Source organism: Leptidea sinapis, chromosome Z, assembly GCF_905404315.1.
Source record: "Leptidea sinapis chromosome Z, ilLepSina1.1, whole genome shotgun sequence".
Taxonomy (NCBI): Eukaryota; Metazoa; Arthropoda; class Insecta; order Lepidoptera; family Pieridae; genus Leptidea; species Leptidea sinapis.
The window spans coordinates 10,388,863-10,505,440 of NC_066312.1; the positions used below are offsets into that span (position 1 = coordinate 10,388,863).

The 116,578-nt window shown below is 34.8% G+C and overlaps 4 protein-coding genes and 1 pseudogene across 6 annotated transcripts; 3 read left to right on the plus strand and 2 right to left on the minus strand.

Annotated features, from left to right (window-relative positions):
- Window positions 1-3,684: 3,684 nt before the first annotated feature.
- LOC126979100 (uncharacterized) lies at window positions 3,685-9,662 on the minus strand. The gene is made up of 4 exons (XM_050828315.1): window positions 9,522-9,662; window positions 9,292-9,356; window positions 6,475-6,780; window positions 3,685-3,865 (listed from the first exon to the last, which is right to left on the minus strand). Exons 1-3 carry the CDS (start codon window positions 9,537-9,539, stop codon window positions 6,504-6,506), a joined length of 360 nt encoding a protein of 119 aa, XP_050684272.1. The 5' UTR covers window positions 9,540-9,662; the 3' UTR covers window positions 3,685-3,865; window positions 6,475-6,503.
- Window positions 9,663-45,335: 35,673 nt separating this feature from the next.
- Window positions 45,336-49,220, plus strand: LOC126979094 (uncharacterized). The gene is made up of 2 exons (XM_050828307.1): window positions 45,336-45,625; window positions 46,237-49,220. The coding sequence occupies exons 1-2, from the start codon at window positions 45,493-45,495 to the stop codon at window positions 46,641-46,643; spliced, it is 540 nt and encodes a 179-aa protein (XP_050684264.1). The 5' UTR covers window positions 45,336-45,492; the 3' UTR covers window positions 46,644-49,220.
- Window positions 49,221-50,291: 1,071 nt separating this feature from the next.
- On the minus strand, window positions 50,292-58,195 carry LOC126979074 (gamma-soluble NSF attachment protein). Its single transcript, XM_050828265.1, has 7 exons — window positions 57,995-58,195; window positions 57,455-57,522; window positions 57,228-57,382; window positions 56,904-57,059; window positions 55,943-56,161; window positions 54,010-54,249; window positions 50,292-52,724 (listed from the first exon to the last, which is right to left on the minus strand). Exons 1-7 carry the CDS (start codon window positions 58,042-58,044, stop codon window positions 52,629-52,631), a joined length of 984 nt encoding a protein of 327 aa, XP_050684222.1. The 5' UTR covers window positions 58,045-58,195; the 3' UTR covers window positions 50,292-52,628.
- Window positions 58,196-59,583: 1,388 nt separating this feature from the next.
- On the plus strand, window positions 59,584-61,149 carry LOC126978920 (uncharacterized; annotated as a pseudogene).
- Window positions 61,150-88,332: 27,183 nt separating this feature from the next.
- LOC126979086 (zinc finger protein 554-like) lies at window positions 88,333-110,176 on the plus strand. Of its 3 annotated transcripts, none has more exons than XM_050828292.1 (2): window positions 88,333-88,478; window positions 107,883-110,176. In XM_050828292.1, exons 1-2 carry the CDS (start codon window positions 88,424-88,426, stop codon window positions 108,536-108,538), a joined length of 711 nt encoding a protein of 236 aa, XP_050684249.1. In that variant the 5' UTR covers window positions 88,333-88,423; the 3' UTR covers window positions 108,539-110,176. The 3 variants fall into 3 exon arrangements, with proteins under 3 accessions (XP_050684249.1, XP_050684250.1, XP_050684251.1); XM_050828293.1 differs by lacking the exon at window positions 88,333-88,478 and adding an exon at window positions 98,862-99,261; XM_050828294.1 differs by lacking the exon at window positions 88,333-88,478 and adding an exon at window positions 98,862-99,093.
- The last annotated feature ends 6,402 nt before the right edge of the window (window positions 110,177-116,578 follow it).

Below are 116,578 nucleotides of genomic sequence, written 5' to 3' on the forward strand. Positions count from 1 at the left end.
AAGCTAAAATAATATTTTGTGTGACCAAAAGTGCTATTGCATTACTCGAGAATTTTCATCTGTCTTTGTATTGTAATTATTTAAATATTTACACACCTTTTACCTATATTTAATACGATATACAAACTTAAGCATATAAACATCCATATTCATTTTATAAATAACTAACTGACCCAGCAAACGTTGTATTGCCATATAAAGAAATAAATAAAAAAATCCATTGCCATCTCGCAACCCTATTGCGGATCGTGGATGTAACAGAATAATATAAAAATTGCGATAGAAAAATAGGTAGACGGGTGAAAATTTGAATATGTATGTTTTTTTTAAAGTTGTATCATAAAAAAATAAAAATGAATAATTTATCTAAAAATTAAAAAAAAAACATTTCGGGGTGGACTACCCTTAACATTTAGGGGGATGAAAAATATGTCCGATTCTCAGACCTACCCATTTCGGAGGAGTAACGCGACACGAGAATTTTATATATTAGATGTACCTACCGGGATTCGAAACCGGGATCTCTAGTTGAGTAGAAAGGATCACTAACTGGGTATACAAGTAAAAAAAAATTAACAATATATTTTACAATACTATGATTACATAAAATTAAAAGTAAAAAATACTTATAATATTTGTATCCCACTAGGCTCTAACTAACAACCGTTCATTTTAAATAGCTTTCAAACATTTCGATGTCAGTATTTAACAATAGCTTTGATGCAAAGAAAAACATTGAAGTTTGAATATTTAGTTAACTCGGAGTTATTATTCAAATTATTTATAGAACGCGCGAGCAAACCTAAAAAATACAATATATTATTTAAATCAACGCCATACTAAGACTTCCGCCACTGTTACGCATTGGAACAGTGACGCAACTATGGAATAAGTAGTTCATTACGTATAATCTATGCGTATAAGATATTAAGTCTGAATTGCTTGCATTGATTCCTCAATTTTAAGCTCAGATTAAAGATTTTAACATAGGTTAATTAATATATTATTAATAGTCTGTCACATATATATTATGTTATGAATACAGATATTTAAAATGAGCAACTCGAATGATAGTCTTCTTTGAGCTTCGCCTACGTATTGTATTAGAGATAATTAGATTTATTTTAACTAAATAAGTTTTTGTGCATTGCTTAGTTTCCTTTCAACTATACATTTAGTTATTTAATTATACTTTTTTATTTATTAGTGTTGTAATACTTCATTGTATAAAGAAAAGTATCGCTTGTCATTATTTTCGATTTATAGATAAATTGCATTTAGGACAATGTGGCACCGTACGAAATTCAATAAATTGAAGTTCTTTTTGAGAACGTGAATAACACACATCGATACCAACAAAATAAATACAGCTCTATAGGGAGTTACTTACCTGGTGTCTGTTTGGTTACGCAACCCATTTGGTAGCGCAACCAGCTCAGACGCGTCATGACTCTGGTGTCTGTATGGTGTCTATATGGTATCTATATGGTGTCTATATGGTATCTATATGGTATCTATATGGTATCTATATGGTATCTATATGGTGTCTATTTTGGTAGCTTACGGACACCACGTTGGCGCGACTGACAGCTGGTATCGTGGTGTCTCGGTGAAATATAGAGATAAGAGACTGTTTGTAATGGGAAAATAACAGCTGTTTATTATTATCATATGTGAATTTTATTTTGTCTATTTAAAACCACCAGTAGACTAAATTTTGTCTGTTTATCTGAATCTCCATTGCAGCTGGACTTATCCAATCTATTATTATTTTTGGGTCAGCTTAGACCAATCAAACATGGTAGTAAGTAATCATACCTTGGCACTCTAGTTACACCAGAATTCTAGTGTTTCGCTGTAGAATGGAAGCATTTATAATTTTATTTACTATTATTTTTTATGAAAATACGGGACGGGAAGAGCAGAACGTTCAGCTGATGGCAATTGATACGCCCTGTCCATTACAACGCCATCCAGCATTCACTGAATGCTGTTGTTGAATTTTCGACCTAAATTTTACTTAAGACTTAATGACTTACCCCCTTATTCATAAAAGTCTGCTAACTTAAGGCATTGCTAATTCTCACTCTGTCTTCTTCTATTGATCTAAGTCAGAATGAGAAAACACACTCCTTAGCGGCTGTTTAAAGTTAGTGGACCATTATGAATAAGGGGGTACATCTGAGATTTATAGAACGTACTTAGACTTTACTTACGTAAAACTTAGCAGAGTGTAAGCTTAGCATAATCTTTGATTTTGTTTTTATAGTCATTTGACAGCTGAAATTATAATGAGCTTAAGGTAAGCATGACAGCTTAATGTCATTTTAATGGCGTTTTAAATCAAAACAGAGTCGAGATCACTCCTCTAACTGCCAAAGCCTGTATTGACATACTTGGCGTCGATATATCGAGCGACGTTCAGTTCCGTGGTCACTTGGAAGAGAAGGTCAAACTGGCCTCTAAAAAGCTAAGTGTACTCAGTAAGGCGAGATAGTACTTCTCTATAAGCCACCGCCTGCAACTATATAAGGCGCAAATTCGGCCTCAGAAACTGTTCTCACCTCTGGACGGGTGCTCTCCAGTACCAGCTTCTTCAATTTGACCGCATACAACGAAGAGCGGCTCCAATCATCGACGATCAAGTCATCTCCGATCGACTTGATTCTTTGGCGTTGCATTGAGATGTGGATTCTCTCTGCATGTTCTACCGCATTTATCACGGGGAGTGCTCAGAGGGGCTGTTCGGGTTGATTCCAGCAGCCAAATTCCACCACCCGACATTACGTGCAAAGTACCACCCGCATCACGTTGACGTGTTGCATTCCACAACCGTTTTGGAGGAAATTTCTGGCCTCACACACCCACTTTGTGGAATCAAATACCGGCTGCGGTTTTCCCGAACCGACAAGACTTAGGGACCTTCAAGAGAAGAGCATACTCCCCTTAAAGGCCGGCAACGCATCTCTTGACACCTGATGTTGCGGATTCCATGGATGGTTGCCTCACCTCTCCCCAACCCGTGAAAGAAAAAAAAAAAAGTCTAAGTCGTTGTATATATCTCAACTGACTTTACTGATACTAATTTCTAAAACGGAGCTGAGTATAAACTTATTATTGATTTTTGACGGCTGAAGTTATACTGAGGTTAAGCTAAGACAGCTCAATGCAAAAGTCAAGTTCGCATTTTGTCACACTCAGTTAAGCTTTACGTATGTAAAGTCTAAGCAAAGTCTAAGTACGGTCTATCTCAGCTGTAGAGTGTTAGAAAGAGCGTTCATTTACATTTATATGCACTTTGCGGAGTAATATTGGTTTGTGGGCCTGTAAGGCAGTGGGAGGCCCCTTTGCACAGGATAGGGCTAGATAATGAGTACCACAACGCGCCTATTTCTGCCGTGGAACCGTAATGTGTAAACATTACTGTGTTTCGGTCTGAAGGGCGCCGTAGCTAGTGAAATTGCTGAGCAAATGAGACTTAACATTTTATGTCTCAAGTTGACGAGCGCAATAATTGTAGTGCCGCTCAGAATTTTTGGGTTTTTCAAGAATCCTGAGGGGCACTGCATTGTAATGGGCAGGGCGTATCAATTACCATCAGCTGAACGTCCAGCTGGTCTCGTCCCTTATTATCATAAAAAAAAATTGTTTATTGACATGGAAAGAGAATAAAAAAAATGCACATACAAAAACACGACAGTATATTTTCTTTGGCTACTATATACAATAAGGTACGCTTTGTGGTAACGTGAGATTGAAATCCTTGAAATCTTCCAACTGATCATTCGTAGACATGCTTAGATGTATAATTGAGAGAGAGGATTTTATTTACATAACAAAGAGTTAACTAACTAAGTAGATATACCTGGAATAAAAAGAAAATAGTTATTAAGTGTTCACACATCATTATTAAAACTACATAATATAAGGTTATTCATGTGCTATTTTCCATAACGTCTGCCGTTACTAATAACTTATTGATCTTTGAAGCTTTTTATGTACTGTGTTGACTGTGCAATGATGAAATAGTATTTTAGTTTTATTAATATATTATTGAAAATAAGTCTTAAAAATAAATTGAATTTTAAATATAATGAAATTTCAAATTTCAACACTAAAAGTTCTGTTTACACCTCTATCGGCAGTCTCTACAATTCCCAATTTTTTTTTATTTATAGACTTACAAATAAATATATATGTGCGTATTATTAAATTTACATTGCGTCATAAACGGAAAATGCTTATAACAGGAATAATATGGCCACTCTAGGTTCTAATGGAATTAGAAGCCATCTCGAATTAGAATGAAATACGAGACTATTCAATACAAGCTAACTAAGCATTTATCCTCAGATAACCCAGATTGTAATTGGAATATATTATGTAACTCGAAGATAGTCATAACTTCGTTGTTCGACATATCTCCGAGAATTATTATTGAAAATATTTAGTCTATATATTATTATCTATTTTACCATGTAACCTGTATAGCCGAGTGGTTAGCGATCCTACCTACTAAGCTAGAGGTCCCGGGTTCGAATCCCGGTAGGTGCAAGCATTTATATGATGAATATAGATGTTTGTTTCCGAGTCATGGATCTTTAAATGTATTTATGTATGTTTATATGAATATATGTATATTTAAGTAAGTATATTGTATTAAATATATCATTGGCTTGTAACCCATAACACAGGCTTAACTTGGGGCAAGATAATTTGTGTAAAAAGTGTGTCAATATTTTTACTATGTATTTTAAAAGGAGAATCATCGAACTTATGTTTTGTATTCGATTTTAATTTTATGGTCTAAAATAATAATAATAATATTGACACACTTTAACACATTATCTTGGCCTAAACTAGGCATAGCCTTATACTATGGGTACAGCACAACGATATATTAAATACAATATACTTACTAGAATATACATAAGTACATATATATTAAATTAAACATCCGTGACTCGGAAACAAGCATTCTTATTCAGCATATAAATGATTGCACCTACCGGGATTCGAACCCGGGACCTCTAGCTTAGTAGTTAGGGTCTCTAACCATTCGGCTATATGTTCGTCTATAAATGATGACACTCCTACATTCTGTGCTAAATTATTTCGAATGTCAACAAATTTGAAGCCAACCCATAGTCCATCGTTCAAAAGGCAAGAAATGTGGTTGCTACCCTCCGATCACCGTAATGTACGTCATTTACCGGCACTGAGTAAAATAAAAGTTGGATTCACGTAATATTTATGTATAGTAACTTGTATATTTCACAAATTCTGTGTTGCAATTCTTTAATAATGATTCTATGTGATGGAGTAACGTGTTCATCCTAGTATGAACCAGATCTAGGTCTGGTTACCCATGCGTACGTAATAGATATGTTACTCAACGTTACATATTTTTGTGTTTTTATAACGGATAGAGAAACATTTTCAATCATTTGAAATATAAGTCAATTTATAAATTTTATGCGCTGTCTAAATTTCAATAATCTATATTAAATATTAAATATTTCTAGTATAAAACCCAAAGTTTTATACTAGAAATATTTGTATACATTATCTTATACTTTTATATAATTATGTTATACTATTTTTATTTTATTTTTTATTTTTCCTTCGAGATCGAATCAGAATTGAGAAGATCCGTATGAAAATCAAAGTCACCGACATAGCTCAGTTGGTTGCTAAACTGAACTGAGCAGCTCAAAACATAAATCGACGAACAGCTGTCCGCTGTGGCAGAAAAGTCCTTGAATGGCAACTTAGTACATACTTAGTCATACGTCCTGGAAGATGTAGTGATGGTAGGCCCCCTACACGATGGACCGATGATCTGGGCAGGACCGATATGGATGAGAAGAATGTATATAACATAATATCGCTGAAAAACGTCGGATGAGGGTAGCGCGGGACCGATCGTCGTGGAAATCTTTAATGTAGGCCTTTGTTTAAAGAGCACGGCGCGTGTGGATAGCCGTGTCGTTTTTAAAGTGTCGCACTCTATTAGAAAGAACTAGTGACGGAAATATAACATTACTAAATATATATTACGTAAAAACCGTCAAACAAATTGTCATACTTACTACATGTTTAGTTCGTATCAAACTTCATAATTAAGTTATAGAGATGCAAGCAGAACAACTTATCGTTTAACTCTTAGATTATGTATACATCTAGATTAAGTATAGATAGACTGTAACAACTGTACAAACATCGAAAAAAATAATAGAAGTTAACCTCTATTTTGAGCAATTCAAAACAAACACACAGTGACATACAAATCGGTAGTGTTAGACGTAGCTTGTCACGCACACTACAGTTAAAAAACTTGACTGTTTTCATCGGTTGTTGCAAGAAGCTCCATTTATCTAGAAGTATAAATTATCTATGGCTTAACTAATCGAATCTCACTTCGGAGATTCGTATTTAGCTCTTATTTAGTCTATAGCAGCAGTTAATACAAACCTTAAACTAATTATAACGAATAGCGCTTATCAGTTCCAGCCATGTGACAACGATTCGCTCTCCCATCCATGGTGTGAATGCTCTTCCTCATGATGCACGGGCACAAACACTTGCTTCTCAACCTCCACGTGTTTGATAATAGGCACGGGCACGTGTTGGACTACCGGTACGGGCACGTGTTTGTAGATAGGCACCTCTTTGTATACAGGGACCTCCTTCACAATGTGCACCGGTACCGGAACCTTTGACACGTGGTGATGATGGATCGTATGGACCTTGTAGGGCACGTGGATTGTTACGTGTTTGCTGAAACAAAAACATTCTTAGGTCCCTAAAAATTGTACACATATTTCTTATTCAGGAATTTAGCTTTCCTTTTCATAATATGAGGTCGTTATGATATTACTACTATGTAGTTGTACGTTAGTGGCGCTAAGGCTAATGCTCCTCGTGCAACTTTATTTTGGTTTTAAAGTGAAACTTTTATTAAATCGTATCAAACTTTTTCGTATGTGTGTTACATATCACACTCAGTTAAGGCATAAAAAGGCATTTATTTTCTCAAAATAAATTCCTTTAGAATTATTTCTTCATTATTTTTGATGTCATTTCTACTATACTAGATACTACTACCGCTTCGTAAACAAATGGCGCTCTGAGAGAGAAGAAGCGGCGCAAGAAACTCTCCCAGCATTCTTTTTTTGCGCTCTTTTTAATGAAAATATACAATATTGTACTTTCATTGCTATTGCTATAAAATAATCATAATCTAGTCCCAGGCTGTCCGATCACGTAGATATTCAGCAATAGGATTTACGACACTAATATCAATATGGAAGCAAACGACGGAACCAGCTGACAATATCAGATTACTGTTGATCCTGATAGCTTTGTTCCCTGAACCACTCTGTTCCCGTTGCCCTGTGATTTGAAAAAATGTCTCCGGTAGTTAATTACGCCGGCTCTACACGCTGTTGCACCACAAAACAAATGCACTGCTCTATAGAATAAAACATTTCCGCGTAACAAAGTGAAATAGGATTAACAACATAAATACCAGCTAATTGATATTCTCAAGACTTGTATGACCACGTTAATGCCATACATTATTCACGTCTACTATGTGTTAAAAGTTTCAATTAAACTTAGTATACTCTTGCTTATATAACAGCTGTGAATGCTTTGTTTTAACGTGAGCCTGGACCGGTTTATGTATTTAGTTTAATATTGTAATCGAAAGTGGTCCACGGCCCCAAATATTATATCATTAAGAATTAACTGCAACGTAGAAACTGTTACAAATACTGTTTGAATATAAATAAATGTATTGGAATTTAATTTAATTGTATTATTTTTTAAACATCAAAATATTTCTGTTTCATTTACATATTTGCTTCTTACTTAATATAAAATTTATTTGCGCCTTCAATTGAAGTATCACTCAACTTATATTTATGTCTATATAACTTTATATGTATAAGTAAGTGTAGTAAGTGTATCTCTGATATCTAACTATACATGTAAACAAAGTTTGAGTTTGAAATATTGAATATCAACAGAAAGTATTGAGAACACCATTTATAATTGAAACAACATTTTAATACACAAAGTTATGCAGGAGTTATATATTTATAACTTGCATTCAAACTTGCAAGCCTTTCACTTAAAGGAGTATCAATTATTGCTAAATACGGAAGTTTCTAATAAGTCGAGAATGATCTCTCATTATGTTGTCGTTTAGATTGGAATTATAAAACAAAGTTTTGACATCCAAAACTATTTAGTTATGATACATTGTAAATAATTGCACTTTTTTGAATACTAGTTATTTAAGTATACTTTCATCAGAAGTATATTAAAGATAAAAACAACGTGGAATTTTATATGTTAAATCGAACATCATGTCAATTTAGAAACAATTTTTTGATATGACTCTATATTTCGCAAAACACTGGAAAACTAGTTTGAACTACTCATCACAGATAAAATAAATATTATTAAACTGACAGATCCCGCTGCTTCGTTCGCGTTCAATTTACAAAATAGCTCTTTGCTGTTATGTTATACAGTGACACACCCTGGCTTCGCTCGGGTTCGTCGCTATGTGTTTATATAATATATAAAAAACGCAACTATTTCTAGGCTCTGTAGGTCATATAACAAGTGGCCAAATCGCAGAACATTGATTTATTCGTTCCGCTTGCTCAATATAAAAAGAAAATAATTAATTTACACACGTGACCTTGTTTTCATATTTCATTTTTATTTTTCTATTATATATTACAATATTTATAGATTTTAGTTTTTAAATTGTTAAAATTACTGTCTTATAAACGTAGTAAAAATTATGAATGTTGTGGTATCTTATAAGTGAATTAACTCTTATCCATATTTTTTATATTTTAAGTTTAAGCATGTAAAGAGTGTTATTTTGTGTTTATATATAATTTTACAATAATTATATTTTTTGTTAATTAAAAATTAAAATTATTATAAATGTATAGAAGTCTACCCGATTTATTGATATTTATTATCACAGCTCCCTTGGATAGTAGCCATAGAGAGCCATTAGTTTAGATTATGTGGTGGTAGCATTTTCAAAAGTAACCTTTCCCAATAAACACGCATCTAATGCAAAAAATAAGCGGGTTGATAGTTCCAAAGTATAGCGCATTTTTAGAATTGGTATCGATAATTTTGAAAAAAAAAAAGTCTGTAAACGAATACAGTGAAACCAATTTCAAACAGTAATGGACTCTAGGTCATGTAGATAATAAGAGATGTAAAATTTTTGTTGATAAAATGGAATCGACTTACTGTCCACCGCCGAAGCCTCCTGGGGTTGGCACCGCAACCACGGATACTACTAACATGGTAAAGAGCTGAAAACAACAAAACATAAATAATATATATATAACATGGAAAATATAACTCCATACAGTTGTATGTATAATTAAATTTGTTAAAGAGTATGAAAATTCTTGATTGCTAAATTATTAATTAGATCACAAGGCTTCCAATATTAGTATTTACATTACGAAACTTACAGCGAGTTTCGCGTACATCTTGCAATTGTTTTTGCTGGACTGATGAAGTTATAACACTTGGCCTTCTGACACTTGGTGGCTTTCTACTTGTTTCCATCCTGGCCATAGCTTTTATACCGTTCTGTCGTGTCCAACAATTGCATAATACTGCCCCTTGGCTCATCCCTACTAACCTTATTTACCCTGCCATATTAGAAAGGTATATGAAATTGGATGTATAGGCGTCGAAAGCTTGCGTACCGAAATGGAGGGGCTAATACAGGTGGGGTAGGAGCAGATGTGAATTGTGCCGTTTGTAGTGTAAATGTTAGTCGAGTGTTTTCAGATGATTAGCAGCGATCGTTTTAAAATATTTCAAGTATTTCTTGCGGTAAAAGTATTAAGAACCTTTTTAAGATTTGTGTAATGTTTTGTTAGAAGTCTCTTTGATACATAAATAGGTATATTAATGACTACTCAAAAGCTGTGGGCTGTGCGAATTTTCGTTGCGAAATTGTTTTATGTTCATTTCATGTTTTGATTTATTTTCTATGCTCTTGTATAATATGCAATAATTGGAACGCTTGTTTATATTACATAAAAGAGAATCCGAGTGCTACCAAGAACTTTATTATGAAGTAGTTAATTTTTCGTTTTTATATTACACCGAAAATGTCATTTTCAAAACTGAAAGGAACTTCGCCTAAGTGATAATCAGTTTTGCGTGGATTTGCCTATTGGAAAAGAAACAGTTTCGCGTGACTATGTCTTTTGGAAAGGAATGATTACTTTATTGTTTATAAATGAGTAGCAGTTTCACTCTACTCGTGTTAATTGCCTACATTTTATATCTTATTAGCTTATGGGTATTTTGTTAAGCATATAACAACTATGTGTAGTGTTCGTTTTATACTACAGTTTACCAGTGGGCGGCGTGCACAGGATGCCGGCTAGATTATGGGCACCACAACGGCGCCTATTTCTGCCGTGAAACCGTAATGTGTAATCATTATTGTGTTTCGGTCTGAAGGGCGCCGTAGCTAGTGAAATTACTCGGCAAATGACACTTAACATCTTAATTCTCAAGGATGATGAAGTGGCAAGCGCAATTTATTAGTTTTAACTTCATAAAACAAAATCAGTTGCAAAATGACCTTAAAAAGAGTATACTAAACATTTATATTGTGGTAGTCATATATGGAGAGTGTGATTAGATCAAATACCCCTTAGGATTACTCACAAAATGTCAACCGTGCATGAAATGTGCGTGTGTTCGTCACTGAACTCTACTGTACTATACTGTACTGTACTATACTGTACTGTACTATACTGTACTGTACTATACTGTACTGTACTGTACTATACTGTACTGTGCTATACTGTACTGTACTATACTGTACCGTACTATAATTTTGGATAGTTATGTGTATGTTTGAGTTAGTTCCTGGATGGTATAAATTAACAGTTGGGCCCAGTACGTAGCGCTGTGATTGAATTCTAGGAATTTGTGTTTTTTTAAGAGCATTAGATTTTTGTTTCTTAAATTTTGCATGATGTGGATGATATTATGGTGATATATATCAAAACATCAATAGTTTTTTTTTCTGTTATTTAATAAGCGTGAGGGCAATAGGTACATCATCTATCAAGTGCACTCGTGTTTAGTAGTACTGGTTGTAGTTTTTAAGGTATTCCTATATAGAAAGTAAATTGTCCCTTTGAACTCTAACGGCCGTTCCCAATATACTATCTACAGATAGAGATAAATTACTACCTTCTACTGTCAGTAATTAGCTGTCAATAATCTGAAGCTGTCCCAATATACCCGATAAGTCATTCTTATCGCCTTATATTGCCTGTACGCGTGAATTGAAATTTCCATACAAACTTCTATCGCTGGTAAGCTATACGTCGTGCCATTGACAGACAGCATGTACGGATAAGCTGAGTTACTGTCGATAACTTTATTGGGACAGAAAAGTCAACGATAGTTACGATTTTTATCTCAGGTAAGAGATAGGCTGAATATTGGGAACGGCCGTAAATCAGCCGAATTGAATAAGGCAAACTTTGCAGGTAATTTACAGATTAACTTAAACAGCGAGAGTGTGAAGTTTTTTTCATCTTTTTTTTTGACAAAAACAGCAATATTTAAATGCCTTATCAAAGTGTACATAAATATAATATATAATAATAAGCATAGGGTTTTTGTACTTTGAATTAGACAGACAGTATTTTATGTTTACTGTAAAGGTATTTAGAAAAAACCACAAATAGGTACATAAAAACCTTAAATAAGAGATTGTCAACTTTTCTTGATTAATACGTTAATAGGAATCACCAAAGTTTGTTGTTTTTTATGCAATAGGCCATTTTATCATCCACCTTCAGAGATAAAAAGTAACTGAAATTTTTAAGTTAATAATATATTCTTCTATACACGATTATAATGTAATTAAAAAAAAATTGACCGTTAGCGCTGCGAACGAGCTCTGGGACTTTTTATTATATATTTTTTGAAATTTAGAACATCAGAATAAATATGAAGATTTGACATTTTTATGACAATAAGGGACAAGACAAGCAGGACGAAATTGATACGCCCTTCCATTCCGAATAATTTAGAATCAAATTTAATAGATTTCATACCAATTAATATTTTAATCGATTTTATCCTGATTATTATGATTATCCTGATTCCTGCCGCCGAATTAGATCTTCGCACGACACGCCACAAGTTAGGATATCATCCCCACCATCTGGATGTGTGGCGGTCCTCCACAGTGCGGTTTTCAAGGAGCTTTCTTCCACATACTACAAAGCTCTGGAATGAGCTTCCTTGTGCGGTGTTTCCGAGACAATACGACATGGGTACCTTCAAAAAAAGCGCGTGCACCTTCCTTAAAGGGCGGCAACGCTCCTGGGATTCCTCTGGTGTCGCAAGAGAATGTGTGCAGCAGTGATCACGTAATACCAGGTTCCCCTGTACGCTCGTTTGTCCTCCTATTCAAAAAAAAATACCAATAATATTCAATATTATCTATTTAGATATACGTCTATATATATCATTTTATATTTACTTTACAAATATCGAAGATTGAAGTGGGTTTTTCAGGTTGGTTGGAAAATCCAAAATTTTGAGCAGCGTCGCAATAGTGATATTTTTTTTTTAAACACGATGTTAAGCATCATCTCATATTGTACTATGCTAGTGAGATAAATGGGCAAATGAGACTTAATATCTTATTTCTCAAGGTGACGAGCGCAGTTGTAGTGCCACTCAGATGTAAAAAATAAATGGTTTATTTAAATAAAATAAAAGTTGTTATCGTCATAATATGCACACGTTTCCACGCCACCTATGAGGTAGTGTACTTATCGCATTTTTATAACTTTTTGAATCGTTATATCTCAGAAACGGTGGCTCGTAAGAAAAAAAGTATTGGTACGATTTTTATAGATAATTTTATGATCTACAATTTTTGTCCAAGGTATTTTTATGATAAAACTTACCGTTTTGCGGAAAATCGCGAATAACTCATTTTTTTGACCTTTGACCTTGAATAAAAATTTTCCATACACGGGAATGATGGGGAACTTTTAAAATATATTGTTTATAATTATGTTTTGCACAATTTCACTGATTTTCAGCTTGTTGGGACTTTATGTAACTTCACTCTCATTTTTTGGTCTAAATTGACCGGACTATACATTATATTTTTTCTTTGGGCTTAATATTAGGGCATTTTGAGTAGGATTCAGTTTGGGTATACTTAGTTACAATGTAATAATGCTTTCATAGTTAAAATGACCCTTAATATATCAAGCGGATGTTTCATTATCAGGTAATGAAACTGTGATTTACTGCTTACAAAACAAACAAGCCATTGTACTTAATCAGAATATTGCATATATTCTGACTTTGATATAATTATCACCCAATTGAATGATTTATTATGTTTTAGCAGAATAATTTCTGATCTACATTTCTATAAACGTGATTTATTTATTTATGTGATGGAATTAAGTGTACCAGCAGCAGGGGCGTGCATTAGTTTTCTAGAAGGTAGGCACTGTAGATATAAATGTACAGTCAGTATTTTATGGTCTAAATATTGAAGTTGTTTGTGTATCGCATAGAGTTTCCGGCCCATTTGGTCATTTATTTCTATATTTCATTGAATACAATACTGTTGTATTGAATTAGTAGAAGTTTGGTTAAAGAATAATGGAACTAAATTGTACTAAAAAAATTTTTAACACTAGTGCTGTATTTATAAAGGTCATTAAGGAGGTAGGCACTGCCTAATTGCCTATATGGTATGCACGTCCCTGACCAGCAGTTACTTCAATAAAACTTATGATAAAGCAACAAAAGTTTGCATAACTTTTATCTATTGTATCAGGGGTTAAAGTATGAAAATTTGCCGATTTGTTTGCCGTTTTTTTGCCATCTAATAGGAAGATCATGTATGCCTTTGCGATAGAACTGTGGTGATCTAGATTCGACAAACTGTGTAAAAGCATTTTCCTGAGAAGAAACCTTTTTATCCAGCAGATAGTTGTCCAAATCACGAAGAAATGGTAGTCCGTTGGAGTAAGTTGTGGCGAATACGGAGTGTGTCGAATGGTGATTGAAATTCCTGTAGACGTAAAACGGTTTCTCGTGCTGTATGAGGTCTCGCATTATCATGGAGCAGTAATGGCGGTTCACTGCTTGTTTTGCTGTGATTGTTCTGAGTTCGGCACTGAAGACATCTGCCGTTATTGATTGACCAGATCGGAGAAAGCTATAGTGAATAGCACCATGCTGAGACCACCAAACAGTTACCTTTTTATTGGTAACCTTTGCTTTAGGACTTAGGGAAAATATCTGTGAAGAAATTCAAAGGTGGTCACTTCCAGTGGTACTGGCCTAGCACATAGCTTTACCAGTGGGAGGCTCTTTGCACAGGATGCCGGCTAGATTATGGGTACCACAACGGCGCCTATTTCTGCCGTGAAGCAGTAATTTGTAATCATTACTGTGTTTCGGTCTGAATGGCGCCGTAGCTAGTTAAATTACTGGGCAAATGAGACTTAACATTTTATGTCTCAAGGTGACGAACGCAATTGTAGTGCCCCTCAGAATATTTGGGTTTTTCAAGGACCTGAGCGGCACTGTAATGGGAAGGGCGTATCAATTACAATCAGCTGAGCGTCCTGCTCGTGTCGTCCCTTATTTTCATTAAAAAAAGAACAGAGAGGGATCACGCCTCACGATGAGGACGCACATGATGTAAAAGTAACACACATTATACCAACAACTTTTACTTGCGGTACAAATTTTTCCATCGCCGTACGTGCGTAATCAAATCGTTACATAAACGGATAACTTTTAATTATCATTACAGTTTGATATAAAAACAGCCTTGGCTTTAATTTTTTAATTCCAGTGGCCGACATACACTTCGCTTGTGTTTCGGTAAACGGGCACAATAAAATACTATTTCTTTGTATTTCATTACCACAGTACAATGTGATAATTTTTAAATTTAATACAATTGAAGTCTGTAAATTATATTAATAAAAATGTTATTATAAACTATACATTTAAATATATCGTACTACAATTATTGTATTCGATTGCCATCTTGCAACCCTCTTGCGGATCTGTAGATGGAACAGAATAATATAAAAATCGCAATACAAAAATAGATATTGATCGTAGAAAGGTGTAATTTTTAAGTTGTAGGTATGTTTTTTTCAATGCTGATTTATAATAAAATCAAATTAATTGGTCAAAAAATAATAATTAAATTATTTAGGGGTCACCCTTATTATCATTTAGGGACATGAAAAATACATGTTGGCCGATTCTCAGACCTACCCGATATGCGTACAAAATTTCATACAAATCGGCTTAGCCGTTTCGGGGGCGTTTGGTAACATACACCTCGACATGAGAATATTATATATTATATTTAACATTTTATTGTATGTCCGCTTGGTAGTTAGACCAATTATGACAGAACTTTCACTGGCAGATAGCTCGACATTAAAGATTTATATGAGGTATGCATGGGAAAATGGAATAATTATTTATTTATTTATGTTATTGGAGAATCTACAGCTGAATACTTTACAATAGATACAATGTGATAAAATAACAGAAAGCCATTTACAGATTCTCACGAGTAGCAAAAATTAAGAATTATTAGAGAAAAAGTGTACAAATTGTCGCCTAAAATGATATACGCAGACGAAAGAAAGTGACATAGTCTGGTAACACCGGAATATAAAAAATGTGTAGACGAGATAATTATTATTAATTTATTTAGATTTAGCAGTGGTTATTACAATATTACATTTATAATAATGCTAAGTTACAAAGGTCTAATTACTAAATGCATTTATAACCTTTTAAGGTGAATACCGCATGCATAATTATGTTTGAAGTAGTTAATATGAAATCAGTATAAATTATAAAACAACCATTCAATGATGTAACGAAATTGGGAAAGGAACTAAATCCACCAAACAAGTCACGATATATAGGTACTTAACAAAACAAGAATACATTTTAATAATATTTTTATAATATACTAGCTGACCCAGCAAACGTATTGCCGATTTTAAAATCGCGATACAAAAGTAACTGTTGATCGTAGATGAGTGAAAATTTGAAGTTCTATGTATTTTTAATGCTGACTCATCAATCAAACAAATTAAAAAAAAATCTCAAAAAAATTTAAAAAATAATCGTGTGTAAATAAACCTTAACATTTAGGAAAATAGATGTTGTCCGATTCTCAGACCTACCCACTATGCACTCAAAATTTCATGAGAATCGGTCAAGCCGTTTCGAAGGAGTTTAACTACAAACATCGCGACATGAGAATTTTATATATAAGATTTTTTTTTCATTTTTGCGAAACCTTGGCAACCAACCTCTGAATAGATCTAAGTATTTATATTCCTTTATAATTTTGCATAATCGCGACACAGGTGATATTTTATATATTTTATTAATAAAAGTGTATAATGGAAACAAATAAAGAAAGCATTTACCTACAATTAACTTCAAACATGTAAATACACTTAAAATGGAAAAAGTAAGAGCAAAAGCTTATAATGGATAGCCAGACCACTTTATCACGAACATTCATAATACAAAATCCACGTAAGTAATTTATATATATAATTCCTCTGTACGTGTGTTAACTCCTCCAAAATGGCTGGACCGATTTGAATGATTTTTTTTGTGTGTGTTCAAGTGAATTTGTGATTGGTTTAGATTCTCAATTCAGTCCATATAAGTATAATTCTCCTGTCCATGTGTATGGTAGGAACTCCACCTAAGGGCTGGAACGATTTTTAAAATTTATGATTTGTGTACAGAACAACGTTATTCGGGTCCAAAAGTATATTATACAATTAAAAAAAGTGTGTGCGTGTAAACTTAATGCGCGATTGAAGTAAAACTTAATAATAATTAACGTTAGTAATAATTAACAAATACATTAATATATTACACAAGCGCACCCGACAGACGTTGTCCTTGAAACTTGAAAATATTTAACTATTTTGAATAAGTCTTCTATCGAGTCCTCTCTTGCCCTCTCTCTTTTGCCCAATTTCACCCACAGAAGACTCAGGTTTGCGCGTTTTCCACTAAAATAAATCAATATAGAAATTAAATTTCTGACTAAACTTAAGATTTATCAATCTACATAAAATAATCTGATACTATCTATCAGAAGAAGAAATTAACAAGTGTAGTTAATCTACCAACTATTGTTAGCTAAAATTAAGTTTATTTTTTACTTCCTCAGAAAGTTACAAAGATATTATGTATAAAAATTCTAATTAGTTATTCATTTTGAACTATTCTTTCAATTTTATTTCTGAACGACGGGGGTCACGTTAAAGGAAAAATAAAATTGTTTTGTTAATTTAATTCCGAGCATTTTCATATTTATTCACCTTTTAAACCTTCTCTGGACTCTCACAAATAATTTAAGATCAAAATTAGCCAATTCGGTCCAGCCGTTCTCGAGTTTTAGCGAGACTAACGAACAGCAATTCATTTATATATATATAGATTAAATAAAGCCTTGTTATCAAATTAGCACTCACGTCTTTGGCTTTGTTAGATTTTTTGCTGTTATTTAATCAAGTGAGATTTTATATATTTTACAAACAATGATAAAAGGTTATATTTTGATATTATTATTCATCAGAAAAAAAAACACTTAAACTTTTTACAGGCGAGGTCTATCAGGTTTTTGATTTTCTCTTTTATGCTTATTTATGATGAAAGAGTAAAATGTTCCTGGAATACCGCCATTTTATTTGACTGATTATTATTTTCATTTAATATTCTATTTATAATTCATTAATAACATTCGCATATTTTAAAGTATAAAATAATTTATAATAAGAAATTGTAGGTTATATTATATTATAGCACATATTAATATAACGTTGTTATTGAATATTAACGAATATGGCTGTATGGGCTCAAACAAAAGTCTTAAATTCTGATAGCTTTTATAGTATTTATTACAAAAGTAGTAATAAATAAGAAAATTATGCACTTGGAGATTTTCCAAATATATTACTGAGCATATTGAAATATTTTTATAAACTATTAAATTGTAACGGCTTAAAAATTTGTTTCAATTGACTTTTTTACTGAGCGTTACTTCCGTCAGAAAAAAATCTTTCCCCAAGTCGCGCCTAAGAAGTTTTACTTCAAAACACGTGGTTTAAACATTCATAATTATATGTGAATAATCATAATTAATATAATTACTGTACGGAGACTATACGCAGTGTAAAGGTAATAATAATCTCCATATGGTAACTATATTCAATAGTGTATAGTCTCCATAATAGTTACCAATATAATTGGATACATTTAGAGAAATCAACTCAATCCTGTGATTTTTAGATGTCCATTTACGCGCGCAATGTAAAAAGTCACTCTTCATTTTTCTCAAACGCGACTGGACTGTTGGCTGTCAAAGTGCTTTTGTGCCTGTTTGATATTCGCCATTTTGGCGCTGTTGGTCATGTGAATAGCGAGAGTCTGTGGTACTAAAACAAGTGACGATAACCTTAGCAAACATCTATAGATGGTGGGAAAGTATTTACAAAAAAAAACTGTGTACTTTATATAACGTTGATTCCTGAAGTATAAATAACACAGAAAACGACCGTAATTAATTCAAAATGCAAAAATACTTCAGAGTATGATACATTTCTCTGGCAGCCACTTGTATTAAACGTCATAATTAGTTCTCTGGACGCTCGCGAGTGGCGCTTCTGATAGGCACAAAAAATTTGCTGTCAAACATAATATTATGGGACAGCCTGTCCAGTGGTATTTATACAGGTCAGTGAGTTTTCCACACAAGAGTAGCTTACTGGCTTGTGACTCATGGATATTAAGTCGAGTTATCTTCATTGTAATGACTTATATCTCATTAAATGTCACCGTGATGCAAACAAGGCCCCTGTACGTTAACTGAATGCCGAATTAATTGCGTAACTCATTTTATGTGAACACATTTCGCACATTTGCCCACTGCATACATATCACATGCGGTGATTTCTTATTGACATTTTCTGTCATGTGTAAATCCGCTAGGCGAAAATTTCTTCTATTATTTGTTGACTGAATTTAATTCAATAGTATGTTGGCATTGATGAGTATAAATAAAAGTAGAGTCAAGAATGAGCTGGTTATTAAAAGGCATAAAATGCATTTATTTTCTCAAAATTGATTCCTTTAGAATTCTTTTTGATGTCATTTCCAATAACTACTAGATACAACTACCGCTTCGGAAACAAATGGCGCTCTGAGAGAGAAGAAGGGGCGCAAGAAACTCTCCCAGCATTCTTTTTTTGCGCTCTTTTCAATAAAAATATGCAATATTGTACAGTCATTTCTATCGCTATAAAATGATCACAATCTAGTCCCAGTCTGTCCGATCATTTAGATATTCAGCAGTGGAGTAATAGGATTTACGACAGAGCCATTTTTTTATAAAACATTTAAATTTATTTATAGATTATGCCTGAACAGTGGCTGGGACTTTATTATAGAAGTGTATACATTTACCCTTAAAGCTATTTTGTATCTTATGAAGCCTACTAGAATAAGTTACAAGCAATCCCTTATTTCTAGTGTTATAATAATGAAAATCATTATTAAGAGCAAATAGGTGAAAAGTTCGTAAAGCTTAAAGTAAAATATTTGTTCACATGTATGCTTTTTTTAAAAAAAAATTTTTTTCCACGATCTTATTCGCTATGAATGCAAAAAAAAATCTTTTTGAATCTACTGCTATTTCGTAAAGGTTTGAGCTAATGAGAAGAAGTAGCAAGAAAGTCGTAAAAATACAGCGAATAGAGCTCTTGTAAAAATATAGCGATTTTGCAGGTATTTGATTATTTGTGTATTTCACAAGTACTTGTAACCAAATTTTTATAAAAAATTACAAATTTACCTTGGGACTATAAAGCTAAAAGGAAATTATTCGTGAGTACTCCGTTATAATATATTGTATCCTAGCTGTGTTTGGGCTTCAGTTAGTCATTTATGGGGCCTTGCTTGTCATATAACTCTAAACTAGTATAGGGTTGCCTAGAGTTTCCCTAGGGTTGCCCCTAATATATCTGCAACATCTTTTATATCTTCTCATTCTTCAATCTCTCAACCTATTCCAAAGTGGTGGTTAATGGTAAAAACTTTGATCATTTATACGTCTAGATAGACTACGATAGCTGTGAAAATGTCAAAAAATTGAGTTTAGAACGAACCTCTATTTTGAGCAAAACACGCACACTAACACAAAGTGTAATACAAATTGCGAGTGTAAGACGTAGCTTGTCACGCACACTAAAGTATTATTCCTGGCCTGTTTTTATCGGGTTTCTAACAGCAAGAGACTCTATAAATTATCTATTATTACACGTATAATTAGACGTATATATAACCTAACGGTAAAAACAAAAAAATGACATTCATAACTGATCTTAATGAATAAATTGATTTTTATTTGATTGTGTTTCATCATTTCCGAGGATACTGGTCACTACTATTTCGTCGAGTTTCGGGATCAGCTGGCGTGCGCCAAATGAACATTTTATAAAGATATATAACCTTATTATTACGAGGCTTTGTCTTTCACTTTACCTACCAAGATGGATCTCGCCGGTTCATCAAAGTTATTGCACGCCACATGGGAAAGAGCCACGAACGGCGAGATTAGTATACTTTAGTTATTTTCATAGTAATATGTCCTATGGTGTATTGTTATGGGGCAGTGCGGCCGCTATTAATACAATCTTTGTGCTGCAGAAGAGTGTTATTCGTGATATTTATAATCTAGGTCCTAAAGAATCGTTAAGAGAAAAATTTAAAGAAATAAACTTTTTGACTGTTGCGTCTCAATACATTTTTGATAATGTTCTGTATGTTCATAAGCACATTGCGGTATTTTCTAGAAACTGTGACATTCATAATGTTAACACGAGGAACAAACATAAACTTGTTATGCCTACTACTCGGTTGGGTCGAGTTAGTAAGTCTTTTGTTGGGCGATGTATATGCTTCTACAATACAGAAAATGTACAAAACAAATGTGTTACGAAATTTACAAGAATTGTTAAAAAAACGTTTGTGTGGGAAAGGTTATTATAGCATAAACGATTTTCTTAATGACACCACGGATTGGAATAAAGCGAACACCCTCAGGCTCTTTAATTATAAATGTTTATTGTACGATATTACATTGTAATCCATATTTTATACAAAAAAAAAAGCCCGCTGAGTTTCTTGCGCCAATTCTTCTCAGGTCGGAGGCAGTCTCTTTTGAATGGGTGGTAGATTTTGACGTTCAATAAGTGATTTTAAATCCTATTTTGAATAAAAATATTTTAATTTGAATTTGAATGACTTCGGTAGTAAGTCAGTCCTTTATTTTCAGTTCTTCCAATATAATAAGGTTTTCTCAAACATGCATTGAAATATTTTCATTAATTTCGTAAAAAGAACACACGAAGTATCGAATTTTCGGACAAAGAAAATAAAAGCCATCGCAGGAGCGTTTTTTGAATTTGGAACATTACAACGCTCCTGCAATGTTGTATGAAACGGCGTGCTGGGGTTTATAATAGTAGATTTTACAACGAGTGCACAAAACGAACCACTTTTCATCCGAGACTTTTAGCAGCCCGAGCCGAAGGCGAGGGCTGATAGTAATGTCGAGGATAAAATGGTGTTTTGGACGAGTTATAAACTCTACTTTTCATTTCGATTGCGAGGAAATAAAACAGTAGTATGACATGCACATTTTTAACAATTTTAGCAAATTTGAAGAAATTAAAAAACCTGCTTCCACCGAAGTCAAAAGAAAAATACATGACAGTATATGAAAATTGTATGAGTTGGAAAAACGAGAAAAAAGTGAACATTTTATGTATTTTATAAAAAGTGTGTTTTATTTCCCTGCATTCTTTTGAGAAAAGCACTATATAATATGCCTCGGCGGGAAATGGGAATTGCCTGTCTCGTATTTAGTGAAGTCCTCGCCTACGGCTAGGCCTTTAAACCCATACTCCACCTGCAATTGCTTATTTCCCGGCCTTTTCAATTATGTACTATTATTCATTAAAATTACATTAATTAAGTATATTAGTCGCAAGCACCACTAGTCATAATCCTAACATCGCTTATTAACTATACTAGCAATGCCCCGCGGTTTCACTCGCGTAGATACCGATCTCGTGGTAGTGGAAAGTCTACTAAGTCGGACTATAGATTCATTTTTGTTAACTTAAAAGTTTTATTTCACTAAGTAATTATTTTATTATTTTCTTTAGATTGACATTTTTAAATTGGTTATATCTCTTGAATGGAATGATCGATTTAAATAGTCTAAAAAGTATTTAGCAAGTATTGAAGTGGCCTTAAGTAGATATCATAAGATGGGATTTATACAGAGGTGTGAATAATTATAATTTAAGTATTGTGGGCTTAGTGTGACTTTTATCAACTTTTAAAATGTAAAAAGTAGTTGTAGGTGGATAACTATTGTTGGACATATGGTATCGGACTCATTTGATATTGATATGTTCTATAATACTTTAGAACGTTTTTTTGTTCTATGATCAATAGTTTCCGCAGCGCATGCGATGACAAATTTTTTCACACCTTGGGTTATACTTGTATTATTGCCTATGTCACTCAGTGATCAGATATAGCTTTCTAATGGTGAAAGAAGTCTTGAAATCGGTCCAGTAGTTTTGTGTGAAAACATTACAAACAGACTTACAAAAACACAAATGTTTCCACTTTACATTAATAGATTAGATTACTTGGGCCAGACATTTGGTGTAGAATAGTCGAATTTTTGCATGCTCTCATTAACGGCATGCAACCTGCTTGCAACTCAAATACCATAATCAAGCGGAGATTGTAAATTGTATTTCTGTTCCGTTCCTTTATTACACAACTAACCATAGACGGATATCAAATCCGTGTATAGCTGCTATATGTAATGGGTTAAACTTGAGATTTTGTTACAAATTATATAACGTACAGGCGGTTAATATTATGCACATAATATTAGCACATAAATTTAAATTAACATTGCATAGTCTGCTACTGAAACTTGAATTAACTGTTAAAAAACAACGTAAACAATTCGCGTTGTTATTACCAGTAACTGTTATTCTTACGGAAGTATCTAAGATGTACGTATAGGTACAACAGAAAAGTGATGATCTTCCAAATAATTGCAGGAAAAATTTTTAGCCGCGTTGGGCACTTTCAGGGGAGAACAAAACATTCAAAACTCATTTTCCCATTCATTTACGCCATGCCGGTAATGAATATAAATCAGATTTAACTATATAAATAAATATGTAGCCGTAAGAAGAGGAATCAAATCAAAAAGAAAGGAGGGGTCCCTGCTGTTAAGTAATAATCGTCGCCATAATTCTCTTGCAACACCAGAGGAATCACAGGAGTGATGTCAGCCTTTAAGGAAGGTGTGCACGCTTGTTTTTAGATTAATAACTGTATAATGGATGTTTGGAAAGCCGATGGATTTAAAAGCAAATATTATTTATTTATCTTAACAATTATATAAGTCAGCAGAAGAATTTGGCGTTTACGAATATCATGATTACACATGTGGTTTTAAAAAATTCCTACATTTTTGCCTAAATTATTTTATAGACTATATGTCTTCCCGTCTGATAGACAACCCAGGAATGTAAATGTTGCCTCTGAAATATCAGTTTTACCATAGGTCATTAAATCTCTAAGTTCGTGAAATGATTAGTTTTTTTTTCCAAAATATCTTCTTATCCCAAAGTTTCATATTTGTCGGAGATCCCCAATTATTGGCAGTCACATGTTTTGATTTTATCATCAAGTTCGTGACATTCATATAAATCAAATAGCGCGTTCAAAAATGGATTAGTTGGGAAATTCTCTACAGTGTAATAAAAGTCGCAATAACTTGGTTAGAGTAGATCCACTTACATAACATTTTGTACAGCAATCATTTGAAACTTAATCTCTATTACACACACGTCATTTCAATTGGGTAAACAAGGCGTTACATTGCTTTTGATCTTATGTAAGAAGAATCATCTATAGGTACAATGACAACATTTGTTGTGACTTTTATGATAAATAAACTTTTTATGAGTCATTGAAACCAATTCTACGATTTTAGAAATGTTTTTCTGTCGGCCTGTATGTCATTTTATAACTCCAGAACAATTTGATTTGATCTTTATTAAAACCTGCAACCTCATTGACATTAAATTCGTAATTTCCCTATGTATGGATGGAATGCATCCTACGTCCTTTCCAACTCAAGGTACGTGTAAAATTTTATGATTGGCTTTGTAATTCTGGCATGAATGCATAACAACAATTCATGTAACATTTAATATTTTGAGTTATTTTATACATTGTTATCGTTTAACGCTTATAACAACTCAATATCAATTAAGACAAACGTGCCTTATATCTTCGAACATAAAATAGTTGTAGTAGTAAGACGATCTGATTTTGTAAATGATAGATATTTTTATATGATGTCAATACACTTTCTTACCGTGGTCGGATTATGGTAATTAAAGTATAATAAATTTCGTGAGAAGATATAAATTATGATGCCCTCCTTATGGATTGCTTTGGTAGCAATAAAACTAAGATACAAATGTCATTTATTTTATAAAAATTGATTGCTTTCAAATACTTTTCCATGTTAATTGATCACGAGACTCTGCCAGAATGATGAGTGTCGTGCTAGATTTTGTCGAGATGCGTTCCTTTTTTTGCATTGGTTTTTTCTCTCGGGGTAAGCTTTGTTTCCCTTCGAATGATCTATGCCTGTGCCGTCGCAATCGCGTCAAAATTTGAATGACACTGCGATCACTTTGTTCACATAAAATGCTTAGTTTCACTCGCAACGCACTTCAAACCAAACACATAGTGGTTGTATGTACACTTCTGCTTGATAGAAGAAGAACACGGTGCTTAAGTGTCCGGTACTGAATTGTAATGGGCAGGGCGTATCACTTCTCATGTAGTGAACGTCCTGCTCGTGTCTTTCTGTACTTTCTTTTAGTTTACGACTTTATCTTGCGAGACAAAAAAGTAACAGTTGTTCAGAATATCATCATCATCATATCAGCCGGAAGACATCCACTGCTGGACAAAGCCCCTCTACTACGATAGGTCCTGCGCTACCCTCATCCAACGTATTCCGACGTTCTTGACGAGATCATCGGTCCATCTTGTCGGGGGTCTGCGTCTTCTGGTACGTGGTCGCAATTCGAGGATTTTACTGCAACATGATAAATTTGAATTATTTCAGTAAACACGCCCCGAGATAAATGCATTTCTGGATTCACAACACTTACAGCAGCTCTACCTTACGTGGAGACTGGTTCAAGTTGATATTGGGGATATTTAATAGGGGTTAAAGTATGAAATTGCCGTTATACTGTACTAGGTACTTCGAATTGACATAGAACCTAAAACCAACAGTCGAATAACAATGAATTGAAACTGGTGGTGGAAGCCGATCCGAGCCAAACTACCCAGGAATTAGCGGTAGATAGATATATAGTAACGATAGATTACCAACAATATTGACTCATTTGCGTTAAATCAATAAATTCTCATGATTTGACTGATCTGCAGAAAGAAACACGTGTTGAATCTTGTGTTGACTTCATCGATACAGAAATGAAGGAATATTGGAGCGAATTGTGACATGCGATTAAAAGTGGATTCTTTATGAAAACCGTAAGCGAAAAATGCAATTGCTGACCCCAGGTCAAACGTCACAACAGAGTCCTGAAGCAAAGCTTACCAATAAAAAGGTAATGGTAACTGTTTGGTGGTCTCAGCGTGGTGTTATTCACTATAGCTTTCTCCGATCTGGTCAAGCAATAACCGCCGAACTCCGAACAATGAACTGGCAGTGAAGCAGCCCCGACTTATGAATCGATCTTCATCATTATTGCTCCATGATAACGCGAAACCTCATCCAGCAAGAGAAACCGTTTTACCTCTACAGGAACTGCAATTAGAAACTATTCCTCACCCTTCGAATATCCGCCAGACCTTGGACTCTAATGGACTAATGGACTTTGGACAACTTTTATGTGAAAAAAAGTTTTCTTCTCAGGAGGCGGTACAGAATGCTTTCATACAGTTTTTCGAATCTAGATCACAGTTCTATCGCAAAGGCATAAATGACATATTGGATGGCAGCAATGTATATATAATAATGGCAATTATTTTGATTAAATAAATGTATTAAATAAAAATAAACGTAATTTAAAATTTTCAGTATAAATCGGCAATTTCCTACATTAACCCCTAATATTACACGAGACCAAAGGACATGACTTAACTTTACGGTCTTCCAAAGTGCTCTGTTTACAACTTTTATTTTTTATCGTAAGTAGTTATTGATTTTATGGAAGAGAAGGGTTAATTGGCTCCATTGCATAGGATGCCGCCCATATTATGGGTACCACAATGGCGCCTTTTACTGCCGTGTGAAGCAGTAATGTGTAAACATTACTGTGTTTCAGACTGAAGGACGCCGTAGCTTTTGAATTTACTGGGCAAAAAAAACTAATAGTACATCTGGGTTCGAACCGGGTTCTTCTACTTTCCGGATCACCCAATGTCTCATCTGAGCCTACAGTCTTCTATATAGTGGTGAAATTTACCTTTCTATATTAATGTTATTGTAACTGTTTCTCATAAAAACACGAATAAAACTACATTATTTAAAAATGGTACCTAGCTAGATCAATTTCTCGCTCCCGAAACTACCTGATACCTATACTAAATTTCATTAAAATCACAGGAGCCGTTTATATATATTTTATATATCTATAAAAGAATCTCGTTTAAAGGTATAAGATTATGACCACGACTTAAGAAAAAAACTAGACAATGATATACAGTCTGACTGGTGAGATTCTTACGATACCTAATAAGAATACTCGATACTCTGTTCTTACTAATTAATAAACTTAGGTAATTAATTTTTGAACAGTTGTAGAAATTAATAAACTTTTTTGTATAATTCATACGTCTGACCATTCATAGTTAAATACTTACAGTTAAGATTACTACGTATTCAGTTAAGGCGTTCACACATGTCAGTGATCTTGCTAATAAGGCGTGAGTAGTGAGCAGAGCGTACGAGACGTATTTTAAGGTAAAATAATTATTAACTAATAATATTGAATGACAAGAAAAAAATTAAGACAACCATACGATGTAATTTTCTTTTCTGTATTATTTGAAACAAAATATATGTTATTTGGAGTAGTATTAACCGAATGTTAAATATGCCACGGTACGTATACACAATAATATTTTTTAGAACTGCTCGTTATAGTTAGAGTAAAATGGATATAACTATAGTGAATTGTAAAGTTAAAAAGTATTAAATAACCAATCCATAAACCAATATATTATCTCAGTACTGGAATTAATAAAAGTCCCTTAAGGCGAAGAGTAAGCAGAAAACACGCAAACATGGTGTTTTTAGACAAGTTTTGTGGTGAAAGTACAGCATTTCGAGCTATGAACACTACTTAATCCTGTTACACATATCCTTAAGTCTAATTTGTAGGTTGCTAATACTTGCTGTTGGTTATATTTAACACTGCCGAGCCTATTTGAACTACCACTTTTCTTTGAAGTTAAACAAGTTTTTTGGCATGGCGTGACGCATTTTTTTGGTACTTCTCTCAGAAAAGTTATTCTTATAGCTTGTACTTTTTTGTGTAGGTGCATTTATTCAGATTAGTAGTGACTAACGAGGATTGTAAGCATATAAACTGTTTTCCACGCAAGAATTTTGAAAATATTGGCTTTGTTACATTGATGGCGGGCCGGCAGACGTGAACTCATATCGCTCAAGGTCGCTGGCATTTAGTGTCGCCTTAAGTATATATTATGCTCCATACATTTCGTAAGTAAAAGTACATAATCTCCATAACCGATTTAAGGTACTATTTATTGATCGAAAATATGTGGAAAATACTAACACTACACACTATTAACTAAGAAAAATTACTTACACGCCATATCAGGTGATCACAGTATGAGTTATCCTCATACTGTGATCACCTTAAGTAAGCATAGAAAAAAAATTAAACGCCGCATGAAAAATATGAACATAACATTTGTTATGCATGAAACATACTACAAAATACATATATATACCTGCAACGCTCCTGTAATTCCTCTCATGCAAGAAAATGTGGATCGCGGTGATCACTGATGTTAAGGTTACATGTGACTTAAGTTAAGTGGTACCTGGATAAGTGAGAAAACCTCTATAACTGGGAATCATGCTGAGGTCCCAATACTTTATTTATTTATTATTACAAGGAAACATAACAAACACATCACAAGAACTGAATAATATAGGAAGAGATACAATATATAAACATAGACGCGTCCTAACACATGTTTCACACATACAATAATAACAAAAAGAAAATTCAAACGCAAACATTCACAGAAATAACTAATTTGATTTTCCGCATTGATACAACAGATGTAAACAAATTAAATTAAACTTGGGGCAACGATAACAACGATTTTAATTTTAATTCTAAACCGTATCTGAACACAACAGGGGAGCACGAAAATATGTCAATTTCAAGACAATAATTGTTATAACATTTACACATCCTGTGTAATGGCGCGTTTTTTTTTTGGTTTTGGCACTGAATTACCTGGGATCTAGCAAGCCTCTATATCTAGGATGCGTTCTTTCGATTTATCATTATAGTTACGTCTATAACTGAGACAGTGAACAGTTTGTTGGCTTACTTAGAAATTCTTATCCTACCAGTAAATTCCGTACTCAACTACGTAAGTACCTAAATTTGGGCAGCAATGACCTTTAGTTTTAGTTTTGCTTTACTAACATACGGATGTTTATTTGAAAAATTAATTATGGGTATAAAATGTTAAACTCGCGTCATGACACGTGACCTGATCGAAAATTCGTAAGACAGTCGTTGAAATTAAGAAAAAATGAACTTTCGGTGAAAGGTTATATGTAGAATTCCAATTAGATTGTCAAAGTTTAGCTTCAGTTGATATATTAACATCATCGTTGACTATAAACATGCAGAGACGGAGCTCTGTACCATAACTCTGGTTTTTGGAGCTTATTTTTATAGGGCTATAATGCAATCGATATTCAATTGGTATTTTTGAAGTGACAACTTCTTTAGCAGCGTTGAGCTCTTTTCTTGGGATGGGTATAATATGTTAAACTAACCTCAGGACACAAGACGTGATATTGACGTGAAAATTTTTGAAACAGTCGTTGAAATTATGGATAAAAGTTGATTTTTCTAAGAGATAAACTTTTTAATGTAAAATAATTGTAATAGTTCTGAAGTGTTAATTTTTTTATGTAATATTAATTGTCATTATTGTGTACTGATAAATAAAGCAATACAATGCGAAATTATTCCCAAACCATTCCATAATTTTGAAAAAATGCACAATGTTAATGTTCTAGGTTTCACTTCTGCCGGCACTCCCGGCCTGCAACCTTTTTTTTAACCGACTTCAAAAAAGGAGGAGTTTCTCAATTCGTCGGTATTTTTTTTATCAAATAGCTCACTGTCAGAGATTGATTCAGTGAGCCATGTTTCAGTGAGTGTTATCACATCATGATTGCTCAAAGACATATTTCTTGAGAATACTTCTGTTTTAGTTCGTAACCCCCGTACATTTTGGTGATAAATACTTAGATTAAACACTGCTACCGATAAGACAATTTCTAAATAGATCAATCATATTGTATATCGAACCAAATACCAGTCAGCGCTTCCCGAAATAGATAAATAACCAATACAAATATACTCATGAATAACAATAATCATAATTATCAGCAAATGACTAAAGCAGGCAGTAACTTTTTTAGCGTAGTAATGACATATTCTACATAGACTACAAATTATGCTAATAGCAGATACGAAGTAATGCCAACAGCATAAAAAATAACAAGTTTAAGTATGGTAGAAGAAATACATGTAATGTAAAATATTAAAATAACAAATATTATAGGTAAAATAAGTAATTCTGGCAGTATTACTATCGTATCTTTTGAATATCCTGTTCTGTTTGTATGGCAAAACATTTTGAAGTAGAATCGAGCCGAACAAAAATCTTTGAATGTTTGACTCACACGAACTGAAAAGCGAGGCTGCGAGGCGAGTGCTTTAGTTTTCGTGAGCAGCATTTTGTTTCTAGTGAGCGAGTTGTGGGACGGTCTTTTACGGATAGTGCAGCAGCAACAAAATTTTCTTTGCTATATCGGTTTGTGAATGATAATACTATATTCTTGACGTTGTTGGTGCCTGTGTGAACTCTATGTACAAAGTTTATTTGATATTTAGATACAGGGCATGAGATCTTGTTGCCAATTTTATTAACTACATCAAAAAGATTTTCTTTGTCTCTGACCGGTACGCCTGATGTCTCTACTTTGTTAGTGCGAAGCCATTGATCTTTGTCAGCAAGCTCTTCTTCTAGTGTGATCACCAGAACCTTGAGTGGTTGCAAACATTCTTGATCCTTCTCTACCCTGGCCAGATTAGCTTCAAGTGACGAGAACTTCTATGAATACTCAGTAGCAGCAATGTAAGGGGGTCTTTCTTCTTGTTGAATCAGGATGTCGCATATTTGATCGGCTTGCCTTCTCTACCATATAATATTCAAAATAAAATATAATAGACAATTTTATACCTAATACATACATCTCTACGGTTTTGAATAACTTATATTAGCTTCAGTAACCAATTCAAAGTTTTCTACTTATGCCACAGAGGAAGGATGGATACTTATTATGGATTATGGATTTTAAAACCTACAGTGATGAGACAGATATCCACTATTACTATTCCAAAATTATTTATAAAGAAATACTGCCTTAGTAAATATTTTACACCTTATAAAATTAATATTTTAATTCGTTTTTCTCTCAATTAAGTACTTGAAAATATCCTCGACAAACGATCTCGTCCACAAGATTGTAGGATGACAAATCACTCTACTTGAAGTGTCAAAATTCGATAAAATATGAGAAAATAACGTCGTCATTTTAGGGTTCGTAGAGAAAAATACAACAGTTATGTCAAAATTACTTTTATCTCTTTTGACGTAACAAGACAAAAAATACCACAGTTATGTCAAAATTACTTTTATCTACTTTTGACGTAACGAGACGAAATAAATATGCAATCATGTTAGCTTCAATAGAGAGAGTAGTGATGTCGAGATAAGATGAGAAAATACATAGAGATAATTTACTTGTGGTGCGCATCAGGCCGCCAGGTATCACTATGATTACTTATGCGGTTATTACACTTGACTGAATTTAGTCATCTAAATTCCCAAATTTAGTTACTGAATCAGTCACCACTTAAAGCGCGACGAATTTGTACGTATCGTATAAGTACGAGGATGGCTCCAGTGTTGTCCAGGCTCCAAATAATTGGCCTACGCCTAGCCCTGGCCGTTGGCTCAATTAAAATTTAAAAAAAATGTAAATCATGGGTGAAAATTAGCAAACATTACAAAGAGAATATAGTCTATATATATAATAGGTCTTTTAGAACCAACAGACTTCAGAAATGATCTACAAATGGATTCGAGATCCTATGACATTATATAATTAAATCTCATGACACCTAAGTTAATTAAAGGCAAGATACTATCTCTACTAGATACTACTACTCCTACGACAGTATTAGTGCAAAATAAAAATTAGTCGTGACACTAAGATTTCTTGCAACAGAAAATTCATATCAAGGTTTAAATATCATTTCTTTAATATCGCAAGCCCTGCTGACTACTATTACTACTATTATTCGGGAATATAAAACTTTCTCCACGCTCCACGCACATGGGGCCACTAGCGACTAAAAATTGAAATCAGTAACTAAATGCGATTGCACTTTCCTAAGTAGCTTCTATATTATTCAATCATTCGGAAACCAATTTTACTTCTGAGTATAATCAATAATCATACTGGTCCATAAACTCAGTATCGACTGAACTTAGAAGACTGATGATTATTATAATTGTCAACAGTAATTAGTAATAAAGTCTATACGCGTAAGCGCATCCAAGCTCTAAGGCATGTTAATGAAAGTGTATGTGTATGAAAGTACACATACCACTCTACAAAAATAGAACTTTGCAAGTACACTATACATTGACGATATAAAAATCGCAATGCAATAGTATCTATACACTTCGTGGTCTTCTCTCGCCGCGCCCACATGGGCGCGGTGGGGGAATGCTGATCAGGACTTTTCGTCCCCTGCAGCAAGGATCACTCGCCGCCCGTTGAAACGGGCGGGTCATTGGGGGTGAGAGTCGTTGCTCTCTGCGGTCGTCTTCTTTAATTTATGGTATGGTTGGGGGAGTGCCCCCCCCTTTGTGGTCATCTTTTTGGAGCTGAGGGAGCGCCTGTTCCCTCAGCTGAGATCCGGTGATTGTTGCCGGTTTGCGCGGGCCTTGACGATCAGCCCCGAAGAAGAGGGAGGGCGATCAGCCGAGCCGCGCGCAAACACGTCACTCTACATCCTCGTCCCGCACGAGATCACGCGGGTAGCGGCGGCTGTCAGGTGGCCGCGCGTGCCAGGGGGCCAGATCTCGCAGATGATGGAGATCGGACGAGTCGGCACGCGCGAACATGTTGACGGCGAGACGACGAGTGAAGTCGTCCAAGCCCTCGACTCTTAGGTCCCTCTGGATTGTTTGGTTCCTCACGTACCATGGTGCGCCCGTGATGCGGCGGAGGATCTTGTTCTGCACGGTTTGCAACCTTTTCCGGTTAGTTAGATTCACGAGCGCGTACCATGCAGGCGCGGCGTACGTGAGTCGGCTGCGTAGGTGGGTCTTGTACACCAAGACCTTCACCCTCAGAGGGAGGCTTGAGGAGAGCACTGGACGAAGTAAGGCCATCGCGACGTTTGTCGACGCGATGGTCTTCGTGACGTGCTCGTTCATGTTGAGCCGGCGGTCGATGGTGACCCCGAGGTACTTTACCGTCGGGGACCACGAAATGTCCTGTCCGTTTAGCTGCAACCTATGCTGGCCAGTGTGCACACTCCCAGTCGCGAGCGCCTGGGTTTTGCCAACGTTCACCGATAGCCGCCACTTCTTGAGCCATTCTGGCAGGGTGTCCAGCTGGCGCTGCATCTTCACGGCGGCGTGCGTTAGGTTGAGTGACGATGTAATATACGCCGCGTCATCTGCATATAGCGCCAGAGTCGCCGACGGTTCGAGCGGGATGTCATTTGTGTATTTTGCGTACAGCAGGGGAGAGAGACAGCTCCCCTGCGGTACGCCAGCAGAGATAATCTTGGAAGCTGAAATGGCATCGTCTACCCTTACTCGAAACCGACGGTTTTCAAGGAAGTTGGCGACTATCCTCACCAGGCGGGGAGGTGTCGAGGTTGCAGCTAACTTGTGCACGAGTCCAGTATGCCAAACACGGTCGAACGCCTTCTCCATGTCCAGGAATACTGCCACAGCTTTCTCTCTTTTGTTGAGAGAAGCGGTGAGGGTGTGCAGTACCCTGGACAGCTGGAGCGTGGTGCTGTGTTCAGCGCGGAATCCAAACTGTTCTTCCCTAAGCTCTATGTAGGGTCTTAGGAGTGACAGCAGGAGAGATTCGAATATCTTAGACTGGGTCGCCAGAAGAGTGATGGGCCGGTAGCTATGTGCTAGTGCGGTGTCTTTCCCCGGCTTCGGGATCATAATGACGAGGCCTTCCTTCCAGATATTTGGAAAGTACCCCGAGCGCAGGATGCCATTAAAGAGTCGCGTCATCGCCGCGATGGTTTGACGCGGCAGATGACGCAGGGCGGCGTTTGTGATACCATCCGCGCCCGGGGCTTTTTTGGGCCTCGTCCGAAGGATGCAACTTCTCACTTTAGTTGGGGAGAAGAACACCGCATCTTCTAGTGCCTCTACCGGCCGTTCTAGATATTCGGCGATCTCTCTCTCAAGTGCTGTCACGTGCGATACGTCGTCAGTTGGATTCGGCTGGAACTGGCGTTCAAGGTGTTCGGCGAAGATGTCGGCACGCTCTGCCGCTGCGTATCTCAAGGTTCCGTCGGGATGACGCAGCGGGCGAGCTGGGGGCGCTAGATTTGTGATTTGGCGGCACAGACGATGAAGAACTGATACATCATCTGCGGCCTCGCCAATCGTTTCCTCCCAGCTCTCGGCGGCATCCTCTTCGAGCTTTTTCTTGACTAGGCTGCCCAGCCTATTAAGACGAGTCTTGAGTGTTGGGCATCTGGTCACCTGCCATCTGCGGCGTAAAGCTCGTTTCTCGAGGATGAGTTGCCGCAGTCTTGCGGGCAACTCCGGCATCTTTCTGGACTCGGTCTCCTTTGTCGCGGTGGCCAGCGACCGCTGGATACTCCCCGTGAGGTCCACGGCGAGGGCTTCGACGTCGGCAGCTGTCTCTAACTTCCGGGATGGAGTGTTGGCTGCCAACTCTTCCGCGAACACCTTCCAGTCAGTGACCCGGCGTGATGGTCGTGATGGTGCTCGCGTTGCGGTGGCGGTTATGGTAAGAAGTACTGGAAGGTGGTCTGACAGAAGCTCATCGATAATAGTTTCCTGAGTCAGCTGGCAGTCCAAGTTCTTGAGGACAGTGAAATCAATCACATCCGGAAGGTATTCATGGTTGTCTGGGTAGTGGGTTGGAACCTCCGGGCCGTGGACCTCGTATCCGTGTTGTAAGGAGTCGTTAAAAAGTGTTCTGCCCGCGGTGGTGGCCATTCTGGCATTCCAGGCAGGGTGCTTGCAGTTCCAGTCCCCGGCGGCGAGAGTTGCTTTCGGGGAGTTAAGTAACTGCCGCACGTCTCCGGGGACGAGCCTTCCGTTTGCCGGCCTGTAAATGGCGAAAATGTGCAAGTCCTGGCCGCTGATCTGGAGCTCAACACCGAGGGCTTGTAGACTATTCAGGTCCACCATCGGGAGCGGTTGGTGAAGCAACCCCCTCCTGACGAGCACGACCAACCCCCTGTACGGACCACGCTCGCCGACTTCATCCTTGCGGTAAGTGATGAAGCCTGAGACCCGAAGTGTGTCCGCCCTCGACATCAGTGTTTCGCTGATGAGGGCGATGTCTATGTTCTGGTCTCGAAGGAGGTTCTTCAGCAATGGCAGCTTCTTCTTAATGCCTCTAATATTCCAATGGATAATTCTCAGCGAGTTGTCCATTTATGCGGTTATTATATCCATTAGTTTGTTCATCCCGCTGAGGATGACTGAAGCCACATCATCTTCCTTTTGAAGGGCAAGAATGACCGTTTGGAAGATCTCCATAGCGGCCTTGATCATTAGGTCTTTCTTGCCCTTCATTGGCTTCTTTGTGGCCGTAGTTTGAGGCCTTGTCCCGAAGCTGGCCTCTTCATTTGCCAGTTTCTCATTTAGGCTCCTCTTTTCCTTCTTTTTGGCCTTCTTCTTCTTTTTCTTATTGTTATTGGCCCCAGCAACCGTGGGTGGTGCTTGGCGCCTGGGTATCGCCTCGTTTGCCGGGGCCATAAGGCTTGTTTTGCCAGTCTTGGCGATTGGCCCTGCTTTCTTATTTCTTCCTTGAAAACAGGGCATCGAGAGTTATTTGCGGGGTGAGGACCCCCGCAATTTGCACAGGTTGCGGGTTCCGAGAGTAAGCGGGGGCAGTCCTTCGCTGTGTGTTCCCCACCGCAACGCACGCAGGCCAGTGGTCTGTGACACCCATGCGATGAATGACGGAACTGCTGGCACCTGTGGCATTGTGCCGGCCCCCTCTTTGATCTCCAGGTTTCGAATTTTACACCAGGCATACACAGTAGCTCGTTAATCTCAAATATGCCGGGCGTAAGATTGGGCGTCCTCTTCATTATTGCGAAGAATATACAGCCCGGACGCCCTTGTCTGGCCCGTATCTTCCTCACATATTCGGGCTCGAAGCCGAGCCCGCGTAACTCCTCTTCAATTTCATTGGGCTCAGTTGTCGCAGGTAGCCCTCGTATTGCGAACTTCGCGCTTTTCTCCGCCGGCAGCGAATAGCTGAACCAAGAGATCCTACTACTTTTCTCCAGTTCGCTTAGGTATCTCTGGATGGTTCTGTATTCATTTTCATCTGCCGGGGTGAATCTGTACCCTTCCCCAAAGGGGCGGGCGTTAGGAGCCCTTCCCAACTTTTCTTTCAGTGCACGGAAGTGGTGCACCCAGTTTGGGAGGATCTCACAAATGAGCGGCGGGAATCTTTTTGCCGGCTGAGGCACTTTTCTGGATGGCGCGGCGGTGGTCAATGTGGTGGTATCTGTTGACCCGGCTGTCGACGGTTGCTGTGGGCTCACCGCACTTGAAGACGCCGGCGGTGTGGTGACGACGGCAGCGTATGTCACCGGGACAGCAGGCGTAAGCGTAGCCGTAGCTTCTACGTCGATGCTACGTTGGCTGCGGAATGTGCAGGGGTATCTCTGTGCCCTTGGTGTTGCGGCGTACCCCTGCTGCTGGCTCTCGGATAGGATCGCAATCGGAGGAGGTATTACACAATGCCTCTTACTCGATTCCACTGCCTCCGGGCTCGGTGAGGGGCGTGGCCGGCGTGACGCTCTGGTTGCGGGCTCAGGCGCAATAGGCATTCTTGGGCCTTGCGAATGCAGTATTTTCGTGCATTCCTGCATGGTCAGCGGTTGGCCAATACTCTGCTGGTATTCGAAGAACTCGAGCACAGGCCCAGACAGCTTGAGGTATTCGTACAGAGGTGTCGTCAGATTTCCAGAGGTGAGTAAGGAAGCTAATAACACCATACTGTTGTTCGCTGATGTATGCGGGGACTCCTCCTCTGGGCGCTCGCAAGTGGCTGGACTGTTGTCGACCCAGGGCAGGCCAACTTCAGTGGTCGTGGTGGCATGTGCAGCGATCGGCGTTTTCGGTCGCGAGTATGATATCGAGCGAGGTCGCTCGGCTCGCGACTTGGATGAAGCGCGGCTCCTTACGATCGCGCACGGTACGTGGGTATATGGCGTGGCATCATTGGGCGCGCGGAACGCGGTTACAGTCGCGGCGCTGGGCGTTTGCGGAGCGCGGGTGGCGGGTGTTGTCGTTTTGCCCTCAGATGGACCTTTGGATTCGTGCTCCATGTTGGCAAGTTATGCGTGCAACAACTCTCTCTACTCTCGCAACTTCCCCCCAAACCACATTTCACCGGGGGATCCCGCTGACGGGATCCGGTTACTTCGTGAAGTGAGAGTAGTCGCAGACAGGCAGGTTTCTAATGTATGTAGCGGCCCCCGAGATAATCAATGAAACAACAAAAGTCGGACACTACCGGTAAATCTTTTAGCACTCCTTACATAAAGAATGCTATAAGATTTTTTTTATTGTTTTTATTGTTAATCTAGTGAGCTAATATTAGTTTTGTTTAGGGTGCAGAGAGTTCATAAAAAGACTGAGATGTTAAGAACACGACTATACACGGTGAGTCAGAATCAACCGATAACAAACAACAACAACAAACAAAAACAACAACAATCGAACAATCAACAAACAACCTACCTAACTGTCGACCAATTCAAAACTACAGTATCTATACAACTTAGGATTGAGATGTAAGGACTAAGTGGCAATGAATTTACTAAGCGCGATTAATACAGCAGCTGGCGCCATCTCTCATTCCCTATCGTAACAACACAACTCTGGCGTTTATATGTAGCGTAGCATGTTCAAAGATCATATTATAGACCGTATGTACATACTATATTTCTTTAATCTCTTTGTATATCACTGAACTGATTATTATATGTGATTTAATTAATCCGTGCTTAGGTTCTAGATGACCTTGGGCTATTGTGTAGTATGTTCTTTCCTAGAATCTTAGCCACGAGTAGGAGCCAGGAACGTGCTCCTCTTACCACTTTAAGTAATCAAACACACTGTGCAGTCTCTCAACAATTATCATCAGAAGTAAGCACAATCTAAGTTCAGCACCTAATTAATATTAAGCTTCTAAACATGATAATAATATTATAACAACTTGGAAAGTGGCTTGCATTGTAGTAGTTATTTAAATATTAAACATGTTTTTAAGTGTGATCGTTTTTCAAATAATAATAAAAAAAACCCATTGCGTATTCTTTCTGGTGATTTGAACTTCTTCTTTAAAATAACCGTGAAATTGCAACCTTAGTATACCATTTTAAGCTTTTTTTGTGAATTAGTGTCACAAATTATAAGAAGGCAACATAGCTGAAGAGTTAATGAAGCAAATATAGAACTAAGACCAGAGACGTAATGCGATGAATATTGACAACTATTAAGTGAACTTAAGGAACACTGTCGACACAATCTAAATAATATAATATACAGTTTAATAGATAACCTCTAACAATAGACACATTATCTGAAACGGGACTTGGGCGCCACCTATTGGTGAGCAGCAGAAATTTTTTTCAGCGAGTTGTCAGTCAATTTCAAGGCGAAAGCGACATCGCGTGGGAAGTTGACGAAAGTTTCCTCGGTTATACGGTATACCTACATATATACGTATAACATAAATACCTGTATTATGGTTGTTTTAATTGTAATATTATTTTTACACAGGAATTCCGCCATAAATTTAATGGCAGAATTACTAAAATGTAGATATTAGGAACTTAAGTTACAATAAAAAAACATAATATTATTTCCATCGTCTTTTATTGTAATACTGTAATAGCGAATGTTTGCATTATATCCTCATTGTGCGTCGAAATTGCTCTTCGAAGTATTTTATTGATGGTTCTGCACTAATTACATATAAATATCATAGTAGATAGAGTAAATATCTTGTCAGGCAATTCGGAACTATGCTCATTGCATTTTAAGGAAATAAACTGAAATCAGTATATACTCAACACGCTACGAACACCAAACAACAACAATAATGAATAAGCAAAGCGATGGTGGCAAATAAATTAATAAACAACATGGCGATTGGCGGCTACCTACTGTGTAGGCGGGCGAAGCGGGTCTGTGTATCAATCAGTGCCCTCTATAGACAAGTTGACAAATTAATTTTAATGTGGTGGTACTGTAGGAATCAAGAAATGTTCTAAGTGCAAACTGCAAACGCCGTGAGTACTTGCCGCTGGCCGCGATAACACGTGCGACGATCACTAATAATTATTGCAATACGAACACAAAATATTCAATCCCTAAACACTAAAACACACAGCGACTTGAAGTATTATTCGAAAGTGACCGACCATACATATGATATGTTAGCCATAACGGAGCATTGGCTTAAAAAATACGTATAGCTATCGTCGCACTAACATGGAACGCAGAGGTTCTTGTTTGGTTGTGAAATCGCACTTAAAAGCAGTAGAAAATATAAGGATTTGCAAATTATCCGTGGAACGCGTCTGTGAAATCTCCGCTTGAGAATTAGTAGAATAACAAAATAATATAGTGTACATTATTTTAATTTAGTTTAGTTTAGATTCAGATTTGTTAAATGTGTTACAACGATTACTTAATTTACTCGTAAGTTAATGAAATGGAACTTTAATGTATTATAACTGGCGATGCCAACATTAACAGCTTGGTGACTAGTCCGGGACGTAAACAACTAGAGGATTTGCTATATAGTTCTGCCATATATAACTTTCATAATGAAGTTTCGTTTCCTACCCGCGTTACACCTACGACTTCGTCTTCAATTGATCACATTTATACAAACATAGTTGATTGGGAATCACCTACACCTAGCCGTCAGTTATCAGTGAGTTAAACAGCGGCCGAACGTTATGAATTCATTTGTTCCATAAATAGTATTGATTGGAATAAGTAATGTGAAAATCAGGTAACTACAAATGACTTTGCTAAAGCTATCATTAACTTAATCATACACAAAACTGATATATGCTTTCAGCTTAAAATTCAAACAAAAAATAATACAAATTGAATAGATGATAAAATATTTAACTTTAAACTATTGCTTCATGACTATTCTTGACTGCCGTAATTGTTGACATTCAAGACAAATTCACAAATGACATCCTTAATAAGAGTATAGTTGACGAATTATACAATTAAATAAATTATTGCGTAACAAAGGGACTTCATTCTATACGCAGATTATTGAGAGTAGCTCTAATACTATTAAAACGATGTGGGACATCGTGAACACAGAAATGTGTAAAAGAAAGAAGTCCAACATAGATTATACCGACATCATAAACAAAAACCGATGGTACTTGTTTTGCATCCAAAAAGGAATTGGTTAATTGCACTGACTTGTGTCAGCCTCATCAAACTTAGCCCCCCCCAAAAATTTTTTTTTCTATTTTTGAATTTTCAATATCGCATATCGTTAGTTCGTAGTTTGTTCTTAATTGTTCGCTATAAATAATTGTTTGTTCTTTTGTTGTTTATTTAAAAACAATTAATTAAAAATGGGAGGAAACGCCTACTATTTGGTTCTGGCACTCGCTGGCCGCTGCCGCGGCACGCTACGCTGGGCTTGTGCGTTGTTTTAACTGTTCTAACATAACCTAACCTAACCAATTTTAATGAATTGCAAATTAAAAAAAAAACGAGAACAAACAAATGTTTATAGAGAACAATCAAGAACAAATGGCGAACTAACGACGTAATAAAAAAAAAATAAAAAAAAAATCTTTTAGCTAACTTTCTTGAGCTCTTGTATCAATAGTAAATACTACTGGACAGCAATTTTTTGTACCTAATTGAAGCGCCACTCGCGAGTGTCCAGAGAACTAATTTTGACGTATAATACAAATGGCTGCGAAGGAACGTAGAATACCGTATTTTTACGTTTTGAATTAATTTCGTTCATTTTCCGTGTTATTAATACTACAAGATTCAACGTAATAAAGTACACTTTTTTTTTTTGTAAATAGTATCCCACCATCTATGTTGCCTACTAGTTGTCATCACTAGTTTTAGTACCGCAGACTCTAGCTACATGGCCAACAGTGCCAAAATGGCGAATATCAAACAGGCACAAAAGTACTTTGACAGCCGCCAGTCCAGTGGTATATAGTAGAGGTCAGTGGTTAATTGCTTATACAAACAATAATTCGTGTTGGCGGCAGATCAATGCGGCGCTCCAAGGCGGTGCTGTTTAACGAGTTTAAGCGTAGACGTAGCAATCTCAATGATGATCCGCGTGAGGGACGTCCTTTAACAGCGACTACTGAAGATAACATCAGTGCTGTGCGACGCATGATAGAGGAAGATAAGAGAGTGACCTATCAGCAAAATACGGGTAAGCCAAGGCATTGATATGAGTCAAGTTCAAAAATATTACACGAACATTTAGTCGTCAGGAAGCTTTGTACCAGATGGATTCCCCATACTTTAGCGGACGATCAGAAACACCTTCGCATGGACTGGTGTTGAATAAATTCAACGGCGGTCACTCAAATACTGTATTTGACATCGTCACAGGTGATGAAAGCAATATATCCATTGCTACAAACCCGAAACCAAAAGACAATCGGCTCAGTGGGTGTTTCCTTTCTAGGATCGGCCAACTAAGGTAAAGAAAGGAAGAAGTCAAGGAAATATTATTGCCTCATTCTTTGGTCGGAAAGGTCATTTCGCGACAGTTGTGCTAGAAGATGGAAGGACAGTTACTGCAGACTGGTATGTCAATCGCTGTTTGCCTGTTGTCTTATAAAAAATTTGACAGCAGCGCCCTCGAAGCAGGATCCTCCTTCACAACGACAATGCTTCAGCGCACTCCACAGACTGTTGAATATTTGACTATGGCAGATATCCTGACCTGGCGCCCTACGACTTTTATTTATTCTGAATAACTAAAGATAAAATTAGAGGTATTCGCTTTACTAGCCCTGAAGATGCGGTGAAAGCGTACGAAAATGCCATTGAAGAGACCCCTAAGGAAGAATGGGTCCAAGGTTTTCTCAGTGGTTCCATCGAATGCGACGATGTGTAGAGTGGAACGGAGATCGCTTCGAAAAACAATAAAAGTATAGGCAACTTTCTACATTAAGCCGCTTTTAATTTTCTAAACATTTTCAGTGTTACCTTGGTATTATTTAATAGGTGCATAAAGGATGGAATATATCCGGAATACCATAAAAAAGTCAGAGTGGTTCCACTTTATAAGGGTAAAGGCAAAAACACGGATTCCAACTGGTATAGGCCTATCTCAATAATACCAGTTGTTGCAAAAAATACTCGAAAATTCACTCACCTCGTGCATAACAAACCATCTTACTAGCATTGCAGCTATTTCAGATCCGAAACATACGTATCGCGCGGGTCACTCAGCCACCATGTTGACTCGAAAAGTAGTCGAATGAATTTTAAATGCCCGGGGAAAGGGCTAGAGATCGCACTGCTGCACTGCTTTGCTGTAACCTATTTAAGGCATTTGACGTAGCCGATAATTGCGTTAGTTAGTTCTACTAAGTTTTGGCACTAGGGTATTGATAACCGAACGTTAATGTAACGTAACATTGCATGAATTTCAATACAAAATTTCAAAAAAGCTATATACGTAGCGGGAGTGAAATAAAGTCAGACGGTCTCTATACGACTGTAGAAGTACCCCAGTGCTCCTCATTGTCTAATCTCGCCTTCTCTATTCTGCTGAACGACTTACCGAAAATCGTAGAGAACGCCGAAGTATACAGGTATCCTGATGATGTGTCTGCTTTGATAACTGCGCCGGCACTAGACGCTCTCGAAGAAAAGCTCAACTCGGCAGTAAATCAATTGGCTGAATGGTTCCGCGGAAACGGTCTGGTGGTAAATCTAACAAAGACTTAATTCCAATTCAATGTTTCGATCTCTCTGGTCGGACTCAGCGTCAGTTGGTTGTAAATATCAATGATGTTCAGTTACAATAGGTAAAAGCAGCGTCCTTCCATGGTTTGCAATTAGATCACACTTTGTCTTGGGATCATCACATCGAAAATCTATCTGACAAATTAGCCCGTAGCTTTTTCGCCTACAGTAGATTATCCTCGACATTGTCAAAGAAAGCGCTACGAACCTGTTACTTTGAACATTTCAGTCACAGTTACAATATGGAATCAAATTCTGGGGACGCGCCGCGGACTATGAACGATTTTATCGACTACAAAGGCGAGCCGTTCGCATACTAGCTGGTATACCGCCGGACGAATGCGTAAAACCTTTTTCGTGTCATTAAACATATTAACAATACCAAGCCTCCTAATAATACACCTAGGTTTATACGCCTGAGCTCTTACACCGGTATAAAAAGAGGCGACACCAGCCAGTACCAGCTGCGGCCCGAACCCGATTATATTTCTGGACATGGAGAAGGCGTTCGACCGTGTTTGGCACACTGGACTGGTGCACAAGATAGCTGCAACCTCGACACCTCCCTGCCTGGTGAAGATAGTCACAAACTTCCTCGAAAACCGTCGATTTCAAGAAATGGTAGATAATGCCATCTCATTGCCAATAATGATGTTCGCTGGCGTACCGCAGGGGAGCTGCTTGTCATCCCTGCTGTAATCCAAATACACAGACGATATCCCACTCGAACCCGTGGCAGCTCTGGCGCTGTATGCAGATGACGTACATTACAACGTCACTCAACGTGACGCACGCTGCTGTGAACATACAGCGCCAGCTGGACACCCTGCCAGAATGACTTAAGAAGTGGCGAGTATCGGTAAACGTGAGCAAAACCCAGGTGCTCACGACCGGGAGTGTGCTCACACGCTAGCATAGGTTGCAGCTAAACGAAGGACATTGCGTGGTCCCCGACGGTAAAGTACCTGGGGTCGATCGAACACCGGCTCAACATGAACTATTATGAGTGCTGCGCACTTATTTGTGGTAACACCTATGATAATTAAGTGGTTCAGTGAGTTGCTATTTTGTGATTGTATTTTCTGTAAATCAGAGTAGTAAATTTTCTGATGCGATCTAAGTTATTGCTCCTGGGATATAATAATTGCCGTAAGACGTGTCATAACTTGTGAGTTTCCCGAACGTGACGAGTAATAAGTCTCACAATGCTGAGCATGTGATAACTTTAATTTAGATGTTAACAGACATTTTTAGTGTAAAAATGCGTGTGATGTCACGTGATGCCTTGCACAGTATTCGCATGATACAGCGAGGCTAAAGCGATGGAATACCATTAGCGAATGCCCCTTGGCTATGAGTCTGTGTGTCGGTGACATAGTTATTGGGAACTATAGATTTACTAGACAAGGATAGGACATTTTGGTCAAGTTCGATCGAACGATAAGATAAAGGAACGTGAGACGATGTTAAACTACATATTGTTTACGTTTTCATTGCATTTTATGAAATAAGTATTGATGATTTTTTTATATTTTTAAGTTTAATGGATCCAACGACGTGTCACTGGCTCGGAGTGCTACAAAGTGAAAACCGCATTTTCTGCTTCGCCTGGGGTAATGCGTAGCGTCTACGGAAGAGACGTGAAGTATTTTGAGGTGCATCGTGTGCTTAACGCTGCAGTCGCAGGGTGGTGCTGTGGTTTGGAACCTACCTGTACATGTTTATTTACGTGGTGTGCTGATAGACGCGCATATTTTGGTATGTTGTGGTGATTTGCCACTGCATCGTGTACCGTAAGAAATAGTTATTTTGTTAGGACAGAGAAGCATATTGCTCATATAAAATTTAATAACTTAAAGGGCGTGCCCGTGCACCATGTTTTATTTTTGTTGCAGGAGTTAGACAAGATATTGTAAACATATTTTTTCAATGAAAAAAAGCCCGCTGAGTTTATTGCGCCCATTTTTCTCAGGTCTGAGGCATTCGTTTTGGAATGGGTGGTAGTTTTTGACTTTCAATAAGTGATGTCACATCCTATTTTGAAGAAAAATATTTGAAGTTGAATTAAATTTCAATTTAAAATTAAGACAAAGAAAAAGCGGTTCAACACTAAAAATAATTTATATGGCAAAACAACGTTTACCGGGTTAGCTAGTATCTTCATAATTCATCAAAGCTACACTACGATTTCTTCCAACAATTGCGGAGGCCATTCAGCGCAGTACGGATATCTAATTTCTAAATTATATGTATCTTTCGTCTGTAACAACTTCAAGCGGCCTCTTTCTAGCAATTCGAAAGACTTTTATAATAATAAATCTACGTGATCAAGATTATGCTGTTATTACTTTGTCAATGTAGATTCAAGATTGTCATTTGTCACTTAGACGTACATTATACCTACAACTGTCACCGTCAGCTTTGTTGAAATTTGTATTGTTTATTAAATTTGTAATTACTAGTTCTAATTATTGATTGTTATCTATATATATATATATATTAATTGTGGATAGTTGATGTCGCTTTACTTTAATTTAACAACAGTCATTTTAAATATAACTTAAAGACAAGATGCCTAAAAATATTACCACTGAAGTTCGCGATATAATATTAAAAGTAAAGGAATTCATGGATGAAGAGAAACGTATGCAAGTACCGATAATACCTCTCAGTAAAGTATACGTTAGAGTATCTGCTGCTACAGGTATGTTTCTTCTGGAGCTAACTATTATTTAAATATAAGTCATTTAATATTTTCTTCAAATGATTAACATAGTGATAGAACTATCTCATGATTACATGTTTTTTAGAACAAGAACTCAACTGAAGAGTATGCATACCTTATTTTAACTAAGGCTAATTTTAATGTATGCTTGTTAAGAAATGAAAACATTTGCAGCGGTTGTAGCTCTTGATTAAACAAAATATGTCATTAAGTTTGTCTTTACATTTCTCTTAAGTTTACAGACATTGTAAACTAGATAAATACTACCTAGTAAATAAAATGCCCTTGAAATAATAATACCTGTAATACTAATCGGCTTATTTATTTACGTTTCTCCAGTGATGTAAATTTATTTAAACTTTTTACTAATTAGTTTTGTTATAATGTCACCTACATAATATTATTTCTTTATGGTATATACTTGGCAACATATTTTTTTTTATATAATTTATCAATCATGAAAGTATTTTAAACAGTAAACAAAATGTGATATAAAAAAAGATTGTAAATTAACTATTTCTTCATTAAATCAACAAAGCATACCATTAAATTTATATAAATATTTATAGTTAAGCTTAAAATATTTCCAGGTGTTTCTGAACGAACAGTTTTGAATATAGTGAAAGAAGCAAGGCTAGTAGAACAAGGTCTTTTAGATCCTGAAACACTTAAAAAAGCTCCCAAGAAGAGAATACGAAGCAAGGGAAAAATAGATGTAGATGAATATGATTTGCAAGTCATTAGGAGAAAGATTCATGAGTTTTATACATTTAAAAAAGAAGTTCCAACTATCAATAAACTTCTGCAAATTTTAAAAGAGGAAATAAACTTTAAAGGTTCTCGTGAGACATTAAGGAAGATACTGCGTAAAAATGGTTTTCAATTTCGCAAAAGGAAAGATAATAAAGAAAAAGAACCAATGCCCGAAGCAACCCCATCAGTTCCACCAGTGGTCCCTCCATATATTCACACCATGTTTAGTCACAAAAATATTTAGTCATAGAATTGTATTTGGTATGTGTGGCAAATATTTTAGCAACATTATCACATAAGCTACTTTTTCCATCTTCTTTATACATTTTAGTTATAGATCTGATATCAATAGTTAAATGTAGTAACTCGGCTCTATCAAATCAAATCAATAGTTTTGTTTACTCTCACTTGTACATTACTTGTACATTGGTGAAGTGGCTCACATGTCCTTCAAGGTTGTGGGTTTATGTAAAACTAATAATATGGAAGTGACTTTATTATTTGTCTATAAATATATATAGGTACACTTTTTAATTGTCAAAATAATATTATGATATTTATATTTTGAAATTATTAAGGTATTTATCAATTTGAATTTAGATTTTCCCATAGCAAAGCTTAGATCATATTAATGCCTTAATATTTTCTTCACAAAGGTATTAAAATATACACATGTGAGTATTATATAAGTTTATTGCAGACATAATATATATTTTTTTTAAATAGTCTGAAATGGACAACTACTCACATAAAAGTAATAGTGTTATGAATGATAATATGAGGAATCAGGAACTACATTTTGATCCTAACTTCTCTTTGAACTTATTCTTACAAATTACTTATTTAATTATATATATTGATTGAAAAATTGTATTATATTAGCAACAGCATCACATTAAAGTTTTGAAAGGTGCCATAGCGAGAAATTACTGGGTTAATAAGAATTATGTGTCCAAGTGTCATGACTCGGGGTCGTACTATTATGATGCAGCATAAATTTTTGGGTTCAAGAACCCTGAGTAATGGCAGAGTGTATCACTTACCTTCAGATGAACTTATTTCTCATAAAAAATCTCATTGTATGTTTTAAGTTCTATCACTAAAGTCTATGAAATTTAATTTGTGGATGTCATTAGTTTAAGTCATAAAGAATAATTTATAAATCAAGAATATAAAATAACATTGATTTTTAGTATGTGTACTATAAAATTGTAGAGACAGTGTGGTCATGATACAAGTATATCTTCCTATAAGTGGTACAAGTACCTCTTTCCAGATACATTCAGATTCTATGAACTCATAAATTTATTTTATTTTTGTTTTGTAACTTGATAGTTTTTAAGAGTAGTTTGTGGCTTTGTCAGTGTTTATTTACTTAACCAAGCCCAAGGCACTTAAATATAAGAACATAGTCAAGTGCAACTCTTGCAAGTAGCTAATAGGTGGAGCACTTCTCATCCCTTCTGTAGCAACTCCAAATAGTAAATGTAATTGTAATTTAATAGATTTCCAATTATTCCTGCGCTTCTCTGATAGGCACGTAATACCTTTTTGGTTTTGCTAACATAATAATAACATTTTGATAATATAATGATAATAATTATTTTAAATTTAGTTCATATACACCTATAATATAAAAAATTATTATTATGTGTCACTACTCATACTGTACTGGTAATAATATGGTATGTTTATACCAATGGAAGGCTCCTTTGTACAATATGCCCTCTAGATTATAGGTACACACAACGGCACCTGTTTCTGCTGCAAGCAGTAATGTGTAAGCATAATTGTGTTTCGGTCTTCTTATCTTATGTCTCAAGGTGAAGAGCACAATTGTAGTTCCGTTCAGAATTTTTCAAGAATCCTGAGTGGCACTGTATTGTAATGGGTAGGGTGTATCAATTACCATTAGCTGAATGTCCTGCTCGTCTAGTCCCTTATCCACTATTTATTTTGTAAATTTCTGGAACGAAAATATTTTTTGAATCTCATATTTTATTTTGTATAGATTTCCAGTACGTCACATTCTATTTTTATCTTTTGTGAATTTAATTTGTATAATAACAGTATTGTTATGATAATTTATCATTTTGTCCCTTGCTGAAGGGCGCCGTAGCTAGTGAAATTACTGGGCAAACAAGACTTAAGATCTTATGTCTCAAGGTGAAGAGCACAATTGTAGTTCCGCTAAGAATTTCAGAATTTTTTCAAGAATCCTGAGTGGCACTGCATTGTAATGGGCAGGTCGTATCAATTACCATCAGCTGAACGTCCAGCTCGTCTAGTCCCTTATTCACTATTTATTTTGTAAATTTCTGGAACGAATAATATTTTTCTCTGGATCTGGTCTGTGTATGTAGATTTAGTACCTACAGCAATTTAAAAGCATGTAACCAGTTTCTCATAATTGATTGGAATTGGAGTGCTTGATGGATCAATTAAAATAAAACCACTTATTAGTGAAAGAATAGCAAATTTTCTGTTTAGGTGTATTGAATATTTTCAGATTTTTTTGTGAAAATATTATAAAATTTCTCAGGACAATTTGGAATCTGAAAATTTGAATCTCATATTTTATTTTGTATAGATTTCCAGCATGTAGACACATTATATTTTTATCTAATGTGAATTTAATTTGTATAAGAACATTAATGTTACGATAATTTATCGTTTTATAATTTTGTACCTTGCTAAGGAGCAGTTGTAAATGTATTCTTAACAAATGAAGTATTAGTTAAAAGATATTTTTAGAAAAATACTTTGTACAGATCTCTTTTAATTGTATATGTAAGGATATTTAAATAGATTTTGTAAAGTGCTCTTGTTTTATTTTTTCAAGTATATCAAAACATAGGGACAAAAATAATGAAACTTGCAGACGGAGCAATTCCTCAATTACTTAATATGATTTATATAACAGCAATTATAGATGACTTGATATTATTTAAATTTTGACTGTTGCTTCTCAATACATTTTTGATAATGTTTTGTATGTTTATAAGCACATTGAGGAATTTTCTAGAAACTGTGACATTCATAATGTTAACACGAGGAACAAACATAAACTTGTTGTGCCTACTACTCCGTTGGGTCGAGTTAGTAAGTCTTTTGTTGGGCGATGTATATGCTTCTACAATATGATCCCAGAAAATGTACAAATGTGTTACGAAATTTAAAAGAATTGTTAAGAAACGTTTGTGTGGGAAAGGTTATTATAGCATAAACGATTTTCTTAACACCACGGACTGGGATTAAAGCGAACACCCTCAGGCTCTTTAATTATAAATGTTTATTGTACGATATTACATTGTAATCCATATTTTATATTAAAAAAAAAAGCCCACTGAGTTTCTTGCGCCCATTCTTCTCAGGTCTGAGGCGGTCTCTTTTGAATGGGTGGTAGATTTTGACGTTCAATAAGTGATTTTAAATCCTATTTTGAATAAAAATATTTGAATTTGAATTGACTGGCATAGTGTTTCAAAGACAGAATGTATGTAGTACCAAGTATTGATCTCAAAGTTAAATAGGTTTGCGATAATTTTAGGGCTGAGATCAATAGTCTGTACATAAACTTTCTGTGCAAAGTTGCGAAAAGATTGCTTAGCGTAGAGCTTAGCATAATCTTTGAAATCGTTTTTTGAGCCTAAGTTAAGACCTAAGAGAAGGCATAATTCAACGACATGATCAACATAGTCCAAATCTTATAGTTTAATTTTTAATGTTCTTTAGAATTCTGTCTAGAGCGTCAAACAGACTATCTACTTATAAATCATCTAAGAGGTACCTCAATACTTGCGAAGCACAAAAATTCAGTCAACCATAGGGTGTATAGGCGAGGAGTCCTGCAGCAACTGTAGCTAATGATACAAGCAAATAAAAAACAAAACGCTATCCATAACATTATTTATTCAAATAAGCGCTCAGTAATGTCAGACAATCATAACTACAATAAATCTTCATTATATGATAATTATTAAAATAAACTATATTGTATTGTATCTGTACTCTATGGAATGATTAAACTTCTTACGCGCTTCACTTGGTTAAACCCATATCATCGACCTAATAACACATTACTTCAAATACCTATGGTATGTATACAGGGCGTCCCACGACTATACCACGTGGAGGGGAAGTAGGTACTTTTATTATTGTAGATGTACATTTTACTGAAATATGACTTTGTTTCAATTTAAAAAAACAACTTAAACTAATGCAGTTTAAGTACAGATGTTTAAATAATTGCATGGTTGCTTCAGGAATCGAACATGACAATGTCAGCTTTTCATTTTAGTGAGCTTCTTTTTGTCTGATAAGATGTTATGAAGCAAAAAATAAGCATTATGATGAAGCCTTTCGATCGGGTTCGATTCCCGGTACCAACAGGCAGTTATTTAAAAATATATAAACGCAGTTTAAATTGTTTTTTTTTTTTAATTGAAATAAAGTCTTCTTTCAGTAAAATGTTACATCTACAATATTTAAGGTACGGGAAGTACCATGTGGTGTAACCGTGGGACGCTTTGTATATCAACAATGCAAACAATTCAGTCAACCAACTTAGGCAGGCGGACGCGAGGTAATTGCTCATCATTACTATCACAACATATCGTAATTGGTCAGGTAACAAATACGATATATCGTAAACACTACTGGCTACTGTGGATTTTTATAAGATCTATGGGTAAGAAAGGCGATAGTCATACTAGTTTTTTCCCACTTCTCCTTCCTTGAAATTAGGTACAAGCAAAGTTGTTATTATTATTACAGATATATATTATTATATAACAATAATTGACTGCTTGAAGTAAATTAATACAGACAAGAGAAAATATAGGTAGGTTCAATGTACAATAAACGCAATCCCTCTGCGATTCAATTCAATTCTCAGGCTAGCCTGACAGCGTGTTCGCATAGATCGATTTTTCCAATGTTTATCGCTCAATGAAAATCGGAATTGAATTCGGTTGATGATTTCAACATGATTTTTTTGAATATTTTAGACTATAATCTGCAAGATACCACTTTCTTTATATAACATAATATCATTTAAACTTAATAGCCAACCAATTTAAATGAGGCCTTAATAAAAATAAATTATTTCTGATAAAAATACTAAACAAAGCCAATTTAAATAAGATCAAATTAAAGTGTCTTTAAATAAAACAAACTCCATTTTTCGTTTCCACGTCTTCACAAACACAAACAAAAAAGTTTCAATTTCCTCATTTGGGTCGTGCTACTACTTTTACTAACGGATAATAATCGGATATATATAATAATCGTTGCCCTCAGTGCCATATATCAGCAGTTTGTCTAACAATAGGGACAAATACCACAATTTCGGACAGTGATGAACTAACACTAAACAATATTATGAAGAAATATTTGACACTCCGTTCTAAGTAAATTGAATTGGGTTATTAAAACAAGAACTACAGTAATCAATGATTAATTTGCACAAGTTCTTGTCATTGCATGTGTTGGATAAAATTTTAGACTTGTTTTACTTTGTTTATTACTACTGATTTCCATCATAATCATTTAATGCATAATTCGTCACAACACACAAATACTCTTTAACACTAAAAATAAAAATCAGTCTACTTGAAGACATTGTTAAATTACTGTAAATACAAGTACAATACAAAATAATAATTATAAATATATGAATATAGGTTTTTTAATTAGGTTTACCACCAGCGAGAATTCAGGGGAATCTCAATCCGAATCCGACCCAAAAAACGTTAAAATCCGGCTAACTCTCATATCTTTTGCGTCCTCCAAAATTATGAAGAGCATTATGAACCGCCCGTTATTTAAAACCGCTATAGCCATGGTCGGCTGTCAAACTTCCAGTACATCAATTAACATCATATCGATGTGCAGCAGCCATGAAAAGTAAGAGAGAGAAGGCTTGGATTTAGCGTAGATCGAGTATGGCACAAGCCTCTTCTCCCATCCTATGGAATTCCCGAGAACTTGAATTAAACCTGCATGCACCGTGGACTATTAGCCCGTGATTAAATTTTCAAAACTATATAATAAACTAGACAATAATCAATGATATTCGCGCAGAACATACAATTAAGTTAAAATTGTTTACACGTACATGATAAATTGTTTGGCATGAAACTAAACTGTTTGCCTGTTTCGACATACATACATATCCATAACGCCAAGCCATACCAATGTATGACGTAATTATACAACATGAACATTTTTAACAAAGCTCATCTTCTTCTTCATCAGCTTTTTTGGAATAATCCTCTTCTATTTCCTTGTTATCAGGCGCCTTATACATTCCACCAGCAGCTGACTGAAATATTTTTTTTTTTTACTTAAGCATGATGGTTAGCGTTGGTACAATGATTATCAACATTATATCACATAATTATTAATTTTAAAGTGATGAATTGGAAAAGACACCGAATATATATAATATTTTTTAAAACAATAAGACTGTTTGTTTAATATGAATGTTAATTTTATTAATGATAGACAATGACGTCCTATACACATATAAGGACTTATCGTTCGCAGTCTGATAGCGGAATCAAAAATCCCTCGCCCCACTTCTATGTAATGCCACCTTTCCCTAGTTTTTACTCCTTTTGTAAATATTTCATGTAAATATATTAAACAAAGGAAAAGTAAGCAATGACTAACACAATAAATGTTTTATTTAAGTAATATTATCTGTGTTTGTCTACTATAATCTAACAGCCACGGACTAGTAAAAAAAGAAGGACCCCGCGCCGTGATATTAGCGAGTGAAGCACCTTTATGCTAGTGTGTGTACGGTTACGGGGTATACCAGTTACACAATATTTTCTCCCTTAAAACCATATATCGACAAATACTTTAATATTATTGTTTTTACACTTTATCACAACGCACGACGGCATTTTTAAAATATTTTATTGACGCAAACTGATCTGTAACAGACGATGGCAAATCTCATAATGACGGCCGATCGGCTTGTATTAGTGTAAGTGTATGCGTGAGGCTATGTATTTACACGTTTAGCGGCTAGTTTTCGTGCCTCACTGTTATGTAAGTAAGACACGGAGTCCTTACTTTTTTACTCGTTAGTGCTAACAGCATGTACATTTGTTTCAGGTATACCATACCATACCGGTAAATTCGTTAAAACCGATCAAATAACATTCTCTAAGCTTGGTGGTCTACTTTTAACGTGACATAGGCTGACTTGTGGTACCCATTCTACAGAAGTCGTCATAAGAAGAATAGAAAAGTATTACATTGCTGCTTATTTACCAATAATATTTAAAAACAACTGCAGTAAATGCGGCAATGTATAGATATAGCAGCCCGTCGTGTGTCATTCGTGGCATGTTTAATATTTCGCCTATGTTTTTATATGATTTATCATAAAATGTTTGATTACCCTCAGTTAGCTAATCACATGAGTGACAACATCATAATTTAAACAAACTTAAATGCATAGAAACAGATGCTTGTCCATGGCCATCCTAGATCAGTATGTTCCACCTATTTGTATGATAAAGTCTTGTAAACCCACATAAGTTAATTAAATGCTTATCAATTTTATTTGTTTTAAACTTTATATTAAAACTTACGTCGGAATTAACGCTGACATACGATGCTGCTGCGTTTTCCCTTACTGTGGCCTTTGGAGCGGGCTCAATACCTTCTGGCAATTGTATCGAACCAGCAAGTCGAGCATACTCCACATCCATGCTGCGAATAAAAGGGGAAGCCAGAGCTCTCTTCGCGGATTCACGGTCTTCTTCGTCGTAGGCTTGCAACAACTGTTCAAGTGTTTGCATTTCAGGTACCTCACAGTTGTTTCCCCACTCCTGAGAAAAAAATATTTAATATAGAGTAGAACCAGCATTCTTTGTTCCATGTACATACAAGGTCCCAGAACGTTAGGGTACACACGGTCCAATTTCAGTTGATTAACTTACTAAGTCACTTGTGATTTGAACTTTCGGAATTTATTAACATAACAAACAGTGCAAATAGACAACCCATGCCATGCCACCATTCATGAGCGCACTTGAGTCACAAAAGTAACTAGGTACAGAGAGTAAGATTCATACAACTATAACTAAATGGTTGCACTACTACAATGATCCGGGACATATGTGGGTGTCCACTGGCCGCTTGTTGCATATGCTGGGAGCATACGATGTGAGAGGTGTGCAAACCAGCTTATGGACTGTATAGACTATCGCTGCCAATATATGTAGTGGCACAAAATTACTCCGCGAGCACAGAGTTGCTGGACTCTAGAAGACTACGTTGCCAAGGGGAAACGTTTCGCAGAACTTTGCTTTGAAGAAATAACTCCTTATGGTGGAGCTCAGTTATGTTTCGGGTAGCGATTAATGTATTGAGCCGTACTGAGTTAGTCTTCGTAGAAAACGGCAGTTTGATTGCACTCCGGTACAAATCAGAAGCTCTAATTCCTTACTTTCCTTCCTTACGTACAATCCACATTGACGGTTCTTGGGGAAAAATTAATTTTTTGTGGATGATAACGCTCATGTTGTGGAAGCCTATATTTATTTAAACTATTATGATGATACAAGCTACTTAGAATTATAAAATAATCTGAAGATGCTAGTTAAACAGATTATAGGCACCCGTTTTTTTTTTTTTTTGTGCAGAACAGTGTATATCTCTGAATATTAATGAAATCAAAACTAAGAATAATTAATTTAATAAAAGTTAACTTCAAATATCGTCACTTTGACTTTATTGTTGAATGATAATATGTTTGTCAGCTATAAACAAACAATGTGAACCTGCTTAATGAAACTGTACAGTGACATGTTTAAGGAACAAATTCAAAATCAATCGCAATATTTAGCAGTCTTAATAGTAGGCAGACCATAACAACAATATTATTATCAGTAATATATATTCAGATTTCAGTTTTGTAATTATAAAACATACAATTATTCCATTTTTCAATCGCCATAGAATAACTATGTGTCATTTGGTGAGGCACTCGCAGCATCATGCATATGTGGTTATCTTTTATACATAAAATTTCATTTTGTATATGGCCGTGAATATATAATATAAGTCAGAAAATAGTTGACAGGTAACTTTGGAATTTTGCATATTAGAGAAAGTACCCTTGGAGAAGACTTAATGCAAACCAAGTTATCGTAAATCTCAAATAAATTGTGTTGGGCCACAAATTTTATATAATTCTACTGATACATGAAAACCGTTATGCATAGCTTGCCCCTATAATGGCTCTGCAACACATCAATGTGTTTACTATATCCTGTCAAATGTGTTATATACTGTAAAATTTAATGTTAACAAACATAAAACATTAACAAAAACTGCGGAATGTGTTGCACAATCATATTCCTTAGCATAGTTAAAGTTCAAAAGTTAAATATCAAGTCAATATTTATTTGAATGGTTGCTATATAGCTATTTTACATTAAAAATAGCTCTCACCATCAAGAAATTAGCAGTTAAGAATAACTGAGCTTAGCTCGTAAGTGTTGTTAGATTTACACTGACCTTATAAGCTTTCTCTGCTGCAACAGCATCACCTCTAGCTAACTGTACAAGTACAATGGCCACTGTCAGACGTCCAACTGCATTAGCGTTTCCTGATTCAAGATGGAAGCCAATTTCACGACGTAGGCTGTCCACTGCCTCATCAAATCTCTGTAGCTTTACAAGTATTCTGGACGCTTTACTTATATATTCAGAGCCCTGATGCTGGCTGCTTTCCACCTGTTTACATTCAACAACAAATATGAATATTTTAATCATGTTTTGTTTGATTAGAATCCTTAATATTAATATAGTAATTTATTTGTTTTTTCTGTATTTGGAATAATACCTTTGTCCCTACTGAAATTGGTACCAGATTGGACCTGTAATTAGCTGCAGACCCATGCCAGTAAGTTTAAATTATACTTTTGAATAATCAGAAAACCACTAACACTAAACTGTAGGAAACCCTCTGATATTTACAATGTAATACAGGAAGATAGAAAAGGAAAGAAAATGTATAGTTACTGTAACTGATTTTGATTTACAAGTCGTACACAGTCAGCCACTTTTGGAATGAGCTCCTTAGTGTTCTAGCTAACCACTAGCTATCACAAACATTGACAAAACAAAATTGGTCACACATTACCTGGCTGTCAAGTTGTCTATATTTAATCTATATTCTAACTGCCTTACAAATATACTTGGTGTAAAATTATATCCCCGAATAAACATAGAATATGCAAAATTTTGACTATATATCTAACAACAATGTCAATACTTTAATGTTTCGGAAGTTTTCCGAATTTAAAGCAGCATTGCAAATAAACATGGGCAACATTGTACATCCGAATAAAGCAAAATGTCTATTTGTAAAAAATTTCCATATTTTTGGTTTATTCTCAGGAATAACTTATAAATACCAAGTTTATTTGTAAGTCCATATTTATGGTATGTGATATTCTCTATTTTCTTATCATACCGAGGAAACATCAGCTGCTTGAGAAAATAATTTCACAGCTAACTCTGGTGCCTTCTCTTCAATGATCTTAGCCGTCTTGTCTAAGATATTAGCACCTGCATCACCAGACCCGTGCTGCTGGTAAAGACTGCTAGAGTCACATGCCATTGAATACAACTGAAAGTATAAATTTATTAACATTATTTTAATGATATAGAAATTTGCACTCTGTTTTGTGTATCAAAAATATTATTTTTTGCTTTCTTAGGTGTACAATAGAGCATTCTATCTCTATTATTTGATGTTTACTTGAATTTAAAAAATATTGAAATGAATGTTAGGTACCTCTTCAGGTGTAGAAAGCTCTTTGCTGACAATTATCGCACTTTCAATTGCCTTGGCAGCATGAAAAAATGCATTATTTTTGAGGTAATACTCAGATGCTTTCAAGTGACATTCCTTGGACCGCTTTGGATCACGTGCAATTTTATAGCATTGTCCTGAAAATACCAGTACTTATTAGAATTTATCACACTTTATCAAATACAGACACAAAGTATGAATTGGCGAACCTGCTTGACTGTACTCATCAGCAGCAGAATCAAAATCTGGCTTCCACTTCAAGAGACCAGTCTTTAAACTGAAATATTAAAATTTTGTTAACATAATTTATAGAAATCAATTAGAAAGTAAAACATCATTACAATTTTCCAGCAAATCAAAGGAAATTCGCTGTTCACATCAAACAAATATAAAAGTGTTATGTTAGTTATATGTATGCATCTGTATACATTTTGCTTAAGCTTAGTTACTTAGAGATAATTGGAAGCTATTCATAATTATTATAATTTACTTTTAAAATAATTATAAGCTAGAGCTGGAAAAATTAAATAGAATTTTAATGAATACACATATCATAAATTATAATGATAATTTTTATTAGACGAAAAAGAAAATCGCAAGCTTCAATAAAGCAGATCAAAATATCAATGACTATCGAAACAAAATAAATAAGAAATGCAAATGAAAATTTTGATAGTTCAGTTTATGTTAAAAATAAGTGTAATGTATAAATTTTCATTACAAAACAAACATTGCCTCCAGGTACTTACTATTTCTCAGCCGTTTTGCAATGCTCTTGTGCTTCCATTATTTTCGACATTGTGATTTACTGGACAATTAGTGGTTCTTTAAAAACAAGACACGGTTCACGTTAAAATTCCTAAAATCAATACTTAGAATGTAGGCACACCGCAGTTCCGCACTAGGTAGTAGGTTGGTACTTGGTACGTACGCTCAAAGAATAATATTTTTACTCTGGTACCCAAAGAGAATTTAAACACTATGAAGATTGGAGAATGTAACATCGTTTTACTTTTTTTACATGTTTTACGACCTTAGGTTCAAGCCTGGTCTGCTCTTTGCACTTTTAGGTATTGCCGTATCCACTAGCTAGAGTTAAAATCATACCAAAAAACAAGATTTCTGCCTTTTATAATGTGCTTGTATAAAGATATGAAATTGATGTTTAGAATGATGTTCCCTGACCAATTCACAAAATAAAAATGCTACGATGTACTTGTAGTACCTACACTTTAAGAAATTATTCAAAATAGACCACAGCGTAATAGCAAAAAAGGATTTCTTGTTAGTCTTGTTAAACATAAAATCCATTTTACAAAAGTAAAGTTTTTTGGTTGCTATAAAAACCGATGAAAAATTTAAATGTTCAAAAAGTAATTTTGTAGTTTTGTCTTGTGTATTACATTATAACAGCGTTCTACAAGGTCTCATGCCGTTGCCATATGGCAACGTGAGCAGACAGGAAGTAGGCGTACGTACCAATTCAAATTTTTGACATAGCGTAAACTGGGTGACAGTTTAGGAATGAATTTTCAATTATAATAACGTCGTCGTCACATAATAGACAAAGATCGTCCATATTTTCAAACCGCATAGATTAAATCATGCACACATATGGGTCACCTGATAGAATTATCATCACCTACGAACCACATTTGCAAAGCCACAGTAATCAAAGTAGATTAACTGTACTCTTTTGCCTTTGACGAATTTAATAAAATCAAAGGTATTAAAGGTTTATTTAAAAAAAACTGCAATTAAAAAAACCGAGTTCAAAAACTGAAAAGTATACAATAACTTAATAATGATTTAACTTAATACCTCTTATGAAAACCCGGGCCTACCATGACTCTTATTGCGATTCAATTTGATTGATGTAAGATGAGATGAGAATACTTTATAGGACTTTTTTGTAAAACAAAATACTGAATAAAAATACCGAAAATGAAAATACTAATGATGAGGCAGTAAGGACCCGGGCTATTATAGCCTGTTCGCAAGAACGAATTAAAAAAAATGTACTCTGAGCTCCTGTCAAATCAAACATTAATAGAGGTGCGTTCTTAACTCGTTATTTTTACGAAAACACAAACAAATATTTAATTTGTAATAGGCATGATGACAACAAGTAAATTTCATTGAAATAATTTGTGTGTATATTATAACAAAATTCCTAATTCTAAAACTCTGATTCTTTTCATAATTAAAAGCAAGATGAATATAATAATCGATAAAATAAAATCGCTAAATACGGCAATCCGCCATGAAATGTTGAACGCCAATCAGAGCGCATGACGTCACGTTAGAGTTCTTTCTCTTTGTTTACATCTGAATTACTTAAGATAATACACACTCGCTCGCTTTTTTAATTGAATACGCCGTTATTGTTTTGTTATTAACTTCAATTTCTTTTGTGTAAATTGATTGCGCTAAATTGAGTCATGGAACAAGGATTTACAAAGGCTTCCAGCGCAAATTTACCAAGAATCGACTTGATAATGCTAGGAACGTTTCTGGCATCAAACAAAGACTTCTGTTCAGCAGAATTTAGAAATGTTAAAACTTCCATGTAAGTATTGTGTATTAAACAGTTAATTAATTATTTAAACCATAAAAATAATTCGTTGAAAGCATAGCTATTGTACCTATTTCAGTATAACATTCAATATTACAATTTGAGGTTATGTTTATGTTAAATATTTCTTTTTGCAATTAAATATTTACCATTGCTTTAATTATTTCAGGTCTGCTAGGGCATCTTATGGTGATGATGCTGTAAGCTATGTTCAGGTCAAACGTGAAGGAAATTTGTGCACAATTAAAGCTAAAATCTGCCCAGAACATAAAGTGCATGCCAAGTTGTATGGAGTGTCTTTGGTAGTCGACGAACAAGAAGAAACAGTTAAGTCAGTAGAATGTCATGATTGTGTGGCTTCTCAAGGAGGCTGCAAACATGCCATGGCATTCTTAATGTGGGTTCATCGCAGAAGTGAAGATCCATCTTGCACATCCATAGAATGCTATTGGAGGAAATCCAAACATTCTAGAGTTGTGAGTACCCTTAAATACATAACTGCTACGGAATTATCTAAGGGTAGCCCTAGCTTACCATCTGATACCGAAGTATTCGAAAAGTTTGTAGAAGAAGGGAAGAGAAGAAGGTTAACCGACTGTGAATTAATGAAATACCAAAAGGACTATGTTTTTGATAGACTTTTAAGTCTCAATGGACAATTTAGTGTTGAAATATAAAGAAAACTGTTGTAATAAATTTTTGGATAGTGTGATATTTTCTGATGCTGACATCAACAATGTAGAAGAAGAAACAAGGGAGCAACATAAAAGTAAGCTTTGGTATGAATTAAGGTATGGCAGAGTGACCGCTTCAAGAGCATATGAATTCAGTAGGTGTAAAACCAGTGACGGCACTCTGATGGCAGTAATAATGGGTGGAAAAATTCCAGACACAACAGCTATGAAACGTGGTAGAATTTTGGAGGATGAAGTGAGGAAAACTGTAAGTGCCAACCTGGAAAAGAAAATTAGAAAATGTGGGTTATTCTTATCTAAAAATTATCCCATGCTAGCGGGTTCACCTGATGGAATCTGTGAAAATAGTATAATAGAAATTAAGTGTCCTATGAGTCAAAAAACAGTTAAAGCATATGTAAAGAATGGGAAGCCAACCCAAAAGTTTTATGTGCAAATGCAACTTCAAATGTTACTAACAGGGCATAAAAAAGGCTACTTCTGTGTAGCTGACTGCAACTACAGTGCCAATAAGAAAGTAGATATAATGGAAATTATGTATGATGAAAAATATGTATCAGATTTTCTTAAGGTAATAGTCCCCTTGTGGAAGGATAATGTATATCCAGTGTTATATAAAAGTGGAATGTTATAAATAAAAACCAGTTTATGTAAAAATGTTTTTATTTGTAGGATAAACCTCTGATGATCTTCACACATTATATACTAATTTACAACACTATATAAATATTCATTTACATTCACTTATATCAATGTTTTATGTTAGACTAGCTCATATTAAAATTGTACAGTCAAACAGGATTTCAGAAACTGAATCTAACATTATTCTGAAACTGAACTGGCATATATTCTTGATCAAGCTGATTGATTTGATCTTACAAGATTCTTTGATCAAACAAACATGTATATTTATTTGATCAAAGAATCTTGTAAGTTAATCAATCCACAGGCAATGGTTATAACATCATCTAGCAATTTGACTAAATTAACATTTACACAAGCATGCAGCTTTAACATACAGAATTCACGTAGGCGTCTAATCACTCTCTCCACATGAATCCTTAAGCTTGCAATTTGTTTTGTTTCCCTTGCCTCATGTTTTGATAGCTTTGTACCAGTTGCAACACTTGGAGGTCGTACTAAGTAATTAGTACTTTTTAATGTAAAAACTAGTAAAATGTCCAAATTAAATATGAATTAGATAATGTTTACATATACCGAATGTTCCTTGTACTCTAAAGTGACGTAAGCAAGCGACGCCAACGACACTTTGACGCGTTTTGGTGCAAATTTTAAATTTATGAATCAAAAATTATTTTTTAAGTACTAAACTTCCGCAGAAATATTATGTTTATTATAATTCATATATATTTCCAAATATTATAGAACATTTTCTCAAAATTTGTCATCATGCCTATTCAAAGAACTATATTTATTTATATTACTATTATTTAATAAGTAGAAAAGGGCTTAATGGTTTTTAATTTGACGGTGTAAAGCGCAATTTTAAAATGTATTTTTAGTATTTTCTACGCAAAAAACCGCTAAAATCATATCTCATAATTTTAGGTTTGGAAACGCAACTCATATGGTTCGAGAAAGAGAGACAAACTTATGCAACGACTGTAGAGCGTCATCTCTTTATCATACCGCGGACCACAGAGAAATTTATTTCGTTCACTCTAAAAAGCGATCCAAACACCATTCAGTAAAAGGCACTTCATGGTACGAATCATAGCGATTCAGTTTAGGTACCTAAACTGAACTGCATCGAAATCGCATCACTTATTAAAAGTTGATGGTAGGCCCTCTGATACCTTTAATATTAAAAAAATACTACCTATGGATAGGGTTTATGTCGGTGCCTGCCCGCTTGGATATATTTTTCTAGACGAAGCTATCCCGCTGAAAGTCACGCATGGCGAGTTTAGGTACCTACTATTACATTCGTTTTGGCACCGGTCACGAATTAGGTAAAATAGTTCCTAAAATGTATGGTTTTCGTTATAAGATTCATTTTTTTATTACATTAATTAATAATTAAGAAGTAAGAATTAAATTTGGTATTTATAAAAAAAAATATAATATAGTTATATTCTTTTTTATTACATTATCAAATATCCCACGTCAAACATCTAACCTTAAATGGCACGTACAGTTTATTCATTCAAATTTAAAGTCACAATTTTCTTGAATTAAGTAATATTTTTATGTATTTTATTCATATTTATGTAGTAATTTTCATCATTATTTTCTACTTGATGTATAATCCCTTTAAGGATTCAGCTCATAACATACAAACTGCTCGATATTAACAGACATCAGAATGAAATGAAAATATTAATCAACTCACTCAACGGTATTTCACTGCCGATCCCGCTGACAAGTCCATGGCCATTGTTACATAACTCATCTGTTAATATGGATGATCAGAACCTCCAGCATCACTCAAACGGTTGGTTGGTAACCCGGAGTCCGCTTCCCAAACAAACGGCGACGACAATGGCCTTTAAAAAAACCTCAACACCAGAAGTTAATATCACAGAATTATCTGTACCTACTCGTGTCGTATCATAAAACTATATAATTATTCATTAAGACACAGACAGTCTCACAAATGGGTTTATATATTAATTAACAGATAGGTACCAGACTTATAGTTTCCTTAGTTAACAAGTTTTATAGCGAACAGTCTATTATAATCGTACAAACATATAAAAACAATAAAAAATGGAACCCTTATACGGGCTTTGTTGTCCGTCCATCCGTGGGCGAGACCGACTCGCATTTCTCCAGTTTTAAGGTTTCCTTAGTCAAATGGCAAAAAACGGAGCCCTTATAGATTCCGCAAGTTTATCTGTCGGTCCGTCCGTATGTTATAGCCATTTTTCCGAAACTATAAGAACGATACTGTTGAAACTTGGTAAATAGATGTATTCTGTGAACCGCATTAGATTAAGATTGGGCGTTTCCCAAACTTAGAACTGAGAATAAAAATTTTTTTTCATGAAACCCATACGTGTGGGCTGGGCTATCTATAGATGGTTTATAATGTCATTTTTTTCGTAACTGAAAGTTTGCGCGAGAGACAGTTCCAAAGTGGTAAAACGTGTGTCTGTAATTTCTAAAATAAGAGAATGATAAAACTAAAAAATATATATGACTAGTTGCCCCAACAGACGTTGTCCTGTAGATAAAAAAAAAATACTGTTATATAGGAATGCGCCAATAATATTTCAAAACATCAAGAATTATTTCTTAAAAAATGCTCCCTGTTGTTATAATGAAATTGTTTCACAGCAGAACTGTCAAATCGTGCGTCACTAATTTCTCTCATAGAAAATATGCCCATACAAAACAAACATTGAAAATAAAAATAATTATGGGTCCCAAATCGAAATAAAATCTATATATCTCTCAAGTTGGACCAAACTGCACTCCATGAAGTAATCCCCATTAAAATCCGTTCATTAGTTTAGGAGTCCATCGCGGACTAACAACGTGTCAAGTAATTTATATATATTAAGATGTACATTACCATGCAAACTTCAACCGAAAATTGGTTTGAATGAGATCTAGTAAGTAGTTTTTTTTGTACGTCATAAATCGTATTATCAATAACTTGATTGAAAATAAATACACTATTATTGTAAAATCGATCAAAGTTACAACGAACTACAAGAACATTTATATACTGTTACTTGCTGCTACGAAACCCTTCATGAGCTAGTCCGACTCGCACTTGGCCGCTTTTTTCTTAAATCAATCAGTTCAAACCAGATAAACACAGTTTCACACCCATTTCGTAACCCCTTGGTTCCTAAATCTGTATTACATTATTGTAGAAAATCATTACAGTTAACTTGGTATAAGTTATACCTAAAAATAAACCAAGAAAATGCTAAATGTTGACTATATATATATCATTGACAACATTGTCAATACAATCATAATTCTCAAGATTTTCGAATGTCAAACAGCCTTTCAAATAAACGCGGGATCTGTTATACGTCCGAATAAACCAATCATAGTCAAAATGTCTATTTGTATACATTTTGCATATTATTCTATAATTTATTCTCAGTACTATTTAGTCTCTGCCGTATTAGTGCAGATGTATCAAACTCACTACAATAATAATATATTTTTTTTTAGTTAGCATAACTGGAACCTTGTCCAAAGAGTAATTTTTAATATAAGTTATACAGCTGTAGGGCGGAGGGCCCAAGCTATAGCCGTATATGCGCAGGTGTGACCATAAATCCGTGAGAAATCTCGTCCCCTCGGCCAAATGAAATCTAGGACTTTACTTTTGGCAGGCGGAGGGCATTAAATATACCTTTATCTAAAGGGCAATATGCAAGTGTAGTAATACGGGGTGTTTTTATTCCCACGACGCGTTTGTTTGCATAATTACTTTCAGTGATACGATAGCTTGGAAGTCAAGTAAGGTTTAAAATATCGATGTTTTTAAATACCTTCTTTTTTAGGTATGTTACCAAAGGGCAAAGATGATATTGTATGATAATCTTATAATTCTACTAATACTAGCAATGCCCCGCGGTTTCACTCGCATAGATACCGAACTCGTTTTTTTTAAATATGAAAATAAGGGACGCGACGAGCAGGACGTTCAGCCGATACCCTTTACAATGCAGTTCTGAGCGGCACTACAATTGCGCATAGATGTTAAGTCTCATTTGCCCAGTAATATCACTAGCTACGGCACCCTTCAGACCGAAACACAGTAACGTTTACACATTACTGCTTCACGGCAGAAATAGCCGTTGTGGTATCCATAATCTAGCCGGCTTCCTGTGCAAAGGAGCGTCCCACTGGTAATGTACTAGTGGTAGTGGAAAGTCTACTAAGTCAGACTATAGATTTATTTTTGTTAAAGTAATAGTTTTATTTCACTTAGTAATTATTATATTATTGCATTGTTTTCTTTAAATTGACCTTTTTGAATTCGTTTTATTTCTTGAATGAAATGTCCGATTTCAATAATTTAAAAAGCATTTTACAGGTATTGAAACATTCTCTGATAAAATAATGGGATAATACCGAGGTATGAATAATAGGTATGGTTTGATTATTGACGGCACTTAAGTATATCAACTTTTAAAATGTAAAAAGTAGGTAGTTATAGTGGCATGACCATGATAGTAGTTGGACATAATATGGTATCGCGGACTTTTTTGTATATATTGATACGTTCTATAATACTGTAGAACATTTTTTGTTCTGTCAACAATAGTTTCCGCAGCGAACGCGATGACAGATTTATAATATGACAAATTTTTTCACACCTTGGGTTATATTATTGGATTTTTATGTCACTCAGTAAAGATGAAGCTTTCTAATGTTGAAAGAATTTTTTCAATTGGTCCAGTAGTTTTTGTCTGAAAACATTACAAACATACATACAAAACCACAAATGTTTCCACTTTATAATATTAGTTTAGATGAGCACGTGATAATACTTAGTGATATGGCGGGCCATTACCATATTACATTCTTATTTTATAAATCACCTACTCCGTTTAAAATTAATGAGATTTTTTTTTTAAAATACAGTTTTATTACTATCAATACGAGAAATTATCAAACCTTCCGAATGATTTTTAGTGAAAACTTGTTTAGGTACACTCGCACTTTGTTGTGGGTATTTATTTATTTATTTATTTAATAGGTACACACAACAGAATAACAACAAATACATAATAAACAAAAAAAAAACTATCAGCTAAATACAAGATAGGCTGCAACTCCACGAGGGTGTGTACTCAGCATGTTTAGCATAAATTAATAACTATGAAAATACAACAATAATAGCGATTTTAAAACTAGCTTTAGGTAATGTAGTATTATAAAAGAAAAAGACAGAGAAAATATATATTTGGACAAATACAAGTGAATAATTATGGTAATAATATTAAGATTTTTTTTTTACATTTTTTTTTTAATTTAAACTAATTAAGGAATTTATATAAACTAGATTTCCATTTACAAACAGATGTCAGGTACTTCACTGTTTTCAAGTAGTAGTGCATTGTTTTGACGACAAATTCTATAGATAGGGTTATGGAAGGACACGTTATTATTACAGAACGGAATGATAAAAGGCTGATCATGTCTTGAAGACCGATTGGGAACCCTTAGATGAATATCATTGATGACATTGAGCCGTACCTAGCGCTCGTTAAAATCGGCTCGAGTTGACTAGATCTGTGAGAAAATTTGTATTTCGTTAGTATACACCTCGTCCTGGTGAATTATTCACGTGTGTCGTATTTGGCTGGCATTCACATACTAAATATTCAGAAAGATAAATCGAATAAAAAAAATTAAAAAAATCACGCCTCATAATCTCATTTTTTACAATAATATGATTATTTGTAATTGTTAATATTGTTATTTGTAAGTGTGTACAAAAGTACGTATACGCACTTGTTCTGATGTGCCAAAGCTCTTGTATACCCTGAAGGCCTTAGAAGGTGTAATTGAAAATTTGAACAGAGTTAAGGAGATCCAAGTGACGAGTGTCATGACAAAATAACACAAGCGAAGCGTTGAAGTAGTGATTTTTCTCAAAACTGATGTTTTTTTTTATTATACCGCACTTTTAGGTTAATATGAGTGGACTTATATCAAGTCAAACAATCTATAAGGTACATAATAGCAGATTTTTAACTGAGGGTAGAAAGAATCAATTCCCGAGGTATTTCGACGCCCGGCCCGCTCCGCTGTGCGGGCGCGCCCGAGCGCAGCAAGGGCGGCTATAGTCCGAGTAGGAATTGATTCTTTTACCCGTGTTAAACACTCTACTTTTCATATCGAATACGAGGAAAATAAAACTAGTTGTTCATCTAAACTATTTATTTATAATATATAATAATATTAGTAGTACCTATTTAAATTAATTGTCAAATTAGGACAATTTATGTCGGCTTTGTAAATTTTAAATATGGAACTCACCGCGTGTTTGTTGCGGCTTATTTCGCTTAAAGCAGTTTGCGCTAGAAGACGTTTAGAATTTTTCACACTGGCTGTTTAGAAAGTAACATGGCCGCAGCATTTTTTTAAATATTTCTTTTTTACATAAAATTCTTTACAGCTGACAGCAGTTCTATTCTTAAAGTTCATTCCGGCCCTTAGGTGGGAAGTAATTTGTATGAGTTTTTCCCTCTCTATAGAGAAGTAGCATTTTCCACCCAATAATGAGATCAAAACAACATTACTTTCCGTGTATGAGTAATGAAAAATATATTTCAAAATATTCTGTTTAACGTAGTAAATAATAAACATTAAAAATAATCTTTTATGCACATCCGTGTGCAGATATCGTAAAAATTATCGTACCGGAATATTTTTTTATTATCTAAAGTAACACACTGCGGACGTTCTCAGTTAATATGAGCGTTCAATTCATTGTCATTTAATTATTATTTATAGAAAAATAAGATACGGCTGAACATCGATTACACTCGTTGTCGTTACAATATTGTTGACAAAGTTCGCAATTATACTGACAGTTATTTAATGATGATGGACTTTATAATTTTAGATATCTTTTTTTTTGTCATGACACTGTACTTGTCACTTGGATCTCCTTAAATCTGTTAAAAATTTCAATTTAAAATACCACCCATTTCAACGGTATACCTTCTAAGTAAGCCTTCAGGTAATACAAGAGCTTTGGCACATGAAACCAAGTGCACCTACGTGCTTTCGTACACTCTTCCAAACAACAACATTAATAATTTCAAAAAATAATATTATTGTGAAAAACTTTTTTTATTTTTTTTTTATTATTTTATTATATATTTATTGTATTAGAGGGGAATACAGGAAAAAGGCTCAGGTTTTTTTATGAAAATAAGGGACGAGACGAGCAGGACGTTCAGCTGATGGTAATTGATGCACCCTGCCCATTACAATGCAGTGCCGCTTTGGATTCTTGACAAACCCCAAAAATTCTGAGCGGGACTACAATTGCGCTCGTCACCTTGAGACATAAGATGTTAAGTCTCATTTGCCCAGTAATTTCACTAGCTATGGCGCCCTTCAGACCGAAACATTACTGCTTCACGGCAGAAATAGGCGCTGTTGTGGTACCCGGTAGCCGGCATCCTGTGCAAAGGAGACTCCCACTGGTATGGTAAATGGTAAAGCAAAACCCCATAGACATCAACAACATCAGGGGTCTAGAGATGCGTTGCCGTAAGTATTACAAATCTTGAAAAATGCCAAGGGTGTTACTGAAGAACAATTATAATTGCATAATTATAACTGTGTACACAGACGTGGTCGCTTACTATGGGCCTGGTGAGGAAGGTTATGGTCTCTCAGAGAGCAATAGAGAGGGCTATGCTCGGAGTTTCCCTGCGTGATCGAATCAGAAACGAGGAGATCTGCAGGGGAACAAAATTTACCGACATAGCCCAAATGATTGCGAAACTGAAGTGGCAGTGGGCACGGCACATAGCTCGTCGGACAGATGGCCATTGAGCAACAAAGTCCTCGAATGGTGACCACGTACTGGAAGACGCAGTGTTAGTAGGACCCCAAAAGATGGACCGATGGTCGTGTCAGGTTCGCTAGATTAGGTTTGATGAGGGCAGCACAGGTTCGATCATCTTGGAGATTTTTGGAGGGGGCCTTTGTCCAGCAGTGGACGCCTGCCGGCTGATGATGATGATATATTACACGCCTGTGTATATTTCGATGCCATTTTCATGGTTCGATTCAGTAAACAATCAAGTCCTCTTTAATATTCGCTTAGACACGTATTTTGTTAAATTGTCTAACTATTTAAGCTACTTCTAAATATTGACGCTAAACAATTGAAAGACATGGATTTGTAATAGAACTTTCTATAAACAAGTGTTCAACACGTGTTTAACTTTTTTGTAATAACACGGCTAATCTTTAAAAGCTTCTGTGCATGTAAGCCTCTTAATTTTTTATTAATTAGTCATTAAAAAAGAAAATAATAATTTATAAAATAATAATAATAAAATTAAATTAGAGCTATTATATTATACCTATATATATATTATATTTTACATCATGTAGCCTATCGATAGTACCTATATTATCAATAGTCATCCGTAATGCACATACTTACGTATATAAAGTAAAATAAAAATAGTTTAAAAAAATGCTATGGATGATGGTTTAAATTAAATAAAAACATAAATTCCTACCTTATCGACGATACATGAAAAAATTATATAAATTAACAAACATTTTGCAAATTGAAAAATGGAATAATTTTAATATTTTGTCATTGGTCCTCGATAAATATACGAAGTTTGAACGAAATCTGGTCAAAATAGCGTCCTAATAAGTCGGTTACAAACTAACATACATACAGACGAAGCTAATAAAAAGTGTGTAATGAACCCATAATGTGTATTCCACTAACGAAAATCGCTCAACGCTAAAGAAATCTACCCTTGAAAAACGAACTATATTTAAAAAAAAAATTGCCAATATCTATTTTACAAATCGAACGTTTGAATTAAATTTAAAAATGAATTAATTAAAGGCTGTAGTAGCTGGCCAGTATCTTTTTTCTCCATTAAGGTCAGGAGCCAAACAAAAAATAGTTAAAAACAAGTAAAAGTAATATTTTACCTTTTCCGTCCATATGGATGATACACAGTATCTTAATCTTTATATATATAATTCTTGTGTGCGTGTGTATGTCACTGAACTCCTCCTAGACGGCTGGACCGATTTTGATGAAACTTTCTGTGCGTCTTCAGGTGGATTCGAGGATGGTTTAGATTTACAATTGAACTACCTCCTAAACGGCTGGACCGATTTTGATGATTTTTTTGTTTGTTCCAGTGAATTTGAGATTGGTTTAGATTCTCAATTCCGTCCATATTATATAATTCTCCTTCTCATGTGTATGTTAGTGAACTCCTCCTAACGGCTGGACCGATTTTTCAAATTTAAGACGTGTGTAAAGGACAACGTCTGTTGGGTCCACTAGTATATTTATAATAATGTACAGACACAGATAGTAGGTATGCTATAAAAGTCTTTTTTAAATGACTTCAAAATGGAGGAGGTTATCAATTCGATCGGTATTTTTTTTTATGTATGTACACCGTTTACTCTGAGCAATATGATCTGATTTACATAATTTTTATGAACATTTCTTGTGAAAATTTTTGTTTACCTCGATGGTATAATTGTATCTTGTTCAAAAAGTTAAAAAAAAAAAACGTTTAAAAAAACCGTCTTCAAAAACTGAAAAGTATCAAATAACTAAAAATTTAATTTAATACACCTTTACCTTTAACATTAATTAAATACTATTATTTGTATCCAGTATATATATTATATGTACCCAGTGGTTAGTGACCCATGCCTGCTGAGCTCGAGGTCCCGAATTCGAATCCCGGTAGGTGCAAACATTTTTATTATGATGAATATGGATGTTTGTTTCCGAGTCGTGGATGATTTTAATTATTTATATAAATTTTGTTTAGTTATATTGAATTAAATATATCGTTGTCTTGTACTCATAGTACAGGCTATGCCTAGTTTGGGGCAAGATTTAGATATAAAGGAATGTATAACGAAGTTAATTTATTTAAATAATCTGACGTTCTATACGCATAATAATTAGGAAAAATCTTCTGCAGTCTGATAGCGGAACGGCAAAAGTGGGCTTAAAAACAATGTAAGCACACTTTTATTAACCGACTTCAAAAAAGGAGAGGTTCTCAATTCGTCGTTTTTTTTATGTTTGTTACCTCAAAACTTTTGACTGGGTGAACCGATTTTGCTAATTCTTTTTTTATTTGAAAGCTGGCGCTTCCCGTGTAGTCCCATTGAAATTTGGTCCAGATCTGACAGTGGCATCCATGATAAAACCATAAAAGTCTTAAATTTGCTATACATACGTATAGCAAAGTGGATGACAAATTTACGAATAACTCAATATCGCGCCCACCTATTGCGATGATTCTTTTTTATTGGAAAGGATATACTTCAAAGATACTTTGGTGAGAGATGGTTGGGTTCTGATAACGGCATCCATGACAATATAACGGAACTCTTCAATTCTTAGGAGCAAATTAACGATACTCGGCCGAATCTTTTTTAGCTATCCGGATATTAAAGTCATCTACCACAACATAGTTATGGTCAAGTAATTGTCGTAGTCGAATATGATAATCAATGGGACTCCTTAACGACTTACAGTAAGGGTGCGATCTGTGGCAGAATTTCTAGCTGTCTGTAATCAAATTGCAAAGCGCTTACGTTCATTGCTGCATTAAAGAATTTAGTATGTCTACACATATTTAGCCAAATTGTTAGTTAGTGTACTTCAAATTTACTAAAATTTGAAGTCAGTTGTCTTTTTGTTAAAAAATCTTTTATTGTTAGAGCGCTTTAGCACTAATTCCGATCCGAATCCGATCCGTAATCGAGAAAATACGGTCCGGTATAGTCGTAGAACTATTTCTAACAGTTGACGGAAAGAAATCGAATTACAGAAGCCGGCTCTAGTGTGTCAACTACAATGAAAATAGTTCAACGACTACTTCGGACCGTGTTTTCACATATACGGATCGGATTCGTAAAGGATTTTGTGCGAAAGCGCTCTTTCTTGAGTGTCAACTTTTACTGTCCGAAAATTTATTGAATTAAGCGTTATTTTGCGGAAATCCATAATTATACAAATGATTGAAGTTTTCTTTAGTGTTAATTCCGCCAATATTTGTCTTTAAAACAATTCAAAAAACAACGAGAATGAGTCTCGAGCCAGATTTTGGCGAGACAACACGTCCTGAGGATGCCTCGTGTAGAGGCGAAACACGTGTCGAATTGTTTTATATATTGGCGGAATTAACACTAAAGAAAACTTAAATCATTTGTATCTTACTGTCCAAACCAAATCTGAACTAAAGAAATGATTTACATTGCTACTTATTGACCAAGATATTTTTAACAACTGTAGTCAATCCGGCAATGTATAGATATAGCAGCATGTTCCATATTTCGGCTTTGTTTTTATTCGACGTGATATGTCTATATGTATAGTCATTGCTTCTTGCATTTAAACGCCTGGAGCTGTTATAAAGAATAATTGAAATCAATTTATGCTTCTGTTATTTTCCCGCCACACTTCATAGTAATCACCTTATACGGTGCGCACCTTTCTATACACCTGGCAAGTCAGCGAAGTTAGCGCAGTGCGTTACCCTCGCCGCCCCACGATATAAAGACAGCTGTATGCCGCCCGCCCGGTCGTGAGAAACAAGAAAAGTTAGGGAGACTTGTAGACGCAATTATAATAGCGAATAATATCATTGTTAATACCAAGCAACAATTATCTGACGCAGATTAATTACGGTTGGGTATGTTTTTAAGATTTTGTATATCGATGAAGAATCTTTAAGATCACTTCATCCATCATCCATCTGTCTTTCTTTTGTTTTCAGGTATGGAATGTAAAATAAAATATCATAAATTATATAAAAGGTATATATACCTTAGTGTCTTACTTATGTATACTTATTGGTGATTGATTATGAAATTTGGCAAAATTTTGCTGGTGTAAATAGAAGTCATTTGTGCTGTTAACTTTGACCAACGTAATTCTATTATTATTAATTAGAAACCCGTGACTGAATTTTCCTAATTTTGACGTCATATTCGTCAAAAACGTTCTTATTTTCTTACGTTAATGAATATTACACTGTTCACCAAGAGAAAAAAAAAAGAGAAAGGTTATGATTCCTACGTACATTTTGTAGGCAAAAGATTAAGTTGACAGATACGATATACCCGAGAAAGGATATCGCACTTAAATACCGAAGTACAAAAGCGAAGATTAGTGATTGATACTATACATACGAGGAAACAAAAAAGATTATTATTTTAACAAATAAATATCAAAAAACAATGTTACAAATACCCAAAGGTAATTGAAGTCTTTTTGATAGTTGGGACAAGCTAATTGAGACGTACTTATAGCTTTTATCCAAAATGAAACTAGCCACTGACGTGTGAAATATTCAATATCCAACGATTGAAGAAAACTTTTGTGCCCAAAAATCACCAAAGTCTTGGGATTTTCTCCAACATAAAATGACGCTCTTTGGAATTGTTGTGATATTAATACGAATACACTTTCTGGATTAGTGTAGGTAAGTAGTGTAAATTAAATTGCACAAAAATCAAATCAAATCAAAATCACTTTATTCATGTAGGTCAAGGGAATGACACTTATGAATGTCAAAAAAATATTTTATCTTATTGAATATACAGCTACTTCGTAAAGGGTTGAGCTATTGAGAAGAAGTCGCAAGAAACTCATTGCCACTCTTTTAAATCCAGATTTACATTTTCATTGTTTTACAAATCTTTAAAATTACAATATAATAATATTTAAAGTGATGCAATATACATACTCAAACGTCAAATAGTGAATGACTAAGTCAAAAAAGTAAATGTAAATTAATATAAAACAAAAGTTATTGAGTACAGTAGCTGCATCATCTACACACACCGTAAATAAATAAAGGTATTCTGTGAGCATTTTATATGGGATTATGTATCTTTTAAGAATCTGAAGCAGGGGCCTCGGCAACAGGATCATCCTGTCACCACAAGCAGCGCCCGTTCACGAGCATGACGCATGAGCCAGCCATCGCCTTCCTCAATATCTATATAAATATCTAATAGTGGACCCAACAGACGTTGTCCTGTTCACACGTCTTAAATTTGAAAAATCGGTCCAGCCGTTAGGAGGAGTTCACTCACATACACTTGACCAGGAGAATTATATTAATATGGACGGAATTGAGAATCTAAACCAATCTCAAATTCACAGAAACAAACAAAAAAATCATCAAAATCGGTCCAGCTGTTCAGGAGGTAGTTCAACTGTGAATCTAAATCATTCTCGAATCCACCCGAAGACACACATCAATCTCAAATTCACTGGAACACACAAAAATCTCATCAAAATCGGTCCAGCCGTTCAGGAGGTAGTTCAATTGTGAATCTAAACCATTCTTGAATCCACCCAAAGACACACACCAATCTCAAATTCACTGGAACACACAAAAATCTCATCAAAATCGGTCCAGCCGTTCAGGAGGTAGTTCAATTGTGAATCTAAACCATTCTCGAATCCACTCGAAGACACACATCAATCTCAAATTCACTGGAACACACAAAAATCTCATCAAATTCGGTCCAACCGTTCAGGAGGTAGTTAAATTGTGAATCTAAACCATTCTCGAATCCACTCGAAGACACACATCAATCTCAAATTCACTGGAACTCACAAAAATCTCATCAAAATCGGTCCAGCCGTTCAGGAGGTAGTTCAATTGTGAATCTAAATCTTCCTCGAATCCACCTGAAGACACACAGAAAGTTTCATTAAAATCGGTCCAGCTGTCTAGGAGGAGTTCAGTGACATACACACGCACACAAGAAATATATATAGAAGATTTCCACGTATATAGTCACTCATCACGATATCTCTGGAACCATTAGAGCTAAAGACTTGAAATTTGGTAGGAATATTCTTTTCACCGAGAAGAGGTCAGCTTTTTTTCGGATTTTCAAAATTCCATCCACGGACAAACAATGTGACAAGAAATTTTTATATATAAAGATATACCTATTTTCAATATATTAAAATTTGACAGCGCCGTTGTATTTGGTGGAGGCTGGGTGTAATATAATACTAAAAATGATCTCCTAAATCTTTAAGGCGAAAGCTTCTGTAGGCATTCTAGATATTTATTCTGTTGGTATTGAATGAGACTGTCGTTATATCGTTATGTTACCAGTGGGAGGCTCCTTTGGATAGGATGCCGGCTAGATTATGGGTACCATAACGGCGCCTATTTCTGCCGTGAGCAGTAATGTGTAAGCATTACTGCGTTTCGGTCTGAAGGGCGCTGTAACTAGTGAAATTACTGGGCAAATGACGGTTATGATTATGTCTCAAGGTGACGAGCGTAGTTGCAGCGCCGCTCAGAATTTTTGGGGTTATTCAAGAATCTTGAGCGGCATTGCATTGTAATAGGCAGGGCGTATCTTTTTCCATCAGCTGAGCGTCGTGTTCGTCTCGTCCCTTATTTTCATAAAAAAATAAAAAAAAACACTCGTTCTGGTAAAGACAGCTTGATGTAACGAGGATGAGGTACCAAGAGTAGATCACTCCTGCCCATTTTTATATGATATGCCTCAGATCTAATTTTTGTCATATTAATGTCAGTAAGTATTTCGTGGTGGTCACCGGTGCCCGGAATATGAAACACATACGGCCTTACAAATAAACTTGGTATAAAGTAAAAAAAATCAAAGGTTGGCAGGTCGGGGCTGTATACAGGCTGACTCGTAAAAGTCTATCGGCCCTTCAAATAAAGTTGGAATAAAGATATACCTCTGAATAAACTGTCAATACATTGATAATTCTGAAGTTTTCCGAATGTTAAAGAGCTTTTGCAAATAAGCGCAGGAAATATTATACGGCCGAATAAACCAATCCTAAGCAAAATGTCCATGTAATGTAAATATTTTGCATATTCTTGTTTTATTCTCAGGTATACTTTAATACCACGTTATTTGTAAAGCCGATAGACTTGTACCAGTCACCCTGTAGACAGCCCCAACCTTTATTTCAAAATTGGTTTATTACATACATTGTTTTTTCATAGTTTTAAATAAAATGATGACAGGTTTTGCATTCCTTGTCTAGTATTTTCTTTGATTGACACGAATGTTACACATTAAAAAAACTCTTTTTATAGGATTAAAATGCGAGTTCTGCTCTGAAAAGGTAACGAAACATCGGGTTAGCTAAAATAATAACAAAAAATGTAACATTTACGCAAAAATAATGTAAAAACACAGTTTTGTTTTAATCCTTTACAAAGTGTTTTATTTAAGTTTCTTATCTACTATATCGGTGCACGTTATTTCGAAAATAGCCTATTTAGGCAATAAAATAATCTATAACACAATTAAATGAATTTGTATCTACTTAAATTTACGAGAGTAAACGCGTGTGGGAGTCATTGGCGCCAATCAGGACGTAAGTAGGTACGGAACGCTTCAGCTGACAATGACGATTAATAATAATGTGATACTTATTGAGGCGTGACGTCATTCATGTTTCATTTAACACCGCGCGCCGTTCGACGAATTTTGCACTTATATTAATGGACATCTTATTAATCCTAATATTTAAGTCAAACCTGAGTTATATCCTTTGAATATGCTTAGCTTTTTGAAGTAAATAAAACTTCTTTATCGACGTATGAGAGAAATTTTGTATGAATGTCGTCACGATTTTCGGTTACGCGCCATGTTGTTTTTATCAAAGTGCAGTAAAATGACGTAATTAATTAAATATTAGTTTCAATGTGATGAATTAAAACACTTATTTGTTGGCATGTCTATAATGATAAAATAGTCTTAATTTAATATGGAAAATATTTTTTTCTTAAGTTTCCTTACCTCAAAAGCCTCTCAAGTTGTAAATAGTAGAAAAAAGCGGCCAAGTGCGAATCGAACTCGCCCATAAAGGGTTTCGTAGCAGCAAGTAATATAATATAAAAGTTATATAGAAAGGAAAACGATATTCAATTATTTAAATGGAAAAGGCAAAAATTCTTACTATATCTCGTTCAAACCATGTTCAGTAGAGGTTTTCATGGTAATAATGTACATCATTATATATTTGATTTTATCATTCTCGTATTTTAGAAGTTACAGGGGGGGGGGCACACATTTTACCACTATGGAAGTGTCTCTCGTGCAAACTATTCAGTTTATAATATAATATTATAGTTTAAATAATATAATTATAGTTTTTAGTTTTCGAATTAGACATACGTTTATTTGACGCTGTATAAGGTCGGCAACGCTCTTGTGATTAGTATGGTGGGCTGCGGTGATCACCTACCATCAGGTGACCCGTATGCTCGTTTGTCCTCCTCTTCCATAAAAAAAATTACTTGTCTGTAAAGTCGGTTTACGGAAGATAATTTATACGTGGTAACTTCATAACAAAACTGATAAAATTGCATACTTTTATAAGTTGAATTGAATTATTATCACTGATATATCATTCTTTTGTATAATACAAAGAAGAAGTTGATTAAAAAAATTTTTTTTTTTTTGATAAATTAACATTTATTTGCACTCGTTAGTTGAAATATTATTTTACTGATTTTAACCACACCTTAGGCCGCACGTAACTCTATCGCTTGTTCCGCTCCCTCGGCTCAGGCGAAACGTAACAGTTTTTAGGGTTCCGTAGCCAAATGGCAAAAAACTTTACCCTTAAAGATTCGTCATGTCTGTCTGTCTGTCTGTCCATCCGTATGTCACAGCCACTTTTTTCCAAAACTATAAGAACTATACTTTCGAAACTTGGTAAATGGAAAAAAAAAATTTGGCGGTTCCCCGTACTTTGAACTAACCTCAAAAAATTTCATCACACCCATACGTGTGGGGTATACCCATATGTTTAGGTATCGTATGTGGGAATCGTATCTATGAATAGGTCTTCAAAGATGATTGGTGTTTCTAATACCATTTTTTTTAAATCAATAGTTTGGGCGAGAGACACTTCCAAAGTGGTAAAATGTGTGTCTCCCCCCTGTAACTTCTAATATAAGAGTAAGTACTATCTAGTATTAAGTAGTTTATTTTAATATGTCATAAGTCGTTACAACGAACTACATGACCTTTTATTTTATGTTACTTGCTGCTACGGAACCCGTCATGGGCTAGTCCAACTCACACTTGGCCGCTTTTTGTCGCGTGTGCAGAGTTCATCGATTTATAAGATCTCTATGTCTTTAAAAAATAAGTGTTATCTAACATAAAAAATTCTCGTGTCATGGTGTTAAACATTGAACTCCTCCGAAATGGCTTGACCGATTCTCATGAAATTTTGAGTACATATTGGGTAGGTCTGAGAATCAGACAACATCTATTTTTCATCCCCCTAAATGTTAAGGGTGGTCCACACGATTATATTTTTTTGATAATATATTTTTTTTGATCATATATTTTATTTGACATTTTTTTTTAATTTGTTTGATTATGAGTGAGCATTGAAAAATACATACAACTTCAAATTTTCACCCATCTAGGATCAACAGATACTTTTGTATCGCGATTTGAATATCGGCAATACAACGTTTGCTGGGTCAGCTAGTAATATAATAATAAAATACTATTCCAAAATTAAAGCATGGTATTTTAAATTAAAAAAAAAATATTGAATAATGAAAAAGCTTTTTAAGATAATTTCAAAATGACTACTTTTGCAATATCGGTCAATAAAATATTTATAGCAATAATTATTGACATCAAACTCCCCATGTTTTTTACAATACCTTTTATGTTAATCGCACTATTCCCAATTAAAAATTATCTACAATTATTTTCTAAAATTTCTATAGCTTGAATCTTGCTTCTATTAAGGACTTGTGGCCGTAGTACGTATATTTTATAAACATATTATAATAAATAACGGAGTGGCTATTTGTGCGGGTACTGGACGACTAAATTATATTTATTCGTACATTTATTCAATTTTGTTTTCAAAGTTGACCTAGCTCAGTCGGAAAGTGTTTTTTTTTTTTAATTTTATGATTCCTTTTTAATGATTTAAAATAACTTATCATAACACATTTGTCTGATTTTTTAATTACCTATTCAAATGTATGATCTGTGTTTTATTTACGTGTTTACCCGTTCAGAGGTTGTAATTTTTTTCGTTATCTTCTTGAATATTGTCTATTGTAATAAGATTAGTAGCACTATAAACATGGACCATGTATTACGTTGTAATAAGAGTGGTAGCACTATAATCGTGGACCAAAGCTCTATCAACTACACAATTCATCAAAATTGGTTAGGTTAAGTAATGTTAGAACAGTTAAATTTCATTCAATGATTAAATTCATTGGTCCAGTTGCCGGACGAATAGCAACAGCCAATAAATAATTTCGTGAAAATAATTATCGATACAATACATTTTCGTTTTTCTAGTTTCAAATAGTTCACTGTCTTTGTTCTTGCCACTTCATACTAAACCTGCGGTGCCATAAATTATAAAAATGTGATAAAAATATTGTATAGAAACCTGTTAGAAATAATTACATGTGTGTATCAATATTGTTGAAGTAACTTTACCGCTAACTCATAACACGTTACGAGGAAATTACTGAAGTATTCATCAGAGATTTCCTTTGAATTTCTTTTCACAGAAACAAGCTCTTGTGCCAAGCCCTGTGTTAATCCTAGTCTGTGGAAATTGCTTTACAAATATCTGCAGGAAAAATTAGAGACTAGTTTCTATATTATAATAGCTTCTGCCCGAGGCTTAATATGGATTAAATTCACATCGCAACCTCGGGAACTCTTATAATTAATGTACCCATGACGATTTGTTTGCAAGATTTTTTTGTTGTGTAGTTAAGACGTGTACACATAACAAACAAACATACATACACATTAATTACATAGACTCGTGCAATAATCGAATATCGAGATAATAGAGAATCGTATATATGTATAGGTTCCACAGGGTGCGATTTTAAGACCTTTTTTAGTCCTAATATATACCACTGCTGTTCCTAGCTAAGGATATGCAATTTGCTATCGAATTGTGTTCTTTGCTGAGCCAACTCATGTTTAAAGTGAACCATTGGTGACAAGATTTTAGCGATGTAAACTCAAATTCAAATATATTTATTCAAAATAGGATGTGACCTCACTTATTGAAAGTCAAAAACTACCACCCATTCCAAAACGAATGCCTCAGACCTGAGATGAATGGGCGCAACAAACCCAGCGGGCTTTTTTTTTCATTAAATAAATATGTTTACAAAGTAAAGTTGTACAATTACACTTATTATTTAGTAGCCTGGGGGCGGCCGCTCCATTCTAATCTGCGGTATCATTGAGAAAGTTATTAATTATGTTATAGTAACCTTTACCACACAAACGTTTTGTAACAATTCTTTTGAATAACGTGATACTTTTGTTTTGAACATTTCCTGGGATCTTGTTGTAAAAGCATATACATCGCCCCACAAAAACTTACTAACTCGACTTAGCCGAGTAGTAGGCATTATAAGTTTATGTCTGTTCCTGGTGTTAATATTCTGGTTATGACAGTTTCTAGCAAATTCACTTATACACATACATTACATTATCAAGAATATATTGAGAAGCAACAGTCAAGTTTTCTTTTAGATTTTGCTCTCAATGAATCTTTAGGACCTAGGTTATAAATAGCGCTAAAAAATACTCATTCTAGAGTTGTACAGTATTTTGAAACTAACAACTTACTCCTAACTATAAGAAGTGATATATGTATGTAATGAAGGAGGAACTAGATATGGCTGATAATGAGAACGTTAGTTGTCAAACTCAAAAGATTGGTATTGAGTTACCATAAATGATTTGTCCTTTTAGTTATTTTTAGTAACATATTATATTAACTAGCTGATTGCCGCGACTTCGTTCACGTACACACATGACCTAAAAACTTTTGTTTCTTAAAAACTTTATATTAAATGAAGATATCGCAATTTTTTATTCATGCAAAATAAGAAATTTATTTAGCAGAGTTTTAGTTTTGCCCGGACATACAGACAGACATTCTAAAAAAACAACGTTTAAAAGACCGACTTCAAAAACTGAAAAGTATCAAATGACTTAAAATGTAATACACACTTCTTATATGCAAACCTTTACCTTTAATATTAATAACATACTATTATTTATATATAAATATTGATAGGTTTTAAGTCAAGTAAGTAAGATAAACAAAATAAAACTTAATATTATAAAAAGCTTACTTACTGTAATTATTTAAGTTGCCTGGCCCCGCGTGTCTGTCCGCTTGGGTTGTTTTGTTCTAGACGAAGATATCCCGCTCAGTCACGCGTGGCGAGTGTAGGTACCTACTATTCCCTTTGGCTTGGCACCGACTTCAAAGCTATCAATATGTAGCACATAGAAATAATAGTATGTTATTAATATCAAAGTTAAAGTTTGCATAAGAGGTGTATTATATTACATTTTTAATTATTAGTAATACTACTTTGGAAAGTCAGGAGGTAGGGTTGAGATTTTCACAGGGTTGTAAGATTAAGTTTAGTATGTATCGATGTTTGTACCTATTTATTATGAATGACCTAAATGACCTTTCGTTCTCAATCTTTGCCTCAGGTGGAAATGACATCCGTCATACACAAAATAAACGACGCTATGCTGGACAATGTTTCTGTAATGTTTTACTTCCCGCAGGAACTCGTCACTTTTATGGGATTTATAAGTTTTATAATACACATTGTTTGAACGGCAATATCCTTATATTGCCGTTCAAAAAGAAAAACAAAATAAAACTTAATATTATAAAAAGCTTACTTACTGTAATTATTAAGCTTGTCTGGCCCCACGTGTCTGTCCGAAAATTAAATAGTTTCAGTGGGATAGTTAAAAAACTATAGAAACTTATATAGTACATAAACAACAACTTATGCAAATAATTTTGTAAATTTTGTCATGTTGATACAGACAGGTATCAATTAACTTTCCCACTGAAACTATTTAATTTTCCGGGATGAAAAGTATCCAAGATATTAACCGGCAATACATGGTAAATATTACCAATTTAGGTGCATAAGTCATGGATGTTTAAATATATTTATGTATGTTTATATGAATTTATGTAAGTTTAAGTAAGTATATTGTAATAAATATATCATTGTCTTGTAACCCATAACACATGCTATATATGCTTAACTTGGGGCAAGATAATTTGTGTAAAAAGTGTGTCAATATTATTATTATTATTATTATTATTATTATTATTATTATTATTATTATTATTATAAGTTATTGCGTACTAAGCTATAAAATAACAATAGGTTTTTAACTGTCCCACGGTTTTTAACTATTTAATTTTCGGGGATGTAAAGTACTTAAGATGTTGACCGGGGATGTACGGTACTATCATGCACAATTTCAATCAAATCGGTCCGAAAAAAATACACAAACAGACAGAGAAACAAAAAATTCAAACAATCGGGACTTGTTCTATTTATCTTTCATCCCCCTGACTCGGTTTTTAGCATTTTTTTTGTCTGTACAGAAATTCGATCTCTACAGTTTTTTTATAAGTATATATAATTAATGGTATTAATTATAATGTTTATAAACAAAATGGTCAACTTTATTTGTAAGTAAAGGTATTTAATGAACATTGTAACGTACCTTTTACAATTATAATGCTTGTGGCGGCGCCGTGTCGGGTCTCTTCCGTATTTCCCGTACCTAAAATATGGCCAATGAATGCGATGGCTGTTACATGCGTCATGATTGTAAATGGGCTCTAATGTACTGGCTTCATATTGTTAAGTTTAAAATTAACTTATGTATCTAAAGTGTTAATTTTTATGCTAATTATAAGATAATTATAATAACAAAATAACAGACTATTACACATTTCTAATCATAAATAATAAATTTCGGACAGTTCGCAGCCAGCAGTAAGCTGGCAACGTTAGGTACCTCTATGTACGTCCAAACTTATCCTCTGACAGAGGTACGTTCCAGATCTTGGGACACAAATCGGTAAGGCGTCTGTAACTTAAAATTTATTTTCATAAGGTTTATATGACACATCAACATTTACATCTCGGTCAAGCAAATGACAAAAATGAATATCAAAGGTCTCTTTTCAAAAGTTTGAGCTTTGATAAGAAGAAGTGGCAAGAAACTCATTGCCAATCTTTTAAATCAATATTTACATCGTTTACAAATCATCGTTATATTGAGGGAGTAAATAAATTGCTTGGCAACACTTCGCGGCACCGGGTGAACGTTTCTAATAATTGTATTATTGGCTTGTGGCTGGCTGGTATACCACACTTGCATTGGCATCATCCGGTATTGGAGATAGTTATTTATGAGAGACAGTGACGACGCGATCAAGACCTTAGTAATGTTCAGTGATTCACCCTACCAATTAAAATGCATTACTGCCGAAGATTCTAGATTGATCCCAAGATTCTGAGAGCAGTCATATTTAGACTTATATAATTTATACGTCTAGATAGAGCTAATCAGAGAGCTTTTTTGCTCTCTTGTTGTTAGGCAACGGATGACAATAGACCAGGTTCATTACTTTAGTGTGCATGGCAAGCGACGTCTTACACTCGCGATACGTTTGTTACTTTGTGTTAGTGTGCGTGCATTGCTCAAAATAGAGGTTAATAATTTTTAGTTTATTGTATCCGCCTCATTGAATACAAAATTTTTGGTTATGAAACAAAAGCCGCTACTGAAATCGATCACGTCAACTAAATTTATCGGAACATTGGAAACAAGGTCGAGGTTACACGTATACCAAAACCGGTGTGTATATATCAAATGGCAACTAAAAATAATAACTGTGATAATACTGATGACTTATATAACCCAGTACAGAGGGGAATTGTTACGGCTGTCAAACGCGATGCCAGAAAGTGATGGAAAGGAGTCTGTTTAAAATCAGAAAAAATTAAAATATTGGAAGTGACAGCAGAAAAAGGGAAAAAATAATAAAAATGGCAGGAGAATGGAGCAGAAGAGCACAGAAGAGTGGAGTAAGCTGGAGGAGGCCTATACCCAGAATGGGGTTCCAATAACAATTATATTATACGCTTAGGCTTATGATAATGTTATGTATTCGAAAACTGTTGGAATTAATAAAGGCTTTTTATTATATAGCCCAGTAGAGGTCACGTGTTTGAAACCCGGTAGTTGCAAACATTTGTATGTTGATTATGTATGTTTTTTTCCGAGCCATGGTTGCTTATAAGTATTTATGTATGTTTATATATATTTATTAATGTATATTTATATTTTATGTATATATGTTTGTTGTCTTGCAACCCCTAGCACAGACTACTCCTAATTTTAGAGCAAGATAATTTGTTTAAAAGTGTTTCAATATTATTATTACTATCGAAGATATCAATAACTAAATATCATAATTTAGATTAAAACAATACTTATATACTATATTTACGTGTGTATCAAGAATATCTACTGGTAGAGTTTCCTTGTTGGATAGGTAGGTTGAACGTTGACCGGAATAACTGCCAATTAATTAATATCATGACTTTTATATTGAACAACAAAAACAGAATAATAGATAGTAAGTAGATGGATACATAGAGAAAAGAAATGTACATACAGATCGAATCAAATCAATCAAATCTTGTAGAATTTATAAACTAAAGGGGCCTTACAAATAAAATTGGCATAAAGTTTTAACTAATCATAAACCAAGAAAATGCAAAACGTTTACAAATAGACATTTTGCTTACGATTGGTTTATTCTGACGTATAACGTTTCCCGCGTTTATTTGCAAGGCAGCTTGTCATTCGGAAAACTTCAGGATTATCATTATATTGACAGTGTTGTCATCGATATTGTAAACATTTTGCATGTTCTTTGTTTATGCTTAGTTATAACTTTATACCAAGTTTATTTGTAAGGCCGAAGGAATTCAATTGCATTGCTTCCAAATTACAATTTGATGTCCGATCATACTACTCAGTACAAAAAACAAAGACTGTCAGTACTGCAACACGCAATTACACTGACTGGCATCACTTTACCATACAAATTACACAATATTTTTGAAGTAAAATCTTCTTTAGAGGCGTTGAGCACTTTTCTTGGGATTGGTATAAAATGTTAAACTCGCGTCAGGACACGTGACCTGATCGAAAATTCTTAAGACAGCCGTTGAAATTATGGATGAAACTTGATGTTTCTGAGATACAAACTTTTTAATGTAAAAATATAATTGTTACAGTTCTGAGGTGTTTAAATTTTATGTAATATAAATTGTCATTTTTGTGTACGATAGCGCATTAAATGAGTATTGTATTGAACCTCATAAATGCTAGTACTTTTATATTGATAAATAAAGCAATTCGTACGAAATTATACCCTAACCATTTTTGGAATGGTTAGTATTAAAAAATCCATAACGTTCATTTTCAAGTTTTCACTTCTGCCGGTACTTCAGGAGTGCAACCCGTTATTTTTTTAAATAATTCTTTTGTATGTCGTAGTAAAATCGTAGTTGTAGTTAAATATCAAATATTTAACTTATTCTCTACCTTTCATTTATTTCAGTTATTCCTTTAAATTAATCACTGCTTATCCCATTAATTATATATCTTTATACCCATCTTATATTCTTGAGATTCCTGAGATCCGTGAGTGAACAAAGATAGATAGCAATCTGTCCGTTTGTTCCGGTTAATCTACCAAACTGTACTAATTAAAATTCCTCACAAAAAATAAGACCACATCTTTCTAGACATACATTAAAATCGTACCAGACGGCTTTTCAAAAAAAATTCAGGAAATTTGTAATGTTAATTTAAAAATCAAAGCCTTTTTTATTATTTATTTATTTATTTATACTATTAATCATTTACAGAAAGAATCTTAAAAGCTAACATAGTCCCGCAAAACTGTTTGGACAGTTTGTCTGCAGGATCAAGTCTCTTGTAATACATTAATGCTTATTAGAACATTGATTTTATACAAGTGTAATTAACAAATATTGATAAAAATTATTATAAAAAAATCTAATTTTAATTTTAAGGCAGTGTTGACAATAAATATTTCTTAAGTTTAGTTTTAAATTTTCTTTTACTGGTTTCTAGTCGGATGTCCTCAGGCAAGCTGTTTAATAGATAACGTAGGCGTTTTTTCAAAGTCCTATCTCCGTAGTAGTTATTGATTCTAGGAACCTCGAACTTATCAGCGGACATCAACCGAGTATCGTGGTTGTGCATAATTGGGTTATGTTCTTGATTGCCATGATTGTTAATGGCTAATAAGTACTTATGTTTTAAGCTAAAGGTGTAAGTATGTAGGGATACATAGGGGAGCAGTAAAAATAGTGTTCGTAAAGGGCACCTAAGGGTTTTTCTTCGAGAGTCAAGCTACCAACTACCACGAAAGGACCGGATTAGACCAGAATTTTCAGCTTGAGGAGCTGCTTTATTTCGAATAGCGTTGTGTCGAGAAACGACCTATTCTGCAACAATGCTCTAGTTATTGCCGCGGTAACAGACATTTCAGAATTTCCGGATATTGCCAATTCCGCGGTCATCTGGAAGGCAAATTGGCAACGAAGAAAATCACATCATTTATACGTCTAGATAGACTATAACAACTATGAAAACGTCGACAGAAATCCAGGTTGAATGTTCACCTCTATTTTGAGCCATGTACGTAACATACATATTACGAGTGTAGGACGTAGCTTGTCACGCACGCTAAATTAATAAGCCTGGCCTGTTTTCATCAGTTGTCTAGCAGTAAGAGACTATCTAGACGTGTTAATTATCTAAGTGTGGGCTCATTGAGCGCGCTATATGGATAAAGTATTTTAGCTGTAATATGGTTCGGACTGAAACTGGAGTGCGAGACGAATCGTATGAACGAGTAGAATACAGAAAACGCAACGAGTTATTTATGCATAATTCATAGCTGCTAAAATCCGAACTAATATAATAATAATACCTATATGCCATCGCTTAAATAATCTTTTGAATAGCAGGGTGTAGGTTTGATTCCTTCTGAAAGTATTGCATATATTTCCACACTTTGGCAAACCTAGAGTAGTAGTAGCGTTGTTGTGATCGCGAGTGTAAGTTTTTTCCGGTGGGAGGATCTTTTGCACAGGAGTGCCGTGAAGCAGTAATGTGTAAACATTACTGTGTTTCGGTCTGAACGGTGCGGTGGCTAGTGAAATTACTGCGCAAATGAGACTTAACATCTTATGTCTCAAGGTGATGAGCGCAATTGTGGTGCCACTCAAAATTTTTGGGTTTTTCAAGAATCCTGAGCGGCACTGCATTGTAATGGGTACGGCGTATCAATTATAATCGGCTGAAATTCCTGCTCGACTCATCCCTTATTTTCATAAAAAAATGCAGTCCGGGTATATATAGTTTACAAAGTATGTAAGGGCCGTGATGTGATGTATGTACGTGCCATATTTTTTTATGGAATAGGAAGAAAAATGAGCGTACAGTCACCTGACGTGAGGTAATCACCAGCGCTCAGAGATTCCTGCAACACCAGAGGAATTACAGGGGTACCACTTTTAATGAAGGTACCACTGTCGAATCATCCTGGAAACACCACGCAAGGAAGCTCGTCCCACAGTTTGATTTTTTATCGAAGAAAGTTGCTTGCAAACCGCACTTAGCAGTGGTCCATTAAAAGTGTTATAATGAGCGGTGGTGTTCACCTTCTATCGAGTAAGACTTGAAAAGAAACAAAAATATATTAGCAAAAGTAAATATAATATCCGTAGAGATATTCCGTCTCTTATAAACTCCTGTACACTATTTATATATTGCTTCCAACTCAGGGAAACAAAATGTAATATTATAAGTAATTTAATTCAGCTTGGCAACAGCTTAGATATAATAACAGCCGACATGAGACCAATTTTAGCCTGAAAACAATAACAAGGTCAAATGTAGGCGCTACGCGTATTGTAGAGATTACTGTTGGTCTACGACGACACCTCAGCATGGGACAGCTGGCATGGACTCGCACCGCCCCCGTTCTCACACAACCCCAGATCTTAACTCAGCCCCTTCTTACAGACTTCATTATACAATAATAAAAGATCGACGTAATATTTTCCCCTAGCTCTGATTTCATAAGGTAACCGTTCTCATTCTTCACTTAGACTTCGCGCGTGTTGGACCTCTAGGTTCCATCGTATTAAGACTAGTGCGTACTTAGATAGTGCCTAACGGTTTTGAAGGAGAGTTCTTATTTATGTTCTGAAATGGACAGTGTGGTAGGTGCTAAGACAGCCGAAATTCGAACAATGGATTTATCTGGTAAGGTTTATATCATTTGTTTACTTTTTCAAATTTTTATTCCTTGTTTTTTAAATTCTCTGACTCTAGACTCTGCCTACTGAGCTACAGGTCTATAGGTTCGAATCCCGGTAGGTGCATACATTTACATGATGAATGTGAATGTTTTTTTCCGAGTCATGGATGTTTATAACTATTTTTTTATATGTTTAAGTCAGTTCGTATTAAATATAAAGTGGTCTTGTGCCTATAGGATAGGCTATGCCTAATTTTGGGCAAGATTATTTGTGTAAGTGTATCTTTATGAAAAAAATTAATTCAACTCTCTGATGATGAATTTCTGATGTTTTGAACATTACTAACATTACTACATCTAGCCCTACGAATTCAAATTCAAATTCAAATATTTTTATTCAAAATAGGATTTAAAATCACTTACTGAACGTCAAAAACTACCACCCATTCAAAAGAGACTGCCTCAGACCTGAGAAGAATGGGCGCAAGAAACTCAGCGGGCTTTTTTTTATATAATAATATAATAATAAGAATCAAAGTGTGATTGGCGGTGCAATAGTGTTTTTTAAGCTCACTGAATAATTTACTCCTTTCTTTATAAGATTCAGTGTGTATAAAACTATGATATTTTGAAAATATCCGTCGGGATGACTGATTGTAGGGCTGACCAGTGGGAGTCTCCTTTGCACAGGATGCCGGCTAGATTATGGGAACTATTTCTGCCGTGAAGCAGTAATGTTTAAACATTAATGTGTTTCGGTCTGAAGGGTGCCGTAGCTAGTGAAATTACTAGGCAAATGAGACTTCATATCTTATGTCTCAAGGTGACGAGCACAATTGTAGTGCCGCTCTGAATTTTTGGGAAATAATCCTGAGCGGTACTGCATTGTAATGGGCAGGGCGTGTCAATTACAATCAGCACAACGTCCTGAGCATCGCGTCCCTTATTTTCATAAAAAAGATTGTGATTCGTGACACTCACTACGCCTTTACGTGTAAACTACATCTACAATTCACCAAAGCAGTCTCGACCTTAACTTAAGTAGAACTTTAACCATTTCTTGTTGACATCTGTTTCATCGATTAGAAAACAAATTTCCGAAATTATTAAGTTCACGTTTCCCGAACTTCGATAGTCCGTTACATGTGGAAAATTTAACAAGAAAATTTGCTATAAAGTGATAAAGGCTTCGTCTTCTTTCAATACTTCCAGTAAAAGGCTGAATGACTTAAGTAATTACTTATATTTATTACTTTACAATGAGCGAACTGTAATTATAATAAATAATTGCTCTATAATAATAGTTGGAGCTACTGAGAGTGAGCTAAGTTCTTATAAAGATAGTATAATCTGGAGCTTTCTGAGAACATAATAAATTATTGTTAATTTTAACTTGCTAGATTTTCATTAATTATTCCACTGTGTCGTTAGGAAGTCGTTTAGAACAAAACGTGTCGGAATACATTGAACTGATTAATTTTAGAAAATTTTCGCACTATTATCATTAACTATTACTATTAAATCAAATCAAATCTAAGTAAAAGTTATACATTTTACAATTTACCACCGCCCGGAGCAAGTTTACCAGTGGGAGGCTCCTTTGCACAGGATGCCGGCTAGATTATGGGTACCATAACGTCGCCTATTTCTGCTGTGATGCAGTAATGTGTAAGCATTATTGTGTTTCGGTCTGAAGGGCGCCGTAGCTAGTGAAATTACTGGGCAAATGAGACTTAACATCTTATGTCTTATTTTTGGGCTTTTTCAAGAATCCTCAGCGGCACTGCATTGTAATGGGCAGAGCGTATCAATTACCACCAGCTGATAGTCCTGCTCGTCTCGTCCCTTATTTTCATTAAAAAAAAGTTGAGCTTTCATGAGAAGGAACAACAAGAAACGCATTGACACTCTTTAAATCAACATTTACACCATTATTTTGAGCAATGCACGCACTCTAACACAAAGTGACATACAAATCGCGAGTGTAAGACATGGGTTGGTCAAGCACACTAAAGATAAAAACTGGTCTGTTTTCATCGGATGTCTAGCAGCAAGAGGCTCTATCCAGACGTATAAATTATTTAAGACTTCATCATATTTAACTGACTTAAAAAAAGGAGGAGGAACTTTCGACTGGATGAACCGATTTCGATGATTTTTTTTTTTGAAAGCAGTTGCAGCTGGTCTGACAATTTCATCCATGAAAAAACCATAACAGTCTTAAATTTGCATTAGGTATGTGCGCGACAAATGGACGAATAACTCAATACCACGCCAACCGATTTCGATTATTCTTTTTTATTGGAGAGGATGTGTTTCAAGGATAGTTTTTAAAGATAGTTTCATCCGAATCTTTTAAATGCTATCCGGATACTTTAGTCATCTACTTTAACGTCGTTGATAATCATTGTCAAATATTATAATCAATGGAACTCCTTAACGACTTACAGTAAGGGTGCGATTTGTGGCAGAATATCAAACTGTCTGTAATCAAATTGCAATGTGCTTACGTTCATTGCGGCATTGCAAAATTTAGTAGGACTATATAATATATTCAGACAAATTAGTAAGTGTACCGCAGATACTAAAAATCAAAAAATTTACTCAGAAACAACCGACTTCAGGAAATCTACATCAAAACAATAGATATAATATGCACTACAAAGTATTAAAATGGGTATTTTATGCAATCTAATTAATTAATCTAATTCTAGTTACGATTATTGTTATTTTTGGAGTCGCTGTCAGCCAAGGTAGGTTTGTATCTACATACATAGGTATAGGTGAGATGTGCTTGTGTCGCACGCGCGAAGTGAGGAGGCGAGAGTCGAGAGCGGGGCCGCAGAAGGAAGACACAGATTCCAAAAATTACAATAATCGTAGCAAGTAGAATTAGATTGTAAAAAATTCGCAATTATTTTTATACTTTTTAGTGCGTATTATATTTATTGCTTTGGTATAGTTTTATTGAAGTTGGTTATTTTTTTTACAAATATTTAATAATATTTGTGTAAAGTGAGGCAACAAAAATACTCAAACGTCATGAAATACAGAAGCAAGTATAAGTTTAAGAGTGGGGAGAGACATGGATTGGCAATTAATTATAAACCCTGTCTCCTCACTGTGTATCTATAATTCAGTAAAAGTCGACGTTAACATCTTCATAACATTTTGAAGAGTTTAAAAAAACGTGCAATTGCTTCTGTACAATTTGGGGTTAAAATGTGAAATTACTATTTGTACTGAAGAATTGAAATATTTATAAAGTGAAACTTTTATTACATCGTCTCAGACTTTTTCGTCTGTGTGTTGCATGTCGCGTGACGTTCGGGCAGCGTCTATAGTTCGAAGCAGCTGACCGTGTAGTGTATAGACTATTACTCATTTGTGCTAATGGTCCACGCTATTTTGTTTGTTTTTGTCAGTGTTTAATGTAAATGTTGTTATTTATTAAAGTGAAACTTTTATTTCCTCTTGGTAAACAACGACACAGCTAGGTGAATATTATTTTAAGGTAAAGATCAATAATGTGAAAAAAATTGTCCCTTTACCGTGGTTTCATAAAATCACACAATCCTTTTTTTTGTAAGGTGAAATGTATTCATCTTATCGATTTTCTTGTATGTTCTTCTCACGAGCTTTACTTAGTTATTTATTTAATCAAAACAAATCTTATAACTATATTTACAATACTACGACTACATAAAATTAAAACTATCATTACGTGGAAGCGTACCAAGAATACTGGCAGCATTACCCCGTTGGATAGCAAGGCTGATCCGTTGACCGAAATAGCTGCCAGCGCTTGGGTTTCCAGTAGCCTTATTGAGGCGCGAAGATAGTATTTTGAACATTCTCCGCGCCTCTGGGCCCCACGGGCCAAGTGTCTCGAGCTTTACTTATTCCGAACATATAGTTGATTCAGTAATTCTAATTACTTAAATATACTTATTGAAGATCCAAAATAGCTTAGTTCAAGTCTAATTGAATAAAATTTATTTGACTTTTACTTTAAAGTATTTACGCTCCTTTTCCATCTCACGGTATGGTCATTTATGCCTTTGCGGTAAAACTCTGGGGACCTAGAATCCAAAAAATATATTAAAGCTTCTTTTAAAAAGAAGGCTTATTATAGTATAGTAGATTATATTAAGGAAAATGATTCATGGTTTTTGCCTGGTTCTGCACAGGCCACAGCGCAGTAAAAGTTAAGTTAACATGGTATGGAAGCAAGTTTCAAAACGTTCTTCTCTTCGTAAGTCATGTAACGCATCATTATTTGCCTTAGTGGCTGTTCTTCGTCGGGCTTCATTCTTGAAGTCTAAGTCTCTTCTAGTGAAGCGCTAAACCAAAAAACGTACAACGCTATCATTAGCCGTACCGTACCAGCAATGGTATTGCGAGCTGGTTCTACTGCGTTAGTCCTACGTAGGACCTCGTATTCAAAAATTACTCAAATTTCCAATGTATAATTAACTTGAAATCCAAATGAAAAACCATTGGAGAGTCAAACAAAATAAAGTTATGCACATGTTTAAATCTAGAATATTCTTCGAACTCTAACTGTCACGTGCAAAATATCGCACCAAGGACGTTTTATTTAAATCCAGTAGAGCGTATGTCAAAACAGCAATTTCATACTTAAATCCCCATTTTTTTCTTTTTCTGTCGAACTTTATGTTCCTGTAAAATCGTATCACGTTTACTATACAAACTTATTTTTGAAATATTCGATGTAAGCTTCGCTATGATTCATGTTATAATTCTAAATATTCTTTATCAACCCACCTGTGGAATATAATACCTCAAAGGGAAAATTTTCTCATCACTGTCTGCAACGTGGGCAGGTCTAGACTTGGGTTTACAGTGTCCTTTCAACGCACAAAGCACTGCATTAAATGCAAAAGAGCGATGTATTTGTATGGTTTTAATTATCGGTGAATCATCTAGAGAAATATTTTAAGAACTAAACATTTTAACCACTCAATATATTATTGATAATGTTATGTATTAGGCACATTAGCGGATTTTCTAGCAACTGTAATAATCATAATGTTAACAACAGGAATAAATATAAACTTGACCTACTACTACTCGGTTAAATCGAGTTTGTTAGTTTTTTGTTCGGTGATGTATTTTCTTTCACAACACAACCCCAGATTTTTTTAAACGAATTGGTTATGATAAAATACGTTTATATGTGTTAATTACTATAATAATTAAATAACTAGCTTGATGATGATTGGGAATGGAACGACTGCCCTCAGAGTATTTATTAGTAGGTAGGTATTATTTTTTTTTAAAAAAAAAAGCCCTCTGCATTTCTTGCGCCCGTTCTTCTCAAAACTGAGGCTAAATTTTTGAATGGATGGTAATTTTTGATATTTAATAATATGATCATATAGTAATATTTTATATCCTTACTTGAATAAAATATTAGCATAGGAATTTATTTATTCATTTGATAATCTTACAGTATACATATATTTAGAGTATATATTTGCAGTATAATAATTAAATAAATCGTTAATATTATTGCTTCATTACCTCGCCTCGATGTCGCCTCAAGATCACTTTTTTCATGTATTCATGTTATTCAGTGATGACATTCTATTCAACTAGTAAAATATTATTTTAAGTCGTCCGATTGATTTTCGAGTTCAACTGAGTTTAATTTACGTGTGAAGTTTATACTTCTTTAGAATAGGAAAATCACTAAACTTACTTGACGTCACGCAATAATAGGTTTTTTGTTTCTAATTTTAGTTACTAGTATTCGCGAGTATTATTACACATAACTTTTTGTGTATAAACCGTTTGAAACAGAAAAAACACAAAATATTACGGAGAATTTGCCTAATATATCATTGAAAACCGCAAATTATCTTACTCGTTTCTAATATAAATGTGAAAAAAAAACACACAAAAATTCTTAAATATACTTTTTTGACCTCTGTTACATAATTACAACCAGTACAACTTGTTGTTAATGGTAAAAACATCTTTTTATGTACAGAAACAGCAGGTACACGATTTAATTATAGTTTAAGTCATATTTCATATTGAGGGGCAAATAGTTAAGAACTATCATTTAACTCTTCAATTAATTCAATGATTTATATGAAACGTAAAGTATATATATAAATAAGGCATAAAAAGACTTCATAAGTTTAAGGGTGAGTGATGAAATCCCTTCTATTTTCTCTATTTAATGCGCAGATGCTCTCGTTTACCCTCTTTTTATTTTTTTAACAAGTCACTTGTTACCGGTGGTAGTCTTTCCGTCGTTCTCGAAAAAATCTTTGGTTTTACCCTTGTTTAAGAACGATTCTCGCAATCCTGTCATAAACTACAGGCTACTCTCAATCATGCTTATATTTGCAAAATTATTAAAAAAAAATTGTACATTAAATCCTTTGGCATTTAAAGCACTCAATGGACCACAAATAACATGAATTTTCTGCTGGTAAATCAACAACCAAAAACCTTATTTGTAAATGAAATCTCCTTATGTATTGATAATTGATTTTGTGCTGACTTTATTCATACCGATTTTCAGAAGGCATTTGATAGCGTAGAGCACACTTTCTTATTATATAAGCTTTTAAGACATGGAATATAATATGGAACTGTTCTTGAATGGTGTAGATCATATCTATCTAGCCTCACTTGCAGAGTTGTGGTTAACGGTTTCACGTCTTCATTCTTGTGAGGTGACTTCCGGCGCCCCACAGGGATCTCGTTTAGGCCTTCTTTTATTTAGTATTTTCATAAATTGCTGACGATTTGACATTTTTTAGGCCCATAAAATCTCCCCATGATTCTACTACATGATACAAGAAGATTTAAACATATTGGTAGACCGGTGTAGTTATAATAGAATCATTCTAAATACCTCAAAATGTGTGGTGATGAAGTTCTCACGAAAAATGTTTATTTGAATTCTTTGTTTAACATCAATGGGGCCGTATTAACTCAAGTGGACTTTATTCGCGATTTAGGCGTAAAATTACATAGAGAGCTCAAATGTAATACAGACATCGACACCAATGCTAACTAGGCATTAAATACATTAGGTTTTCTCATAAAGAATTGCAAATAATTTAATTCGTTTCAAGTGAAAATAACAATTGATAACGGATTGGTTCGCAGTAGTTTGGAGTTTTATTCTGTAGTATGGTGTCCTCACTACTAAATATGCAGTAGTAGATTAGAAAAAATTCAAAAACAATAGCATCTTCCTTTATAATCCATTTACATCTATGAAATTAGAAAACTATTCTGAACGTTTGCGATACTTTAAGATGGACACACTGTCTGATATTCGATTGTCTCTTGTTATATAAAATTATTATCGGTGGAATTGACTGCCCCGATATTCTCTCGTTAATTAATGAAGCCGCTCCCATGAGACTCCCGAGAATCAGCAGATACGATATATTTTTAACAATTACCGCAAAGTCTAACCTAGTTCACTTACGTACTCTTAACAGAATTGTTCGCACTTACAATAGCCTTCCCAAAGTTGAACGAAGTATAGACATTTTAAATGATAAGTTGTCTGCTTTTCGGTGGAATGTGCGGAAATTAATATGTTGCTAGACAGGAATATAATTTGCTGTTCAACAAGAATTATTCATATTTTAATGTAATATTTTAGTTTAGCCGTAAATAAGTTAAGTTAGTTTTGTTCATTTTAATTAATTTTCACTTTATAGAAACTAATTATGTGTATTTTATCTTATTATTAAATTGTATTTTATTATAACATATTGTATCTTTGTATTTGTTCTTATGTTGTTCAATTAAAATTCAAAAATTATGTATATGTTATACTTGCATTTGGTCGTTGCCCGTAAGTGCAATAACACTTATATTTAGACTTATTTAGAAGTAATAATATTTAATGTAATTAGTTAGTGATTATTGTGTTGGCAATGGTAATAAATAAATCATATTTCAAACTATTATAAAAATTTCACATTTGCTAAGACAAAAATGTTATAATAATATAAATATTATATTTGGATACCTGTCTGTAGCCACCTTAATCTTACAACAATGAGGCATTGATTCTATTGGTCTTTACATTTTTCTATTGAAATAGAATTCCATTTTTGCACAAACACGTCATACACGACGTCTCGATATTGCGTGATACACACAGTGCTTACACATATTTCTTAACCACACTTCAAAGCTTTTAAAATGAATTCAAAACTGGACCATTTTCTGGCCGGTCGGTCTTGCCGGTCGATTGAATTTTAGTATGCTTAACATCTGGATGAGTGGCGTTACAGCTTTAGAAACAAAATCTTCAAAAAGCACGTACACTCCGCTGGAATACCCGCTAATGTGATTTCTCTAGTATTGCTGCTTTTTTTCATGACAATAAGGGACCACACGAGCAGTACGCTCAGCTGATGGTAATTGATACGCCCTGTCCATTATAATGCAGTGCCGTTCAGGATTTTTCAAGAGTCCTGAGCGGCATCATAATTGCACTCGTCACCTTGAGACATAAGATGTTAAGTCTCATTTGCCCAGTAATTCTACGAGGTACCTTCAGACCGAAACACAATAATGCTTAGGTACACATGACTGCTTCATGGCAGGAAAAAAGCGCCTTAGTGGTACCCATAATCTAGCCCTCATCCTGTGCAAAGGAGCCTCCCACTGATAAATGCCTATTAGTCGGCTTACGACAGCCCGCGGCCTGGGACTTCCCTATTATTTTTATGCCCCGGTGAAGCACTGGGTACTTGCTATGAGAGGAGATTCATCATCATCTCACCAATCATCAATTATTGTGTGTCCTCGTTTCACTAATAAAAATATGATAATCAAATCGTACAGAATAGAATATCTATATAATATCTACGAATTTGTATCCACGCCTTTAACAAATATATACGATATAATAATGAGTACAATTTTATTGGGACAACAATTTGCTTTGATTACGTAGATATATCAATTTCCATAGACATTCCAGAAATAGAACCTTTTCATGAGCTTATGCCTATATACATTCACGGAATATTCGGATCCATGCAATCAAATTATAACAGATTAATTATATAATATAATATTATAATTATGTTTATTAGTTAGTATTGCAATTATTTATACTATTCTTGTAATATTCCGGATAAATTACTTGAATAAAAATAATTGATATAAAATTTAATATGTTCCAATGTTTCGGTTGATGTGATGATGATGTGGGTACCTACACCTTGCAAATAAACATGGAAATACGTCCGAATCGTTCGAATAAACCAATTATTAGCAAAAATGTCGAATTGTAAATATTTCGCATATTCTTGGTTTATTGTCAGATATAATATTTATACAAAGTTTATTTTTAAGGTCGTGTAAGTCTATTTTACAAAGGATTTTGAAAATGTACCTCTCAAACTAAAAAACGTTACTCACAATTTACCGATTAATCCTAAAAATGCATTGCTATCGTTAGTCTTGAAAGAACATGTGAAAATTCATCAATAGATTTATTTTTTATGTAAAATACAGACGAGACGTACAGGTCATCCTCATAAGTGATACCTACACTCTGCATATCACAATGCAGGTTCACTCAGGATTCTTGAAAAACCAAAAATTCTAATTGGCGCTGCGATTGTGCTCGTCACTTTGACACCCAAGATGTTAAGTCTCATTAGCCCAGTAATTCTATAGAAAGAGAAGAAGTAATACTTTTTCAGATTGCAAGATTGGACATAACAAAACATACAACCATATATTGCAAGATAAATTAATAATGAATATGTGCAGGTATAAAACGCATAACGGACCTTTAAATACAAATGTTAAAAACCAACCAAAATTATGATAGTTAAAAAAAAAAGGTGTTTACTTGGGCGCCAAGACGGAAGTAAAAGCTTCATCAAGACAGAGAATTAAAAGGATTATTTTGTTCAAGACGAAACGAATCATATGAAATAAAACAATAGAATAAAGGCGTCTTGGATTCGAATCCCGATACGTGGCAAACGTTTCAAATATATACAATAGATAATAATAGCGTAAAATGCTCTGGAATAGTAAGACGATGCCCAATGTATATTTTTGTTTTGTTAGTTGACAATTTTTTTAATCAATATAATATTATTTAATTTATTTGTACGAAAATGTATACTGAAACAACCAATGTATTTCAGACTACTTTTCTGGTGCTTCCGTCGATAGAATTCTCTGTAAATAACGAAGGTTGAAAGCCTTAAAGCGCATACGCATATTATTATATCCAAGTTTGTCGGCTGAATCGAATGGAAACGTTGCGTGGCGTAGAACCGTCTGTATATTGCTCGGTGCTGTTGCCGGCTGCCTGTTAGTTCTGTGATTCTGTCAGTTGGTCGGAAGCCGTGGCATCAAGTACATGTGGCCTTAAAACATTGAAGACCGGCGTATGTGAATGTATTCGATGCTTGTTTATGCAAGGTGGGGGAGGCGGGAGGACCGGTCGCACGTTTGACGCTCGACCTCAGCAGCTATAGCGACCTTACACACCGTTCACTGTACTTCTTACATCTAAGTGCAACTCTCCATCAAAAATGCACTAGTGGTTCTACAAAATACGCGTGTGTGTGCTACAATCGTGTAAACAAATGTGTATCAAATTATAATTAATATAAGTTATATATTGCTATGTTTGTCGCATTGAAGAATCCCGTTCGTTATAATAATTGTGTTTTTATTATGTTCTCTTGGAGCTACTGTGAAGATTTCCACGTAAAACTACGCAGAGAAGAAATTAAACGCACCTAGGTATTTATGAGTTAATAATTTTATAGTGTTTCCAGTTCGTTTACGATCATAACTTCGCTATTAAGTATACCGTAAATATGTATTTGTTAAGATTTAATCGAGAGTATTTTTAAGTGTTTTTAACTGAATTGGAAGTTTTCACGTGGAGAAAATAAAAAATATATTTGGGTATTTTTATGTACGAAATCGACATATTATTACAAAGTAAAACTTTTATCCAGGATTCCTAATTGATGTAATTTCCCAAATGTTGATTTTTTATACTTAATTAAGTGAAATCATTATATTAATTTAACAAAAGAATCAATCTAATTGCCAATGCTTAAGTGATCTCGAGATAGGGATGGTTTCGAGCTACAGAATTCATTAAATATATTTTTTAATAAATTTATTAATATATCGGATGTGGAGGAGAAAATAGATTTTTATATCATATCAAGGATGGGGTGTAAGACCAATGTTTTAAAATATTTCGTTGCCGTTTATACGAGTACAATCTTACAATTAAAACTGAAGTGTTATAATATGAATAATTGGAATTCCGCTACATGCGTAAATAGAAAGATACGTATACTTATATATGTATATAAAAGGAATCGTAGAAGCTATTTACTATAAAAAAACCAGCAATGGTGGCTCATCGGTTCCGTACAAACTTTCAATGATAAGCCATATTAAAAACATACTAAACTTTGTAACTGAGTGTATTATAGGTATTCTTACACATAATATCTAATATATAAAATTCTCGTGTCATGGTGTTAAACATTAAACTCCTCCGAAACGGCTTGACAGATTCTCATGAAATTTTGAGTGCATATTGGGTAGGTCTGAGAATCGGACAACATCTATTGTTCATCCCCCTAAATGTTAAGGGTGGTCCACACGAAATTTAATTTTTTATTTTTTTGACATTTTTTTTTAAATTTGTTTGATTATGAGTCAGTATTAAAAATACATACAACTTTTCACCCATCTACGATCAACAGTTACTTTTGTATCGCGATTTTAATATCGGCAATACAACGTTTGCTGGGTCAGCTAGTTGCCATATAAATTACTAAGAAAAAATTTTATAATTAAAATTTCTATATTAGATACATAAACTTGCAATCCTTTTGTGAATCTGTGCATGGAACAGAACAATATTAAAATCGCGATGCAAAAATAGTTGCAGATCTTAGAAGGGCGAAAATTTGAAGTTGTATGTATTTTTCAATACTGAATGATAGTAAAATAAAAATAAAAAAAAATTGTAAAAATAAATATTTAGGCGTGGTTTACCCTTTTCATGCCAACATCTTTATCATAACCTAGGGGTTATGATAAAGATGTTGGCCGATTCTCAGACCTACCCGATATGCACAGAAAATTTCATACAAATCGGTTCAGCCGTTTCGAAGGAGTATGGTAACAATCACCGGGACACGAGAATTTCATATATTAGATATACATTATACAGTTTACATATTGTTTTATTTCCACATAGAATTACAAAATGCCAGAGAAAGGTATGAAAAACGAAAAGAGTGACATTTATTTGGGCTTCAACCGCTGTCCTTCATTGACAAGGTCCAATGCGAGTCGCGGGCTGAAGTAGGCTTAAAATTATTTTTTATGTCAATCTTAATCTTATATTTTTTAATTTTATTTAGGAATTATAAAAGAAATACTGCTGTAACTAGGTAAAGCTTGATGTGTCTATTGTACGTTGATTTACAAGTACTCGTAACTAAATGAACACTGTTTCAATAGTTTAACGTGTAAAATATGGCTGAAACGATATTAAATTTCTTACTATTACTGAAAGTACATTTTTGCTCAACAAAGGCTAGGAGACAATACGCTCCTGTCAGGTCTCACTCGACGAAAACGCTCTAGCTAAGGCATTAAGCATTCTTTCATATTCCTATCGGATATCGGATTACAAGGTTAATATGTAGCGCTACAGTAACTACCTACCCTTATTTATAGCCAAAACACATGATCGGATATGGTACGACCGAACCATCGGTCCGGTACCGGACCGTATTCAAAGGTATGTAGTGTCGCTCAGAGTTCTTTTTTTTATTGAAGAGAGGACAAACGAGCGTACGGGTCACATTCTCTTCCAATACAAGAGCGATCACAAGAGAGTTACAGGCCCTTTGGAAAAGTGAACGCGCTTTATTTGAAGTTACCCAGCTTAGTCGTAGGTACGTTGAAGAAATTTCTTTGAAAACCGCACTGTGGTGGAACGCCACACGTCCTGATGGGGATGATATCCTAACTTATGTCGTGCAAAGGTGGAATTCAGTGGCAGGAATGAGGTGAAACAGCTCTTCAGAACACTCCCCGTGATAAATGCGTGAAAACACACAATGGAGCGACGCGGACGTCCCTACGCAACGCCAAGTGATCTAGCCGTTCACAGAGCACTGAGTTCTTGAAACACCCAAAATTTGGGCAACACTGAGATCAGCATTGTAAGGCATGTGATATTAAGTCTCAATGTTCCAGTAATTTTCGACGCACTCCGAACAGAAACATAACATTGCTTACACATTATTGTTTAGCGGCAGGAAAGGCGGCACTGTTGCACCCAGCTAGCATTCCTGTGCCCAAAACTTCGGTGAAACTTTCCAAAGAAATGAAATATTGATCGTAAAAAACATTATAGGACGTAGAGAATAAGTGATACAAATCGCCTTTTGATGGCGCACTGTAGAACAGCGCTTCATCGAAATAACGCAAATGTAATATCTATAAAGGCCTTTAACCATGTTCCAGAAAGTATTAGAGAGTTGCCTAAAATTATATTGCATAAAAACTTAATATTATGGCTAATAGATGAATGTTTCCATAGTTTATATACTATAGTCATTAATGCAAATATTTTTATGTAATTATTTGAGAGTGGTATACCTCCAAACATGTCTTATGTTGCCCCAAACTAGGCATAGCCTGTAGATACTATGTTCAAGACAACGATATATTTAATACAATATACTTAAAAATCCATGACTCGGAAACAAACATCCATATTCGTCATATAAATGATTGCACCTACAGGGATACGAACCCGGGACCTCTAGCTTAGCAGTCAGGGTCACTAACCTTTCGGCTATATGGCTCGTCATATTCTACATAGATTTAATTAATATTGACAAACAAACATTTGTATGCCGAGTTATTGGCGAATTGTGCTTCATATTACTATTTTTTTTAAGAAGTATGTCACCTCGATTCATACAAATAAATAAGTTTCATCTTAATATATAAAATTCTCGTGTCATGGTGTTAAACTTTGAACTCATCCGAAACGGCTTGACCGATTCTCACGAAATTTTGAGTGCATATTGGGTAGGTCTGAGAATCGGACAACATCTATTTTTCATCCCCCTAAATGTTAAGGGTGGTACACACGATTTTTTTTTTAATTTTTTTGACATTTTTTTTTATTTGTTTTATTATGAGTCAGCATTAAAATACATACAACTTCAAATTTTCACCCATCTACGATCAACAGTTACTTTTGTATCGCGATTTTAATATCGGCAATACAACGTTTGCTGGGTCAGCTAGTTTGATATAAAACAATCGAGAATGATCTAAGTGAAAAACAATGTTACATATTATTACACTTCAAACAGTAACAATGTTGTCAGCGAAATATTCTAAGAACCTGGCTAAAACAGTAACATCATATTACATTACTATAGAAGTGCATAATTATGATCTATCTACTTTACTTTTTATAGGTTTTAATCCATTTTACATTTTGTGTGAGTCGAGTTACTTAAAAAAATTATTAGTGAAGTTTTTTTTTATGAAAATAAGGGACGAGACGAGTGGGATGTTCAGCTGATGGTAATTGATTCGCCCTACCCATTACAATGGAGAGCCGCTCAGGATTCTTGAAAATCCCAAATATTCTGAGCGGCATTACAATTGCGCTCGTCACCTAGAGACATAAGGTGTTAAGTCTCATTTGCCCAGTAATTTCACTAGCTACGGCGCCCTTAGACCGAAACACAGCAATGTTTACACATTACTGCTTCACGGCAGAAATAGGCGCCGTTGTGGTACCTAGTTGGTGGTAGTTGAACACGTCTTAACACTTTACTAAAGCAATACTACTTCTTCTATACAGTACTTATTTATAACAAAGAATTAACTATTACTACTATTATCTACTTACAGTCGCTTTGAGTTAATCGTATTATTTGCAAACACAATTGAAAGTTTCACACGTAACTGGTTGTATTTTTTTCTATTTCACCAGTAGGTCAAGACCTATTATAAAACCAGTTTATAATATTACTATCTTTGATTATTTCATTTAAAATATAACAAAGGCTGAAAAAAAAATCTCGGCACAAAAAAACATTAAAGTCGGCCCTTGGACAACCTTTATTACCGTTTCATTAATGAACATCGCAATAAATGAAGATAAATTTAATTTGATCGAATGGTATTTTATAAAATCTTTAAAAAAAGTGTGTGTTTACTTATATAAGCACGCAAGAAGTTATACTTCTTTGGCCTAACAAAGCAAAAATTTAAAATTATTTGTATCTCGTAACGAAGGCTTTGATAATTAATTATTAAATAACGAATACGGCTGTATGGGCTTTAACCCTTTGCCTGTCCTAATAATGGACGAAGAAACCAAAAAAAAAAAGTAACGAATGTCGCAAACGTCGGAAAATTTTAGGAACTAACTTCACCCTGTTAGGTTACAGTGATGCGCGCGCATCCTACAATTTCACTCTCATAATTTTTTCATAACGAGCCTAAAGAAGTATAACTTCAAAAATATGATATTTACTAAATGTTATTCGGCGATTACGTAGAATACAGTTTGAAGTTTTTTGCTCACCTGCTCATCTTTACCTGGCATTGGGATCGAAAGGATTATCACCTGTTTACGCCACGCCTATTATTGCTTTAGTATATTTGAATGCTTGCCCCAAAGAGGCTTGTCATAAATTAAGAGCGATTATTGCATGGCGTTAGCATTTTTTTTTTTATAAAATAATGAAACCATCAAAAAATCTGTCAGTCATTTAAGGCATTTAACGCTTTTTATACAATGCCAAAGTGGCAAAATAATACTCTTAATATCACAGGTTAAGACTCATGCTTATCAGAAAAATATGTGAATTATAGACGATTTATTTTTATTTTTTTCTGAGATTATTTATAGCATATTAATAAACATATTCCAGTGTTTTTGAAAATATTATATCTGCTTTCTTTGATGAAATTGAATATTGATGAAATAAAAATACAAATTAGTAGTAGCCGAAAAATGATCTTGGTAACTTGGTAATCGTTTTTACGACTTAAGATATCAAAATTTCATGCTAAAAATTACCCGCTATTTGGAGATATAGAAGTACTTAATCTATAAGTGGCAATTTTTAGTTTTGTTAGATTTAGTTTCATTTCATCACAAACTCTACCGAAAATAGCAAATTTATAGTTAGTCGGATTTGCAAACGCTTCCTTAATATAGTAGTAAAGTTTTTATATACAAACAAACAAATTTCATCAATCATCATTTAACATCAATTTTATTAAATTTCATCAATTGTGTTTTGAACACTTGTTCCAATGATTTTCGTCCATATTCGAAAAGTGATACAATATGCTCTACGTAATTAAAATAAGGCCAAATGAAAAATTTATATTCAACTCTCGAATTATGTCAAATTTCAAATACATGACACGGACGAGTAAAATAAGAAGGACTCCGTGTCACCTTACATAACAGTGAGGCACCAATACAAGCCGGTAAACGTGTAAATGCATAGCCCCACGCATACATTTACACTAATACAGGCCGATCAGCTGCCATTATGAGATTTGCCATCGTCTGTGACAGCTCAGTTTGCGTCGCAATAAAATATTTAAAAAATGCCGTCGTGCGTGGTGAAAAAGTGTAAAAACAATACTATAAAAGTATTTGTGGATATATGATTATTTAAGGGAAAAAATATTATGTATCTGGTATACCCCGTAACCGCACACACACTAGTATTAAGGTGCTTCACTTGCTAATATCACGGCGCGTGGTCCTTCTTTTTTTACTAGTCCGTGATACATGATGGCTAAGAGACTTAATTACATAAACCCGTCATTGGTAAATTTTTGATATACTTACAAAAAGTTTCGTGATGTCCTTTCTATGTCATATAATAATATATACTTTAATATATTTGACGTGACGATCTAGGCAATTCAGTGCTTTTTCCCTATCCTGAAAGTGCAAAACCTAAATTACCTTCAACACTTAAATTCCACACTATTAATAGTGATTGCACGTGGGGCGAATCACATCTGCCCCAAAAGTTAACCACGACCGCTCTGCCAAGAGTGTCACGAAGAAGAAGACCGATCTATTATTCAAGTATTAGGCTGAGAATTTACGTAATAAAACTTAGCTGAGTGTAAGCATAAGCATAATCTTTGATTTAATTTGACAGCTGTAATTATACTGAGCTTAAGCTAAAAAAGCCGTATCAAAAATCAAGTTCGCGTTTTATCACATTCAGCTCAGTTTCATGTAACTAAAGTGTGATCAAAGTCTAAGTTTACTCTATAGATTTTAGCCATAGAGAATCACAAAGGCACCCAAATTGCGGTTTCCCATACCTTGACAAAGTTGCTTGTTTCATATCAATTTTTACATATTGCTTCTGTCTAGAAAATGATAAATAGAATAAATTCCAAACTTGTCTCGAGCTTCAGCTCGCAAAGAAGACACATTCTACGAGGAAATACTTTTAGAATTCCAACGTTTTCTCTATAAAGAGTTTAAATTTTTAATCATAAAAATATGCAAGAAGTTTTCCATTATTTTCGATATAACGAATAGCAAAATAAGGAAGCCCACGTGTATTGATAACTTGTGAGGCCTGGTCACTAAAATCATACTGTTATTGTCATACAAACGACCCTATTCACATAAGTACCATGTTCTTATGACTTTATTTCATAAAAAAGCGTGTGTTTTTATAAACGCACGCAAGAAACATTACCTACTTCTTTGACATAGCGAAACAAAAATCCTTAATAAATTAATAATTGTGCTATTTAACGTTATAGAAAGAACAATACTATAATATAGAAATTTAGTTATTAACAACTAATGAAATACTATTAAACAGCATAATTTAGTTAAATAACCTTTATTTCAATAACCTTAAATTAGTTTTGATGCAATTCGAAGGAAACGTTTTTTTTATATTACAACTTTTAGATACTTATTAAATTTCATTCTCGTCAAGTGATTGTGGTTCAGCAGATATATTATGAGGGTTGGAAGTATAATACAAATGATCTAGTTAACCAAAAGAAGTAAGTACCTACAACTACGAGTACAAAAAAAAGGTGTCTGATTAAAACCTTCACCAAAGTGAATACGACATAATATGTATTACAATTTTCTTTGCTCTATCTTCATTATACAACAACATTTCCAAAATATATAACTATAATTGAGTATAAACTACTCTGGTAAATATTACTCTGATTTTAACCAAACTAACATTAAATAGCTGTGCGTAATAGTACCTACTAAACACGCCTTAAGTTTTCCTTCCAGAAGTCAGACTAGCTCGCTGATTGAATGGCTTTTATTCAAATTCAAATATTTTTATCAAAAATAGGATGTGATGTACTTCATCACAAGTCAAAAACTATCACCCATTCCAAAACGAATGCCTCAGACCTGCGATAAATGGACGCAACAAACTCAGCGGGCTTTTTTTTTTCATCGAAAAAATATGTTTACAAAGTAATATTGTACAATTAAACTTATTATTTTCCTAAATATATTTATAAATAACCTGAGGGCCGTCACTCCATTCCCAATCTGATTGTTATTATAATATTACTATCGTGGAAGAGGAACACACAGACAGGGTCACTTTTACATGTGCAATATTAATTATGAATAAAAACAATAAATTAATAATAAAAATACTTATTTTTATTAAAATCGTATACTTATATTATTGTAATATACATATATGTATTACAATTTTTAAGTCAGTTTTCAAGGAAACTTTCTGTGAGGTGGAGTTAGGATCACACTGTCGGAGGATTCGGGAGAACAATCGCAGAACGAAACCAGGGTTCAGTTAGCTTTCGTAGAACGTTTGCTCGCAGCGCAATACCTGATTATAATTTCAATCCCCTCTTAAAATCTTAACCAGAGTCGCTATAAAGTCAAAAGTGTACCACAAAACTACTTAAAAACTTGTAGGCCGCCATGTGTGCTCTACCGGTTTTTTCAGATTGCTTATACATATTATATAGATAGCGTAACGCCTCTTGTGCTAACGCGCAAAATCTAAACCCCGTATCCATTCATCTACATCTTCAATTTTAAAGGGAAGCTTCTTTTATATTGTTACCAAGACGTTTCATTGGTCGAAACATGAGATGTGTCTACCAATTAAATCGCGGGGATAAGGGTCGCCCATGTAGTCAAAAGACAGATGCGTCAAAGGTGCAATTTATTATCAATGTTTGCCTATGTTTGGCATCTCGCTATACAAACAAGAAATAATATCACCTGCCCCCAATATATTGTAAGAAAATAACAATATTAATGTAGATTTTTTTATCAGGATGGCGAAATTTGGAACCAGAAAGGCATGGCGAAGGGAGTCAAACATTCACAGGAAGCATGGCTGAGATTGTACCGGAGGCTTACAGTCCAAGATTTATGCACAAACGTCGTCGTCTCTCCAGGTTGCTCGACAAGCTCGCTATACAAATTACAAATAACAATCACTTCCCGTTTCATCCCTGGCTAATGTTTGAACCCCCGTACCAAGAGGCTAAGACGCCAAATGACACACCACTCGACCTCTCAGTAAAATCAGTGACACCTAAGTTGGCCAAACCGCCAGCATTCACTTGTGAGATTTGTGGACAGTCTTTTACGGCACATGACCGGCTGGCCAAACATGTTGCCTCCCGGCACAGAGACAAAGCGCCGGATACAGAAAGAGCTTACGTGTGTGAAATTTGCCTGCGAAGATTTGCACGTTCTGATATGTTGACACGTCATGCTCGTCTGCATAGCGGTGTTAAGCCGTATTCATGCACAGCTTGTGCACAAGTGTTCTCGCGATCTGATCACCTTGCCACTCATCAGCGCACTCACACAGGAGAGAAGCCCTACCACTGTCCTATCTGTCCTTACGCTGCTTGTAGACGTGATATGATCACCCGACACATGCGCACCCACACTAAGCGATCACAACCTGCTGAAATCTGATTTAATCGACAGCTACATATTTATAAGGAACTGCTTATATTAGCTGTATTAAGTTAACAAATTGTTTGTAGGTGACGTTGAACGTAGACCACGCATCGAGGGTGGCCTGGATTTATTTAATTGGTAAGGGCATATCACATTGCAATGCAATACAGATATTTTTCGGAATTACCTATATCGATCTTGAAGTGCGAATGTAATTTAAATAAAAAAAGCAAAGCGCAATGCGATGTGTCTCTATTCAATTATTTTGTATATGATCTGTTAAATTATTATTTATATCTAGTAATTTAGTATGCTTAGTGTTAGTTGTTGTTGTTGTTTAATAGATCATAGAACTGTGGGTAGACAGAGCCAAATATCTAAATGGCAGTAGAAATACTTAGTGTAACTATTGGATCTTAATATGATCTAGTACTCTTACGCATACGTACAACCTAAGTGAGTACGTAGGTACGCAAATATCTTAATATATATAAATTACGTGACACGTTGTTTGCCCGCGATGGACCCCTAAACTAATGAACGGATTTTAATGGGGATTACTTCATGGAGTGCCGTTTGGTCCAACTTGAGAGATAGGATAGTTTTTTTTCGATTTGGGACCCATAATTATTTTTATTTTCAATATTGTTTTTGTATGAAAATATTTTCTATGAGAGAATTCTGTGACGCACGGTTTGAAAGTTCCGCTGTGAAACAATTTCATTATAACGACAGGGAGCATTTTTTAAGAAATAATTCTTGATGTTTTGAATTATTATTGGCAAATTCGTATAAAACAGTATTTTTTTTATTATCTACAGAACAACGTCTGTCGGGTCAGCTTGTAATGTAATATATTATTCTTAGAATATAATTTGTAAATATCGCTTATTAATAATATTGTTGTGTCAACTATTATTGGATTGTTTTCTTAAGGCCGTCTAGTGATTTAAGCGTGGTTAACTCTTAATATTTAAATATACGACAAAAATGTTTAATTGTATTAAAAATACAAAATATAATTATGTTTCGTAAGTATACTGTATAGATTATAAAATAGTACTTAATATATTTATTCGTTCCTTGTTCTGTTGCATTCGTTTGTTTCTTTAAAATTAATTTTGTCAAAACTCCTGTTTGATGTGTTTTGCATTGTAGCTATTAGTCAGTCGAATCTTATTTGTAATCCTTAAAAGACGAATAAGTGTTTCTAAATTGTTAACTGTTTTCAGTGTAAATAAAGTGTCTCAATTGAAAATTGTTTCAATATTTATTTAAAAAATTAAGAGAGCCATCAAGACCAAAGGTTACCTGATGGACTGATAGCTCCTGTTGATGTGTTTTGAATCGTAGATATTAGTCAGTCGCATCTTATTTGTAATCCATATAAGACGAATAAGTGTTTCTAAATCGTTAAATGTTTTGAGTGTAAATAAAGTGTATCAATTGACAATTGTTTCAATATTTATTTAAAAAATTAAGAGAGCCATTAAGACCAAGGGTTACCTGATGGACTGATAGCTCCTGTTGATGTGTTTTGAATCGTAGATATTAGTCAGTCGCATCTTATTTGTAATCCATATAAGACGAATAAGTGTTTCTAAATCGTTAAATGTTTTGAGTGTAAATAAAGTGTATCAATTGACAATTGTTTCAATATTTATTTAAAAAATTAAGAGAGCCATCAAGACCAAGGGTTACCTGATGGACTGATAGCTCCTGTTGATGTGTTTTGAATCGTAGATATTAGTCAGTCGCATCTTATTTGTAATCCATATAAGACGAATAAGTGTTTCTAAATCGTTAAATGTTTTGAGTGTAAATAAAGTGTATTAATTGACAATTGTTTCAATATTTATTTAAAAAATTAAGAGAGCCATCAAGACCAAGGGTTACCTGATGGACTGATAGCTACTGTTGATGTGTTTTGAATTGTAGATATTAATCAGTCGCATCTTATTTGTAATCCATATAAGACGAATAAGTGTTTCTAAATCGTTAAATGTTTTGAGTGTAAATAAAGTGTCTCAATTAAAAGTTGTTTCAATATTTATTTCAAATATTAAGAGAGCCATCAAGACCAAGGGTTACCTGATGGACTAGTAGCTCCTGTTGATGTGTTTTGAATCGTAGATATTAGTCAGTCGCATCTTATTTGTAATCCATATAAGACGAATAAGTGTTTCTAAATCGTTAAATGTTTTGAGTGTAAATAAAGTGTCTCAATTGAAAATTGTTTTAATATTTATTTAAAAAATTAAGAGAGCCATCAAGACCAAGGGTTACCTGATGGAGTGATAGCTCCTGTTGATGTGTTTTGAATCGTAGATAGTAGTCAGTCGCATCTTATTTGTAATCCACATAAGACGAATAAGTGTTTCTAAATCGTTAAATGTTTTGAGTGTAAATAAAGTGTATCAATTGAAATTCAATATTTATTTAGAAAATATAAGGGAACCAATAGTGATTGAACACAATATATGCCGCTCTTCTTCTTCGTGGTGATGAGAATTGCATGTATCTAGATACATGCAATTCCACCATCATTTAATATAATAAATCATTTAATTCTTCTGTTGCTTTAATAATCCCACATTATCTCAAGCTAACCTACTTTTAGAATTATCACTCTATTCATTTAGATCAAATAATGGCACAGTTTATGAATGTCGAAAGTCTGTTTTACCATTTTTTACCACTTCGAAAAAGGCTGTATCTTATGGTCCCATGTTTCAATAGTAAAAGAAGCGAAAACCCATGAAAATACACTACTAATTGAAAAAATCATGCTTGTGGTCATGCCGTCTAATCTTAATTTCCCAATCCATATAGTAGGTCGTTAGCTAATACAAATCATATAATATATATACAGGGTGTCCCAAAGTTATGGGACATCAAGGGAAAGTACCTTAAATATCGAAGATAGGCTAATTTACTGAAAGAAGACTTTATGTTATTTTTAAAAGTTAGTAATTCTGCATTCAAAGATTTTCTAAAAATTACTTGCCTCGTCTGGTAATCGAACCCACTTAAATTAAAAAAAAAAAAAACACCCCTACTCTTATGATGCCAATCGAAAGAATGGCCAAAAACTAATAACTCTTCTTAAGTAACATAGGATTTTAAAAGAAAGTAGTCAATTAAGTGGGAATATTTTGTAAATTAATTAATTAAATGCTCAAAATGTGATCCCTCTCGTCTTACGCAAATCGCGGAATGAGTCCGCTGCCTGATGATTTTCTTATCATTTTATGGTGAATACTCGATAATATGATATGGCACAATTCTGTTTGTAACTCACCCACGTTCTCGTATCGCTTTTTGTATAGCATATCTTTCACATATCACCAAAAGAAGAAATCTAATGGTGTAAGGTCCGGGGATCTGGCCGGCCATCTAATCGGTCCATTCGTACCAATCGAAGTAGGAAAACATTCATTTTACGTTGTTCCTTTCTTTTAAAATACTATGTTACTTCAGAAGAGTCATTAGTTGTTGGCCATTCTTTCGATTAGCATCATAAAAGTAGTAGTAGTTTTTTTTTAATTTAATTCCCAGACGAGGCAAATAATTTTTAGAAAATCTTTGAATGCAGAATTACTAACTTTTAAAAATAACATAAAGTCTTCTTTCAGTAAAATAGCCTATATTCGATATTTAAGGTACTTTCCCTTCATGTCCCATAACTTTGGGACACCTGTATATATATAATTATGCTACATTCATACTAGCACACCATCCCATAGATGCTTTCAAAACAGCTTCCCAAAACGTTTCATATATTATTATATTGAAAGCGGCAATAAGAATGCAGCGCCTCTATCCAAGTTGTCTTTGAACTTGCTGCGCAAAGCGTTGTTTTATTATGAAAGAGTGTGAAACATAGATGGCGCTAAAAGGTGCTGATTAGGCACTTTTGAGGCTTTACATTTCGTGGTTACATGTTTAAAGAAAAACAATTACAATAGCGCCCCTGTCTCCAAGAGAAGGTCGCCTTCGATGACGGATAAAGGCTTAGAGGGCTCTTGGCCACTTGCCCAAAGCCAACCTCAGGTGGTGATTACTGATTAGTGGGTTGGCACTTAGGTTTTATGTGAGTCCCACATAACCAACGTAGTCTCAGGATGCGTTGGTAGGCATGGGCATTCACCACCAGCCACCCTCCCGTCGTCATCCCGGAGGGAAGCCTTTTTTCTGGGCTTAAAAAAAACAATTACATGTCTCGTGCCAGATTTTGGCGAGACAACAAAATAAAATACTTAAAACTAAACGACTAGACGACTAGAGAATTAAAAAGCCAAACGACTACGTTGTCTCAAAAACAAAAGTATTAAACAAACCTTTCGTTATTTTTTTAAGTTTTAGAACACTCAAAATACGAAAGTTAAATTATTGGCCCTAATTTTCATCCTGTTTTACGTATGAGTAGTATTAAAATAAAATGAAACGATAAGTCACGACACTATACGACAATGTCAACGTATTATTACAAAATTATAAAAAATTTTAAATAATTATTGCCATGAATTTTTAGGTAGGCAATTTGAAAACAATAATTTTGATAATATCTTTCCTAAAAGATGGTTTCGTGTTTTCAAAATATTTTTTTTATTATATTTTGAAAATAATCTTTCGAATGGAGCATAAGAGGGCATCACAGAGCAAAGCATCTCGCTTTAGAGGAAATTCGGTTAGCTTAGGAAAAGTCCCTTCAGAGCTCTTCCAGACATTGAAAGGATCTACCATAAGATCCGATAAAACAAAATTTTATTTTCAATTTTGAGGTTATACATCGCATGACAGTCTATTTTGTTTTATTTAACGAATTTTACAGACACCAGTATTTTGCTGTTGGACAACAAAAATCATTATAAAATATAGTAAATCATGCCACCTGTAAGACAGCGGGGTATTTTCGTGCTATGTGCTCTTTTAAATTTGTAGTATTATTCTACACGTAATTCTTACGAACACGGAACAGTACTTGCATATTGCTATGGTATTATCGTAGGATATTAATAATTCGTTATATTGTGCATTAATATCTTGCGCAGGTGGACAGGTGTGCTGGAATGACCAAGACGTAAGCGACATACTGTGGAGGTAACCTGTCTGCATATCTATGAGAGAAAGACCATGGACGCCGGTTGAACTGAGGCATAGAATTTACCTTTAACCAATTTTGATTCATTCCAGTAGGAATTCCAAGACTTGTCGAGATAAGTTTTAGATAGTGCCCTCAGATCTTGGAAACTATTTTTAAAATATTCATATGAACCCATTTGTATAGCAGATTTAGCACAAGAGTCCGCAGGCAATGGCCTGCGATGCCAGAATGACCTGGAATCCAGACAAGTGTTAAGTCTATTCCATTTTGAGGACATGAAACAAAGCCTCTCTAATCTGCAGAATAATTGGATGTGTTGACTTACTCCGGAATGGACTTTCCTGATGGATGATAAGCAACTAAGGGAGTCAGTAAAAATAACAGTTTGATTCAGGTTATGGGAGCGGGTAAACAGGATTGCTTCCAATAAGGCAACGGCCTCATAAAATATTGGAATCGGCCGAAGAAATAAGAGATTTGACAACATGTTCATAGTAAGTCAAGAGGTTACCATCACACTGAATATCAGGATGGGAGTCCATCAAATCATCCACGGTTTGAGCATAGCGAGATCAATCTGCGTTTGGCAATTCATATTTTAGTAAGGGGTTAGGATTGGGGAGAGGAATTGACCTATTATTTAGAGTAAGGATAATAGGGAAGTGGTCGCTACCCTACTAATAGGTAGTAGGAAGAGTTTGCCAGGATAGCTGAGATGCAAGGGAAGTTGAAGAAAGGGATAGATCTACTGCCGATTTTTGGTTCTGATTGGGGTAAGCTCCGAGAGTCGGAGAGTCATCATTCAGGATACAAAGATTCATATCCTCAAAGATGTCAACGAACGAGGTAGCAAATCCGTCAGTTGTAAAACCCTTACAAAGTGGGTTGGACGTTAAAATCACCCATTATCACAGTGGGACTGGGGAGAGAAGTTAGAACAGTTTCAATTTCTGGAATAAGGGAGGGGCTTGGATTAGGAACATATATAGAAATGGCACAACTCGCATAGCCCGCAAACAGAAGAAACCAGGGACGAAATCGGGCTCCAAGCCTCAGACAGGTCTCCGAGATGGCAATTATAATAGAGCTACGAAGGTTAATTAATGATATAAGATCTTGTTTCTTAGCACGGATACTTTTACAGTTCCATTCCAGAAGAACTCTTGGGGCCATTGTTCAGGATCTTAAAAAGACGGGTTAGATTTTGGGCAATGTTGGGCGGTAATGGAGGTTCGCTCCATGAAAGGTCTTCTTACATTTCTTCTAAATACGATGTAATGTCCTGAGACATAATAAGCTTTATGTTTTCCTGGCGTAAAAACTCTGGACAGTCCTTATCTTATATTTCTTTTGGAATATCGCAGGACTCGCCTGTGTGGGGCTGGGCACATCTGTAACACCTGGGATTAGACCTAAACTGTGCTTTAATGTGGCCAAAACGACAGCAGTTCAGGCACTGAATAGTCGGGAATTTATAGGTTTCAACGGGGAGGGATGTATAAAATGAGAAAGTTTTTCAGGGAAGCATCTGGCCTCTAAAAGTCACAACAACCGATTGAATGGGCACCCACTTGATAATACCTTCAATAATGTTCATGTGGTTTAGACGGGGGGCTTTTAAAACCTCGCTACAGCTAATCGCCAGTTCCAGGAATTCGACAAAGTCCTCCATATACCAGTCCATAGGGACACCTCAGACTAGGCCCATCCGAGTAATGTTAAAAGTCGGAATTACTGCTGTGTATTTTGCCATAGTCAAAATCTGGTTGGTTAGAAAGTCATTAGCTGCTTGGGCGTTTGAAAATTTGTCACTTACTCTGTAGCGGCCAACACTTTTAACACCGTCCATAACAATGTGCGTGAATTTGTTTTGAAGTATGAACAGTCCAAACTTCAACACGGGTGGATGTGCCTACAGATGGGTCCGAGACCTCTCTGGACACGTGAGCGAGAGAAGAATGCGTGTACATGGTTTGTACGGACGCTTGGGGGGGATTCAACACTGATTTTTTTCCGCTTACTATAGCGGACTCATCGGGCTCGACATGTCGCTTCCGAGAGGAGGCCACCTGTCGAGACGTATTTCTAGACCCATCGGGGTCTGTTGGAACCGGAGGGGGCTCCACCTCCATTCCCAACACACTAAAATATACCACAACCAACAAACAATAGGTAAAACACAAAAACCGGCCACTTTTCAACAAAAAAAACACTCAGAAAAACACCAATCGTGTGTCAACCAAAGCCTATTGGCTTTGGTCGACGAAACTCCATTAGTTACAATTCCTAGTTAATTATTGTGAATATATTTATAAAAAACCAAAATATTGATCCTAAATTGTCCTTCCTTACTCTACGATGTCAACTTTGGTTATTATCAAAGAGAATATAAATACTACGATATGGTGATTACTGATTGGTCAACTACTAAACCAAAGAGTATAATAATATATAGGGAAATGAGAGCCTTCTCTACGCATTAGGAGCTGTCTATTTGAAAACTAGCGCCATCTGAATATTGGCCCCAAAAATAACTATGTATTAGCTCGAAATTATGAAATTCATTTTTAATGTTGTGACGAATAACTAACTCTACTTTTTAATGTAGGTATTGCAATTTTTTACCATGTTGAAATTGCGCATAGAGTTAGTTATTTAATTTTGCCACAACATAGAACACATAAAGGATAGGATTTAGTAGTGTTGGTATGAGTAATTGAAGTAATTGGGTGGGAGAAATAAAAAGCAATGTTTGCATATTATTTTTTATTTTTATAATGTTTATGTTTATCATAATATTGTTGGGCAGCTGTTTTTGTTGCGTCTTCACCCACATATGTTAATTTTCCTGACAAAATTCGATTGATCGATCTGCACCACCTTTTAACCTTGCTTTGAAAGATTGTCCTTTTTTTCGCAAGCGCGATATTTTTGCTTGAAAATCTTTG

Coding starts and splice junctions, on each gene's coding strand:
- LOC126979100 (XM_050828315.1), bottom strand. Junction 6,781..9,291: donor GGAGGCTTCGGCGGTGGACA/GTAAGTCGATTC, acceptor TTTTTGTTTCAG/CAAACACGTAACAATCCACG.
- LOC126979094 (XM_050828307.1), top strand. CDS start 45,493: ATGCCTAAAAATATTACCACTGAAGTTCGCGATATAATATTAAAAGTA. Junction 45,626..46,236: donor TAGAGTATCTGCTGCTACAG/GTATGTTTCTTC, acceptor AAATATTTCCAG/GTGTTTCTGAACGAACAGTT.
- LOC126979074 (XM_050828265.1), bottom strand. CDS start 58,044: ATGTCGAAAATAATGGAAGCACAAGAGCATTGCAAAACGGCTGAGAAA. Junction 57,383..57,454: donor TGATGAGTACAGTCAAGCAG/GTTCGCCAATTC, acceptor TGGTATTTTCAG/GACAATGCTATAAAATTGCA. Junction 52,725..54,009: donor ATGTCAGCGTTAATTCCGAC/GTAAGTTTTAAT, acceptor AAAATATTTCAG/TCAGCTGCTGGTGGAATGTA.
- LOC126979086 (XM_050828292.1), top strand. CDS start 88,424: ATGGACAGTGTGGTAGGTGCTAAGACAGCCGAAATTCGAACAATGGAT. Junction 88,479..107,882: donor TCGAACAATGGATTTATCTG/GTAAGGTTTATA, acceptor TTTTTTTATCAG/GATGGCGAAATTTGGAACCA.